This window comes from Plodia interpunctella, chromosome 3, assembly GCF_027563975.2.
Source record: "Plodia interpunctella isolate USDA-ARS_2022_Savannah chromosome 3, ilPloInte3.2, whole genome shotgun sequence".
NCBI classification, from domain to species: Eukaryota; Metazoa; Arthropoda; class Insecta; order Lepidoptera; family Pyralidae; genus Plodia; species Plodia interpunctella.
The window spans coordinates 3,361,643-3,502,852 of NC_071296.1; the positions used below are offsets into that span (position 1 = coordinate 3,361,643).

Sequence of the window (141,210 nt, forward strand, 5' to 3'; positions counted from 1 at the left end):
TTAATGGATAAAGCGTATTACACAATTAACGCCTATTTGACTGATAAAAACGCTTGGATCCTCCCGACAACTTTGCCACTCCACACATGATCTCCTAATTTTTATAATTTTTATTTTACTGTTTTTTATTATTTTATTCACAATTTTGAATTTTGTTATAATAATTCGTATGGCATTTAAATTTTATTTGTAAAACATGTACGTGATTTGTGATCTTCAAGTGTCTGAATTATACTTCTATTTCGACGAATAAGAATTGTAATTATGAAGTCATGGGAATCGAGTGTGTCATGCTCACTCAAATGGTCAATCTGGTGGTGGCGTCGTGGGCCGGGTCGTGAGGTTCCCTCTATTATGGTTGAGCTACGCGATGGCTGTCCCATGCGTCAACTCGTGAACGGGTGCTGCCAGAGGGAACTGGTCATCTCGTTTCTCATATATTTTCATGTAAGTTAATTGTGTTTCACATCGATATATATATATATATATATATATATATATTATAATCAGCACTCGGATCACAATCATAACCTGTTTTGATATACCTTTTGACTATGTACATTATGTACTTTTATATATTATTAGAAAGAAAAGAAAAAAAATTTTTTTTGTAAGAAACAATAATGGTAAGCCGATCTGGCATGATAGGGACCAACACTGTTCAAATGAGTTTCTTTCGGCATTTCTTCTCAGCAGTGGTCGTTCCGAAATGCCAGTAGTTTCTAGCTTGTGAGAAATAACTATAAATTTAAAGATTGACGAGAAAAAGTGCCTGTGAAGGTCTAATTTCTGAATAAATGATTTGAATTTGAATTTGAATTTGAATTTCTTTAAACAGAAAATAAAGAAATAAAACGTGGTTCAATTACTTATGTATGTTATGTAGTATAGTACAGAAAGCACATAAATAACTTTTGTAATGTTCGGGTAACTTAGAGTTAGAGACGTATATTGATGACATAACTATACGAATTAAAATGAAGCTCAGTAATAGTTTTATTATATTTTACTTTAAATATGTTTCGTTACCTTTATTTCAAAACCTTTAAAAGGATTCAACCATTTTTATGTCGCAAAATTTGTAACAAATGGTCTTAAGTGATTTTTTTATAGCGTTATTCTTGACAGAGAAATGAATGGACAAACGGACAACGAAGTGATCCTTGTTTTTACCATTCCAAATTGAGGGACGCCATTACTAGGCACGGAACCCTAAAGGATGAAAACGAAATTGTTACATATGAATTGATCGATTACCAAATTTGACGGAACTCGTTCGATTCTCATCTAATTGATTACATACCAATCGTCGATTCTGAGCAAGTTTAAATCGATGAGCGCAAACGATCACTGAACATGTAGGTGAGGCAACAATGTTTTCCATTTATTCACTGTAAGGAATCTTTCGTTGTATAAGCTGTCACTGATAATTATTTCTTAATTTACGTTATTCGTGGATTTAATCCCTTTGTTAAATTTACACGTCGATGATTATTTCGTCGTCGTAATTATTTAACGACAAAAGAACTACTTCCTTAGTATCACCAGCTAGTTGAAATTTGATATAACAGTAGGTATTCTCATTATTTTATTTTGAGTACCAGTGGTTTTAATTCTTTCATGCCGTTGAATAATTTAATTATCTAACAAAAAATGACACAAAAGAATCCTGTAAAATGGATCTGTACCTAAAAATAACAAAGTTTGTCTGTACTTGAAAAATACTAAAGCAACAAGAAAAAACTAGTGACTAATAAACTTAATTACAGTATTGTTCAATCGGTTATATTACATTTACATTTCACAGCCGCTGTCGAAAAGGTTCGTTTGAGAACAATGGTTTCAAGTGTCACAAAGGGCGCGAATACTAAACGAATGGAGGCTTCACGGCGGATAGGGCGGGCGGGGGTAAGGGCGGTGGGCGCGCGGGGGTGCGCGGCGGCAGATCAGACCTCGCGACCGCGGCGGGAGAACGCCGCCCAGCCACGACTTCGTCGCTTTTACAGACTAAAAAACGATAGTTTCAGTGGGAAAATCTTGTGTGAAAAAATGCTCTTTCAATAGTTAGTAGTTTGTGGGACCGCTCAGCCTGTTGCGTTGCGTCCGTCGCCACCGCCTTCACACAGGAGGCCGCGCCTTTTGGGTCCCGTCGATAATTTTTCGGTGAGTACGTATTCTTTTGTTGTTACGTTCGAAGGGCTCGGAAACACTCGAGCCATTTACAATGTCGCAACACAAATTGATGGCCTGAAATGTTTCGTGGAAAAATCGTGAGAGCTTCTACGAAGAACGCTCTTAATTATTTTGTTTGGAAGTCGTACATTGTTTCGCGTTTAGAATTAAGTTTTGAATTAATTTCGTCATTTCATTATTTTTTGTCGTTGGTTGTTCGCTGTTGAAAATTACAACAGCTAGTTTTTATTAATATGTCAATGTAAATAATATGTACTTTTAAAAAGTTTTTGGAAAATTAATAAATAAAAAATGAAAATGAATTAATAATTAAAAGTTATAAAGTCTCGCTGCCCATCGCATTACCTTGCTGGCAAATTTTATAGACCCAAGTATTATCCTGACGTCTTTGCCTAGATTGGCATTGAAGTTCACCAAAACTCGTCCAGCATGTTTTTATAAAAGTAACTTGCTAATTTACAACACTAAATGTATATGTGTGTAGTAGGGATGTATGGTCGATAATTATTGGTGGTTACTTGACATGAGACAAGTCAATCAAGGGAAAGGGATAATTTTTTTTGGCATAAAATGGAATTATTTACTTGTTTGAATCCTATCATAATTTAATATCAATTTCACCAACAAGCGCACCATACATACAGCTATAGATGGCCCCCGAATTGCGCAACTCTTGGCTCTGTCTATTCCGTAAAGATAATATATGCGTGATAGTGTATCTGCATAGAAGAAAGTGGAAATACCTCTGCTTATCACCATGGAAAAATTATGTGAGAATAAGCATCTTAATTTATCTCTTTTTTCCTTGCGTCGGCGCTGAGTGTCAAATTGTATTCCCTAATCCTAATAATATTATAAACGCGAAAGTTTGTGGGCATGTGTGTGTGTTTGTATGTTTTCTCTTTCACGCAAAATCTACTATGAAATTTGGTACACGGGTAGAATATAACCTGGAATAACACATAGGGCACTTTTTATCCTGAAATTTGCACGGGAGCAAAGCCCCGGGGCGCAGCTAGTTAGTCCAAAATTGTTTAAAAATGGCGTCTCTCAATTTGGAATTCCACCAATCGCTATTCAATTGAGCACCATTCAAATTCCAACTCCGCTCCATTACAGATTCCAAGCGCGCACTTCGTTACGAAGTTTTCCTGTCATTCTGACAACTCAAATTACAGTTATGACGGAAATTACATATTATTTGGCTGATATTCTATTATCAGCTTAATTGACGACAATTTTATAAAAGTTTCATTGTCAAGCGAGGAAAAGACACGTTCCGTAGTCCGCCATGTAATGTAACATTGGGGACTCACTGATTGACTGACTCGTGGTGTTTTTATTGATTTCTGGTTATGACTAACAGCAATAACTGAACTGAGAGTGAGGTAATTAAGAAATTATATTTATTACAATGATTAATTAAATATAAAAAATATTAAATAATATGAATGTCTTAAAATTTCATGAAATAATAATTCAGTTTCTTGGATAAGGCTATAAGCCTCCTTTCGTCTACGCCAACCATATCTGTCCTGGGTCATCCTTAATTTGTTGTTGCAAGCAATTTCCTTTACATCGACGACCCATCTAGCTATAATTTATTTCACTATGTACTATTTTCATTTCTTGTGCTTGTGCTCTTATGTGGGGTCGGTATAGCATGTCAGTCTCCTCCACTTCTCCCTGTCTGACGTTAACCGATCTGTTACTTCCTTTTTAGTCATATTTTGCCTAACGCACTCAATCCACCTCTTCTTCGGCCTGCCTCTATTTCTTTTCCCATTCAATTTCAAATCCATAACCTTTCTTACAATAATATTTTCCTCCCTTCTCATAACGTGACCATACTATCGAAGCCTATTACTTTCCAATTTCCCTATGATTGGTGCTACCTTGAGACTTCTTCTCACATATTCGTTCCTTATCTTATCCATCATTGTCACTCCACACATCCATCGAAGCATCTCCGCAACATGCAGTCGCCTTTCATCCGTCACCATTTTTTTAATATTCTGAGGGACCAAATAAATTAACAGTTATGAAATGGCAAGAAAAGAGACAAAATAGCTGTCCCCGAGGTGCTACCAACGTCCTAAAGCCGGAAACACCGGTAGAATTCAGATATTTACGATTTTTACCAAGTACTTCCTGTTTACACGCTCTGCACGCTTCGGCAAATCCTAAGGCGGAATTTGTGAAAATATACAATTTCGAGAAAGAAGTTTTATTTCCGGAATTGTCTGGTTGAATTTGGTACAGTTTAATGAATATAAATTATAGGTTGTAATACGTTAAAAGAAATCATTTACGGAAAATAAAAGAAAAACAATTTGAGATATGATTTGGACTCATTGTTTAACACAGTAATTTTTAACTTTTTAATGTCTACAAATTAGACTCTAAAAGCAACTGCCTTGTTGGCTTGTTGGGAACTGCGTTTTTATATAAATAAATCATGGTAATAAAAGAACTTTTTATAGGTTTTGGATTTTTGAAAGTTGTGCTAGATGCAATGAAATAAGTATAAAATTGCTTACGTTTGATGAAACAACTGTAAACAATCTCTTTTCACGTGAAAAGTACTGGCTGGTTGGGTTGTAAACAAAAAGAAACACGCATTTCCAAGTCGTTAAAACTTTGTAATGCGGTGCACATCGCTCGGACGAAACAAAATGACGAGGACAAAGAATTGTCGTGGGATAATTTATTCCGGAAGGACGGTCTGCACGCGGGGCTAATCCCGCCCGTGTGGTCCCGGCTTTATTAATGAAACAGAAAACAGAAGGCTGTCCAAATATATTGCTATTTTGCTACTGTTCCTGATTAATTTGGAAAAAAAGTGTTTTTCTATCATACTAGCAACCGAGCCCGATTTGCACGCACATTCCTTAAAAAATGAAATTTGTATGCCCCAATATGAATCTTTGGCCTGAAATTATTCTTTTATCTATGGGTCTGAATTTTAGTTTATATTCTGTTGATGTCTCTTTGTATATGGAGTGTAATGCTTTGTGGCGTCCAGAATAAAATGTGACATCTTATTTTAAATCCTTCTTACATATCCAAACAAAATTTAGCAAACAAAATATTCAAATCGTAATCCAATGATGAAATTAGATTTTGAACATTAACACATTGAGATTATAAAAGCAATCTCATCAAATGAAATCTCAATACAGAAATGAAATTGTAAAAAGGAAAATTACTACAGATAGAGAGTAATAAAGCTTTTATGTGTCGCATTGAAGCCAGATAACCGGATCACGGTGACCTGTGAACTCGTGTTTGAGAACCTTGATTGATGATTGGAGCACAGGAAAAAAAGAGTTGTTCCGGAGTATATTAAAAACTGGAATTTGCACGAGCGGATTTTATTAGGATTCATTTAATAGAATGTTTATACGTACTTATTATATTGGTATAAAGTTTTCGGGGTTTTTTACATAATTATTATTTACTTATGAACCAGAGTTGTTTAAACCCATTCTCTAGAACGATAAGGCCTAGACTATTCGACGCTTGCGCAAAAGCGATGCGATGCTATCATGCTACAGTGCAGCACTAAAATAAAATAAGCAGCCAAGCAAGGTAAACAGAGAATTTTGACATTGGCAATCACGCAAAGCATGGCAAATGTTATTGACACAACCTTGACAACGGGGGGTTCCATGGGTGCCGCCATCTGCGCTGATCTTTGCGAATATTCACTATTAATTTTATTTAAGTAAGAATTTAAAGAATGTAGAATGTAACGTGATGGTTTAACTGCTTTTGTTGTATATAGATAACAAAAAGATTTTTCGTAGTATCAGTGTAATCCGACCGCCGCGACTGCTCTGTCGTTATAGATTATTTTTATTTTATCAGAGACATGGATTAATTTTACTTCTTCTTCATAGTCGTATTCCTCATGGCTGAGGGTTGTGATCATTATGTGCAATTAAATACACACAACAACTTTCTTGGCGTTAGTAATAGAGTGGTTTGCCATTGCCTTCTCCATTTTACACACAAGTTAATAATCAACGATGTTTCCCTACACCGGGAGCAAGTGGTGGTCGATGAAAACTTACTATACATGAGTCAGATTGGTATACAAACTCATGTGGAACGAGTAGGAACCTGGGACGTTTCGATCTACAGGCAGGCGTCTTAACCATTACACCACCACCAATTCATTAATTTTAATACCCGACCTTAAATTAATCTATATACAGGTGTAATGTCAATTTTACGAATGATTGATTTTGGAAACGATTCCTTGGTCAAGGAAATTGACGGATCGTAATGAACGACAGTATGGCCGCAGCGGTCGAAATCACCCTGATAATTGGTAATTTCTTTCCATTGACATGACAGCTACTTGCATGTGTTTATAGTGATACAATACGTGCCAATAGCTGGTGGGATGCTAGTGGCATATATATTTCGCCTTAATGTTAAGGGGGTAACTCTTTAACTGTACTTATTACTCATAACCAAATGCACAAATATTTGATTTCCCTTCGGGCATAAATCTCCGCTTTATGTAAAAGTGAATATTCACTTAAGTCAACAAGAGTCAACTTCTGTAATTCAGTTTTAATATTGAAACGCGCATCAAAAACCAGCAATCTCTGGAGGAGCCGAGTGTTTGAGATGCCTTAATCAAGTTATATTCTTTTATTGACATCTCACGAGATTGCAGCCATAATGTCATGATTAAACGAGGAATATGCCATTTACAATGTCGCGTGTTTCTTTGATTAATTAAAGAGAGGGGGATGTGGGGTATAGAAGAGGCTTTTATGGTCGATGGAATTTTATGGTATATATTATTATTTGTATACAATTTTACTTTAAAAAAAAGTTAGCAATGATCTATTTCATGATTAGGAATTTAAAAAAACCTTACGTATTATAAAAAGAAGGCGCGTTTGTCTGTATGAACGCGATAAACTCAAAAACTTCTAGACGGATTTTTGTACGGTTTTCAGCAATAGATAGTGTGATTCCTGAGGAAGGTTATGTTGTATAATTTATTCTAGATTTACCCAAGCGAAGCCGGGACGGTTTCATGTTTTATAGTAAGCCAGCAATTATGCTTATTTTATTCATTCAAAAAGTTAATCCTCCGTAAATTGTTCATTTCACATGTCACAGATTATGCCTAACGAGATCTCTCCATCTTCTCCAGTTTATCCATCTTATTTATATTTTTTTTTCAATAGTAAATTGTAGTGTTAGTACGTTTCCCTTGTATTTTAGAAATAATTAGCTTACAATAATAAGAGGCTTTATTCCCAGAATGTTCCCAAAAAGTCGGGCGCAAACAAATCTCTCCCACAATTAAAAACTTACTTTAATCTAAGTAGTATTAAGTAACGAAAAATATGTACTTACAATTAATTATTTATGTTGTTATTAATACCTGTTGGACAGCTTTGATCCTGGTATTTCAAAGGAGAGTCAGTCAAGTGCCGTCTTCCGTTGTAGAGGCAACGATGAACTGTCATTTCAAAGGGAAGTATAAATTTCTATTCCGTCTTGTAAATATTATTAGACATCGGCTATAATAAACAATACACTCGGTTTCCTAATTATATTTTTATTTTTGTGTTTGTCCAGGATCGATGTTGCACTGGCAACCTTAAAAAAATAAAGTGACATTGTATTCTTTATTCAAATATATTTTCACTGCATGACAGGATGTAAGCGAAAATAATTCCAGCCGTTTGTTTAAACTTGTATGAAGAGATTTTTATTTTGATGCTAAAATTGTAATTTGCACTATATCTAGTTTTATATATCGACAAAATAATTGGTTAGGTAATGTTGTTTTGTAGACTAAATGAAGTAATCCCTAATAAATAATTTTATTATTTATAGTAAATGTAATCTAGTTATGGGGTTTCCAGTATGTTTTAGGTATAAGAAGTACTCTTTATCACTTAGGAATAATGTAGCATCTTATTGATGAAACAATTCTGAAAATCGGTTCAGTAGTTCCGGAGATTACCCATCTACACAACAATCTACGTCCTATGGTTTGTATGTAAATTGACAAACTCCGCGATTGTGTTCAACTACAAGTTATACTTAGAGCTTGTTTCGGTTTTATATAAGATCCTCTATTTTGGTGTAACATACTTATGGAAATTATTTCCACTGAAGAAAATACGCGTTTATTTCGAGTACAAACTATTGCGCAGAGACTGAGCAAAAGTGCATACTTTCAAAAATAACTTCTAATCCGAAGGTTTGCAGCCCAACGCGTCTTTATAGCTTGTTTTCAATTAAAACTTAGAATTTAGGTAGTTCACTAAATTGAATGTTTTATGTATTTCAATGGATTTATTTTAGCGATGGGCAAGTTTTAACTTTTCTTTTTATCTTTTATCGTGCCATTGAACTGGAAGAAAATAAGAACGAAGCTGAAATCTATAGACGATAGATTAGGAGAGCCGACTTCAGTTAAAATGGGAAAATAGCAATAACATAAATGAGCACAAGTTTATTCAGTTATTATTAAATAAGTGTAGGAAATGAACACTCAAACAGTGTTATTAACATGCGGTGTTTCATTACATTTCCTACCTTTATTTTCTATCTCTTTCACACCTGTGACCCTTAATATCACAAACACGGTAGGGAAAACACCAAGGGGATGAAGGGGATGTTACGATATCATAAACTATGTATGTTAATATGAAAACAAGGGCACGGGGAACCACAGTGAGGCATGGAAATATCTTCTTTCGTGTGATATCATAAAGTTTCATACTATTTTATAATGTGGATGTATTGGTTAAGTCAACTATAAAGTAATTAATAATATACTAAAAGAGATCATTCAATTACACAAAAAAAATGCAAAAGATTTGAGTCTGCTTTGAGGCAACTGTTGGTACTGAAGATTGACCATTTACAGTCAGGTAATTTTTAGCAAACCCTACTAAAAAGAGGCTACTAACCAAATGTAGTAGCTTTTTTTTTAGACATAAACAAGACCAAAGCGGAGTTAGATAAACGCGCTCAAAGACTTAAAAAGAATTTAAATAGACATTTGTAGGAGAAAGTAAATTAAGTCTGGAATGGCTTCCTATCTCGGGCTCTGTCGGGTCGTGAAGCCGTTTTATTTATTAGCTAACTTCTGCGTGAGAATAGAAGTGTTGAATTTTAAGAAGACTACACTACTGCACGTTTAATCTTCATATTTAGCGATAAGTCCGTCTTTTTGCATTGTATTTGTATTGTGATCAATTTTTATTTTCCTTTTTTCCCCTCAGTCTCCTCGTAACCCATGGTTCTGTCTACACCGTAATTGAAAAAGACGCGATATTATGACCACCACATCAAATCCGTCGCTAGTTAAAAGTAAAGTACATTAACTAGTATTAGTAAAAGTACATTTCATTAAAAATTTACATAACAATAATATTAATTATTATTGCTATGTAAATTAATAACTCTCTTTCATTTGAGCGCATTCCCGGTATCTTCCAAAACGCGAGAGAGCCCAGAAGCCACTTTACTACATTTTCTTCTCTATTTTGCACGTTTGCTCTAATACATCCTTCACTTTCATTGTCGCGCATGTTATTCACAACGACATGACACCTGCCAGAACTAGGCAGAAGCGTCATAGACAGATTCTTTAGTAGTATTTGTTCCCTATGTATGTAAATGAGCGTAGCGAGTAAACATGATTGGACTAGTCACCATTGTCAATCTATCGTCGGCACGCCAAGTACAATTTTGAAGGAAACAGCGTATTTAAGTTTCGTATTCTCTCAGAAAATTAAGTGGTTCAAATTCAGACCCATAATATTTCATCTTAACATAAGTTCTTGTTATAAGGTTTTAGAATAGTTAAGGAAAATGACAGGTTGCTAGCTCGCTTTTAGCCGATAAAGCAGTTTGTCTTGTTTGTGTCACGACGGCTTGTACCCGAGAAACGATGCGATAAAGAAGCATAGGTTATTTTATATCTGTTCAATAACTAAAATATAAAATGTGACGATCGTTATCATTCAGTAAAGTGGGAATAACCTTCTCCATTTCACACCGAAAGCGAGTAGTGGCTTGTGTAAACACACCTTATATTCCAGGTTTCTTTTTCATCTATAAATAAATAATAAATAAATATATTGGGACAAATCACACAGATTGAGCTAGTCCCAAAGTAAGTTCGAGACTTGTGTTATGGGATACTAACTCAACGATACTATATTTTATAATAAATACATATATAAATAAACATCCAAGACCCGGGCCAATCAGAAAAAGATCATTTTCCATCATGACCCGACCGGGGATCGAACCCGGGACCTCTCGGTTCAGTGGCAAGAACCTTACCACTGCGCCACCGAGGTCGTCGATCTATAGAGCGTCGAAGCCCAGAACCAGCCTTACAACTTTTTCTCCTATACTTCGTACGGTCTTTACAAGTTGACAAATGAAAACTATTCAATATCATTCATTTTTGAATGTACACTGGATCGTATAGAATGAAAAATATTGAGGCTTCTGTCCAGCAGTGGCACTTGAAGATAAAATGAAAAAATAAAATAAAAAGCATATATTATTATATAATAAGCTTATGAAAGGATTGTACACAGTACCTTATTATATTGAGTTACTTGAGAAAAACATTCTGGAAATAGCGAAGTGTATTTTTTTAGGGTCAAAGCTTGGGGTTGACGGAAAATGGAAAAATTGTGTTAAATGTAATAATCATCTTGGGACTGTTAGAAATAGAGATATTATCCCGTTTTGCCATTATATTATTACCGTTATTTGTCACGTAACAATGGTAACAAATGATTTATTGATCAATTTAGTGCTCCGGAGGATATCTACGGGAAACTATATTTCCAGCTACGGACAAACTAACGGGCATCTCGGAAATTTATGTAAATATGTAATTTATATGTTAACCATTGCAATTGTCGTCTAATATTATTATTACGTCTAATAATTTTCTTATACTATTTTTCGTTTTCGGTTTGAATTGGGCAATATATTATCTTCGTTTTTAATTAATTAATTGAAATAATTTATCAGTTAATGAGTATAATTCATGAGTGAAAAGAAATATAAAAATACAAAATGGTTTGAATGTGGTTGAGCTATAAAGGTAGTAAAATTAAAAAAAAACAGTGCAAGCAGGATCTGGACACATCCGAAGTTTCTCAATATTATAATATATTGCGTAATATTATAATACTTTACGAACTAAATCAGTAGCTAAATGATGAGTATTATATTAAAAAAAAATATTTCCTATGAAGTTCTTAACCTGTAATGGAAACGCTCATTGATGTAATATTTGTCAATATCTTCATATTGAAATTCATATCAAATAGGAATAATATTTTTAAACATTCGATGCAAAATATTCAACGAAACGTAGTTGAGTGAGATTAAATGAGAATTTTATATAAAAAATATATTAAAAATATGTATCAGCATATGTATATTAAAAATGCGAATTCAAATTTAAATTCAGTTTAATCGAAATAAATTGAAGATCAACAATAATTTACATCGAAATAGAACGAAACGATTCGAAATATTAGGCACATGAATTATTCACATTAAAACGTATATTTCATAAAGTTTGACAGTTGCTCAGATCCAAACCTCCCCGGCTCGTCCTAGTTAAGCAACACCATGCGTGTTGAGTGATTACGGTGACAATATTATCATCGGTATATAATGATACCGATATATCCCGCCGCGTCGCGTTGCTTGTTATATTTGTCGCTCACCTAGGACGCCGCCGGCTCATGCAAATTGGTTTCGCGAAAAAACCGCTTCATTTCTTGGAGAGCAAATACGTGGAATATTGTGGGAATAGGAATTCGATTGACAGCTATTTTACATAATGGAAAAGTTGATGTAAACTTTGCTAAAAATCTTTTCTAAATTAGTTTTAAGTTTTTTTGTCAAACTATATAGGTTTAAGCTATGCCCCAGTAATTGTTTTTGGTAGGAATTTTTGCCGTTAGGAGCGTTTTCCCGGTAGGTACTTTTTCTCCTCCACTCCGTACATTCTTCGGCATCCCTATATAGTGGTCAGACAGATACATTGATCTACTGGATATTAAGATATACTTTAACTGAACACATGCGAAATGAGCATAGAAATTTCAAAAAATAGGTAAAGTTTGCACAAGTAAGGTAAATAATATGTGAACAAAATGGGGGGTATAAACTTTACTGTAATCTCTTTTGTTTATTTAATCAATGGTGTGGCGCATCGCCGCTGGCTTAGTTGATTGTTTTGTCAAATAAGCCAGTGATAAGGTCAAACAATTAAATCTGCTCCGAGCTTCTCAAAATGTTCTCCTTTTCAAATCCTAGTGCGATCGGATCTATAAGTTGATTTTGCGCCGGACTCTTTTGGATTTATCTGGCAAAATACTGAGCGTAAAACTGTCTATGCTCACAGCATATTTGTGACGCAGAATTCTAGGTAGGTATTAAGAAAATATAAAATTTTAAAATATGTTTTTCATTACAATTTTTATTGATGATAAAATCTTGTATCTTTTGCGACGCTGAATTGTGTTGGAAAATATTAGCCAAGTGGGTGAGCGCTATAATTATATCGTTCACCCACTCGGTAAATATTTAAGCCAAAAGTGACTTCAAACTAATCTCATAAATCCTATATTAAAAATAAACAGGATTTCTGTAGTCGCATCTTGCATTTGGTAATAAAACACTGCCCTAAATACTATTTTCTGGTTTGGAATCTGAACTTGATAGAATGAAGTCGTACTAAAGTTACAGTTTTGTCACGGAAAACTGTTGCAGCTGTATAAAGTTTGGATTATCGACTAGAGGACCCACAAAAGATTTATTATCCCCTCTGGGGACAAAGTTGCCACAGTCGCGCAGCGTCAATAAAATGACAGGCGGAGTGTTGGCCGCCATAACGAGAATAAAACTCCATAAAACGTACGTGCCATTCGCTGTAAAATCTTGTGATGACGTATTGTTTTTATACCAAAAAGTTTTATTGTTCCGCGCCCTGAAGTAAAACAAAACTATGGCACAAGAAGTAACTCTTACCTGTTATAAAGAATGCTCTGATTCGCTCTTAGGTTTAGCTATACCATATACATTTTTTAATGTAGAGGGAACATTTTGAAGATGGTTTGAAGTTAATATTTATATAAAATATATTTGTAATGTCATGTACATGTCGTAAAGCCGATTCCCTTTTTCATTTACTAAAACACGTATGTTTATAAAAAAAGCATTGAGTTGCTTCGAGTTAACAAATAAATACCGCAAGCGCGCGAAAACTCTCAGTTATTTAGCATCAGTAAATGGTTTTAAAAAATTCAGCGTTCGCTATCGTGTGCGCCGGACAGTTTGAAAGTGGAATGGCTACATTTTTCACAACCCCCGAATCGTGTAAAATCTTAGTTCAATTTAAAGTTTATAGTATAGTTTCAATTTACACATCGTATTTATAAAAATTGGAAAGTTTAACATGTTTTTATCTTGTGATTTTTAGCATCAGTTGCAAGTTATGATGTCATATTTTGTAATCATAATTTAAATAGAAGTATTCTAAATATAAGAACTTATAAGACTACTGATATTAGGAAAAACTACTGCTAGTAGAACCAGCCAGTGTTAAAATTTACATAAATTACTCGTAGTTTTTTGAGAATTAAAAACAAAACAGTCAGAAACAATAACAATGGCAACTGTATTGTGTCCCAGGGGTGAGCAGCCCAGTTTGTCGCCAGCTTTGCAGCCACTTTGTTGGGTCCACAGAGACTCCTACACAATAGTTGGCTTACTGCGATGTCGCACAAAGAGTTTGTCAACGCTTGCAATGCAACGCGACGCGGCGTGATATATTGTCGTAAAATGTAATTTTGATGGAGATTTTGATGAGTTTTTAATTAATACTAATTATATTAGTCACATACTTTTGCATTAAAAACCTGCTTAATAATATGTTTTTAATTTCTTTTATTCGGAATGTTGAATCTAAATAGTAAGAAATATATATGTAGATGTACCTATTTCTTACTATTCAGATAAGTATAACTTACTATTAAGATAGGTACCTTCGGTCGGGAAGTAAATTTTAAAAATAGAACTGAATTTGGTTTTAGTTTAGTTTAGCAAATAGTGAAGAATATTTTTCCAACCAACTTTATACTTGCCAATTCTCTTCAACGTCTTGTCTATAAATTCCATAAGAATAGCGAGGTTTTCTTCAAAATAATTAAATCTGAATACAAAGAGAGCTGCCAAAAATTGTAAAACGGCTAACAAGAATAGTTTCAAAATGGCCCAGGCGCCTGCCCTTTCGCTAACGACTTCAATATTTTCGCCTTTTGTTCCTACAAAAGTAGTTTTATTCGCGGGCCCAATTGCGATGCTCTGGGTCGTAAAGACATTGTGAAAATAAATGTAGGTATTTTTGCAAATTGTCCACTTGTTGACAATATGTTTTTGGATGGAAAGGCTTATTTTATATTTGATAGCTTTTTAGGTTATACATGGATGAAGAAAATAACGTTTCTTCATCAAATACCACATCTACAAAAGACGACTTGTTTACGAATTATAATAAAACTGCAAATAAAAGCGGGAAAATGCGGTCGTCACGGAACTGTTCAGTCTACTGCATGCCAAGTTAGTCTGCACGAACCTGCCATAGTAATAAGGGTTTATTTGCAATGATGTTGAGTCATTTTATAATAATATGCTGTCGAATGTACGGTGAAGCAGAGTGAACCAATTCATTTAAAAATTACGAACGTGTATTCAAACTTTTTATTTGTCGGAACGGGATTGCAGTGGTGAGGACCGGACTTAATTTTGAGCTCCCGAAATACGGGGAGTTGGAACACGCTTTTATTACATCCAACGCGTTCGCTGCATGCTAAGGAGGGGAGTTAAAAATTTAAAACAAAATTACCGTGTCCGGAACTTGTTTACTCATTTTCGTCAGCTCATTTTGGCGGAATGTAAAACGAAGTTTCATTTTACTTTTGAAACCTGATCGAACTGCACTAAACATTGTTTAGATTCACCAAGTATCTAACAAATGTTGAGTGCGTTCGATTTTTTAAATATATAATTTATTCTTTAACGAAATTAGTTGGATTCCCTTCACTGATATTCCAGGATCTGGAATTCCGTATTCAAATAATAAAACTTATTACCTCATGTTATTACCCGAAATAGTGTGATAAACCACTTTATTTAAAACTAATAAGCTTACGTTCACACCTAAGACAATATTAATATGATATGTCAATTATCACAACAAAATATATTACCTCAGCACAACCGGAAACGTTACGACTCGGACAAAATTAACCCCTAACAATCCAATTACCGCAAGAGCACTACAATAACGACGTCCTATACAAAGTTTACATCCATTGAACAATTACTACGGTGACATTCTCCGGACGGCAGTCCGGCCGTGCATGGAACCGGAAACTTGGACAATTAACGATCCGCCACTCTCCGCCAACTGCCAATTGAATTAATTTCGGAGTGACGGCAGCCATGTTGGCTAAATATTAGGAAAGCGTGGATTGTCGATGACTTGTTATAATACAAATTTCATGGTTATAGATCAACGGGAAGGACCTTATTTTGAATCCCTTTTGAAATCGTAAAATATGCGACATAAATGGTTTTATCTTAGATAGTCGACCGAAAGTCTGTCTGTTACACTTTCACGACTAAACCGCTAGGATAATTTTGATAAAATTTAGAATACATTTATTTAATGGTTCGACGTCATACATATATTACCACAAGCGGAGCTGCGGGCAAAAGCTACTTTCATATAAATTTTAACTCGATACTTCTATCCCATTAAGAAAAAGGATCTTGACTGATGACGGTAGACAGACAGACGGACAACGAAGTATACGATAAGGGTTCCGTTTAGCAGACATACCTTTATGATTTTTGCCAGAGACAAAATCCTAAAAAATACCATATACAATGCGAACTTGTCAACAACAAACAGAATAAACTTCTCATAATAAGTTTGTTGGAAGTTGAAATTAGTTCTGTGATTTCTTCGAGAAAAGGGGATTTATAAATTAATTCATAACATTTGACTAAGAAGCTCAAACAGAATTTCTCAGAAAGATTAGACTTTCATTTTGATTAGTTTCTCGTGCTTCTCAGATCACAACATCACGGCTTTATCCTCTTAGTTGCCAAGAATAGCAAGAACGAAAGATTCGCAACTGTAAAAGGTGTCTAAGTTATAAGCACTAATTGCAATTATTATACTTTAAGATGATTGTAACACTTGGTTGGCGAATAAATAAAACGAATATGTTGAGTATTCCTGTTCAAGTCACCTACACAGCATATGAAGCTAAAATCCATGTGTAAAGAGATAATTAAGTACCTATTAAGCTGCCTACTCATGCCGCATATACTAATCTGATTCGTGTGTTTTCATAGACCACCACTTACTTATGATGAAGGAAAACATCGTGAAGAAACCTACACACTAGTTGACTTGCCACTAGATGCGATAGGTAGTTCGAACTCAGGTCAGATGCTTTTAGGCGACTTGAATAAAATCTGACACTAGTGTTAACAATTCGAAAATAATGCTAAAATAGGGACAGAAAACGATAGGCCATGAAAAGGAAACTACTAGTTTATAGAATATAGTTTAGGGATTTAGAAAAAAACAAATGAAATTCATACAGTGATAAACAAAGGGGATTGATTAAGGTAGAGTTAATTGGGGGATCGCCATTGGATTTTATTGGGGCGGGTCGGAGGGTTGCGTTTAGTGAACGGTATTTAGGTCAAAGGGTTGTTGTGTAGAAATCGAATGATAAATAACAACTGTTGACGTTGCTACGTTTGTGTCGTTTGGGATTGGGGGCTGTCCTGCGTTTGTGAATGAAAATAAAATATCACTTCTTTGAAATGTTTACGTTCTACAGTATTTTATAGAAACACTACACGGAAATTCTCTTACCTATATTTGGAGTCGCGATTTCGCGTTTATACTGGTTTGGATATATGTGGCAACACACAAGAAAATAAATGCCCATTATTTGATTAGCATGCATTTTGATTAGCATTAAAGCATATTGACGACCTCGATGACGCACTGGTAAAGTGCTTGCCTCTGAACCGAGAGGTCCCGTTTCGATCCACGGTCGGGCCATGATGGAAAATGATTTTTTTCTAATTGGCCTGGGTCTTGGATGTTTATCTATATATGTATTTGTTATAAAATATAGTATCGTTGAGTTAGTATCCCATAACACAAGTCTCGAACTTACTTTGGGGCTAGCTCAATCTGTGTGATTTGTGCTAAAAAGTATAATAAAAAAAATAATAAATAAATACATAAAATTCAAAAACTCACTCCTACCATTTTCGAGATCGTATACATTCTATATTTCCATTAACTACTACAATTCAAACTTTTATTTTTGTTTTAAAACAACTATTTTAAGAAACTCCAGAGGATAGAATAAATCCACAAACCGCACCTAGAGATGGAAAAATATTGTTCTAGGTAATTTGGTTTGGAAAAGTTCAACTTTGAACCTACAAAACTTGAAGTTATAAATCTACTGCACTGGATTTCCCTGAGGGCTACAACCTGGTGCAAAATAATGAGAGAAACAAAAGATGACGATATTTTACTAAATCTGATTTGCAGCAAACCAAATTGTAATAATATGTTGTAATATATATGTGCCTCATTTATTACATGTATAGCTATATATGCTACTTATATATATTTATATATTATCAAGCCTACAGGTAGGCAGTACGGTTTTCCACTTGCCATGATCCTGACAAATGTCACTCCTGTGTATACAACACATCACTCTTTTCATGTATGATCTCCGGTCCTGGTGTTCCTAATACACCGTTACGATTTTCAGATAAGACTTATATAATAAACGCTCTAAACTTATTGAAATTATATTTCCAGACTGAGAGCGCCATCTACCATGTTTAAAAATAGTTCTAATTCACAACCAAAGAGGGTTCTACTTCACTACATATTACAAAACATAGTCCTCTGCCGCGTCAGTCTGTCTCAAATAAAATGTAATAAAATAAAAAACTCCCAGACGGATTTTTGCCAATAGCTAGAGTCCTAAGAAAGGTTATAATTATAGGTGTATAATTTATTTTGATTTCACCCGAGCGAACTTGAGTCGGGTCGCTAGTAAAGATATGTGCACGTATCGTAAGACATTTTAGTACATAGTAATTTACTTTACTATGTACTAAAATGTCCTACGACTGGGTATTTCCATAATAATGTTAGTAATTCCAGTATTTTTGTTTCAGCTGGCTCTGGCCGCACTGAAACAATATTATCTCTCTGTTAGCTTTGCAAATGGATATAAATGTTGGAGTGCACTAGCTGGAAAGTGGGTGTTTATCCGACCGTACCACTGATATTACTACGTCGCTACTTTAATCTTCGTTAAACTACATATATCATAATATACTCAAGAATAAACTTCAGGGTGGTTCGCAGAGCGTTTCGACTGCTGAGGTCGCGCTGTCATTACAAGTTTTCAAATTTTAACAAAGACAAGAATGAGTTTTACTATATGACTTTACATTATTTACTATGTACTGTAGTAATGTCAATTTTATGAATGAATGATTCCTTCCTCAAGAAAATTTACGGATTGTAATAACCGAGCAGCCGCAGCTGTTGAAACGCTCTGCGAACCACCCTTCAATTCTGTGTTGTCACGAATTCGTTATTTGTGTTAATTTCCGTAATTGGATGCAAGTTTTTCATAGATGGATACTAAAAAGGTAATTTTCATTCACTACACTACTGGAGCGGCTCTTGTTCTTTGTTATTTCGTTTTACTATCTAAGTAAATAAATAAAACCGAGAGCCAAAACATTTATTTTTAGAATTTTTATGTCTGTCTATATGTTTGTTCGCGCTTCACGTAAAATCTACTCAATAGGATTGGATGCAGTTTTCACAGTTGTATAGCGGATGGTCTAACTTAAAATCTTTTGCATAAGTTACATCGCGATACGTTACTTAGAACCCGAGATTTTGACAATGACAAGTTATGAGCCGACGCACGTAGTAAACGCGGGCGAAGCCGCGTGTAAAGCTAGTAGATAATAAATATAATAATCAAAATTGGTATCCCATTGTGGCAGCATTTCCACTAGGCACAAAGTCCAAGCTAATTGCCGATCCAATGTCACTATAACGTAATTTACCACGGCCGTATCGCCTGGTCACTTTGATAATAAATAAGCTCCTATATTCAGTTTGTCTAGTAAAGTTATGTTTATACTAGCCGTGGTTCGCGGCTCCGCCCGCGAAAAAAATAGCTTATGTCTTTATTTTATATTCTTTCAACTATCTCACACATAAATTGTATTAATTAAATGTTCCGTTTCGACGGGAAGAAGGACGCATGAATAAAAAAAAATCACAATTATCATGACATAGATAGGAAGTAGTATAAAATATCAGGCTGGATATAATATCAGTTCAACTATTTGTTTAAATAATTCATTAAAATTATTTAAAATTAATTACACGAGTATAACTGAATATTTGTATTTTTTTTGCTATTAGGTATCTGTTTAGCCGATTTTCTTCCAAACACATAAAATAAATTATGAATAAGTAACACAATTTTTAGTATTGAGGTCACTGAGCCAGGGGAATAAATTATTTAAAATTTCTTTTAAACAAAATCCACTAAAAATAAAACTATTCGTTGGCGTAAAATGGAAAGCGCCCTAGTACTTAGCAGTATTTCCACCGGACACAACCAAACGATAGCTAATTGTCCGGGCCGGTGTCACAGTAAAGTAATTACCGTACCATGGAGTTAACTCTGGCGTGCCGGACACCGATACTGGACTCAATAAAAGTCTGACTAGAAAGAATCTCTCTTATTTTAGGATTTATTCGGGGCTGTTAAAGCCACGTAAAAATGAACCTTAAAATTTTGCTATGATTTTACAAACAGCCGGAAGAGTCAGCTCTGATTTTATGACCGAATTCCTGTCTGTCGTCAATCTTCCTTGGCAATGCAATTGATGATTAGTTGCCAAGGTTATTATGTGTCAAAGACATCTCGCACGACATACATTGGAAGATACGAGTATGATCCTTTTTTTGATACGAATTCTGGACGAAAGGAAAACGAATGCAAAGTGTGTTTGTGTAGGTAACTTACACCTTTCCTGCCAATATTCTGCAGTATAAATACACACTCAATTTTCTGTAAATATTGGGGTTGGATACTCTTGCCATTGAAAAGTGTTTACTTTCGCAGGAAAATCTGACAGTTACTCGAATATTACAGAATAAAATTCGATTGCAACTTAATATTAAACATTGACCAAGCGCTAACGCATTATAAATAAAATTATGAAGAAGTACAATGATTAGGCCGAATATATACGTATAGTATATGCGTCTCGGTTATTCGGTATTCATATCTGTCTGCTGTTAAACACGGTTAAACAAATGAATTCCCCGACGAAACTTTGGGATTTGCCTGTAAACTGGGACAAAGCCGGATAGGTAATTAGGTCCCGGAACGACGCTGTCTCGCCCCACCGGGCCGCCTGGCCGGCCCCGGTACAGTAATTAGGTAGGTATCAGTTAATCAACGTTGGGGATACTTCTAATTGTGCATTCGCTTAATGCCAATTGGATACTTAACTGATATCAAAATAAGATATTAAAAGTAATGGAAATTATACATTTAAGGTGAATAATAAATGCAATTTATTATATCATGTAAAGTATATAGGAATATTTTATTAGAAAAAGTTCTTAAAGTTCTTATCTAATAAATTACTAATTTCATCTACATAAATATAAAAATATAAAGAGAGGAATAACTATTTATTTTATCTTAAAGTAAAAAGAGTATTCAGCGGGCTTTCATTATAATTGCAATATTAGGGTTTTTACTGCAACGCTTTGGGAGAACCGCGCCATTTTATACAAAATTCAGCGTGGAGTGAAGTGAGGGCCGGAAAACTAGGATATACTGAGCTGTATAGACTGTGCAGCGGGTTGTTAAATGCGGGAGGTATAAAATAACCATTTTAGAGAGAAATATTTCGTGTTTTTTTCCTATTTATATAGTAAAAAAATAAAATAAAAATAATCATGGTACAGTCAACAGCACATCAAGTTACGATTCGCGGAGCACTGTGAAATGGTAATAGGGGTGATTTTGCAATGATTTTGGTAAGGTTAATATGGCATGATAGGAACGAATAGTGTTTAAATTGGGTTCTTTCGTCATTTTTTCTTAACAGTGGACCTTTTGAAATCCTTGTAAATGTGATAATGTTATTTAAATATTCTAAATTATTAGAATATATCTAATTTCTGAATAATTCATAATCATTCTTTAATTAATTATTGGGATTTTTAATTGTTTATCTAGATTTCCTCCATGTTCATGTAATATTTAATCCAAGAATATTTCATTTTTGTGATCAACACTAACACAAACAATAGCAAAAGTTGCTTCTGACGTTATGCAATTGGTAGCGTATGTTTAAACTATGTAATGTAGTTTAAATTACGTGGTCAGGGTCAGTAAATACATCAAGTATATAAAAGTTGAGTATAACAAAGATCTAAGTGTAGTTACGGGTGTACATTTTATGTAGTTTGAACAGTGGGTGTAGGAAAATCGGCGGGCGGTCTGAGAGCCGGAAGGTGCGGTTGTCAACTACCACATTTCATATTAAAGTAACAACTTCCCTACATTCAGGTTAAGTGGTCGTTTTGCCCGAGCATCGTGTTTATTTGCTACGTAGGCTCTTGTAGTTAAAGATTGTTTTCGACCATAGACTTTTTTTAGTTTAATTTATCCATATGGAAAGGCATAGGTGTAAGTGGTAAAGTGCTTGCCTCTGAACCGAGAGGTCCCGGGTTCGATCCTCGGTCGGGTCTTGATGGAAAATGATCTTTTTCTGATTGGCCCGGGTCTTGGATGTTTATCTATATATGTATTTGTTATAAAATATAGTATCGTAAAATTAGTATCCCATAACACAAGTCTAGAACTTACTTTGGGGCTAGCTTAATCTGTGTAATTTGTCATAATATATTTATTTATTTATTTCTTTTAAAGGTATCTAAGCCCCAGACAGCCATTGGACCATAGACATAGAAAAAAAAAATGTGATTGTTTTACATGATAGAAAAAATTACATTAAAATTAGCTCTGTACAGTTTGACGCATCCTAGGACGTATTTAAACGTTTGACGTACGACCATGGAATTAGTAGGTATGTTGTACGACGTACTTACTAAACATACATACATTACATACGTACATACGTACAACAGATATATTGTAGGTAGTTAAGCCATAACACGAAAAAAGAAATTAAATGATGATTGTAGCACACAATTTATTGGACAAATGAACTATAATTGAATTTGCTCGAACGCGATCGGAAATTCGAATATAGGTATGTATTTATTGCAGTTTATTTTATTGTATTCATTTTAAAATAAACATTTTATGCGATTTATTGAGTAAATTAAACTGTATAACCTTATACATTATTTACATACGCGTATAATTGCCAATTGTGTCTGGCAATAATACTCGTCTTTATCAAAAATCTCAATAGGTATCTTGTGTTATGGCTCCATCGTTCGCTTAAAACGATGATTTTGCCAACGTCAAGGTTGAGCATAGAGTATAGTAAAAAGGAAATAATAAAAGAATATTTAAAGGTGCATTCCACCAGTCAACTTTGATCTGCGCAGAAAACACAAAGTAAACGCGACGGTATATTAAAGTTAACGTCAAAACTGACTGGTGCAAATCAATCTAATCTCAACATGTAGCACGATTGTTATCTAATGCATGGCGTTAATGTGTAACTTAAAATATAAAATTTGTAACTATCTTTGTTGACATTTATTTCAAGAATAATTGAACATTTTAAATGTCAACTAGCAACCATGAAAATGCACGACAGGTATTCCCGTTGTATCGTCAACTGCACCGTTCTTTATGCTCGTAAAAAGCCATTCCCAGTCCTGTATACTATAAATGGAATTCTATGTTTTGATGGTAAATATTGAGGATATTTTTTGCTTGGAATGTTAGAGTTAAAGCATTTATTTAATAATTAGACATTCACGTCGAGTTTTAAATTTTATTTCTCAGTTACAAACTGCACAGCAGTGGGATAATAATAATAATAATTTCTTTATTTTAAAAAATACATGCTTACAAAAATTGTTTAGTCGATTGGTGTCCCCTTTTAAGCATATAAATGCCTGTGCCAGGAGACATCCCTGTGTGGGATACAACGACAGAAAAAATAATCTTTTTTTCCTATATTTAAGGATCGACCGGACTAGTTTTCCCTAGCAGCAGCCGTTCACGAGTTGACATAAGCGAAGCTATCGCGAAGTTCAACTATGATAGAATGAGTTTTGTCAATATTTGAATTCCGAGCACGTAAGAAACTACAGTTTTGCTTATACTATCGGCGTCTTGAGGATATTCTGTGTCATAAGGGTAGCAAATGGAATTGTTGAAATATATTTGAGTGCACCACTTGCGAGATGGGAAGGTAGTAGAGCGGACCGGCTGAGCTGATTCAGCATTGTTCACATTGCACTATTCGATTGAGCCGAGTATTTCTATCATGAACAAAAGTATCGAGTGGAATTTGAGCAAACTCCACCAATATAAAGATTCGAAGTTATACTAGCCTCTACCAGTCCGTCCCAGATTCAACGCTGTAATACTCATAGCCGACATAGCCTTCTAGCTAATATTATCTTATTCAATCTTTTCTAAACTGTATTTTATAATTTATATTAAAGAAAAAAATATTTTTAGAAATTTGGGTTTGACCTCAATCCTGATCGGTAGCAGAGATGAGGTTTAAAGTGGTACACGCAAGCTAAAATTATGGTTATTCACTCTAGACTTGAAGATCCCTGAATTGAAAAATTAGATACAAGAAACAACAAAACAGAAATATTGATACGAGGAGAGAATTCTATTGTAAGAAAGACACTCTTTGGTGATTGGAGCTGGTCGCTAGTAATCAATCTCGTACAAATCACTGGAGCAATTTGAGCGTTACGAATGCTAGCGGTTTGATTTCCCACCGACATTCGATTAGGTTGCCCTCCCTTCGCCCGGGGTTCTCGCGAGTGATTTTTCTACGTTCAGCCTGAAAGAACTCGCAGCAAATACATCCATCTTTGCTTATCTAGATCGTTTGGCGCCAGGCCGATGGCAGTTTAGCGTTACGTTTATTTATATTTGATATTCAGCCGTTTTGATATCGAGGAGCGTGTGGTTTGAAAGATCATGAGCTTTTACTTACCGAGCGCGTTATTTCTAAAAATAAGCCTTGGATTTTATTTTAACTAGGTATGTACTTATAAATATCTGACATGACTTTTATTATACCGCTATCTATTCATGAGTTAAATAACTCTTCAGATATTCTCCTGGGGAAGGCGTTGAATCAAATTAGTAAATTTATTTTGATAGAGAAGCGTACTTCAAAGTTTCAAATCATAAACTTTAAGTTGTTTTCGCATATAATCTCTTATCATCATCATCATCATTAATTGACAGCCTATAACTTTTTCCCACTGCTGGGAATTAACGCCATCTCTCTCAGTCGTTAATCTCTAATGCCGTTGAAAACGTGACTTATTATGATTATAATACACACAAGTACAAGGGAATGGTTTTATCACAAAATATCCATCAACTTGCAATATTTTTTACCTGCACTATTACTACTACTATACGCTACTCTCTACTCGCCCTATTCTTTACCTATCCTCTGTGCTACTTGATTTTCTGTAATAAAAAATACCTAAGTTGCTAAATAAGAGCTGATGGTTTTACAGCACATTTTCCAAGAAAGTTAAGAAAATTGTCTTTTAAATTCTCTTTAAAAAAGAAAACTAGATCAAAATCGGTTTAGCCGTTTGGCTGCTAAACTAGAAATTAAAGGCCGAACTATGTAGAACGATAAAATGGCGTAGTTCTATATATTTTTTATAGCAACAAGTAAGTAAAGAATGCGTTCAAACATTTAATTTTTGGTTGGGTGTTTGTGGCTGCGTTCCTATTTCTATACAGATATAGATAGAACGTATAGCTGCTTTTCTGTAGTCGGGGGTTAAAATGTATAGTAATATTTTGGTGAAATAGAATGAAACTAGAATACCTTTGACGTCTACATCCCTTACATAAAGCCATGGAATTACGGCGGGCGGCGGAGGTATGGTGTTAATATAAAGCGATATTCTTTACGCAACAATCAAGGCAGTATAACGTTACTTTACTACTGTAAATTCTCAAGGTAATCTCTTGCACGTGTATGGAGGTAGCCTCCTGACGTTATATGCCAATATTTGTGAATGAATTTATTAATAGTCACGTCGCCTTAATTTTGTTATAAGTAAGTACGGATAATAAAATTTTCGTTTGAAAGTAAAAAAATGTAGCGTTAGAGATGATTTTTCTTCGCCCGAAGAGTTTAGGACCGCAAAAGATTCAATTAAGTTTATTTAGTCAACATTTTCACCACTGCGTCTTTTAAGTTCTTAGTTTAGCTTGAATTTTGTAAACTTAAAAAAATAATGTTAAATATGAATAAGCCTCAAGTTACACATAGACATGATCATAAAGTACCGTTTAAAATTAGCGTGCTTTTTCGCTGACTGACTGATCCTTCAAAATCAATAAATGATTTTGATAATACCTCAGATCATCTCAGACTGGGATTTAAAAAATGACAGACAACATTCGAATTTATCGCTTGATCTACTTTTACAATTAGCACAAGAAAAAGCTGCTTAAAGAAATTACATTTTAGATCATTTCTTACTTGAAATACATTTTTCCAAATAGCATGATTATCTATTATTTAAAGTCAAAAAGCAAAGAGAATACTCCTTCTGACATTATTTTCTTTAGCCGTGTATGAATAACAGGAGAAGTCTTTGCATTTATTATAGTTGCCGTTTACATTAAGTTTTCAAAACTGAAGTTGGAAAATAGAAGGTAATTTATTCAATTAGTTTTAGTTCTTTTATCCAATTACCGTCCTTAGATTTACAAAAAAGAAAAAAAAAACCTGTATTGTTTGAACCCCGGCTTTCGCGGGCTCTAATATCGGGGCCCTTGGATTCTGAATTGCGATCCGAATTTTCCTTGCACACGTTTTTATAGCGCCCCAAATATTTTTCACAGAGCCTTTGGTTACCTAGTTACATCACTTGTCTAAAGAAATTTATGGAAATTAATGCAAAATTAGCTAGAAGTAACTTAAAGAAAATTTGAACGATTTTCCTTCCAAAATGTTTATTAAGTAATCCAATTTGTGTATACTTGAGCTAATTATGTTTTCATTTGATTTATTGAAATCTTTTGATCTTTGTATTAATTTATTGAGTCTATAGTGAGTTGGTCTATTTTGTGAGTCAATATTTAGTTTTTGTGAATTAGTTTATTTATTCTAATTAATTAATATGTCCATATAAGGAAGAAACTTGATAATTTTTTCTGCTGTAATGAAGACTTTAAATGTTAAGAAATGTGTTTAGCAAGACATAAATAAATAAATCGATTTACTTTTTTAATATAGACGCGCTTAGTGATTATTCGAAATATGTACTTCCTCAGTCAAGCATAGATCGTAAAGCTTCACGTACACTAGTCCGCCTTTGATGTTGTATATGGCTCGATATACTTAGAATACCAGCGATCTCTCTCTCTCTAACATTTATGTATGTGTTATGAGTTTCGATATTTCATAACTTTTTACTTTCGTACGTACCTATATAAACAATAATTAAACCTGTAAGGTCAGAAAATGAACTTCTACTTTTGGTAAGTTATATGTTAGATGGTTTTGGAAGATTTTGTTCAGTTTGTAGTTGTATATCTATGTTGTATTCATTATATAATCTGCGCTAACGGCTTCGCGTCATTCAACAGACACGTGACGTCACATCATTATTTTCCATGGGGAAAATCTACATTGAGCGCGCTCCTCGATACACTTTATTATTGAGTAAGGAAGGCCAGTACTTATATTTAATAATCGGGTCATGCGTATGTTTTCCACAGTTGGTCTTTTTCATTCATGAGAACTAGCCAGGTGGATTTTCATAAGTGCCATATTTTTGGATTAAATTATATTTCTCTTGTTGTATGTTTAGGCTTTATTTATGTTTAGTATTTATAATAGATAAAAGAAATATATGGTATTGGTATTTATTATTATTTGTGTGGCGAGTCCTGGTGATCTGTACCATTAGATACTTTAGTTAAATACTAGGCTATTAATTATATTTGTAATGACTGTTCGATGCCAAAATAAAGATATAAACTTAGCAGAGAACGAGTTATCCATAATATGTAATAATTTATTTCTCTCTCATCCTCATCATTAACAATAATAATGGGAAATTAGGTTAATTTTTATTTTACATCAAAAACCGTGTGAACCGTGGTGATTTTGATAGTATATAACATTTATTCAAATTTTTAATACAATGATGTGGTCTACATATGATACATTCTCAGTGCTAACGCGTTTGTACGTAACGTTATGAGAGAAAGTTTCCCGCACCTCGGCACGAGTAATAAGCTGGCAACCCCAACAGAAATAATAAAACCGGCGGTTTATACCGCAGCTGCTTCCTTCGGAATTGTTCCGCAAATTATAGCAACAGTGTTTGCGTCAGACGGTAAGCTTCTTGAAGCTCCGTCGCTTCGTTAAAGCTGAATGGTGAAAATTAAGGCGAATGATAAAGAGAAATACGTGTAAATGTTTGGAAGCATTTTAATTTTTTTATTTTGCGCTTCGTTCATTTTTGAGGAATTGTTTCTAAGAATTCGCAATTTTTTTTCTATTTTAGTAGGTACTAGCGGCTTGTTTCGGCTTTTCTCGTGTAAAAACATATAAATTATACACCTAAACAGGAATTACACTATATATATTAGTCAAATTTATTTTTTATTTTAATTCATTCACGCGAGAAAAAAATGAAACCTGTTCGCCGCAAATTTATTATTGCTACGCGCCTACGCCATAGCGTGTTTCGTAGCTCTACGAGTGCTACGACAGGATTTCTGTGGCTACGACGATGCTACGAGACACAAGATCTTATGTGATGCATTTCAGACCTGTCAATGTAGTATATTTTCTCAATCTTTTTTCTGTTCAATAATTTCCTTGTTATACATTGGAAAAATTTAATCTAGTTGTATGAAAATGTAATATAACATGTTCATTGAAACGTTTAATGTCAAAGTCAATGACAGAACTCAATTACATAGATTAATCAGGTTAACCTAAGATCGTATTAACCTTGACTTCGATCGACTAGATTAATTCTAACTCTAATTAAATTTGGAAATGCCTATCCAATAATTGGTATAGTCATTTCAATATAACACGACCTAAATTAACAGTGGATGTCTCCTTGATGGTTTTGGAATATTAATGAGGCTATCAATATATTTGTCACTTTCTGCGGTTCTGTTGGCGGACGAAAGTTCAAATTTCAAATCATTTATTCAGATATTAGACCTTCACAGGCACTTTTTCACGTCAATTTTTATATTTAATAGTTATTTCTCAAAAGCTACAAACTACTGGCATTTCGGAACAACCACTGCTGAGAAGAAATACCGAAAGAAACTCATATATAAATATGTACATAATGTACATAGTCAAAAAGTACATCAAAAAAGATTTTGGTAACTTCAAATGAAGAAGCTAGTGTTGAACTATATTTGGTTTGAAAATGTATTTAATTTTTTTTTTCATGTAAACTTTAACGATAAGTTTTTTTATAAAAAATAAATTAGCATAAGCTTTTGTTGTCGTCAGAGATATCTTATATAGTGATAAAAAACCCGTGTCCGTGATGTAAACCGTTGAGGTCTTCTCTTAAAGATTTGATTACAGACAGGTTAAACAGATTACAGTTGAGATTAAATAAAAGCTTTTAAAATCGAATGAAAATTCGATTAAAGACAAAGGTTAATATTTCATTGTTACTAACAAAATGGACTAAATATGTTTGAATGAATGAATTCTATTATTGTTGTTATTAAAATTTATAAGTAATTTTTTTTACTATTTTTAATTAATAAATGAATAGCCTTTTCTCATGTCTTCACATGTTCCCAGTTTATTTGCGGCTGTAACGCCCTGAAAACCAGCGCCCGCGTAAAAATAAGATGTTTTAATTGTGAAGATTATTAGGCTATAATCTGCGACCTGCGTGACGTTAATCCTCTATTGTTAAAGCCGTTATTTATTCATCAGCTGACAAAATGTCTGTTGGTTGCCTCGTATGGTCTAGAACAACACTAATACGAGTACTATTACAATATTTCTGTGACTTCAGTAGGAATTATTACCTAATATAGTGGAGGACTCTCTTCCAAAATAATGCAATAAAACAACTTTTTCATACGTATTTAAGCCTTTCAAATGAATTTGTAGTATTAGGAAAAAACTTACATATTTGTTGAGCTCCGTGTTGTAAAAAACGCAATAAAAACCTTTTACAAACTAAGCTATACGTGACCAGCGTAGTCAATTCCAGAGGAAATGTTTAACATTCGCCCTTTGTCTGTACCTCTGTCCAAACCAACTACTACACCCCCCCCCCCTAACCCCCTCACCCCTTATTGCCCACATCCGTGGCACTAATGGCTCATACCGACACTTCCTGTGACCAACGGAAATGTTTGTTAGACAGATCTGCACATCTTAACTTACCTTACATGTGTTTTATTTGTTTTATTCTTTAGAAGATTTCGTGAGTATTGTGGGACAATACTTTTTTAAAATAACTACATGTCAAGGATATTACATTCTATAACATAAACATATATATAATGATATGGAAATAAACAGATGCCACATAGTTTTTAATCGACAACCATTAATAAAGTATATACGATAGTGGTGAAACCACACGCCAGTATTAAAAAAAATTACAATAATTATATTTTTTTAATACTGGCGTGTTTTTTTAATACTGGTTCGACCACTATCGTATATACTTAATTAATCCTTGTCGTTTAAAAACTATGTGACATCCGTTGTGGCACACGTTTTAACAAATACTTTATTTGTTTCGTACATGAAAAATCCAGGTTTTTACGTAACGTTTTGACCTAAAATTTTTATCATTTCGGTGTCATTAGTTCAACGTTAAGGCCCCAGCCGGTCGCCATTCAACAGTGTCTTTATTGGCTCGTCTCAACATCGCTCGTTTAATCTTTGAAGTGTCATCTCAACTCACCTGGCTCTGGAACCCAGGGGAAGATGGATGACGGATGGCCGTTGATACAAGGATTTACTATTGTTTATATTCTCCTGAACGTTTCAGTGTCAGCTCGCTGCTTGTGATGTTTTTATCAAAGCTTGGCGACTAGAGTGACAGGAATTATTCGAACTTGGAAATGAAAAACGAACTTGCAAGTCGGTATTCGTGCTAAAGTGGCAAAAACATGTATTTATTTGTATTTTTGTATTAATTTTTGCTTATGTATCTAATTTTCATATATAAAAATTGGTCTAAGCCATCTAGCCCCTAAGCCATCCGAAATATAACCAACATTTGGTTGGCCGGAATATTTAAAAGTACCATTTTAATACGTGTAATGTTAAAGAAATTTGATTCAATTATGTGGAAATGCACTTACATTTGAATTATATTATATATGGTTATATATCAGGTCAATGTAGATTTCTATGAGAGCTAAAATTAGGCTTTTAATTCTCGTTTGTGTTCCTACTAAATGTTATTGTCGCGACATTTCATAAATTAAACGTACGATACGTTATGTCACCTAGGTCCCAAAGGTGGGTGTTACGACACATATGACAGATGGGTGAGCGCAGGGTTTACCGTTGTTTACGTCTGAGCTACGGAAAATATTTACCGCTTCTTTTCTATTAACTAGCTCTTGCTCACGGCTTTCTCTGTAATCTGAGCGTTTTACCGGCTTTTTTCTCAGATGGCTTTATCGTCTGTCCTGCCTTTCGTCAACTATTGTAGCTCATCAATTTACTAGGGCGGCATTTTATCCCTTCGTCATATGACAGCCAAGGGAAGACATGGAGTAGTTTTATTCTAGAGCTTCGCAACACGCCACGGCTTCTTTCATCTTAGCTAGAAAAAAAAATCGAGAGAAAAACTTTGTGCTAAAATTGCAGCTTTATTAGGGAAAAGGACCGGTAATAAAATTTCATGTTATTCGGCGAAATTGAATATGTTACTATCGAGTCGCTATTCAAGACTAAGAAATGTGCAGTTTAAAATATTTATTTGGCCTTTACGTTTCATTGACGTAATATTTTCACCACTAGACTGTGGCGAACATGTTACATAAAATCTTCGATGTTATAATAAATTTGTATTTTGGAAATATATCGTATTACCTCGTGACGACATCGCGTGCAATTGGCGTGTTCAAATTTGGAATGTTATCGAATAACGAATGGTCGGTGACTAAAGAATTTATCGTTGTTTACATCAAACTGTGGAATATCCGTTTGGCTATGAAATTATAAGCTGTAAGCTACAAGCTACACTCATATGATGTTCACATATTCTCAGTAGGATTGTTATATACTCATTGAAATGACAGGGCGGCAACACGACCTTTGTCAACGGTCGTTAGTGGCATTGTGGCGAAATTATAACAATTTGGTGGTCTACCATACTAATGATCTTTCTTGTGATGGAGAATAACACAATAGTTGACAGTTTCGGGAGTTTTCAATATTCATAGAATATATTTTCCACGAAGCGCACTTGTTTTGAGCGCACTCGTCGAAGCGCACCAAATTTGTTCTTCGAACAGTACTAAAAAAATATATTTTATAACATATACATTAACAGATAAACACCCTTCATGATAACATTTGATGATTAACAATTGACGAAGGATAATACGGGGGTAGTGATTATAAAAAATATTATAAAAAAGTAGGCTATAATCTTTGATAAAATCTATTCCAATATCTTAAAATGCTTCTTTTTTTCTATCGAGCAGAGTTCTGTTTTATTTTATATAGATTATAATATTACATATTCAATGAAACAAACAATTTTGACACTAACGAGTTCCCTACTTTACGACTGACCTGTAAAGTAATATTCAAAGTAAAAAAAAGGAAAAAGAAGTGATTGAAGTACGTGACTACCAATCACTTGCTAATAAAGATGTTTCGCTGAAAGCTGAATAGACCAGCGTGTCTGCACGAACGCTCTATGCCCCTATTCAGTGAGATATTGCCTAGATGCTGAATGCAGAAATGAGGGTAGGAAAGGATCGCCCGTGTTTTCCGCTACGATTGTGCTCAGTCGACCGCCAGCCTCCATCGAGATCAGACGCCTGTTTGCGGTACGTAGTGATTACTAGGACTTAGTTCAATTCAGGGGAGATTTTTTGCGATATCGATGGCTTTAAATTTCAGTTACATATAACATTGACTGTTTTACAGTCTTTGATTAGGGTTATATATAATGCGATTTTATTAAAGCAAATTTTCTAGTGGTCAAAGACCGATAGTAATATAATTTATTATCCATAAATGTTTGGGAAAATTTGAAAGTTTCACGTGTAAAATGTTTTTTTTTAATATACCTACTACCAAGCAGATAAACAGTAGATAAAGTAAACAAACAAAATTATACTTATTTTATTTATTACAAATATTGTAGGTATATTTCTCGTTGCTAATAGTTATTTGAACTATAACAACGTTTTGTTCCACAACTAGTTCAGTCCATCCCGACACGATAAGACCTTATCTATCCATGTCGAAGTCGCAAAGTTAAATTTAAATTGTTTGAAACGTCGCAGTTAAAACTGTATAGGAATAGCTTTTATGCCTGGAATCCATTGAAAACTAAACTATTGGAGTAGAGAATAATAAAGTTCGTCTTTGTGAGAACCTGGTGACATTTCGCCAAACAGTAGTCCTAGCTGAACGGGGAACGGTGCAACGCGACGTCAATCTATATTTGTTTTGAGTAAATATAAAAAATATATTTCAAATATACAAAACACTTCGTCACGTTACCGCACCGTGCTGCTTTTCTCGATTACGTAGGACGAGGGTACTTGATCAACATGTTGGTTGCGAGATAGTATTGATAAACCTGCCTTATATGAAATACCATATATATTATATATCATATTTTTCTTTCGTTTATATTTACAATAAGAGGTACAAATTAAGATTTCCATTGAGCACTAGTAATTTTTTGATACTGTATTGTCAAGCATCTGATAAGTTAGGTAGGCACTTCGAATATAATTACCAATTTTTACAGGCGATGTTCATTAGTCCCATTTCGGTTATATAGATAGCGTGACCGACTCATAAAGCTAAATTATTGGTTAATGGCCATTGAGTCAGCTCATTGTCACGCTATACTCACATGACATAATTACTGTTTTTCTTGAATGCCACGAATGTTACAATATTAATTTAAAAGATCTCTTGACATTTTTAAATAAAAAAAATATCAAAATCTCGTCTGGGAGCTACAATATTATAGACGATGGCGGTGGACTGCAACAAATGTCGTAAGCCGCGTCCGGCGTCCAGCGTCTGTAGTTTTATTTATTTAAACTTTATTGCACAAAATACAAAAGAACAACTAAAAGCATCTAAAAGTCAACCATTGGGTAACATAGAGAATGCTATGTGGTTGCTAAAAATAAAATAATAATAATAAATCAAAAAATAAATTTATAAATATTTCATACATATATAAATACACGATACTTTAGAACTTGTTACCATGTTTAAATAAATACCGATTGTGATATTATAATATAAATTTAAACAAAGAGTTGAGACAATGGCTATCGATTCCGTAAACTGGAGCAACGTAACCTCCAAGGAAGATCTAAGGATTAAGTGAGCTTGTGGAAGTATAGGCGGCAAAGCTCGGGCCGGTCCAGGTGGGAGATCCACTTAGTTATAGCAAAATGTTTTGAACTTATGATCTTTTAAACATAGATTGAATGCGTAACCTTTAAGTTGCAAATTATATGATTATGAAGTTGGTTTGTATTTTCCAAGTAATTTACCTTTCATGTTTGTGATTTCTCGGAAATGATTGCTTAGTTATATACAAGGAACGGTTTATTATCGGACTGGTTGTTAGAATCGTATATAACGTACTTAATAGCGCGACATTAGGAAGGAAAAATATATGTTTAGTAGTAGGTACCTTTCTTCCTTCCTTGCTTCCACTTTGATCTATCGTCTGAATATATAAATATATTTTGAATTATTTTTCAAATTACTCGGAAATTAATTCAACATTTTTATTCGAAATATATTTATTAAAAATATTGTATTGGTATAATACAAGTGCCTGCACCTTGTAAAATACTAAATGAAAGTATTTTTCCTGAATTTGCACAAAGTAAAAAGTTGTATGACGCCTAAGGAAAACCAAGGATTTTGCGAGTTTCAATTCAGCATCATTTAGTTGTCTTACGTCCAAATTTTGCACATTACCAAGTTTTTACAGAAGCAGTGTAGTTCTGTGTTTCTATTTTCTATGTTTTAAAACTATTACGTGGCACTAAACGTATTTTTCCTTTTATGGGTCATTTTTAGAGCTTTTCAAATGATATACGATACGACCACTTCGGTAGGTAAGTGTTACGGTTGAAAGGAACGGAGCACTCGCATTTCGTTTTCTTACAACACTCTAGACTTGTGACTTGCACTTCTACTAGGTACTCAAATCGATACTTTTGTAAACTCCCGCTGAGAAATTATTGTTTACTGAGATTTCCCAAGTAAATTCTCATTGAATATGTCTTGGAATTTGTCTGAATAATTTACTACAATGTCTCCTTCCGTTCATTCTTGAAAAGGAGACGATAAATCGACCGTTTTGATTGGTTATTTTGTAAGACACTTGAACATTACTACACCTGTCACTTCTGATAAATCATATTTGTAATAAAATGAATGCAATATGTAAAGCTTCCAATAATAAAGAGATCTTTAGTAATTCCAATTATGAAAATTTTCCAGGGACATTTTAAAAACTGCTGTAAATAATTTTCATATCAGGTTTTCCGATACAAGTTATGAGTATATCAGCCTGTCAATTTCGTAAAATATTGCAGTCCGGATTATCACCGACAGGTTAATAACTTGCACCTTGATTGCCTGAAATAAAACGCGGCCAGTGTAAATAACGAATGTTATCGGTGTATTCTCTATTATATATTATATGAAATATAATATATAATAGAGAATACTATATATTATATGAAAACCCGGTCTTTGGATTTATAAAAAATTAAATTCACATTCATTACCTACAGATTCAATGTCAGAAATTTAATTCATAACTCATATTTGACCTCAGACATGTTTTTGACTTCAAAATCTTTGACATCACAATACATCGCTGTTATACACATGGAATTAGTAAGTACTCCGTCGTAGTAGCTACTAATTCCATGGTCATACAAGCTCCATATTGTATTTGACATTAGAAATAAGTATTTGATTTGACTAGTTGGAAGTAAAGTAGCCATTTATTTGTAAGTAAATATGCAATCAAAATGTATATATCAGATTTACATTTTTATATATTTTTCTATAGCTGATATTCTTTGATTTCTTTTGAAACGAATATTGCTCAGAGAACCCGTAATAAGTCCGTATTCAGATCACGAAGCTAGGTGGCGGTCTTTCAATTTCCTGGGTCTAAAGTGTCCAGGGGTAGATCGAACCGATTGGATTGGCACGTAGCACTGAATAGATAAAATAATAAAATGTCTACTTACTATGAAAATAGAAGAGTTGAATATTCTTTGAGCCTATATTTCTATAATTTTCACATTATTACTTAACCGCAATTGTTACGATCTTTACAATTGTAAGTTATGTAAGTGTAAACGGAATAAAATGTAACAATAATTCTTATTTTACACGAGTTTACAGTACATAGAAAACAACAATCAAGAGAGGCATAGAAAAAACTTAAATTGTATTGATGAAAATACAAATTTTTCATTTCCAAAAGTTCGCTGAGCTCACTCAAGTCAACCCGCTAGGGCAATTGTAAGTTGTAAGTGTTATTTTGGGCAGTGCTATAACTTTTATTGAACTTTTTCCTTGTTCGGAATTACGGTCAGAATAATTTGAATACACCTAATACTTGTTTGATTTGTGATAAGCATTTTTTCTTAGGTATTTGTGTCTCACTCCCACTATCTCCTCTCACGAGTTCCCGGTATCATTTCCGGCTGTAACTCCTCGAAGCACGGGGACAAATAATCTTTTGAAGAAGCATCTGCATCAGCAGAATCTTCTTTCCTAGCATTGCCCGTTACGCCTAACAGCTCTCAAGTCAAGGATTTTTATCCCTTAGTCGCCTTGTACGTACGAAATCCAAGAGGGTATGGAGACTATTCTACTAATATTATATTCTACTATTATTTTGATTAAATTTGAAACACGGGTAGAATGGAATAGCACAACTTTTTAACCTAAAATTCTTACGGGAGCGTATCTGCGGGAACAGGTAACTAGCTGTGTCCTTAGGTATAGAGTTTGTTTGTATGTAGGTACATGAGTGAGCACATAAATTATGCGATACCTTTACAATTGAGGCAGAATGTGTCAGATATTGCGTACAAACCCTGTTACATTCACTCCATGACTCGCCAATTTCATGCTACTATACCAGTATTATTATCATGCAGCGAGGCTCATTGTATGCACGTCAAACCTTTGGCTCTATTGTGTTTTACTCATAGGCTCAGGAATTTTTGAAGAAGGACAGCATAAGCTTCAGAATGTCACCTGGTACGAAGTGCCTGAAGTCTTCTATCGATACGCAGCTCCAAATAGGTCCAGTCGCTTACCAGCCAATGATTCGCAATCACACATAATGTGCTTCGTGATCTCTGTTTCTATACAAATACTTATTTACTATACCAGTACTGTAATTATATTACAATATTTTATTACAACCAAAAAGGCGTGTATTGTGGTTCTCCTCCATATATCACCAAATACACGTGAATTTTTCGCTGACTTTCATTTTGAATCTTTTAGTATAATTCCATGTCGAAATGTTTACATACAAAATTTTCCAATTACGTAATTGTAATCCTTTAAGTTAGGGAATTTGTTTGTATGGTTCATACAGCAGTTATTATATTACGAAAGAAAATATCTAACATTTATTTATCTTTTTTATCATCTATGGTCGGCGGAGAATATCTTCTTCCATAATTTTCATTAGAGTTAAATCTAAGATCCACTCCCACTCCATATTGTCCTAACACAATTCATCTTTTTCAAAGTCTTCCATACCTAACATTATAACAAGCGATTAAATTCTGTTGGAGGTTCGTCGTAAAACGTTATTGGCTCTAACAAGATGCGATGGCTAGTGCGAGCATTGTACCTTAGGGAGGCATTAGGCGCGGATGGCTTCCGACGAGGTCTTATCTAACGTGTTGCCTGGTTCCGAGGCGCCATTACTTATAGAAGTCTCGTTTACTTGTTTTGCTAATCTCATAATTTTGATGCCTCTTTTACTTTGACGATGATTTAAACGTGCGATGCAGGTTTCAGGTTTTCTAATCTTAGGGTGTGTTGCACCAGTCTAATTTGAGGTTGATTAACCTTCGCGCCGATGACCTTTAGACAAAATGGCGTCCTTTGCGTTTTTCTGCGCAGGTTAAAGTTAACGTCAGAGTTAATTGGTGCAACACATTCTTATATTTTTTTCTTGTTTTCAATCAAAGTGCTATTTTATGTATCTTTGGATGGTATTAGGGAATTAGGCGCAAATAGCCGCAAATTTTCGTAAATTCCGAAAGAGTCCTTACAATTTTGAAGATTCGGCTATGAAGTAATTGGTCGCGAGTGTAACGTCAACCCTACCTGGGAATGCTATTGTTGTTTGACAGTTGCCAAGGTTTTTTTCTCCCATTTTTACTCTGTTGTTCTAACATGTGAAATAATATTATTTTATTTAAACTCTCGGGTGTTATATTTTCATAGACAAAATAAATTTTAATTTTTAATTTTTAATTTCAATAGAATGCCGTGACAAACTAGTGTTTTTATAATAAATTCATTATTCTTCCATTGCTATGTAGCGCACCCATGAAAAGATTTATGACTCCTGAAGTGACCGAAGTCTGACTGTTTTTTATCTGAACATGGGACAGAAATTTTCGTTCAAAAATTATTTGATCTGTGGTATTCTACGTAACATAAAGATATTCAGAAATATTCCAGACGTTTCGAATCAAACTTCCTTCTTGCATAAAATTCCTCCCTTGTTTTACATTTATCCCGGGAATATAATATTTCCCGATTACATGGAAAGCCGATGAAAATAAAAGCAAAAGGGAAATTCGTTGTTTTTATTTCCACGTCCGATAAAGCTGCTGAATGGACTTCGATGGGGCTTCAGTTTGCGAGCAGTTTCCGTTCGACTTTTTTATGTGTGTGGACGTATTCAAATGTACTGCCGCCATAGAAGAAACATTTTTCAAAATCATCTCATAATCTACAGTTCAATCAAGCATTTCATATTTTAACAAATGAAATGTGTTAGTGGTTATTGGAGTCAAATAGTTATATATTTCGGTTCGGTTGCAATCATTCAATTTTGACATTAACTTTAACCTGCGCAGAAAAACGAAAAGTACGCCATTGCATCTAATCGACAACGGCGGCGGCGCGAATATTGTTGAAAGTTGACAAGTGCCACCCACCCATATAAATTATAAAAAGCACGATCAAATATCAAATTTACTTTATAAAACACAGTATACAGTTAATATACAAATGGACTTTATAAAACACAGAAAGCTCCTAATGCCTAAAAAAACTTTGACATGTTGCTTTTAGGTTTTTGAGAGTAAATTTCCATAACTATGAATTATTTCTGAACTTTGTTCGCAATAGTAGAGGCAGCTGGTACTTAGCTTTTATAAAGTTAGTGTAGGCAGTATTACCTAAAGTTTACGTGTATTAACGGGACTTAGCACGATGTGAGGATAGAGTAATTTAAAAATTCATATCGGAGCGATGAAATTGGCTTTCGTCTAAATTGGGTGTCACCGGGTCGCGCGGGTCTTGCGAAAATTGTATATTTATTTTGTGCGAGAGGCGGCCGATGGCACATTATTCTCATATTGGTTTCAATTCAATCCATCGGCGTTTATTTGCCATGGTAAATTATATCAATTTGGGATACAATACACTAGCTATGCTCCACCGCGTCACTTCTGTGGGAATTTCAGGATGACATTAAAGTGGTATCAAATCTTTAGCACCAACAACTTTAAAGTAAAAATAATTATACGTAATAATATTGTTTTTATGAGTACTTTGATCGCTTATTTCTGATTTTTGTTTCATTTTGTGCTCTTTACACAAACCTAATTAATTTAAGCCCGTTATTATGCAGTTTTAAAAAGAGCAGCCAGCGTCAGTGTTTTAATTAGTATCTTTTTCTAGACATTTTCTACAAGCCAAGAAATTAACCTGTGCGAATAAAACGAAACGAAGCAGACTTAGGTTGAGTTGCATCAGTCAACTTTGACGTTAACTTTAACCTTCGCAAAAATCGCTAAATGTGCCGAATTATCTAAATTACAGCGGCGTGCAGATTAAAGTTGACGTCAACATTGGCTGATGCATCTCACCCTAAAAATAAACTTATTAGTTTAACATTATTAGTCAATGTAATTATGTTTCGATTGGCTCATAAATATTTATGAGCCAAACATAACTACATTGACTTAGAAACTTTAGAACAATAGAGTGCATTATAATAAGTCTAGCGAAAATTATTCCTCCTGAACTTTAAACACTTTCATAAAATAGACATAAATTTATATTAGGCGCTTGTCGCATATTTTAGTAATTTCTGTTGGTTTTAGTGGTATTGGACCGTATATATTACACCATCATCATTACCTTATTACTCTTTTATAATGTGAGGTCTACATGAAAATCTAAGTACATTGCGTGACCCCCGCCACATGTTAATAATTACATATGTACTGAAGGCGGAAAATCTTTTCATTTTGCCGCGACGCGACGTGATTTATCGTAGCGCCTGTTTATTACTCTCTATGGTAGTTAAAGGGCATAGGACTGTGTATAATAAGTATCCGTCAGCTAAGTATATTTTAGTCTTTTTAGTGCAGTTATATTTTTATTATAGAATATATAATTATATTTTTATTATCAACGAAAGTTTGGATCACAGTCACACACGCTCGCGTGTGTATACGCTATTTTTCACCTGTGTACTCAATGTTATATTGGTTGGGACATGCCTAATTGAGTAACCAAAATAATAAACTTCTAAATTTGTAGTGTATATAATAAGATAATACAATAAATGTGTTTTTCTGTCTCCTTTCAGGTCCCGCCTTTTTCTGCAAAAAGAACGTAGTCAAATAAGGTACGTCGGGGAACTCGCTTAATATGCGTAGTTCAACAATATAACCTAATTTAAAGAATTAAAATATGAAATGAATATTCATGGCGGGCTGAGAGAATGGCTTCGCTACCGTGCTGCCATCTATTTGTACCTTGTTTTATTAGTGTTGGATGAGTTTTTACCGTGGGAATTCTCCACGGTAAAAACTCGTCCATCACTATATTTTATCTCGTGGCTTTAAGGTTATCCCGCTATGGAAAACAATTTTTTCGGTTAGATAGTAGTTCGAAATACTAATTCATGGTTTCATGATTACAGGTATGTTTTGATGTGTGCTGTGTTCTGGCAAATTAACATTTCTAATTCTAATAAATGTGATTATAGTTAAGCGTTGTAATTATAGATTAGATCAACCTTCCGGTCAGAAGATTTTCTTTTATTTTAGGGTCGAAGACTTGTATTGAAGTGTGTTGACTGATAAAAAATCTATAAAGTAAAAGCAATAAAAATCCATTCCAAACTACAATTTTTCGAAGACTGTTGAAAATGTATTCATTCAGTCGAAGAAAACCATTCACATCCTAAATCATATCCGAGCCTAATTTTAATGACGGCTTTTGAGATTACAGCGGTTTCAAGATCCAGGCGTTCACGTTTTCATGTTTTATTCATAACTGGAGCGGTGAGTTCTTAATCTGGACGATTCTAGAACATTCCACATGGAAAGTCGCGATGAATGGGACTCGTTTGTATGAAAGGATCCTCCATTACTGCGCTCATCTCATAGTACAATGATACCTGTTGCACTGTGATTCCGCAGAGATTGTATATTGACGATCGATTTCTTTGAAGTTACAATAATTCTTTTGCGTATACTAAATACAATGATATAAATGGGGAGAAATTTTAATAATACACATGAAGAAAAGATTGTGAGATCGGTGAAAATTTTGATAAGGTACATACGTAAATACCTAAATTAGAAACCAAAATATTTTTCGTCAATTGTGTTCTTATGGCCATCAATATAATTCATATGAAATATGTCCATGATATTGTCGATAAAATTAAATAACTGAATACTGTAAATTATATATATTAAAATGAGAATAATACTTAAGAATGTAATGTGAATATATAATTGTAATTTATAATTAACTTGGAATTGACAAACTTCCATGCCAAGTCATCGTATGAAAATTTTCATTTATAGGAAAGACGGAAATTTCATACATTTCTTAAACAAAATACAGATAAGAATATTACTATCTAAGTAGGTACAGTCTTTGAATTATTACGTAACATGTGTTTGAATGACGAGTACCTCTTACAACATCGCAAACTGCTGAATCAACTCGTCTGCTTCAGTGCTCCTCAGCGTAAATAATTTTCAACCGCTGCGCTTGTCAGGCGCAGAGTCAAGCTTTTGAATGTTCACGGACCTGTTGCTCTGCGCCGGCCACAATGACATCCTCACAAAAGATGTCTCTGGCCTCACTCTATTTATCTAGATTCACTCGTAGACTTTTATCTGAAGCTAGTTCCGCGTTTTTCAACTGCCATGTTTTTTAATGTTTGTCCCTCTGGTAGATTAGCTGTAAATTTTTTTCTTACCAAAACTTTTGAAATAAAAGAAAAAAGAAAAGATACTAGGTATATCATGTTTTTATACTTATAAGGAAGAACAGCAAGAAGCACAGCAGTGGCTGTTTGGTAGCTGATTGGTGAATTTGAAAATAAATAGTGATAGGTTAGAATTAATAACAAACAAATTTTATTCCAAAATATCATTTTTGACATAAGCTTTTATTGTTGTCAGAAAGATCTTATTGCATTCAATGTGTGACAAATAAATCATGCCCGTGCAGTAAATCGTTGAGGAGTTCCCACCTCTGTACACGATCCTGGGTGCACCATCTGGTCATGTTTATTATGCGTTTTGTCAATGATGCATTGTCATCCAAACGTTTATGTAAAAAAAATCAGCTCAATCGGTTGAAGATATTTGCTTTAAACTTGAGTTGCCGGATTCCACCCAAGACATAGGGACATAACGACATACATATATAAAAGCTTGTCAAATCTGCGATTTACAGCCATTTTCCTTGACTACCTTTTATTATGTCATGCGGGAAGAGAAGCTGCTAAAAAATTAAAATGAATACATTTTTCCATCGCAATAATCAGTTTTAATAAACATTATTTTTTCTATTTCTTTTATCTGTTGAAGACTTTTATGAATAACTTTTATAATGAGATACTTCTTTTATAATGACTTGAAATATTATTTAAAAAGTTTTAACGATAAAAATTTAGTGTACTTCGTGGATGTAGATAAGTATATTGTTTCTTTTATTAGATTACCATCACACAAATTCATAAATTTTATAGTATTAAACTGGCTTAATTATCGTTACAAGAGTGTAGACAGGTGCAGATAAAAATATTTTTTTAAATTGTAACTGACTTACTATTTATTGCCTATTACGAATCCTATAGATTCATAAAAGATAGAATGGTTGGAAATAAAAGCACTATCTGTTGTAAACACTGAACATTTCAACGCTATTCTATTCGCCGTTTTGTGCAATTGTAATAGTAATGTCGTTGCGAATGTACGACGAGAACTTTACAAGGAAAAATAAATTCTTAAGTTTAAACATGATTGTTCAAGTTTGCCACAAACTCTGGTCTACAAAGAGATGGTAGGGGAAACTCGTGAACTTTTACTGATAAGATTATACGTACTACGTATAAAAGAAAATCTCGTAAAACCGAGGTTTAGTAGGAGTTGGACTCGCACAAGTATATAAAATACATTTTAATGATGAGCTATAAGTACAGTTTTTAAATGCTTAAAAAAAGGTCATCTATACCTTTTTATACTTATAAACTAGTTGATGAAGTCTCGTTTAACCATTGAGACATGCCTGTGTTAAAGAGACCCCGCTCCTTCTGAGCTCTAAACATACGTAATGCTATGTTCTATTAATAAGGATTTTGTAAGCAGATCTTGTAAGTACAAATAACTTTTTCTAATTGGCGAACTCCTTGAAATCTTTATAATAAATTATAATAATTGAAAACTTATATTTGATTGGTACAATAATAATTCTCTTGATACAATTTATAGATCACACGATGTTAACAAAAACAAAAAATGTTCAGTTACTATTACTACTGAATGGGGATCATCGATCAACAAAAATAAAGGATTCTACGGCTCGGCACTTATGTTACGACAGCTAAGATATACTTATACAGAGAAGTTAGGCTGACAATAGCAAATTATAGGGAACGGTTGTCTGATATATCTACCTGAATACCACTTAATCAGTAGACATCTGCTGCACAAGACAGAACGTAACAATAGAAATTTATGAGACAACTCACTAATTGAATCAAGGTACATTGCTGCAAGCAAGATCAGTTCAGTTCAAGCCCGTTAATGGAATCACAAATGAGTTGCTTGATTTGCGTATTCACTTTGAAGCTTCCGATTATAACAATTATCATATAAAATTAATTATTTGCGGGAAACAACATTAAGATGTGACTGATGATCAATCCATACAAACTGATCCAATTATGAACCTGTTTTAGGACACACAATTGATGTATGTGTTGACATACATTAATTGTGTGGTTATGTTGATAACCATATGCTTTCATTCAACACTATTACAGACGCTTTGTAAAGGCTCTAAATAAATGACTATTTCGTATCAAATTTTATCTATAAAGGTTCTATACAACTAATATAATCTCAGGAATAGTAGGTACTAAAATATAAAAATAATAAATTAGGTGTACCTACACCTATTAGTGAAATTGGTAACCTAATGTTAATTACAATATTTTTATATTAATTAATTATTGATATCGTGTGATTTCACATTACATAAAAATATGGTTACCCGGTTTAAAGACAGAAAAGAAGAAATTTTCTATAAAACTGCATAATCTATTGCTTAGTTTAGAAGATCTAAGTGACTTTAGTTACTATGAATCTTAGCCATGAATTAAAGTTTCTACTATCTAATTTTGCAACATTACAGTCCAAACACGTGCCACAGTTGTCTAAGTTGAGCCAAAAGTTGTACAGTATCGTCAAAGGGCGCTATGTGTAACTTTGTACCTATACAAACACCACAGTCTAATAAAACGTAAGTGTACTAACATTTTCGTTATTGATGAATATGATGGTAAATTTATATAAATAAATCATTAGAATAAATAAAAAGTCAATGGCAATGAGCAAAGAAATAAATATAAAACAGAAATTGATCGAATCAAGAAGGTCGGTAGTGCTTTGTCGTCAAAAGATAAACTTTGTATCTTTGTACCGTGCAGCATTATACCCCCCACCCCCCTCTACCTGTTGGTATAATTCGTTCTGTGCGTTTGTCTTTATTATTTCCAGCGAGATATCACTGTGTGCTGATCCGGGAAATATAAACAAGGCAAGTTTGTGGGTAATCTGTTTTGGTTGGGTTCTGGTTAATGGATTTTTGTTTCCATAGCAACAACGGGTTGGACAAGGTATGAAAAATATTAAAGTGCGCAAAGTGCACAAAGGTCGTATTAATGCACCATGGAATTAGTAGGTACTCCGTACACGAAGTACTTATTAAATCCATGTAATGACTGAGTGGGTTTATTCACAATCAAACTTAACAGGAAAGTCTTTTTTCTGACGAAGCTGTAATAAGATAATTAAGTGTATCTTATTGAACTTGAACCGTTTTATTATGTGCCTAGTAATATAGTAATGAATCGCTTTCTTATAACTATGTTACGGTATATAAATAATACGGTATATAAATAAAAATATGTTACGGTATAAAGACTAGGGACATGACTAGGTTACGGCTTTTTCTATCGTACCGTGACATTATCGTGTGAATTCACGGGCCACGGATTGTCAATAAAATTGAAATCAAATTTTACATCAGAGAAGCTTCTATAAACGTAAAATACAATACTAGAAATTCTACTGAAATAATACAAGTTGGAAACAAAACGAAATCATACCACTGTTGTTACGAAATTTCTGAATGAATGCATCGCAAAAGGTTGCGCAATGCATTTTGTTGAGCACACAGCGCTAATATAATGCATTTCACACAGTGTACAACTTTGTTTGCTGGAAGTACAATGAACACAGCACGAACCGCGTCGACGCGCGTGGACAGATTGGATACTCAGCGTCCTAGTTAAGCGACAGAAGGCTGCACTATGCAATGCAAAGCTTTGCGAGTATCAATAACACGGCAACAACATTCGCCATAAGAAAATACATCCACATAATTCTATACACACGCGAACCGTCGTGTTTCCTGCTTTTGTCGTTCACCTAGGACACTGAGTAATTGTATCACTACAGAAGCAATGCCTTTGTTCTCATCTCTGTCACATACTCCAATATTGGATCCGATATTGGTTTTGTGTTGAAAATAACCATTCACCGAATTTTATTTATTTAAACTTTTAACACCAGTGGAGCTAAGTTAATTGAAATTTATTTTATCTCAAGCTATTAACAAAACTAACATTATTCACTGCGACATATATATATATATATATATATATATATATATATATATATATATATATATATATATATGTCGCAGTCATCTGGTTAAGTTAGCCATTTAATTGAAAGGCTAAAATAAGTTTTAAACAACGTGATAAAGTGCCTATCAGCATTTTTCATTGGTAATTGTAAAAATAAGGTATCCGTGGTGGATACATCGTTGTTTCTTTAATATGTAATGTTAAGGCCCATAATTTAAACAAACTTTATCAGTTAACGACATAGAATACCCATAGTTATCGATAGTTTAGATATAGAAAAAGCCTTAGGCTTAAGTCTATTCTTTTCATTTTTATGTATCTTTGCAATTAGAAAGCGGTATATTTTTCACGACCTTTTAAATTATGCACTGTCATGCCATCGTAAGAAATATAGGCATTAGACTTTTATCACCCTCGTACGAAAACCATATATATTTTATCTACAAAATTTCGTGTTACACAAAACAAAGGTATATATAACACGTACTTCTATATTTTCTGCGTTAGAGCACGTGTATCGAAAGTTAAACCTTGAAGGTTTCCTTTAAAATGATATTGCTCTCCGCGGAACAGAGATGTGATTTTATAATGCCTTCAATGTAACCTGTAGAGGAGCAACGAGCCACTTTAATTTTCTACCTCCATAACTCTCGCACGGCCCGAGCTGATGAGGGATCCGGGAAAGATATTACGGGCGTCTTAAAAATTACCGGGATTTTACTAGGAAAGTTGAGTTTTAGCTTGAGGTGTAGCGATTTGTAATGGGTAGTTATTTTAGAAGCTATTTCACGAATATTCTTGCTTTTGTATTTAATTCATCCACCATTATGTATCGATAATAACGTTACTCGAAATGTCAGAATTCTATTTGATGATTTGAAATTTTGATAAACCTATTATGTAAAGCAGAAACTCCCGTTGGAATCAATCCTTTTAGAAATGAAGCTACCGTACTAGGCATACTCGTAATAATGAAAAATAAAATCCTATATCTAGCGTGTGGTTCCGCCCTAGAATAGGACTTCTCCATATCCTCCCGTGGATGTCGTACGAGGTAACTAAGGGACACACAGCCCAGGCAGCTGATAAGCAAAAATAGCATTCCCAAGAAGAGTTGACGTCAGCCAGACGGACGTTGTAAAATCACAGCTGAATCTTTAAAATTTTAAGGTTTTTTTACGTTAATCCCGAGCTCCTGGGCTTCACTACCCCGAACGCAACGATATTTATGTAAATAAGCAGCAATATTTGCATACTTTAACGCAATATTGGCGAGGCGACGCAAACCACAGTAGTGGTAAAATTAATCATCATTTAGGCTACCCCGCCGTCGGATTAACCGAATTTATAATACTTGTAAATGTATATTCTAGATACATATTTTTTTAAGGTATAGTTCATTGCCGTGTCACGTGTCCAAAATACTTTAATTTAAAACGAAAGGTAACATTGAAAACAAATAATTTCTGCATTAATTTTTTTTATTAATTTGTATTTATTATCTGCATAGGATTACTAGATATAGTAGTGTGTTATATTTAGGTAGCTGTTATATCTATATATCAGGTTTAGTCTAATGGTTGACAGGTAGCGATTGCAAAATGGCGCAAAGTTCATCTTTGTACATAAGTTTGAAAACGGTATGAACTATAAGAAATCTAAATGTCATCGTTAAATAAATTACATTATTTTCACATTTTGATTCATAAAAATTATACACTCTTTTTATATAAGAGCTAGTAACTGTATTAACATCGGTGAAGTATTCGCATCTCTCTGCACTGCGTTTTATATTATAGATCTTGATACGACACTACACCTGCCTTCTCTTTCATTACTCCATCAAGTTATTTTTATTTCACCCTACCACCGTTTTCAATTAAACCGAGCTATCCAAGCGCATACTATCCGGCGGAATAAAACAGTTATTTTTGTAACATTATGATGCCTAAGAGTGGGTTGTGTCAGTTAACTATAACCTGCGCGTTTAAATAAAATGGCGTACTTTGCGTTTTTCTGCGCAGGTAATAACAAGTTTATTTGTTAGTCAAATTAAAAATATTCCGACTTTCTATATTCATCTCGCTAAAACTTTTGAACGGCTAAACCGATTTTGATTAAACATGTCTAAAAACTACCGCATAAAAAATCACTTTCGCATCCAATTCGGTTCACCCGTTGATGAACTACGGTGCCACGTACACAGACAGACATACAGACACACTTGGCGGTCAAACTTATAACACCCTTCTGTTTGCGTCGGGGGTTAAAAATATTATATGTGCCAAAAATATTATATTGTTTTGTTATTTTATTAGAAAAACAAGTAGTAGTAGTAGTATCACGTCTACAGACGGTGGTTGATACATTAATCGTACTATTAATACATATAATCGTAGTATTAATCGTACTCGTCTCCTACTCGATTTTATTAATTGCATATATTTATATCTACCTGCATAAATTTTACAGCTAGCTTTCCTCATGCCAATGTCGGATTGCAATAAAGAGGGCTTTTAACCCTGACCTCGTTTAAAAGGGGGTTTTAAGAGAAAATGTATATTTTCACATACTGCCTCGGGAGTAATGTAGTGCTGAAACCCCTTGTAAGTTAATGTTGAAGTACTCAGGTGTGAAACTTCTAAATGAGCCGGGGTTCAATTTAGTTTAGTTTCAAACTTTGCCTTTGGAAGGCTATAGCTATATTATAAGCAGCGCGGATTATTAGGATATACACTTCTATACTATTATTATAGAGAGGTTTATAATTTTTGTGTATGGTCTGTGTTTGTGTGTTTGGTAATTTTTGAAATAATCAACGGATTCCCGAAATTTTTTCACAATCAAAAAACAAAAGACTGCAAAATGCTTTCATAAAATTAGCAATGCAAAGCAAAAAGAAAGTTAGGCTAGTCGCAGGAAGCATTAAAATTTTTGATTTTTTATCATACGGGATTTTGAGAGGAACAGAGGAAGATGCGCCCTGAATATTTAACAGATACTGGCGTATTCTCAGTGAAAATAACGAAGCACTAATTAAAACTTTAGCGGTAACATGAAATTTAATAACTACGGTCCAAGCCCCCCTTGGAAAGGTGATAAAAAATAACTTTTAACATCAGAAATGCGCAACTCTGTAGATATACATTTGTTATTTTTTCCGACTGTAACGAGCACTTTCCTTCTCATTTTCATAATCAATTTATTAAACCCTGACGCCAATGAAGGGGTAATATTAGAAATTATGATAGTGTTTGCTTTTTAGAAACTTTTTGGTTTAATTCACTTCGATTTTCATGTAGATTTACAGAAATAAAGAATTTAGCTTAAGAAATGAAACTTTGCTAGTTCAATAAAACTATTGCGTAACATGTCTATTGTTTGGTTTCAGACTTGGTACCTATATTGTGTATTTATTTTTAGCAGTAGAATGCAGAATAAGAACCAGAGTATAAATCTAAAACAATTTTCTTTACGAATCATTAAAAAATAAACAAACTGGTTATCTATCTTAATATTATTACAACTTAAAATGATGCAAAAAAAATACGAATTTGTTATAATTTATTAATTTCTTGAAACAACGAATAACTACCTTCGTTCTTCATTCTTCCTCTTTCGTATAAAACACGAAATATTTTTTTAAAGCACTTTTCCAGACTATAGTAGCATATTCGACATTACACTTCCAGAACATGGCTTCGAAAAATCCCTTTATTGGCACAAATAATTACCGTTTTATGTGAGTCATAACAGCTTGTGTAACGGTTATAGCGCGAAGTTGGGACATTATGAGCTCGGGACACACGAGCCTTCAAATATTGCTCGTTATAGCAATGTCTTATCTATAATGTTATCTATTACGCAATTCATTGTGGTATTTCCTTATACCTAGTGACTGCTTTTACCTAGCCTCAGTGGGCAGTGGGCATTAAAAGTAAAAGATAATGCCTATCTAAAATACTAGACACATGTTTCGGCCATGACGGGTTAGCTCGAGCTCCTCTTACAGGCTCATATTACTTTATTATACGTAACAAAGCAGTTGCCTTTATTTAATTATAGTCAGTAATCCGGGATCCGAGAATATCCGAGAAAACCCTTATCCGGTAATCCGTTAAAATTCTTGTAGTCTTGTGATATCCCAAACAAAATCTATTCAATTTTGTATTCCTTCTCAGATTTTTGACCCACAAATAATTAATAACTCATTCATGTCATATATTTAATTTATTACATAATCTAACTCTTGCTGAAATTCAGCAATTCAAAACCATTTAGTTAATCATTCATACCTGACAGGTTAATTTTTCTTGTATTAGATACCTAATCCTTGCGCTATCTTCTGAAACAAAATAAGTTTTTTTTTATAAAAATGACATTTTTGACACAAGCTTTTATTGTTGTCAGCGAAATCGGCTTGTGTTTAAAAAACATGTCGACAAAACGATTAAACTGTTTAAACCAACAAAATTATTACCAACTTTATTATTATTTATTTACATCCAATAAAATGTTAAGATTAATACCAACAACATGAACAAAACATTATTACAAATTTTCAAAATGTTGTTTATTTATGACAGTCATGGCTGTTTCAGGATTATTGGGCATCGCATTTTCACGCTACAAAAAGTTTTAGGTGAACCTTCAAAAGAGCAATTATTGCCAAGACAAACTGATGTTCTACAAAGTTGAAAAATAACAAATATCAATAACATACTAAAATATTTTTTACTAGCGGTCCCGCCCGACTTCGCTCGGGTAAAACCATAATAAAAAAGTATATTATGTTACTTCTGAATGTTTCGTCTGTCTCTGTGTCAAATTTCATTAAAATCGGTCCAGTAGTTTTTGAGTTTTATTTACAAACAAAAATACAAATCTTTTCTCTCTATAATATTAGTCTGGATAATGGAAATATGGAAAGATATGGATAGTATACTTACATATTACAAGTCAAAATCCTCTGCCGCGTCTGTCTGTCTGTTCCCTGCACGGATTTTCGTGCGGTTTTCATTAATAAATAGTGTGGTTGCTGAGGAAGGTTAATTGTAATTATAAGTGTGTATAATGTATTATGTTTTTACCCGAGCTAAGCCGGGATGGGCCGCTAATGGATAATGTGAGTTGCATCAGTCCAATTTGACGTTAGCTTTAACGCGGGCGCCGCTGACGGCAAAATGGCGTTTTTCAGCGCAATAACTTTTACAATCTCTATAAGAAATGGTACATCATTCCAAAGCAAAGCAAACTTTTCGATTGCACAATCTAGATACACTCGCAAGCCGCGGAGCACACTCGTATACTACTGAATAAAACATAAAGGAAAACACGACATTTGTTTTCTAGTCACACTGTGCCGTTGGCTCTGAAATTTATGCCAAATCGTTAGTTCTAGAATCTCCATAGTATCCAAACATTTACGTTTCTAAAAATGACTAATTCTATATTTATTTCGTGAATTCCTCTTTCAATAAACTTGTCGTGTCCATTGAAGTGAAATCGTTTCTTTAATTCTAAATCATAACAGTTTAATTCTTCGTGTATGTTTTTGGCTCCGTTCATGTCTTGCTATAAATATTGTTGCAAAGAAAAGCAAATTTTTTTTTACGTAACGGTATTACGTAAAAAAAAATTTGCTTTTCTTAACACTATCGCGGAAAAGATTAGAAAGTCAGTTGGGATTCATTAAATCACTAGACGTGAGTCTCAAAGCAAGATATTATGAAACGCAACCAAAATTATTTATCATTCCAGCGGTCATTAATGATTAGTCGCAGGAGTCGTTATCGTTTATCCTCAATGAAAGTTGTTGGCTCATCACCTGCCACGTAAAAATACTCAATGTCCAAATATGTTACAATATGAAAACATTTTCCAGACTTCTAAAGCCACAGTGTATGGATTGAAAGTGCAAAAATAGACTAAAATACGCTTCGATTTGTCTGAAAACTTGGCAGCGTTCTAGTTTTCTCCATTTGTTTTTGCAGCAGCGGTTCCAAAACTCAAAAGCTACTATTGTTATTAGGTATATATCATCTTTTTGAACCGAAAATCTAGAGAATACATGAAATTGTAATTAATCATCACTGATTATACTTAATTTAAATGTATATCTTGAACGGCAACTAAAAACAGAGACCATATACCATTGATAGAAATCTTGTACCATTTCTTGCTTGGTTTTCTTTTCAAGTTCATCATGACACGTCAATGATAAATTGCACACTCCAAGTACTTAGTAGTGATAAATATACTCGGGTAGGTACATTTTATATGCTAGAAACTTCGACCAAGCTTTGGATGATAAATTTATGTTTTATATGAAATCGGTATGTCACGTTTATACGTTTGACTTTCGACTTCGTATTTTGTCTTTCTATTTTCCAAATAATAACTTTATTATTTCTGTATAAATGTCAATAAACTTCTTACAGCCTATTATTACTTGGAAAATAGAAAGACAAAATACGAAGTCTGAAGTGGTTCAGAAATTGTGTAATAAAATCGTATTAGACAATTGTAATGGAAATTGATCACAATGGTGTTAATAATATACAAATAATAAAGGTTTACATTATTTAATATATTTCAAGAAGAAAGTACCTATACATTTAATTTATATGACAAGTATTTAGATAAAGTTTTAGCCGTATTTTCCTACTAATATTAAATGCGAAAGTTTGTGAGGACGGATTATTATGAAATTTGGTACACTGGTAGAATATAACCTGGCATAATACATAGGGTAATTTTTATGCCGAAATTCTCACGGGAGCGAAGCCGGGGCACAGCTAGTTTCTCATATATTTATAACCTATTTTTCATGATTCGATTTAATTTACACTTCAAATAGCGAAACTTGGGCACAAGAAAGTGTGATTGGACACGAGTGAGATTAGAATTGACTTTTCGATATTTACATAGTTTTATGGACTGAGTGCTTGCTGATTCCATACACATAACTTCCACACACGGAAAGATGACGTCATACATGCCTGGGGCGGTTTATTTTGGTCACGAACAGCTTCTACATAAGACGTTGCATAAACTATACTTGGTCGCAATATAGACCTTCATAAAATGTTCATACTTCCTGGAAGATATAGTATAAATATTTACGATAAGAGTTACAAATGGCCGAATCTATGTTATGTAATAATATCTAATAATGAAAGGAAACTAGAATAAAATCAGTCAAATATAATATATAAGTCTGTGGTCAAATATAATTACATAAAATATGTTAATATCACGTATTTCATGATAAAATACTCCATTCCCTAAATATTTTTCATGTAAGTTACCTATATTTGTATAGGTTTAAATGTAGAAGTTAACATTACAGTTTATTTGATAATTTAAAGAAAATGTGGTAAATCTTTTGTTTACTTCCTCATCCATAGAACGTCGGAGCACAGGGTCCGTGTTCCGACTTAAATTCCATCTTTTTTGCATGCATTTCACATCGTCCTTGATTCTTGCTAGGACCGTTTCACAAAACGTTTTGTTTTATCTGCGCTAAAAAATTTATGAAAATCATAGAATTACCAAGCGGAAACGATGAAAGTCTAAACGAAAATGGCTAAAAGTTGCGTTCGACACGTCAAGAAACGTAGTGCTGTTCTCTAAAATTAAATGACTATGTCAAGCTCGAGTGGGCCACATCGAGAAGCTAAGGTATCGGATAATTTTAGAGGTGAGTCGACGTATCGATCGAGTTACTACGGGCGCTAGGCACGGCACTCTGGAGGTCGTGGTGTCTATAATCTGTTCGCTGTGATTACTATACCTAAATTGGTATAAAACGAACGATACTGTGTTAAGGTTTGGAAAACTAAAGATTCCCTGTTGTATTCTAGGTAATTTGGCACATGTAAAGTTGACAAAGTATATAATAAATTCTAATCTTTGATCTCTGATGTGTAAATTTCACATGTGATTATCCAACTCACAACCACACTCTGTTAAATTGACTTGTTCTTAATTATACTAGTCCTATCTATACATATATCTATATCTATGTTAATATTATAGAGAAAATATTTGAATGTTTGTTTTTCAAGGAATAAACTCAAAAACTACTGGACCGATTTTGATGAATTTTAACACTGAGACAGACAAAACCTTCTGGAGTAACATGGGTTACTTTTTATTATGGTTTTACAAAGCGAAGCCTCGCGGGACGGGTCACTAGAATATATAACATTCATTTGAATTCACCCTAAGTTACATAATTTTCGACCCCCATCCTCATCTTCGTTGATTGGTAGCAAATGCCACAGACTACATATGCTTTTCTAATAGAAGAATAAATAAATTGTTATATATATATTGGCAAATGTAGCAGGTGTCATACAAGCCTAGTATCTGCCTACATTGTTTATGAGTTTCATAACAGTGCTAGTGTGTCCGTTGAGCTTTGTCAATTTAGATTAATTTCTTTCTAAAATTCGTATAACGTATTTTATATTAAAATCTTTAACACTAGCTAACAGATCTTTTGATATTTAAGCATTAGTTCAAGAGTTTTATATGATAAACTGATGAAGAAAAGTTCACCGACTCAACTTATCTCGTGCAAGACGAATCGCTGATCCAGCGCTTGCCGAGTCAATAATTGTGGGATAAAGTATAAAGGGCGCTCTTCATGCAAACATAAAAGCATTGCAGTGTTTATTGCAGTGTATTGTAGTGTTTATGTGGCTAAAAAGTCCGCCTGTAATAGTACTTGAGGCCAGAAGATCCGATTTTGGATCTTTCTCGTATTTCTGTACACTAATCGTACTCATTTAGTTTCCTCCTTGCTATGTAGCTTTCTTTTTTCTCAAGGTTGTTGGTATTTCCATTTTACTTAATGTGAGAAGTGAAAATAACTTCTTTATATACGTATACCGGTAAAAATATATTTCTTTACGATGGTCAAAGATTTAATTTTACTTAATTCATTAAAGCGTTTTGAATTACCTTTAAATACTTGCTTAGCACACAAGAAGTCACGATATATGCTTACGTATGGCTTTATAACATATTTGTTTTCTTTTTTACTTTGGCTCTTACATTCGTAGCCCCTTAAAATCATTGCCCATGAATGAAGTACACTAACATAGTAGGTCCTTGTAGATCAGAGGGACCCAAAGTAGTGTACAATGTCACGCCGCGTCAAACGGAGATAACCGATCAAATTATTACAAGGCACAGAGGGGCCTCGGGCGAACTATATGCGCAGAAGAACAAATTAATATATACACATATCTAATCTAATCAAATTTACTCGTCTCAAAACAAAATGAACTGTTTGTGTGATTTAGTGTTGTGATTGTGATGTTTCTGTCGTTTATAAGCACAATTGATTGATTGATCAGTAATAGGTTGAGTGGTTTGGACACAGGGATTTGTGTTACATAAAAGGATTGATGTTACGCTCGAAAGTAAGATATTGTGCTTAATATTCCCATTCATTATTTTATTTTATTTTGTCTTTTGTAGTTTGCGTGGATCAGAATGAAATTCAAAATGTAAATTAATATTTTATGCTTGACCGTCAAAATGCTGTTATTGAGGTGTATGTTGTGGTGTTGTTTATTTCTATATCGGCCAATTTCGAATTACACATGATGCCACATGATAATATATATTAGTCGTATTATTTGTTATTGGCTAATTATAATTGAAATTTTTCTGATCAGATGCGATATATAGGTTAGTGCTAAAGCAATCAATGAATTGAAATTAAAAAGAGTTTTGGAACTTATATTTTAAGAAGACAAAAAAAAATAGAAGTCGTAATCTTTATGTAGTCGTATTTCTCATGGCTGAAGGTCGCGGTTATTACGATGAATGAAACACACAACAACTTTCTTGGCACTATTAATGGAGTGGAGAGCCATTGTCTTCTCCACTTTACACACAAGTTAATATCAACCAGTGTGCAGGTTTCCTTACGATGTTTTCCTTCACCGGAAGCAAGTGGTGGTCGATGTTTTATACATGTTTCTTTACGAAGAAAGTGGTGGTCAACGCAAACTATACTATACATGAGTCAGATTGCGAAATAAACTCGTGTGGCACGAATAGGATTCGTGCCTGGGCCCTTTCAATCCACAGGCTCATAACCATTACACCGCCACCGCTCCCCAATTCAAAATAATTGATCGAAAATTATTCCTTTAATCATGATTGGGTAACAAGTAGGTAGGTATCCAATTATGAGAACTTTGTTGTTAAGTAATTATTTATTTTGTTAGTGGGCTTATTCTCAAAAAGTAAATGATCAGTAAAAACACCGTCAGCGTTCATTCTTAATCATTATTAGCCTTGAAATTAAAATTTCCATGAAACGGACTAATCGGTAACATTTTCATATAAAGTACAAGATATATAAAATAATTTTTATATGTTTACATTACGTAGTATTTTTGTCATGTATAGTGCCATAACATATTGCTTATAGGCATAGGCAAACATGAAGATAAATTTAATTGTACACCTAAGCATAAAATATTCCGAAATATTTATGTACTTACTTGTACCTAGAAATTACAACTAGGCATAGCCAATGGCAAACCATTATATATTTAAATAATATTTGCAAATGTTACTACAAAGCAATTAATTGTTTCAGACATAATTAGCAAAATTGGGTCGTTTTATTTTCACTTAAAATACTTAGCTGCCAAGACCATTTATTTATACCTTTTATGCTTTATACGATGTAATTCCAGGCACTTATTACATTAAATTATTTTGATTCGCGGGTCTAACAGCTTTCATATCGTTTCTAATAATTCCAGTTGTATTATGGGCTGTGACGCATCAAAGACTCAAGTCTGCTTAAATATAAAACGTAAAATTTTGAAGATCCAGCAGTGATTTTACGATTAGCTGACCTGACGTCAACTGTATTTTGTTACGCTTCTGAAATAGCAAAATTAAATTAAACAATGCAACATTTGGTCATCTTTTGATTGAGACAAGTTCCATTTTTGTATTGTAGGTATATAGTACGTGATATAGATTGTCGACTTAAATATCTGAAACAATTTTAATTTGATGCGTTCTTGAAAAACAGGCGTAACGACTCATAATAATAGACGAACTGATGGCACGTGTGACGGTTGAAATGTATTTTTTTGTATGAAACCCTAAAGCGGGTGGCACCAGTCAACTTTGACGCGCCACTGAAAAAATTACGTGCATTGCGTTTTTATGCGCAGGTTAAAGTTAACGTCAAAGTTGACTCACCCTGTGCTCGATTCCAATTGGCACTTGGCTGTTTTACTACAACGGCTATATCTCCAAATTAAAGTCCGTAAAATACCTATTTAGGAAGTGCACCAGTTCGTAAAATTACTAAGATACATCAACTAAATGAAATTTCTCCATTAGGGAGAAACAAGCAACCTTCCAAGTAAGACATAGCATTTGCTACCTTAAGTTACCAGGAGTCCTAGCTAAGCTACAAATGCGACAAGGTAATGCAACGGTGTGGTATCTAAGGTTGTCGAAATAGAGCATAGGCTTTTAACGACATGTTATAGCTGTGAAAGAAGTTCTTCTACAAAAAAGTCATTTTTGACAATAACTTTTATAGTTGTCAGTGGGATCTTGTATTCAATCAATAACAAAAAATCTTGTCGTTTGCTTTAAAATTTAGTTACAAGATTCCACCCGAACATACACGTACTTACATACATTTCAAAGCTACATCATGTAATTTATCATCATCATGTAATTTAAGAGCGCGGGAATTGTCGGTGGAGTTCCTTCCATGGTTCTCTCTCCAAAGCCAACTCCTTCACTTCTTGATACGACACGAAACCCACTTTTTCTTCTAAATAAAAGCTTATAAAAACAAGAACCGTATCTGTATCAGCGTAATTCGCGTCGCAATAATTCCACAGCGCAGCTAGGACGACGGGTCCATGCTGGCGTGCACCTGAAGTTATTAAATTACTTCGCAGTCATATGCAAACGTGGTTTTCCATTTGCTTTTACGACAGGAAGGCAGGTAAACATAACTTGGTGTTGACATGTGTTTCTTTGTGTCACTAGGTGAAGTAGTTTACGTCTTCATCCGTAGAAATGGCACAGCTTTAAATATTACTGGTAGGTTTCTTGTTAACATTTTATATAACCCTTTATTTCAAAAGTTCTTATTTTATGAATGTATGCTGAAATAATAATGTTTTAAAGAATGCGTATGTTATCTGAAATTCAAGATAGCAATGATAGTATATAGATAATTTTTCGGAAGCATTTTGCGTTTTGAAAGTCTGGAGTAGACTTAAATTTAAGTAAAATTTTGACGTCATAAGTGATGTATATCGTAAAGAATTTTGAATTTGAGTATAACAACCTTAGCTTTTTACGAAGGTGACCTTGAACACCTCTTAAATTTGCGTTGAGAAAGGAAGCTCGTACCCTTAGGCCGCCCTCTTTAAGTGTAATAGAATAGGAGTTTTAAATTTCCCTGAGGATAAAAAGTACTCCTTTGATTAAATTTCGTCTCAAATCGAACCACAATGCTCTAATATTTATAATTACATGTACTTTTACTTTAATAGATTTATTTAATAGATAAGGCATATAATTTTATTAGGCATATATTTTTATATACATTTTAAAGTAAATCAAGCTATTAGGGTTCTGTACCTTAAAGGTAGGTACTAAATGTTTATTTATGACATTCGTTGATTTGTTTATTGTCTGTCTACCTAATCTCTTCCCTTGCCTAAGCTCTTTTGAAGGTAATCCTTCTATTCAGCCTTAATTTATGAGCACATGATAAAATTGTCTTCCTCTGTTGGGGCTATTTGTAAATTTCCGTCTTTATTTCTCCGTATTTCTTTTACAGAGACTATACAAAATAATCACTATCACAATCACAATATAGTACAAAACAAAGTAACTCCCCTCTGCTGTCGAAGGTTTACGTATATAATTTATTATGGATTTACCCGAGCGATATTGAGACTGGCCGCCAGTAATTTTTAAATTTCAAAAAAAGAAAAATCGCACAGAACTATAGACCGACTTTAAATAATGGGCCATCGAGAACGTCATTAATAATAACCATTTCTCATTCGAAATTACATGCAATGTTTCTTTGCAGGGCGGCTCGGGACTCCTGTGAACATGACCTAGTGCCCCATGACAGCGCCACACCTCTTGCCACCACGCCATAGCCCGACGACCTGACACGAACACATACGTGAGTACAGTACACCCCGATTAGGTCCTAATCGGGGTCCTAATCATTTTTACACTAATGCAGAAAGTAATTATTTATTTTATTTGGGAAAAATTATAATAAACTTACATTTGTAGTTAGTGCCTAGTATGGGCCGTTGAGTGTTGTCCATTTTTCTTATTAGCTTTTGCCCGTGGCTCCTCCCGAGTTTATTTCGTGCGTCCGCTCATAACTCAATATCTCGGGTTCTAAGTAACGTATCGCTATACCAGATTTTAAGTTAGACCATCCGTTATACAATTGTGAAAACGAAATCCAATTCCATATACTAGTTTTCGCGTGATGCGCGAACAAACATGTATGTTTGTACACAGACAAAAAATCTATAAAAAATGTTTTTTGTATGATATAAATATAGAGTTGTGTGAAATAATCAATGAATTTTAGCGATTCTAACATATCATACCTATATTATTATAAGGTAATCGGGGAATTAACTGTATGTTGGGGCCTTTATAGGGGTAGAATAAGAATGTAAGGGGAACAGCGATTGTGGCTTATCCTATTCACTTGTAATTTGAATTGAGAATTTTGTTTCGTTTTCTTGCTTTGTGTCGAGATGTATTATTGGTTATATTTTGAAATTAAAGTTCGCGCGAAGAGACTTTTCCATATCTAGAAAATGCTAATAGATATAGAAATAATAAGTGAATTAAAGAAAACGAACCGTAGGATCCAATTGTGGACACAAATGGGGTAGATCAAATTAAAGGGACGAATATAGAAGATGATTCAATAATCCAAAAATACGACGCGCACGAATATAAGACTAAGAAGAACTTCTACGACTCATGATACTTTTTACAAAATCAAAGAGAAATACAAAGTGTCTAAAAATGAAAAAAATATACAATTTTTTTCACTCAATTATTTTCCCTTACTTTACAATTTTTTCCCGCGTTTTCGTTTCATTATGTTAATTTATTTGCATTAATAAACAAGTGCTGTATAAGCATAAGATAAATTAATTCCATAAGCGGCCGTGTCGCTTTCGTAATGTGCGTAAACATGAAATTTATTTACCAACAACGGAAGCAAAAAGGTTCAATAAATCCGTGTTAATTTTTGCTGGCCTTTTAATAAATTGTCAGACCCTTTTCTGTGTTATTAGATTGACTTTGTCAAGATATTGTAATTAAAAGCGCTCCCACATTTTATAAAATTATGCTAAATTTAAGAATTTAACAAAAAAGGATGCTGACTTTTTGACATAAACGCAACACCCGAAACTTTGCATGTTCTTTTATTTTCATAAAATAAATTTTGTTATATTTTCCCAATGAATGGAATTATTAGTACTGTTGAACGAAGTACTTACTAAATCTATCTTCCAATGTCTCGTGAGACCTTAATGAGTCAAAAAAAAAAAAAAACTAAAAGACCGATGAAGTTAATTACAAAATTATAAGGCCCTGTTAGATCACTAACTAAAATCGGTGACAGGATTATGTAGGTCAGTAAGCTGTACAGTTATAGTTAGTCTAAAGAGACTGAAAAATTATATTGTGTAACAATAGGCTATTCTCTTCATTGTTTGTGACAAAAATTTATTCCAATAAGTGTTATTTCGCATAATATCGATTTATCAAGTTTTGGCGAATTTATTTTTGTGTGTACACGTGTTAGTTGTTACGATGGTAGTTACTTTTGTTGTTTTTGTACTATAGTTACATATTATTGTTTGCTGAAAGATAAAGCTATAGATATCATCCCATTACACCATGGTTATGCCAAAATGTTACTTGTCTATGATAAAATTAGACATATTGTATGTACGAGTACATACAATGTTTAATTTTATTTGTTCGAAAAAAATACATATTTTTAACACGAGATAGAAACATGCACAACGGCTATATAGGGACTCACATTATTTCATATAAGAAAAAGCAAGTTTGGAGTCAGTATAGTCGAACTAAAGGGCCCTTCCGTCCTTTTTTTCTGATAAATAATACACAATATTTTAATTTGTCAGAAAATCAACAATGCTGCCGCGCTGGCTGCTCCTGGCGGCAAGCTGCGTGCTGCTGGCCCGGCCGGCCCACCCCCAGGGCCCACAGCAGTGCCCCGCGCCCAATACCATCACCCCTTGCAGCTGCACCGTCAAGAAGAATGGCCTCGACATCCTCTGCGAGTTTACAGAGCAGCAACACATACAGAAGGTAACTCCTGGCCCACCTGGCCCTCTGGCTCACAGAGATAGTAGAGAGTGATAATTTCTAGCGTCTCGGATAATGTTGAATATGAACGTATCTTACATGTTACCCGAAGAAAATATTCAAATTAAATATATTTCTAGGTCTTTTATTTTGATAAAAAAATAAAAATAAAAAAAGCTGTTATTACCTATTAGAAAATGCGGCTCTTTCTGTAAAGAAATCAAGTTTTCATGGAGCTTCTGGAAACTTTATAAAATAGCTAAGTTAGACACTTTCCACACTTTCTCAGCGCTAACTAAAACGTATCAGTTTGCAGCTTGCACTTGTTTTACTACTGCAGTAGTAGGTAATTATAAAAAGATCGTGATTTTGTTTTGTTATCCTAAAATGTGTGTATCAATTCCTTGTATCAACAACGTCGACTCTAATTCCATTTGAATTTTTGTGTTTGAGTAACAAATATAGAAACTATACACATTAAGATTTTGCATTTATTTATTAATAACAGAATATTACATATTTTTCACATTTTCGTTCGTTGGAAAACGAATAGAAAATATAAAGGAAAATTAATGATTGGTCGTATGGATTTTTGATACTTCTAGCCATCTCAAATTTATAGTTGAAACGAAAAACCAAGCTAGAAATCTGCCGTCCTTCTTCTGCTAAGTTGTATTACTCGTAATCCAGTAGAATGCCAGCGCAGAAAATGGTCTGTTTCCGTGGAAGTGTCGAGAAAATAAACGTTGGTATTGTAAAATGGTAGCCATTTCAAGACAATCAGTACTTTTTTTATTTGAGTCATTTTAGTATCTGTTAAAACAATCTTACCCTTTTTATCTTCAAGCAGAGTCAAACTAAAATATACGAGCGTTTATTAGAAATCATTGCGAAAATATTGCTCATTGTAAATTAACAAAGTAGGCGATTTTTTTTCTGAACTAAATATGTATACAAAATAATACAATACAATTGTAACATGTTTGGAATGGTAGAATTTGTATAACTTGTTTAAGACAAAGTTTGATTAAACCGTTAAAGTAATAGTTTTAACAAAGTTGTTAGTTCAATCTCAACGTGTTAGTTTTCTCGTTGCATTAGCTTCTAGTTAATTGTTATTCGTAACCACACGTTACTTCTGAAGACTGTAAAAGGAGAGTTTCTTTGAAATAGAAAATGTATGGAGAAACTTTCACCTTAACCATACTTTTATTAATAGTAAGTAACCTACATGACTTGATGTAAAAAATATGAACGTAAAGATTTCTTTTAGGTAAAGGACGGTCGTAGAGGTGTGTAAGTTCACTGTTTTATTTATGAGACAAAGGAAGAAATTTTATAATATGCCTGCGAATTAAAACATATTCTTACATTGTGTAATGTGAAGATATTTATATTTTGACAGGGTGCGTAAGCATTACAAACATTCTTCGCATGCATCATATTTTGATTTCACAAAAACCACGTTAAAATAAAAGGTTTAAATAATAAAACTATAGTTAATCTATAAAGTCTGTATTACTAGACAAACTATTCAACAAACCTGCTTATAACACTAACTAATAAAAATACTGACACTATGAGCCTCTACTGTAACTTTGTAGTTTGAGCTTCCTTTCAAATCAATTATGAAAGAAGGCAAAGTGTTTTATGCAAATAAAAGGCGCGTCTAGCCCAGGATTTTATTCATTCTGTGAAAAATAAATGAGCGGAAATCTTTCTCGTATTTTCGGCTTAAAAAGCGTTACCTCCGCAAAATGAAACCGGGATTTTATACCTTGTAAGCGGCGTCACATACAATTGTACCGCTGGAATACATTACATTGTCATGAAAATATCAAAAAGTAAGACACACGTCCATTAAATGTGATGTGTACCAATGTAAGTAGGTTTTTGATAAAAGTAGTATCAATACTCAGTAACAGATTTCGTTGTATTATAATGAATAGCACATCAACCTGCCAAAATTAATTGCAAAGTCGCCCCTAATACTGGGACATAAAGATCCATGCAGGATAACATGACTTGTGAAACAGGACCTTTTGCTAAATGAAGATAGCAGTATTTGCTTGCTATGCGCGTATTGAATTACGTATATAAATATTGAAACTGAAAATTCGTTAAATATATTTTGTATGACAGTAATTAAAATATTTAAAGATTTTTAAAAAATCGTAGAGTAAACGTTGTTTATAATGCCAGCTTTCTACTGCGAAGTTGTTGGGATTTATATTGTATCCTGTATATATAAAATTTGAAAAGCGTAATTAACAAATTAAATGATATGCACTTATACAATACGAGCAATAGTTCTAAAATTAAATATATATTTTTACATAAAAATTACAAGTCATACAAGTCTACATTTTCTTTGAAGGAACACGCTCACATAATTGGCAGCAATTTGCTGGCTGGCGATTATTCTGTTTCCTTCCGCCCCTTGTTACGTAGAGGTTCCGGGTTGCGACTTATAGACATAAGGCATATATAATCCTTTATACATGGTCAGCTATTTTTTTTATATTGATTATTACTCCGAGATATATAGCTCCAAGCTCAATTCGGGATGACTTTGCTTAAATTTTGCACAAAAGATTTAGTTTTATAATTAAATGAGTAATCAATTGATGTCGATTATGGTTTTGATCTCTTTAGACTCGGTTTTGTGTTACGAGGTAAACCTATATGTCTATTAATTGCATACGTATCAATATAGATAATTTCCCACAAACGTATTACACAGAAATACTGGTAATGTTGCTGTTTGACAAAGTAAATTTTTCTAATTATTTTACAAACAACTTTTTGATTTTTGCCCTATAATAAAATAACAAAAAACATTATACTGATTTTGAAGCACGTGTAAAATACTTGGAAGTGTGGTGAACTGGGAGCAACTCGTTCCAGTTTATTGTTCTCGTACGTGTGGAGTTGAAGTTAATGAAACGAGTTTCCAGTGAAATTTAGATGAAAACTTTACTACTAATATTATGATTGATGGTGTACGAGATCTAGTAAAATTATCTCATACAACAAGTTAAGGAATGACGTATATGAATATTCGTCATAGATCAACAACCATAGATAACCATAGAACCATAGAAACCATAGAAACCATAGATCAACAAAAATAAAAAATACCCGGTTATTACTTATGTTAAATAGCACCTTTAAAAAAGTAATGATTCAATGTCACTAAGGTGGTTAAGCGTGCCAATGGTCAGACTAGTAATTACCAAAGGATGGACAGAAAACCGTGTTTTGAAGAAAAAGTAACAGACTCTAAAGACACCAGAAAATCTTTCACATGAGACACTAATGTACCCCACCCACCGAACAGCTTAAACACTTCGTATATCTTTGGCAGGCAATGAACACTCTCCGCTCCAAGCCGATGATCATCTTCTACCTAAAGCTTCGTCACAACAACCTCGCCAAGCTGCCCTCGTATATCTTCCTGGGCCTGGACATCCGCCACTTGACTGTGCACAACAGCAGCCTTGCTGTTATTGAGGATTCGTCTCTCAGTTCCATTGGTGAGTACGAAAATTGGTAGTTTAAAATATTTGTTTCTTACTTGATTAGTTCATCACATAGTAAAGTATCATCATAGTAAATTGACAGAATTTGAATGTCGTGTTATATCCTAATATCCAGTGGGCCCAACAGTAAAATTCATTATTATTTATTTGTATAGAATTTGTTGCCATCGTGTCGTTTATTCACAACAAATTCATGCGTACTACACTCCTATATTGATCTAAATGGCACATTAAATGTTTTGTTTGAAACTAGCGTGACAATATTGATGTATGTTGTGTTAAATTTTATATATAACACTTGTTGTCTTTGTTACACTTTTAAGTCTAGATGTCACCGAAAAGAGATACTACATGCTATGTAATATTTTGTTACAACACTATGTGAGGGCTCTTTAAAGACTTGATGTTCGCATTACAGGTAACAAATTAACGCAGTTGGACGTGTCCCAGAACAGCCTGGCTACGATACCAACGTCATCGTTCACGCATCTCAACCATCTGCTCATACTCAACATGAACCATAACAAGGTAAGGATTCACTGTCATTAACATGCATAGGTATATAACATAGCTAATGTAGGCATAACCACAGCAACACTAACACAGGTTGTGTTGTTGTCAAGATTTAAGGAATACACGCGAATACAGGCCGCACTGGAATGTTTTATCATATGTCTCGGATTTTCTATTTTACATTTAACATTAATTTAATCAATTTCTGTGGAACCTGGGTTCCAATGCTGAATGATTGGGAATGGAAGAGGGTCGGGAAAATGGTCACATTAGACAAAAATGCTCACTACTTTTATATCGAAACAGTCTTTCTAAACAATTAAATTGGAAATATCATCATTTTAAACAGAATAAACTGGAGCAAAATAAATGTACATACTACCTACAATGGAGACAAATTACATAGATTGATTTAGGCTCAAAGTAACTAACTATAATTTCTTGATTTGTTTTTTTTTATTACTGTAAGTAAACTCGAAGCTTCTATGATACTAGTCCCGACTGAGATCCAGTTCGATCTGATAAATGTTATTCTCCATTTTGACATAACCAGGCACCAGTGTTTGTCCGATAGTCCGGCTTGATAAGACCATAAAGAAGAGAGACAATGACGTTTAATAGTTCGTATGGTCCATGAAAGACATAATTTATCAAGGACTAATATTTTTGACGAGCAGTCAGGAAATTAACAACATTGCCGCAAAATGTAAATAACCTGTGAGTTGACAAATTATGATGTCGCCAACGACCTCACTTAAGTTCGGTAAAGCGATACTGGGACATCGTTAACTGCTAATTCTCTGAGTTAATGACCTGTTTAAATGTATCTTTACAGGGTTAATTGTCGAAAGATTAGATTATAATTTTATAGACTATCTTAGTATTCTTTATTGTATTGGATACGTGTTATATTTCGTTTGATGATAAAATTGCAACTAAATACAGTAAATTCTTACAAATAAAATTATCTACTCAAATATCAAACCAATGGATTCGTTTCATGAATTAATAACTATTTGTTAAAATATTGAATTGAATCTCAAGTCAAAGAATAAATTCTGATATGAGTGATGTCAAAAGATTTGAGAAATATTTTATCGAAACTGATAGGTAAATAAGAAATAAGTAGGTACGTAACGAGATGAGCATTTCTAATGGGCTAATATTGTTTGATCCACAATTTGCGAATATCTTCAAAAGAACACGGATGCATTTATACAGAGGCAATCCTATCTTAAGTGCATCTGAAATTCATGAATCATAAATATTCGTTTGAATTTCAAATACGAGCAGTATACGAGCAGTCATAGCACTCCTTCATAATGGACACAGTTGTTTACTACTAATACGTACAGAGATGGAGAGAATAGAAACAAAAATAGCAAAACTTATTTGAAGATAATTCTAATTTAAGTTTTAATTCTTATTTATTTAAATACTACTATTTAGCTGTTATTACCTGCTACAGTATACATGTCATCTCAATTTATCGCCGGTTGGCTGTAAGAGATCCCTATGCCTATTTACTTTACAAGAAGGTTATTACGAACAAACAATTTTACGTCAAGCGGTGTTGGTCTAGTGGTTACAATTACAGATCGAAAGAATCTCGAATCCTACTTGTGCTACATTAGCTAGTTGGAATTCACGCTGGAAATTGTATTTATTTATGTAAATACAATCACTAGTAATGTAAGTAATTATTATAGGGTAGTAATAGGAATAAAACGCTCCTATAATTGCGCCCAAATCCAGTCTTGTAGTATGCTACAGGTAGCATACTACACAACACGTAAAAGTACGTAAAAGTTGTCTTTAAGATAGTTATAGGTAATAATTTTGCTAGTTAGCTATTAAGCTAAACTTTTGATTTGATGGGATTGACATGTCTAAAAGAAAAAAAAACCTTAAAATTAATAAAGGTAAGAAAGTGGAAGCTATAACAAAAAAATCTGTTTATAGGTGACTGCGGTCCACAATCGCGCATTCATGGGACTTGACACTTTGGAAATATTAACTTTGTACGAAAACAAAATCTCTGTTGTTGATGGCGAGGCGTTCAAGGGCTTGGAGAAGTAAGTTTGCTTTTATCTACCTTTCCAATACATATATATTATAAAAAACTTCCTCCTATTGCATCTATCTATCTGTATTAAAGCAATAAACTGAAAGATTACCAGACGATTTTTTTTACCGTTTTCTGTTGAAGGTTTAGGTATTTTATATAATAAAATAAATACTTGAAAGGATGTTCCATTGCTTAAGACATCATAATATAGGGTTATATATTTAATCTCTGAATTTATTTACTCATAGAAATAAAACTATATATTTGTAAACTGGTTTTTCTTACAACTTCATTCGCATACAAATATTCTACAGCTAAAAGATATGAGGGGCCATATCACTCGACAGTTTATCTATAACAATTTGTTATAAATTAATTATATAGTTTTTATTACAGATAAACTTTGTTGATTAACAAAGAAACAGGAACATTCGTTTAGAAAACACAACACTTAACGTAACGTCTTAGATGCGATTATAGAATCATGTCTATAATAATTAATTATTCATTGGAAGATTAACGCCAAAGTTTAATCCTTTAGGTGGAGTTTCTCACCGTTAGCTTGTTGTTGTGTTCTTTGTTATAGATTTAAATTATAATCTTTCAATGTTCGTAACAATGCTGTTTATAAAAGTTATTTATTTTATATGAAACTAGTAGCCCATACCGGCACAGGTGCAATATTATGCATGCTCGCGTTAAAATCCGTAGTTATTGCGTTTATCGCGAACAGACAGGCGCGGTAGAGGACGTTGTTTTATAATATTTTAGAATGATGCTTGTTTTTTTATTTAAATGTAAAATAAAAACTAGATTTCAACCGATTTAAATTTATTTATCAATTCTATATAAACTTAGCTGCTTTACTATTAATTTTAAAATTATGCCTATCCATGAATTCCAATATCATCGGATTTTAAACTGAAACAATTTGATTTTCAATATACATTCTGTACAATTTATCGTGATGGCTTCACACCGAACCGCAATACATGTTTATCTGTACAAATGTTAAACCAATAGCATCGTATCCAGTGATGGGGAAAACGCCCAAAGGAATTTGTTTCGGCCCCATAGGTCGTATTGAAAAACTAAATTTATGGCCAGCTTATCCATTTCTGATTGCATCAAATAATATTTTACGCAAAACAACATATTCAACCAGAATAGCAGATCCATGGCTCAGTAAGTTTGTAGGATCCACCTCGACAAATAGACTGGTTAATGATAAATTAAATGGCAACCCAAGTTGGAGGGGACTACGTACTCTGAAATTTATTGTTGCTATCTACCGAAAAGTTGGAAGCATAAATTGTGGAGCTTTGGGATTTATAAATGCCGAAACGAAATGTTAACTGATAGCTTCCTTTTTGTATTAATTAAAAATCATAATCATCATTAAATATTAAAAAACAAAAAAAGGTCAAAGTTTCAAAAAGTTAGGGTGGGTTGCACCTTCAACTTTCACACGCGTAGAAAAACGCACCACGCCATTCATTCATTTAGCGGTGCGCCGGTTAAAACCAATGTCTAATTTGACGGTGCGCCTTCAAATTAGACATTGGTTTTAACTCACCTAGTTTTCTCTAAAATGTGAACTTTCAAACAGGGGATATAAAGAGATAAATAAATAAAATGCAGCTATTGATGTGATGTGTCAATTCGTAGTATGTTTCACTTGTAAATAATGTTTGAAGAAAATTGAAGCGGTTAAACCTCGGCGGGAACGAGCTGACTGCCGTCCCGCAGAAAGCGCTCGCTCTGCTGGAGAATTTGAAGAAACTGGAGATGCAGGAGAACAGGATCGCCACCATTTCTGAGGGAGATTTTGCAGGTACAGTTGTTATTATTGAGAACTATGTATATGTAATTTTTAAACTTAAGATTCTTGTTGTTTTTCCAAAATGAGTAATTTAATTCTACCTTCTTTATGTTAATTATTCTTTAAGGTAATTTCTTTATATTTATGGAACTTAACATGTTTATGATTTCTTCAAACTATTTGTTTAAAAGCCAATTGAAAATAAGATCCCAACCAACCATATGTAGGTACATTTATCTTTTTTGTCAGGTCTACGTAGCCTAGACTCACTAGGTTTGGCCCACAACCAGTTGCGCGAGGTGCCTGCCCAGGTGTTCTCACACCTGACATTCCTCAACTCTTTGGAATTGGAAGGCAATCAGATCCAGAGGATCGATGAGAAGGCATTCGCTGGATTGGAAGGTTAGTTGCGTTTTATGTCTTATGGCTAAAGTTCGGTTTTAAGGTGTTTCGTGGTTGGTGTGTTGGTTAGTCATTATCTTCTCAATTTCGTACATTGAATGATAAATTATCTAAAGTTGTGTAATCGATGTACCTTGAACTAGAGTGCAGGTTTCTTTACGATGATTTTCTTCACCGAAAAATTATTGTATTTATAATTTTTATGGGATTTATATGAATATATTACATATATCTAGTAGTAGACAGTAGTATATATATAACTTGTGAAAATACTTACACTAAACTTGCGTCTCTTGTCTGCGTGGTAGTAAACTTAGTTAAATAGAATTTATTGACGTCAATAAGTGATACATTGTATTTGGCACTGCGAATTGCACTTAGATATAGAAATAAATCAAATTTAAACTCAAAATTGTGTAATATATGAATTTGAAGAAGGCTCCTTTTATAAAAAGCTTGCAATAGTCAAATCAAAAATCCATTAAAAATTATTGACATGTGTATAATAGAAAATTAATTGACTGACTTTTTTATTAATGTGTAGAAAACCTGCAATATCTTCGTTTGGGGGACAATCGTCTCCACGGGATCCCCTCCGAGGCGCTCCGCCCCCTGCATAGGCTGAGGCACCTGGACCTGCGCTCTAACAACATCACCTACATCAGCGAGGATGCTTTCACTGGCTACGGAGATTCCATTACGTTCCTCAACCTTCAGAAAAACATGTAAGTTTCTATAAGATAGCTCGGATTTGGCTTCGAAATTGGGAAATCTTTTTTTTTATTGTGACTTCTGAAGTCACAACAAAAAAAAGAATTCCCATAAATTTCCTACAACCATGAGGTTGTATGAATTATATTTTTTAAGGCAATTTATTGCCTTAAATAATATTATTTCAAATTTGAAATACCAATTTTGAACATTGTCGCCTTCGCTTTGTACTGGCAGAAGAAAACCCATTGTCGAAGATGTGAGAAAATGATTAAAACGATATACAAAGAGACAAACATTATTTTCATTGCGGAATAAATATGCTTTTAAATGTTTCTTATTTTTTTTAATATTTCATATTTTTAGCTCGATAGCTCATCAGTTATCAATATTTTTAACGATAATTAATCTATAAGCTCTGTAAACACGTGAGGAGATCGTTATGAAATTCTGTACTAATTGGAGGAAATATTTCATAATTTGGGTATTCTTGTATCTCGTTATATATGTGTATATTATTGTAATTATTATTTTATTTCCTTGAATGTTAGTATTGTTAATATATTCAGAATCGTCGGTGTAATTTCGAATTACTTCGTTGTCAATAAATTGTTAGAGTAACTAATTCCCTAAATTTAAACAAATGTATCGCGTGTTTGTCATCCTCAGTTTATTCTTAGAAACACACACAACACAACAACACTTCCAAAACACCTTTTCTTAAGAGTAAGATCGTTGGGTAAATTTCTTACGCTTACGTTTTTTTATAAGTGGGTGTTTCCTGGTTGTAAGATTAAAATCAAATGTTCCTTTTACCTTACGAAAGAATTGAATTAAATGGTATTCGGTTCAGGGCCATCGGGACTTGGCCGGGACGTTCAGACATTGAATATTTGAATTTTAAAGATACTTAATAATAACAGGTTGAGCCCACGGAATCGCTCGCGTGAATCGACCAACCTTTATCTCATATTGCTTAGCACTAAAAGCACTCAAGGTGAATTTCACGAGCGTTTTGAACGCCGCCAAGTAGAGTACTGGTACAATGTTAATTTTCTAAATGTTTAATTAAATAAAATACTTTATTTCAAAAAAATGTGGGACACTAATGAAACGCTACATGCCGCGTTCAAACAGTAGTGAAATTCACCCTAAAATGTATTCGATTCAAATTCGTATTTCGTTTAATTTATAGCCTAATGAAAGATTTTCTACAGGGTACACCAGCTTCCGACAATGGGCTTCGACAACCTGAACTCGCTAGAAACTCTCAATTTGCAGAACAACAAGCTTCAGCACATCCCTGAGGAGATAATGGAACCCATTCTGGATACACTCCGCGTCGTTGATATCATGGGTGAGTATTATCGTTAAACTTCATTGCATTATAAAGCCTGTTTAAAAAACTTCTCTCGAATATTATGTAGGAAATTTCCCACTTGAAATTTAAGGGAGCGGCATCGTAAACGATGACGGGTGCCTTGCTTAATGGCTTGTAAAGGCTATGGTTTCAGGTTATTAAAATAATAGATTTTAGCTCACTAGGCATGTGGAATTTTTATATGTGTATGACACTATTGTGAATCATGTGACTAAACTGACACGAAAAAGTAGCCAACGTTATACTTAGGTCCTATCAATTTTGTACATTGTTCACAAAAATAAATATGAGATCAAAAGATGAGACTACGATGAGTATCACCCACTAAAAAAATATTGTAATTGATTATTTTTTCTGTAGATAACCCTCTAATATGCGACTGCGAGCTCGCATGGTACGAGGCCTGGCTGGCAGGGTTGAGGGACAGGGACGACGAGATGATGCAGAAGAAGAGGACAGTTTGCACGATGGTGAATGAACATAGAGAATACAGCGTGGCAAAAATGCCACTGGAGAAGATGAACTGCAAACGGAAACCAGCCTACGGACGCACGTCCAACTCCCCAACCACACATCCCACGATCGCGATCACAACGCTCGCGATAATTCCTTGGTGGCTTTAAATCTATAAACGATCTATCGGTATTGGTATAGACAAAGAGAGCTCTTATTTTGCACTCAAACACGTTTGCAGCGGACGGGTTAAATCCCAATCTTGCTCTCCCTATACCATCGCCGATGATCTGTGTAGATTAAATTAATCCGTTAAGTTAACCCTGTTTGTTTGACGCGAAGACTCAACTCGGACCAGCTGTGGCCGGATGGACCGACGCGAATCTTCACAAGGTAAGTTCAGTTCAAACTAAGGTGATGAATTTGTGCAATAAAATACGATACATATCAATTTTGGGCTGATGAGAAACAAATTTAGTAGTATTTTGGAGCGGTAGCTTGGTAAGATGGCGGTTATGTCGAGTAAGTTAGTGATACGGTATTTTTACACGTTAGACGACCTCTTACGGTATGCCTTACTATAGTGTAATGTACCAAGTAGTGAGAACGACTTGACACCAGCCTTTGTATTCACAAACGATTGAATTATTTACTTATTAAAACGAATTAAGTTCTAAGAGAACTGGAATTCCTCCAAAGAACCGATTTGTAAAAAGAGGTGTAGAACAAGAAATATTAAGAAGTATTGAAGCCATGATCTATTAAGTATCAACTTCGTGATTCGAGTTGGTTTTGCGTGTGTCATCGGATAAGGTTCTATACGTTTGTGAACAGAAAGACAGTTCGGCATTCTAATACTATATGTCTAGGTATCACTGAAGTAAAGTTTCAATAATGCAAAGTATGTGAGAATTACGCGCAGGGACTTCTATCGCGATAACTCTTGTTAATGTGATTTCACGAATGAGCTAAATAATCTTGAGCACAAAACTTTTCATTTAAGTACCTATTCGTAATGCCCTTGATATAAATTCTAATATTTTTTATCATTTACCCCTGCCTTTACAAATGTAATTTAATGTAAGCTTTTACGCATTTACGATGTTGACTATTTAAATATTATTATTATATTTATCATGTAAGAAAGAAGAATCGGCTAGGAGTTTTTAAGCTATACTTACGTGTACTATATTCACATATCTGGCCCTAGCTTTGAATAATCTTATTATTTTTTGACTTTAAATAATTGATTTTAGTTAAAGTTTTACGATAAACTTGTATTCCATTTATTTTAGGTTTAGATTTTTTAATGTTATTTTTGTACTCCTTAATTCTTATAAGAATTATGACTTGCTAATTGTGAAAACAAAATCCCGTACGCATCATTTACTTTAGAACAAAAGTAGGGAAATCATTTAGTTGTAGATATCTGTTTATCAAAAATTAAACAACTAGAGCTCATTAATGTTCGATTTGGTGTAGTCCTAGGGTTAGGTAGTTAAGTGTTAGATAAATTTGTCGAATTGACATGGTTGATATGTTGAAAATAGTTATTCCTTCTATTTTAATGTCTTTACAATGATGTTTTCCAGTAATAAAAGAAGAAAATCATTTTTAGTTTCCTAACTACCTATAATTAAAACCAAAATATTTTATAGCATCGGCTTATTTAACATATTATTTGTTTAAAGCTTTATTACATTCTAGTTAATTATAGTTATTATATTTGCTATAAAGGTTAATGGATATTGAGTAGTTGTAATAAATGTGACTTTAGACATCGTTTGCAAAGTTTTTTGTTGCCAGTTTCAAAACTTCCTGAAATAACTCTTGACAAAAAAAAAACAATAACTTATATGTCACAATTCGAAAAAAGAAGCAGTTGCGTGAAGGATCATATTCTTTACATGTTTTAAAAAAAAGACGAATTATTTATAATGTGCCAGTCCCTAAACAAAATTCGCTTTTTAAACGTCAAAATTTAAAAAAAGACCATTTGTCCTAGTTAAGATATTAAATGAAATTTATCTAGTGATCATTGTAACTGAAAACATATCCTTTAGTCTGAAGTATATTTAAACTATTTATAATAAATATCATATACACAAAATTTAAATTGGATGTCAAAAGCTTGAGTGACAAAATTATAGAAGATGGTTTAGTCATGGTATGACCAAATGTACCTTTTTTATTTGTCAACAAGTGCGATTGGATAATATTTCTAAATATACATATATAAAAAATGTGAAATGTGTGTAAGACGCGAGATTTAATACAATATTTGTATTCTATTTACAAACATGTCACATTTTTGTCGAAATCATTTTCATATATTCATATATTATTATATAATCGTAAAATTACACAGTAGTTACTGTTGCACAATCTACATGCAAGTGTTGCACTTTTATCAAAATGTCGTTAACACAAATGTATAACTTTTATGTAGTTCTATTAAGTCAGAGTCAGGTAACCTGATAAATTTAAGGGTTTTAAATAGCTTCTATAATTCTAAGTGAGTGTCAAACTCAATTTATTGTAATTTCATAATTCAATGTTATATGTCGTGAAAGTTTTTAACTATTAACTTCATTTAAATTGTAAATCTGACGCAAGTTAAAGTTAAGTCTTGAGTTACAAAAACGTATATTAAATAGTCTGACAAATTTTTACTTTATTACAGTTATTGCGAAAACTATTTTTTATATATAAAATGGATTTTGTGTCTCTATATATGAATTACATTGTTCGTAAAATTTAGATAAAGCCGGCAAAAAGTTTTTATTAAGACTGCTCATTCTTTCAGATTGATTAGAAGAAAATAGGATGTGTTTAATAAAATTTATCTGGAGTCCTCGGAAATAGATTTATTTGACTATGTATTTGTTTGTCTGTCAATTTCGCTAATAATATCGAAGATATAATACATTTAAGAAAACTCAACAAAGTTTTATTCATCTTCATATTTGGAAACGCATTTAACCCATTTACCAAAGTCAGTCCAACAGGATTGCTCATTTTGTGTACATTCCGATGGAAGTTTTTGAATCACTTATAAATAATAAAAAAATTGTAACCAGTAACCTTTTTTATTATATTATAAGTATTTACATTTGATATTTTTATGAATGTCCAATGTTGCCAGTATGGTCTTGATTAAAATGTGTATTCGAAATTTATTTACCAGGATTATTACGGACGCAAAAAATAATATAATATAAAAAAAATCCAGTCAAATAAAAATACTTTTTACATTTATTCTCAGTAAAATATAACCTGATATGGTCAAAAACGATCAAAACATATTAGGAATGGAATCGTGCATTGTCTTATTGTTGTCTTATAAATCTATTTATAATACTAATGGATATTATTTATTATTAATGGGAACCAGCATCATAATTATCGAATAGTTTTTGAAATTGTAAGTGGAGCACCACGAACCATGTCCTTGCATATCAATTTAGAATAAGATATATTTAATCTTCTATATCTTTATATCTTAACTGTTGTGTGTTGTTGTAATCTATACTCACTGTTATCATTGTTGTTTGAATGAATGGCTTGTAAGGTTTCATAGTGATTTTCAAAAATGTTATCTTTCGAAATGTGTATTTGAAATGTCGCAAAAATTTTGTAGTAAGTCATTTTTTGAAGTGAAATATTTAGCGATTCTATGCTAACTTTATGTTAAGCTAAATTGATATTTTGAAAAGTTTATTTCAAAATTATGGAATATTAAATTTGGTAGTTTTTTGAGAAAACAGTTTCATCACAATATTTTTGATTGGTTGTATTAATTTTAGCAATTAATTAATTGGAAAATATTTAGCTAAAATTGTATCTCTGTGAGCCTTGTAGGCATTATTCTAAATATTATATAAAATCATGTATGATAACCATATTTACGAAAACGTAATAGTATTTACTGTGTTTTCTGGAGTTTATAGTCACATTTATTATTTAACAATAATTGTAGGTAATCTAACCCTAATATTGAAATTTACTGTAAAAATATGTATTTATTTAATTTCGGTTTAAATAAAATTTAAATATAACAAGTAATTGATGTTTTATTCACAATTATCTGATAATAAATTAGGTGCAAAAATGTAGCAAATCCATAGTAATGTTATAAATACGAAAGTCTGTCTGTTCCGCTTTCACTCGAGCTAGGTTAGGCTAGTTTTTTTTTAAAATAAACCTCTAAATGACTAAACAAGGGGTGAAAGTTTGTAAGAAAATCATGTCAATTAGATTGCTATGAAATGATTTAGAAAAGTTTCAGCGTGGTTGGTAGCAAATTGAGACGAAGATATAGTTTAGTATTAGAAAATAAAAGGCCTAGCCGTGATACACTCAAACAGGCTACTGAAAAATAATAGCATATTCTTTTTATAAAAATTAAATCATATGTTTACTTCAGTACACATTTTCATCAAAACGTTCTAAAACAAGTAAACATTTTTTCTTGAAAATAAAGAAGCGCTCTTATTGATTGAAACACCGGCTGAAGGAAGAGGCATTCTTTCAGTCACTCATTTATACAGCTAATACGACTTGTTCAAACTTTAGTAAATGCATAGAAAGTTACCTCAGTCCTTTAATGGGTCTATTTTTGCTTTCAACTCCTAATATTAAAAATTATTATTTTAAACTAGATTTTGCCCGCGGTTTCACCCGCGTGAATTTATCTGCGAAAGCGAAACATACACAATTTTTCATCCCCAACCCCTTATAGTCGTGCGGGGGTTCATTGTTGAAAAAAAGTAACCTATGTTTGAACTAACTATCTTTTACGGCTAATACATGTATATCAAGTTTCATCAAAATAGGTCAGCATTTAGCCATGAACGCGGAACAGACAGACCGAAAGTGTTTATTTGTGTGGATTATTGATGATTTATTCTGGATAAGACAAATACAGCACGTAGCTGCAATGGCCGTGAACATATTTTACAAATTTATATTTTAGATATTACGAAACTCGATTTATGGCCCACTCAACAAAATTACTTTCGAAGCGAAGTTGTCACGTAGCCATAAACAAAACTAACATTGAAGAGTTAGGTAAGTAAGTATTGTGTTATGAATGTAAGGTATTATAAAATTATAGAATCTCATTTGGCTACGCAAGATCTTTTTTTTAGTTCTCTTAGCCTTTGGTATGTAACGTAACGCCCGGTAAAGGAAAATATCGTGAGGAAACCTTCATGGTAGTCTGTTAAATGGTAGATAGTATTGAGAGAGAGTGTATTGGTAGAATGAAAATTTTGAATGAATTACAAGTTAATTCATTCAACAATTCTCATTACATCTTAGCGATTTCTCAGTTTTTTCCATATAAGCGTTGAAACCTTTTCATACGTTTCCTTCTTTAATTTGTACGATTTTCCGCGTCCTTAGTAGTAATTGTTTTTTTGTGTGGTTTGTTTCCTAGAGAAATTTCTATTAAAATTTGTTGGAAATCGAGTCCTGCAGAGGACCACGTTTGTTCACTACTATGACAGATGCAGAAGAGAAAGAGAGAAGCATTTAACAATTAGTGTTATTATACGCAAATTTGACATAAATTAAAAATGAGATACGAATACAATCCTACTAACATGCTAAAGTTTGTGAGGATGGATGTATGTAGGTGTGTTTGTTACTATTTCGAGCAAAATCTACTGAACCGATTGTTATGAAATTTAAGTACACGGTTATAATATAACCGGAAATAACCTGGAATTTCCCACGAGAGCTAAGCTCCGGTGCGCAGATAATTATTTTAATTAATAATTTAATTAATTAGTAATTTTGTAATCTTAAAACCTAGTGATGCGATACGAAAGACCACAACCTGTAATAGCACCTAGGGAATTAATATCTCAAGAATTTCGCAGACAAAGCAGTTTATAATTTCAACCTCCTTAAGATCTCTTCGTAAGTGTTGTGTAACCAATAAGTATGTTATTGCTATGTCAATAAGTATGTAATTGTATAAGACCTATATTTGTTAATTGACGTCCTTGGAGAAAAGGCTGCGGTGAAGTTTGTTGCGCCGCTTCTTCTTCACCTGCGCTTTGGAAGCCGGCAGTAGACTTAGTTTAAGTAATTTTTGACGTCAATAAGTGATGTATATCATCCTAAATTGAATAAAGAATTTTGAATTTGAATTTGAATTTGTCATATCGGTAGTTTTTAAGTTTTAAAAAAGTACTTTTAGTATTAAGTTATATAATAATTCAAACTGTATCAACAATGTGGGAAGTCTGAAGTCTGTAGCACAGTTTTTAACTAACATAGACTTCAGATTTCATTTTATCTGTACGTGTAATGTTATCAAATAAAGATTTATTTTTATTTAAATCTGATGAATTATTTCCTAAAATGTCGCAAATGAACCACCACCAAGAAGCAGCAAGTATAAAACAGATCAAGATCCAGTAAAATTGCCCCTTCTATCCAATATCTATCTTTCCACCGATCAAATATAAGTACCGTGCAAATTGCCTGCCCCGACCAGCCTTATCTCCTCGTTAATTAACTTCTCCCTATCGATTAAGCCGTTAACTATACCCTATTTAATATTCATAAGTATTAATCAATAATACCAAAACACATTAGGTCGATACCACATTCACAAAATACTGAAAGCACAGAATTGACCTTTGAGTATAAAACCAACCCGTGAGGCTATGAGCGCTATTTCTTTTGCGTAAATGCCTGACACTGTCAGTAAGTTTAGAGATAATATTTATAATAATAACAATAATTAAAAAAAATATCACTGCCTCTAACAAAAAGACAAAACGTCACAAAAGAGTTGCGTGTCAGAAGGGCACTCAGTCGTTTCCAGCGATAACGCCGTCTACTCTGTCTTAATGTAGGCTTAATAACTTTAAGAACTTAATTGCTTAGGCAAAGGCACCCCAAATATAAGGAAACGGTACCCTAATTCGTTATTTTTAAAATTACAAACGAATTAATATTTTACTATGATCTTCGATCACTATTCGGCTCTCTCTCACCTTGTTTCGGAAAATGTGCGAATTTGTGAGAGAGAGAGAATATTGTTGCATATTGTTCATCATCAACTGTGTTATTATATGTATATAATCACTCGACTACCACCCAGTGGTTAAGACTTAATTATTGTTAAAATGTTAACAAAAAGACTCAAAATTTTAATTATAAAATTTTACAAAAGACGTGAAAAGATGTGTGTGAAAATATAGCGGATATTTTACAACCAAGCAATTTCTGAGCCGTATTAAAAAAAAAACACTTTTCACCCGCAACGAATGGCTATGTGTCCAACGCTTAAGTTGGTAGTGAAATGTGGAAATTCCAACTAGCACAGGCGTCGGGTCGTGATTGCAATATTCGCCCCTGATGAAAAATATTCTCTCGCCCGTATTTTTTCGAATTGCTACAACAACCCGCGATGAGGTCAGGTATTTGTATATTTTTTTATTGTTCGCCAAAAAGCGAGATAGATATGATAATTGTAGAAAATTAAAGTTATTTGACGGAGGCTACTCCGTCATACAATTCATTATCTAAACAAACTTGTTAAATCAGCAGCTATGGTGTTTTAGTAAGTTTGTTTAGATAAGTGGTATTTCAAACTAACTTGTAAAGAGTCGGATTTAATTCAAGTTGCCAAAAATAAATCTGACGTCACTTTTACTACCACCATTGAGTAACAGTCGTCACTAGTGAAATTTGGAACCTCAGACAGAAACATTGTTCACCAAAAGCCATATCTCAAGATACTTAAGGTAAATAAACATGTTGTTACTTTTTTTCGAGGTGAAAATGCCGATTCGCATTGCCACTCTGTCGCGGGTAACAGAGAGGGTATGTGGGGCTCGAACCCACCAAAACACCTTGGTGTCCCTCTTCACGCTATAAATCCAGGATTGCAGGTACAACCTAACCTAATTGTGACAAGCAGAACTGAATTTACCGATTATTTTAAATCTAACTTATCTAGATTTTGTGAAACAGTCAGTTAGCAGATTTCCTTTATCGGCTGTCCTTCGTTTCCTGAAGGAGTTGGGCTGGTTCGACGAAAACAGCAGCGCAGCGTCCTTGTTTAGAGGAGCCCAGTCAAAAGGCCTAAATATGGATCCTCGTGGAAAATAAGTAGCAGCATAGTTTTTTATTACATAAAAAACAAGTTACTCTAAAGAAAGCCGATAGGTGCTTCAGGCAAGCGATAAGACATAAACTGCTATAGTTCAGACTAGTCTGTAAAGCCATATCGCAAGGCAAAAGTTGCGGTATCCGTTCCGACCGGAATACAAGTTTGCACTAGCCACTCGCATGTTACCTATATTTTAGTTTCTCTGGGAGTTTCGAGAATATTCCAGCATGTAACATAACTAGTAGTAGTCACACATAGTCTTCTTATGGAAAGAACCGCCAAAGCTAAAACATATTTCAGAAATTAGACTCTTTCTTGTCCCTATCGTCACCTATTATATATGCAAAGACTGTACAAGATGTAAATAGATAATAATTTTTTTCGGTCTTCTAGAAATTTGCGCTTTATCTTATTTAGAATCTAAAAATAAAAACTTAGGAATTCGAATTGAGTGTGTGATATTCATCCTTCCATCCTTATAAATTAGATACTACTTGATACTTTTTCCGACATTAATCTTGATTTTATAATTACTTTTTATCACTTTAAAGGGATTCAACTATTGATATGTCGACTCAGCCCAAACATTATATTACTAAGTGGTTATTTGGAAGAAATATATCTGGGTTGTTTGTCATAATTGAATCTAAAAATTGGTCTTAGATTTTCCTATATTGAATTTGCCATTCCAGATTAGAAGATTTTTTTATCATTTTGCAGCCTTCAACCAAAATACTTAGGTATATAGGATGTACGGAGAAAAATATCTGGGTTTGTACGTATCTCCATTAATTAAAGTAAACGAAGACTAAAGCGCTCAAAGTGTAACTGTTGATAAACTACCAACAAGTTTAAACTCCGCCTTAAGCAAGTGATAAGACTGTGTTAAAAGCAGACTGGAGACTGTACTCCCTATCATAGATCTAAAATTATACTAGGGGGCAAAGTCGAGGCCACTGTATTGAAATAAGTATATAGAAAGATTATTTCTAATTTTGCTTTTGTCATAATAATAATCAGGAAAGCTGGTTGACTAATTTTAAATTGGATAATACGAAACAGTTATTTTAGTTTTTAATTATTTTTAGTTATTTGTAATGGAATGACCTGATGGTAATACCCAGAATTGGTTCCTGACCAGGAAACTTCACAATGATTTATTGCACGGACATGTTTTTTTTATCAAAAGATCTTTCTGACAACATTAAATGATTGTTTCAAAAATTACATTTTTGTTCTAAAACATTTATCTACCTTTCATCCCGTTTCCCGTTCATTCTAACTCGTTTCCAGTCCCTTTCGGAGCTGTGGGTATCTAGACAGGGTCTTATCCTCTTAATAATGTAAACTTAGGAACTTTAGTGACATCAACTTTGTATGGACTACCTAGTTAAGATGATCCGGAAATTATTTGTGTAATCCAATTGCTGGTGATATGGTTTCGATATGGCTATTTTGCTAAGTAAAATATAAAGATTACAAAGGCGTTTAAATAACCAAACAAGTATCACTCTAAATGATCAATTTTATGATTACAAAAAATGCCTCATATTAACTCCAACTATATTGTTAGCTTCTTAAGTTGTGTAGTAAAGTTGTTAAAAAATAATGTTTCTTTTTGTCCTCTTTTTAGTATCATAGTAATGTCTCCGAAATAGTGACTTCACTTAACTATGACATCACTATCAACTGAATAAGCAATGGTTATTCAGTTAGTTACTGAAAGCAATTTAAAAGCGTATTAAATTTTACACTGCCAATAGATAGTGTGATTTCTGAGGAAGGCCGACTTCCTCAGAAATCACACTATCTATTGGCGAAAACCGCATGAAAATCCGTGCAGTAGTTTTTAAGATTATTGCGAACAGACAAACAGTAAACAGAGAATGTTAGGGCTTCCATCAAGATCTCGTACAATGTGTCAGACTGGTAACTGACCAGTAATACTTTACGACGCAATATTTCGGTAAACACCTATCAATGTGAGGTGTGTTGTTTTGTTCGTGTTTCTAAATCGAAGCTAGATTGATGGGGTTATTGTTTGTACTGTGATTGTGTTTGCATCGTGTTTAAATACAGCAATCAGTACAAACTACTGATTGAATACAAACACAAATTTAAACTGAATTCAGTTGAAAATTGATTAAGTATTATGAAATAAAAGTCTGCATTCCCAGAATTGGATAATGTACGTGCTGTGATTGCTTAAGTTTGATTTTGTGAAAAGGTTTGAGCTTTGAATATGAATTCACATCTCTTTAATTTTCTTCTACGATTCATCATTTCTTTGTCAACTTAACATATTATTTGTTATATTATTTGCTAATTTCTAATCAAGCTTCACGATTATTGGATTTATTTGCTTCGTAATTGACGAAGACATGTGATAGCGCACGTTGTCGCTTGTATTCTTAATTGTAGGTAGTTCAAAATCATGTTATATAATGCGCACAACTTTCGCCCTTGCCCATGAAACTATATCGTTTGATGACTTTTATGTTTATTCAGCTTATCCTTTTATCCTTACTCGCGCTAATGGTCTGATACGGCTGTATTGTTACACTTTATCTGACATGGATTATTAGAATTGGCTGTTATGTATCGGTTAAAAAGCTATCAGTGAGTGTCAATAGCATCAGGCTTCTAGACTATACAATTGTTTTCACATTTTCCTATAATAAAAGTCTAATTAGGTGCACACGGAAGTTTTTCAAAACTGTTTTTAACGTTATTTATATGTTTGGTGATAATGGCTGGAAAACAGTTGGTTAAAATGGGCGTTGTACCAAAAACAAGCGTCAATATTTCATCAGTCGTCAGGTGGATAAATATTTTCATTGCTTTTGTTTATTTTAATGTTGCACGATAGAATAAAATGAGAGTTTTGGCTTGTTTATTCATTAAAAGTTAAAGAATACTATAAATTGAAGTATGTTTTGTCAATATATTTGCCATTGAAAGAACGAGATAAAATATACTTGGGCTTAAAGAATGCGTTTCCTTTTGTTATGAATTACATGATGAGTTTAGTGGTTTGGGTAAGGCAGGCGGTTGTAAAATCATAGCCGAATTTTCAAATATTTAAGGTTTTTTTTTTTACACTGAACCCGGGCTTCGCGGCTTCACAACCTCGAATGCAAAATGCAGAGATGATCTAATTGTTTTTTTTTTCTATATGTGTGTCTGTTGCGTTTTAAATAAACATATTTCTATGATGTGACTATTGTTAAAGTAAGCCACAGTGGCTGGTATCTAGTTGTCACTTTACAACTGTCAATTTGTCGCGGAAAAATTTATAAGTGACGATGCGTATAATAAAACCACAGCTCAAAACCCTTTTATATTTATTTATTTTACTATTATTTATACATTTGCTATTATTAAATTTATTACAAAATATATAAAAGGCGGATATGAAACATAGGTCTTTTCTTGCTATAATCATAAATTTAAGTCATATAGCTTTAGATATTTCGTGTGAGCATATAATTCAGTGAGTGTATTATCTCCAGACAAGCTTCGTGTAGTCGGGGCTGGCTGCGGATAGTGGTCCAGTACTTCTTCGGCGCTATCACGGTGGCCAGCTTCATCATGATCGTCATTATATCCATGCAGACGCCCAGTGAGACTGCTGTCAGTTCGTCCAGCTGTACCTTGCAGACTTGCAGGATCACATGCAACAGCACCCCGACTTTGTATGAAGATGTTATGTCTATGGTTTCGGTGAGTTTAATACTTTTGATTTTCTTTTCTAATGTTAACACTTAGAAGTATACCTGTCAAACGAAACGTTCCGAGTTTCACGATTCTTGGCTCTGTCTACTTCGTAAAGCATAAATAATAAAAAAAAAACAAAATAAATTATGCACCTAAAAATCCACAGAAATTACATTATCTTTTAAAATAACTGCATCAAAATCCGTTGCGTAGTTTTAAAAACCTAAGCATACATAGGGACAGACAGCGGGAATCGACTTTGTTTTAAACTATGTAACGATGATATAAACTAATGTTTATGTGATAGATGATATAAGATGCTACTTCATCAGCTACAAACTTGTCTAATGTGCCTATTTTCTTTACAGGAATCAGAAGCGTTTTGCCCAAGACTATCCTTGGTCCTAATGGATCTAACTTTTGAAAAATCAACATTGCCTTCTCAATGGTTCTCCGGTATTAAAAGTTCCGTCAATAGATTGGCTATTCTGAACGGAAACCTGAAATACATTTCATCACAAGCATTCATGACTCTTTTTGCTGGCAACATTGAAGCCATTATATTTGAGGGCATTACTTTAGAAAATTGGAACACAGAGAGTCTTGTAGGACTTTCAAGTTTGCGCCAATTGTTTATAAAGAATTGTGATATAATCAATGCACAAAATTTTCTGAGGACTGTGCACGATACCTTGGGTCTACTCATTATTAGTAAATGTGGTAACTGGGATCCAGCTAATGTATTCGGATCAACTGAAATGATTGCACTAGAAACAGTTGATTTATCGTTTAACATATTTAATAACATACTATCAAATGTATCCTTCACAAGTCTGACAAATTGTAAGATTTTGTATTTAAATTCTTGTAATATAACATCACTAGGTCCAGGTACTTTTGACAGTTTACATAAAATTGAGGTAATATATCTTAATAATAATTTACTTGTAACCATACCAACAGGACTATTTAATCCTATGATAAATCGTATCAATCCCAAGCCAAGAATAAATTTACAGGATAACCCATGGTATTGCGACTGTTTGTCGTATGATCTAAGATCTTTATACTATAACGATTTACTTTATGTTGATCCACTGTGTGATACTCCTGAAGCACTTAATGGTCAACCGTTTTCGGCAATTTCTGATTTTTGTACTGATGGTGAGTTACACGCAGATGTCGTTGTAGTAGATCTTGTTCCATTTCAGAAATATACCACTGCAAATGTCTTCACGAGATTTGAAAGCGATTGTAAAAGTGAAATTCCCTTTAACAGTAGTGGAGAAATATTTACTCCAAATGATTTGTATAGCTGTGAAAATTTCAGTTTATCATTATCAACCATAAACACACTAATAGGCATCACACGTGGAAAAGTTATTCACGATATATCGAAAAGCAACTGGATAACTCCAACGTATCTTATGAGGCATAAAGACTATTCTATGATTCAAATCAGCACATTATCGGCCAATGAGAATGGAATATTGTGGTTTAAAAATTCATGTCCCAAAGAAATATATTGTATGTCCTCATTACCAAAGTTTTTGCGTATTTATGATCACTATATTGGATCTCTGTATACCTTTTGTCCGATAGATTTACAACATGGATATGTAAGAGTTGATAAATGCGTAGACTACAACTCGGTTACAATATCGTTAGAAACTAACACTCGAATTAATTTGTTTGGTAGTATAGTCCTTTACATAAGTACGGTCATGTTATGCCTAACGATTGGAGCCATTTTTGTGTATGGGGTAATTAGATATAATCCAATACTTTTGAAAGGTAGTAAAAGACTATTGTTTGTGAAACACAAAAATGTTGACGCCTTGGTTTTACCACCAAAAGTTCCATTGAGAACGACATTGTCTAGTGTAGATCCTGATCCGATTTTTAATATGGCAACAATTCATTCACCATTAGAAAATGAGAATAATTTGTCACCAAGAAATTTTGTGAGGATGAAGTCTACGCGAAGTGACATGAGCACTGTCAGTTATATTTCCGCCTTGCAGCCAACTGAAGATCAGCTCGCCGAGTGGAGGATTAAGAGGCATTTCGATAATAACATAACAATGACATCTGACTCGGAAATGTCAATATTTTCTTATACCACAGACGGAAATAGTTCTGCTGAGTATGTTAGCACAAGCAGTATAATTTACGAAAGTTTAAAATGAAACCTGAAATTGAGCCAAAAAAATATAAATAGGTACTAGTAATATTCACATAATAGAATGTCATTATACTTAGTTATTTGTTAAATGTTGTTAATAAACAACAAAAACCAATATGTTTTATCACTGCCAGAAATAAGCTTAAAGTCAAAATACACATTTAAAATGGTGAAATACAGAAGTAGCTCACTCAGCTAGTTTTGTCATCACAGATGATGTCTCTTAAAAGTGCATTAGTAACGGTAGTGGATGCATTTACAGTCAACTAATTTATTTAGATCACTCAGATGACAGGTCTAGTGGGACGGCTGCCTCGCTTCTGTCTCCATTCGAAGAATCAATTGTTACAGCTGTTTCTGACTCAATACTAAACGGCATGCATTGTCTATCCATTGGTCGTTGGACGCCAGTTCTATTTTCAAACATACTAAAACAACTGTAGGCCTTCATTTATTCGTGTATCATCATATTTCATGCATCTTGTAAGAATTCTAACTGATTTATTAGCTTTTATTAATTTACTTATGATAATATTTAGTGTAAGGTCGTTCGTGAATGTTTAGCTGTAATAAATTTTTCACTTTCATTCTGTAGGCATGTTTTTATGGCAGCTCTCCAATTACACTGTCAAATAGAGGTAAATTGAGTTATTAAATTGCAAAATTCATGAAAGGTGTTTAAGTAGACATTATAATAAAGGATTTTGTTAATACGTAAAATAAATTTAATTTCGTTTGAATTCTTGTCAATTGAAACATTAAATGATGAATGATTTATTTGGACAAATAATTAATTTTCATGTCATATTTATTACGTGTACATTTTTCAATTAAGAATTCAGATGGGTCACTACCGTTAAGTTCTGTTTTTTTTTTTTACTTTTTGTTGATCTATGTTAACTATGTATAAACTATAGTATAAGTACCTATTAATACTTTTGATTTATCGTTTTTTTAGAAATCATGATAGTTTATTAATTACAGAGAAAAATGTCTGTTTTATTTTTTTTTGTTGATATTAGAAAATCTGTATTACCTAGAAATTACAGATACACTCAATAGGACTTTTGATTATTTTTTAATTTATACTAAGTATGTAGTAAAATTTCTGTTTATTTTAGAAATAGTTTTAAATATTAGTTTGTATGTTAGTAATGTTCCACTGCTGTGAAAAGAAAACACAATAACACACAAATACAGGTGCTATATAGTACAATACTATATATAGTATTATAAACATACAACGATTCCAATTCAATATATTTCTACGTGTATAAATCACCCTGAATAGGCCTTGACAATGATAATGTATCTAACAATAACCCGAAACGGGCTACAATATTGGCAGATCTTTTCTTCCGACCACAACAATGGCTCTTGGCAGGTGATGCTGGCAGGCGCAGGCGCACATCAGGCGGACTTTCCATCATGACTAATGATTATTGTGACGCAGTTGATCAGCAAGAAAGAGTGAACAAATTTTTTGCAAAAATTTCATTTTTGCCACACGTTTTTATTGTCGTCAGATAGATAAATATTGTCCATGCAGTAAACCGTTGTGGAGTTCCCTCTTTGGGATCTGATTCTGCATGAATCGTCAGATCATGCTTGTCATTATAATGCATTGTCATGGAAACTCAAGCGGCGTGGAAAGTTTCCACTCTGTAAGACAAGCGGAAGTAGGTGGAATTTCACTCGCTAGATTTGAATGGGTACAAAGCAAAGTCGGGACAGGTCAAACTATTAATAGCTTGTAAAAAGGTAAGACTGTGTACTGGGCTGATAATGTCTTTATAGTAACCATTAGTAAATTAACTGCCCGTCTAACGTAAACCCTCTTATGGAATACTATTGTTTCCTATAAGCTGTCAAGTCTTTTTGTTTCATTGTCAGTCATCGTACGACATCCTTGAGGATATATAGGGTTGTCCTATTGTAGGGCGGGATTATATCATAGAATTCTTTATTACGAGTTAGGTGAGTAAGTAGTCACAAATCTATGGACTAAGTAAAAGCTTTCAGGCTACACTACTGATAAAAATAATAAGCTAATAAAGCATGTTGATAAAGGTATGTGCCAACATTATAATAAATTTCTTTTATTTTCAACAAATTATATTTTTTTATCAATTAGGTAGATTCGGGTGCTTGTCATGAAAAAATGACTTGTGGTAACTTTCCTAGACAACTGTCAAGTACAAATAAAATTATAAAATGAGAATAATAAATAAGATATGCATTTCAGTTTCGATTCCTTTTCAATTTTATTGAACAATCAAGAATTTAAAAAAAATGTACTCGATAGGTAGGTATGCAGAAATTGAAAGTAAAATTACTTTGATGCAACTATATAGTTTTAACCAGGTAATATGACGCCTCAATCTTCATTCGCTGAAGAAGCATAACCTCAATCCATTATAACTGTATCCAAAAATATTCTTGCAGTAATTTATATTTGTGGTATTAATTGAGGAACACCTGTACTAGTGATTAGGACACAAGTGGATGGAACATTAATTGGATGTGCCCGTGAGATGCGCGGGCGTGCCAACACTGAGGCCAGCGCATGCGCAATGTTACTCAACTCTGTGACAACACTTCTAACCTACAAATCGCCACTATTACCTTACGCATTAAAGTCTATAAACTATGCAGGGTGCTACTTTATTTGCGGTCGACTGTACGTTTCATCGTGAAATGTTGTGACTGCTCTCAATCTTATAAACACGGGTTCAGAGATGTTACAGATGGATTTTTATTTAGGATTCACTGTGCAAACAGTTGTATGATAGAATAAATTATGAATACCTATATTTTTCATTTCTTGAATTTGTAGATTTTAAAAGAAAAAACTCAACTACCAAGATCAAAACAAGGAAATTCTTAAAAGAAAAAAGCTGAAAAAATATGGCAGCTAATAAAACCATGCCAACCAGGCGGGGTTGTAAATGACGGCATTAAAGGAGAATAAAGTTTTTGTATTGCTGCAACTCTATTAAGCAAATGGTTTTTGGTCTTAAATTGGATAAGATGCTTGGTTTATAATATTATAATATTTATATAGAAAAAGGAATAATATGGGACTTAACAAAATAAAGCTAGGCGAATGGTCGAAAAAACTTGACAATAGAAGTTGACTTTTAAAAGTTATTAATTTTGATTATCGAAAGTAAGATTTCAGATACCAATTTTATTTGTTTCCTATATTGATGATAAAAATTGAAAACTTTTCGGCCTGTAATCGGGGCTAGATATGTAAATAAGTTTAAGCTATAAGCTACACTATCGAATTCGGTGAACCTGTACCTAATGATAGATGTAACTTGACTTTAACAATTTATGCACCGGTCCCATGTTAAAATAGTTAATAGTGGAAACATATAAGACTACAGAGCGACAAACATATGGCTCAATGACAGCCATAGCCTTCTTCTGAAACTAGCACAAATAACTGAGAAAACGAAATCATATCGACGAGTCAAAACTTACAGCACTTTTTATATTCATTATACATGTTGATTGCGATATTATTACCCACGAAAATTCGTGCTAACCACGCACCGAATAAACGTCATAAAACTAAATAAGACAAACGTCAAAAAACAAATAACCCGAGTTACTTCATTACACGCTTGATTTACCATCAGTTCTTGTTTCAGTCCACTGTCTCCACCTGAAACTTTCCTGGCAGCTGTCGATCTTCAGTTTACTATTGTTTGCCGCTATTACTACTTTTTCGAATTATTTATAATATCACACCAGAATAGATATTGAGTTAATTAATAAAATTAATTAAGATGATTGAACTAGTCGTTTGTCGCTGAAAATATTAGCATTAATCGAGCTCTTATTTACAGGCTCATTTAATATATTCTCCTAAACTGCATGAACATACAACTAATTACGCAATAATTACAATTTTCACAGAATTCTAATTCAAAGAAACATAATGTGATTTCGTTTATTCAATTACAACAAGGAGAAAGCATAAATTAATTGCAAACTTACATATTCGAGAACATTTAAATGAAATTTCAAAAAGCATTAAATAAGTTTTGTGTTTTGTTCAAAGACAAATGAAACCACGTCCACGTGTCGAAACTGGTTTTCTCGTATATCAAATACTGTCTATTAAACCCTCCTATACTTGTCCACTACATATTTGCTGTTGTATCATTAAAACTTACCAAATGTATAATAAAAAACGTTCCTCTATCCTCAATCAATCAATATGTTTGGATTTCAGGTCTGACCTATCAGTGAAGTTGATGGGTTGCACTGCATAAAAATAAATTATTCATATTGATGTGATTAAGCGATAAATATTGTTCCTGTATTAACTTTCTATTCCACAAAATGTCATAAGATTTTCATCGCGTGTGTTTTGCATTTTACTACTGTTTACACGTACAATTCCGTGTTCACGATGCATCAACTTTTGTATTGGATGCAGTTGGCAACGATGGAAAGTCCCAAACGAACAAATATGTCACTGTCCACGATCGGGAGCACCTCCCCCTCGCCCGCCTCCACCCCGCAACCCTTCAGTGGAGCTTTGTATTCATTTACAACGAAATATGAGCGTTTTGATGGCAGGGCCCATTGATTTAATTATATTATATATATTGCAGGTGCTCTATTTTCGTCTAGAATACTAAAGTTGAGAATACAGGTGAAAAACTAATTAAAAAGTAAACAATTTTTATAGCTACATAAGGCTAGGTTTTTTCACCATGGCGCAGCATGGCGTACTATGTATTCTAATATAAGATCTATTGTATGTCTGACAAAAATAAACATTATGAATAAACATAATATCACAAACAGGTGAATCGGCAAGTTAACTATGGTGCAGTTTTTTTTTATTTATAAAATTCACTAGAATGTCTAAATATTTTATATTGTATTCAAAAGATTTCTCGATTATAGTGCATTCGTTAATGAAACATAATTAAATATAAATTGTTATTCAATGGCAATGGCAAACACTATTCCTTGGCAATGTAATCGTCATAAAATATCTTAAGCTATTAACGACATTAATAAAAAACACGAAAACAATAGGTGTGGCAAACATCCAGGTAATAAATTTCGCGAAACAAAATCGAAACATCAATTTATAATAATTTAAATTGAGCATTTGGCCTGCCGGCCTGCCGCTCATCTCGTGGACGTCCGGCAGGCGAGTATAATGTATAGTGACCTTAACAACCAACTGTTAAATACGAACCGCGAAGCGAAATGTGGTGACTCGTAGTGGAAGACGATCTGGGCTTTGATCCGAGGCAACCTGGGTGACATCGGTGGCCGACTCAGGCTAGTCGCTCAGTCGATCCAGTTGAAAGGACTTGTGTTCCTTGTCCTCTGGTTCTACATAGCATATACCATCATACAGTTCCTCTAAACCCAGTGAGATAATATGGTGAGAGTTTTTCGTGCATTCGATGTTTGATTTTGTGGTGAATTAAATTTAAAGTGATCAGTGAAACGATGGAGCTTTTGTTTTTTTTAGTTTGTTACGTTTTTTATTTTTTTATTAATTCAAATTTTTCGGTGGCTTTTCAGGAAGAACTCAATAAGGAACAGATCACCAGTGAGTATTTTCTTATTAATTCTTTCAAAAAAGTGTATTATTTCTATGTAATATCAGCTTCCATGATTAAACTAGTAGACTCATTTACTTTTAATTTGAAAACAATATTTCATATTTACTGTCAAGTGCAAGGTGATACAATGGTGCATTTTAAAGTTAATAAAAATTATGAGATTTTTCTCAAACATTTTACAATTTACCTTCGACTTTGCACAATACTAGTTGTTATTATTATTAAAGCTACTATACTTCAGAAATGAATTGAGTTGAAACTCACTTTCATAAATTTCTCGGAATCAATTCAAAATTTTTCTTTCGTTTAAAATTTAAAAGTAAATGAAGTCCTAATTCATTCCAGTTTTAAAGAAAGCCTTCGAGGCCTTCGACCATGAGAAGAAGGGATGCATCGGCACCGTCATGGTGGGCACCATCCTGGGCATGCTCGGACACCAGGTCACAGACGAGACCCTGAAAGAAATCATCGAGGAAGTTGATGAAGACGGTATGATTTCCTTGTATTAAGAATAATCTTAAAGGAGAACCTTTTATAATATTTTTTTTATGACTCCTAACTATGATGGGGCTGGCGTCCTATAAAAGCAAATAATTACTGGGATGATAAAAAAATTTGTTAGTAAGTACAATATTTTGCTCCAATTGAATTTCTATTAGTTAAAAAGTTTTATGCTAATCCTAAATCGTTCGGATTCAGATTAAATTATTTCCGTAATTCTATTTGACACCATAAGGATTTCATCAATGATTCCGCACTTGTCATAATTTGGTGAATTAGTTTTGACATTAGGAAACCAAATTTCCGCGATGAATAATGTCCTGAATGAAATTGTTATTATTATTAAAGCTACTTACTTCAGAAATGAATTGAGTTTTGAGAATTGAATTTTTGTTTTACTTTTTGTTCGATTAAATTTGTCCCGTTAAACCAACGCATTTGAAGATGAGGTTGATATTTTCTCCTTTCCTAGTTTAATCACAACACTGGTATTCAAATACTTATTTTAAAAGTATGCGGTTGTGTGAAAAATACTGGCGATTTAGACAGTAATAAATGATCTTGATTTAAAGAGATCATGATTTAATTGTTTCAACGATCTTCCTTTTACGTGGTCAGTTCACAAAAGTCGAGTTTTGAACTTTCATCAAAAATAAATTTACTATCTGAAAAAGTGAGAAAACGGAAGTTAATGTTCCGGTGTAGTTCTTATTTTGGTCAAAATATCATGTTTCAATATTTTAAAAAGTAGGTTAAAGTTGAATAAACTAAATCAATTCCAATGTTCATGACATTTAGATGAGATATATAACGTAACTATGATAGCTATAAATTAAAATAATGAGTCAGTTATATACTGAAGAGTGATTTAATTACAGATTTCAATATTATAATCATCAGATACATATAAGCATATCAAGCAAAAGAACACTTTGATTTATTCCTTGATCGATGTACGTACATCCGCACCGTCAATCAACCGTCCTTCATGGAAATCTATGCAATAGTAACAGGGGCGATTTTGCAATGATTTTGCATAGGTTGATATGCCGTCGACTGTAATCAAATAAATGTACAGGTACATTTCAATTATTACTGGATTTATGTAATCTAAAATTCAGTTTGAGTGAGTATTTTGATATATCACGTTTATAATTAGCAGTGTAGACACTGATTTTTGTGATTGTTTAGTTACGAGTATTTAAATTGATTTTGAAGGTTCGGGGGAGCTGGAGTTTGAAGAGTTCGTGACGCTGGCTTCAAGGTTTATGGTGGAGGAGGACGCTGAGGCCATGCAACAAGAACTGAAAGAGGCATTCCGGTTATACGATAAGGAAGGTACAAAATATTATCATTAAACTTATACTAACAAATTTTCTGTATGACGCCGGTCCTACGCTTTTGTAAACAGTTGTCGTGAACTAGTCTAAATGGATGTTCTCATTGCGAACATCAACAAAGTTGCGCGAAGCGACGGGACGTGAATATGTCAAATGCATGGACTATATATGTATAGATATATGATATGTATAGGTATTTCTGTGTCCTGTATTGTCTATATAGGACATATTCGTCCATACATTCGATATTTTCTATTATATAAAATTTTTACTTTCTTTCTTTCTTGTGTTATGTTATGGCTCCATCGTTCGCCAAAACGATGATTTTAGCAACGTCAAGGTTGAATTATAACTTTATGAAAAATGAAAGTTATATTATATTAGTTACACTTTTAGAAAAAAAAAAGGTTTTTCTTAAAGTAGGTATTTCTTTATTTTTTTATAGTAGTATAAATATATACCTATAAACTACTTATGAGAGTTCCACAAATTAAATAGCTTTATTACGTGTAACATAACTTGCATTGCATTTAATATGATGATGTTGTAAGTGGAATCTCGAAATTCAATTTTGGAGCAAAATTATTCAACCGATTTACTTGAAAATTTTGTACATACATTTATTTTGGATGACAATGCATTATTATTACTATATGATAAGCATGATCCAGTAATAGCACCCGACGAGGGAACTTTACAACGGTTTAATGCCATGGACACGGCTTTTTTGTCACTCTTTCATTGCAATAAATTTCTGCCCACATACCAAAAAATAGTGTCAAAACATTTTTTGTAAAATGGTTCGATACAAATATACCTCAATACGACATTTCAGGTAACGGCTACATCACAACAGGAGTACTCAGAGAAATACTGAGGGAGCTGGATGACAAGATCAGCGCGGAGGAGCTCGACATGATGATTGAGGAGATTGACTCCGATGGCTCCGGCACTGTTGACTTTGATGGTGAGTATAGTAAGTGAAAAAGCGGTGGTGGTGTAATGGTTAAGACCTGTGGATCCTGTGGATCGAAAGGTCCCAGGTTCGAATTCTACTCGTGCCACATGAGTTTGTCTACCAATCTGACTCATGTATAGTAGTTTTCATAGACCACCAATTTCTCCCGGTGAAGGAAAACATCGTGAGGAAACCTGCACATTGGTTGATTATTATTAACTTGTGTGTGAAATGGAGAAGACAATGGCAAACCGCTCCATGAATAATGCCAAGAAAGTTGTTGTGTGTGTGTTTCATTCCACGTAATGACCACGACCCTCAGCCATGAGGATTGCGACTATGAAGAGAAGATAGTAAGAGTGCGTGAGATAGCTTTAAGTGATTAACCATATGACAAATATGGATTGATTCGAAATGATTTTATTACTATGTTTCAAATAACAAGCATAAGCAAGCACAACAAGCAAGCACAAGCAAGAGATTCTGAGGGATTCTGTTCCGATTCTCTCGCACGAAATTGAAGTTCATGATAAAATTAAATAATTTCTATAAAATGTTCATTATTTACTTATTTCCTTTTTACATCATCCGCCTCACTGGTACTAAATGAGAAAAAAATTCATTTCAATTGAGAAATATTCTATCTTTATTTACAGAATTCATGGAGGTCATGACGGGAGGTGACGACTAAATTTCAAAATTCCTGTGATCTTATTTTAATTTTAAATCAAACAAATTTCCCTATACTTTAAATTATACCTATTTATAATTATGAAAACCATTACTTGTATAACATTTTATTAAGTTATTTAATATTTATATAATAAAGTATTCTAAGCAATCTACTCTATTTCATTTCCTTATATATAAGTATTTCGTGGCACCAACATAAAAAAGTTTATTACTTTCATAAAATATGACGTTTTTCATAAAATGTAGATTATACGGAATTTGTCATTCTCTTCGGCGGTGTCATAATATGGCGCTCTTGAGTAAAATTAAGCTCGAGTGAGTAAAAGTTATAGTAATAAAAAAATCTTACACATCTATATAAAAATATACATATACATACGTACAGTGCACATTTGCACAATAGATTAAATTATCATAATTATTGTAATGGCTGAATAAAATGCGTTAGGAGCATTGGAGCATAGATAATGTAGAGGTGTAATTATTCCTGTACTTATATATTGTAATCCATATTATTATTAACATATGAACTATTCTCATGGGAGAAAGCCCAGAGCAGTTGTTTCAATAAACATAATATTTGAATAATATATATTTCATATTTACATATTATCATTTATGTTTTGTATAATATTAACTTGGCAACGAATCTCACGAACAAAACTAAAGTAGTGTTTGTTATAAGAAAGATAAAACTAATTATTTTAACGATAAATGCCTCAGTTATTTACCTGTAACGACGTTCTTAGAAACCTGGCGAAATATTATGCCAGAAACAACATTGTAACTCCAGACATTTGTCACGTCTATCTCATTCGCTCGTTACTCCAATTTATCTTTCGTCTCGCTCTGTCTTGCTATATTTCTACTATGTGCCATGAAGCAATTACACAAGTTTGCAAATGGGCTATAAATATTGCGAATCTGTGACGGAGCTCATAAGGGTTGGCGGGAATGGAGTGTGCTGGCTCGTCGCAAACAATTTTATTGGTTTCTAAAATGATATTCATGTTTGCTGAATTTATATGATAAAATTTCATAATATTGTGTTACATAGATGTTGCGTTATTGATTCTAAACCATATGCTTTTCAAACAATATTTAAAATTTTATTGGATGGAAGATCGAATATTAAAAATCTCGTTAGTTGTAAAAGATGGGTATAACCAACTGGCTAGCCTCAAAAAAATAATGATATCCTCCTATTGTATTTTAAGGTTCAGTGGGGACTAACACATTCTTGATATTTGTAAATTTTACGAGAATAAAAAATTTGCTACTATTGTTAGAATAAGCTTTTCATAAATAAAATTCATTTATTTTTCACAACAAACCAGAGATAAACTAGATTAGACCTATATTCAGGCCTTCAGGTCAGTTTTAAAAGCCTTCACAGTCTTTATTTATCACATATTTTCATCTTATTCGAGAATATCAAGATGCATTTTTGTATATAAATATACAGTTTTGCTAGCAAAGCGTTCGTTTCTCAAAGAAAATAAAACGGTTCATTTAGCTTCAGTATTCAGTATCACTGCAACGGAATACAATCTTATTTTAGCTCGAGAAACGACGACGGTATACGGAAAAATATTAGGTATATTGTTTTTAATAAAGGTCACAATTAATTATTTTTAGGGTTCTATCCTACCGTCCGCGGTCTAGCTCAAAAACTATTAGTACTAGAATAATGTAATTTGTATAAGTATACCTACATTTATCACGCCAAATTGGTAAAATTAAATCTTGAAAAAATAAAACAATTTTTTATCGTACCAAGTGGATATGATTTTTTATATCTTTCCTAGAGTGCGCGAAGTTGTTGGATAGGAGAGATGTGGAAAATCCGTTTTTGGATTCAGTATAAACCGTTCGTAAATTATTAAGCTTTAAAGTGCCAATATACGCCAGTGTCCACCCCCCCCCCTCTACCAACGAAACGCTACAACAACTTGTTAGGAATTCAAACATTACAACAAGGGACGATATAATTAGAAGGAAAGCTATCCCACCTTCGTTGGCTTTACAAGTTTACGAGGTCAACCAACTGTATTACTACTATAAAACATCGAACAACTCCATGGAAAATACGGAACATTTGCCTACACTACCACCATTATAAACTGAACCAAGTGTTTTATCATCATAATTCATCTAAATACATTCAGTAGTACAAGCCTACTAAGGACCAAACATTGAAACTGTCAGACTTATCATACTGTAGATTAAGGTGGGTAGCACCATTGACCTAAGGTAACACCGTCAACTATGACGTTAACTATAACATGCGCAGAAAAACGCAAAATACGCCATTTTGTCTAAAGGTCAGCGGCGCGCACGTTAAAATCTACGTCAAAGTTGACAGTGCAACTCACCCTAAGCCATGGATTTAGTAAGTACCTCGTACAACAGTACCTACTACTACTACTAATTCCATGCCTTAAGCAGTTATTAAAATTTTCCCAGTACTTATATGAAAAGAAAATAGCGAACTGTCTTCTTGGCATATCTTCTTGGAAATGATAAACGATGGCCGCCATCGGAGCGAGAATATTACTCGAAATTCTTATGCGGTGAACTGAGTGTAACTCTATCAATTACAGTCTAATTTTAGACTGCCGCGGAAACATTCCTATAGACGACCGGGAAAATCTGACTTATAGTATCTATATCTATATAATTAAGATTAAAAAAATGCCAATCAAACAGCACGTCTCTTGTGTTATTTATCTACATTATTTATCCATATTAATTTTTATCACATATCTTATTTATACAGGCCTCTCACAAAATGCGCCTGCCATCGGTTTAGGGTTATCCATACCTTGTCTATTTTTTTATCAAATACTTATTATTACCAGTGGCTCGTCCCGGCTTCGCTCGGGTAAATCCCTTAATTATATACTTAAGCCTTTCTCAGGAATGACACTAGCCATTAGTGAAAACCGTACAAAGTTTATCGCGTTCATACAGACAGACGTGACAGGGGGATTTCTTTTTATAATATGTAAGGATTTGCGAATGATTTACTATGGACCTAAAAAACTAAAGAATGAAAGCTATCTTATCAGTACACTTTATCACGCGTCGATGTCAGCTTCGTGGGTTTTCATGGGTCCACCTGCACATTATATTTACTATCAAGGAGACTAATCAGAAACGTTCCTAATTATTCCTTACACACTATAATGAGTTACCATCAAATTACGAGTTGTTATGATATTAACAAAGTTAGAACAAGCTTTACCGGTGTTCATTTTCCTGTCTATTGGTACCTAAGAGAAGTTTCATTTATCAATCGTTTACCTGTTTCCTTTAGGAAATGGAGCATATCGTGATGGAAATAACGACAGGCGACACACACACGTTGAGAGCACTTGTGGCGTGTTTATCCGCCCTAAAATAGGACTATATCCGTGAAGGCGATTAAGAAATATAGATAAGCATTGTTAGCTGATGCCACCAGGAATAGTGTATCTTCTTCTTGGCGTGTCGATGCCATACCAACGATATTGTTCAAAACCGTGGTTTTTTAAGGGTGAGTTGTATCATCAGTGGACAGAAAACCCCAAAATACGCCATTTTGTCTAAACGTCAGCAGCGCACCAATAAAGTCAATAACACAAGTCACAAGTGTCAATAAAATCAACAACTACAAAACCCATTAAGTGCAAACGAAACATTACAGCCGTTTATAGTAGTACACTATTAATAGTTCATTTCAACCCTGTCAATGCAGTGGCGGTCACAAATTGCACTCATCGCGATCAGTGGTGCCAAACCTTTGGCGAATCTAGATTGATAATCTAATTAATTTAATTGGCCATTATTATTTTGATGTAGTTGTTAATTTATAATAGAAACTGGCAACTGATATTTGGGAACTGGCAGGTTATTTTGAAGGTATTTTATTTAGATCAGAATAGCCGGTTGAATGATGAGTCCCGAGTTCAAAGTTATAGTTTCAACGCACGCAACATCGGGGGGCTTATTCCACTAAATCCCAAATCCGCAGCTATGAAAATTTCGGTATAATGTAATACATGTATAATAGGTATAATGTACTCTGTGTTATACTAGTTTTTTTTTCTACAAAATTTTGTCGAAATCTGCATTGTAGTTATTTAGTGATTGAGTAACTAACACCCAAACTTTATTTATAATTTTAGTAATACTAGCATCACATTACATAATATAGACATTTTTTTCGTGAATAGACTTATTTTTTTATTTATTCATTTTTATAAGCGAAGTACTTAAGGAAAATGAAAAAAAATAAATAAATCAAATAACAAGAATTATACAAATAACAAATATTCTAGATTTTAAGGTATATCTAGGTCTTGAAAATATAAATAATCTGCAAACTCACACAAGTGGAAAAAAATATAGTCTTTATAGTCTTCTTCGTAGACGTACAAAGTTCAGCCATTCAAGTTAAGATACTCGGCTATATCTCGTTAACTTGAAGAGTCTTTATATCTTTTATCCACAATCAAAGCCTTCTTGCTAATGATCACTTTCAAATTTTCTTATGTATGCTCGGAAATTTGTTTACGCGTCTGTGTTATAAGCAAAAGGTTTCAAAGAGAATTTCGTTCATAATTTAATAGGTATGTATAATATGGTAATGAAATTCTAAAGAGAGGATATTAACTATCTAAAATATAACGTAAATATCTGTATACAATGTACCTTAATGTAAGCTGAGATTCTGCTAAAGCGTATAGGATGTAATTACATTAAAATGTTTGACGTTTGTGGTGGGTAAATATTATAATTACTCTACATAATGGTATGGATTTGATCAATGGCTAAAACTTCTGTAATTAGTATTTTATTCGAGGACTTATACTTATCCGATTTTTTATTAACTTCTAATATTCAAAAGAATACTCTGGCGACTGGTACCGCGGTCCACTAAGACCAATTAATCTCCATCTCTTGCTAATTTTACCCATCAGAGAAATCCTAGACTTGTTCATCTAAGAATATAATCCGTGTATTTTTTTTTTCTCTTTTTCCCCCTTTTTTAATCTGTGGTTTAAGCCAATTGAAGCATTTATCAAAACAATTAATTTAATGTAAAATATTGTGTAACATAAATATTGTAATTAAAGTTACATAAATATTGTGATTTATTTGTTCAGTACACGCCAGTCTAGTTTCGTGACTGTTTGATCAAAGATATTTTAATTTAACTTCAACTATTTCCTATTTAAATTGAAAAATGTTATGGGAAACTAACAAATCTAGCTTATTTTGAAAAAGTTCGTAATTTGATTTGTGAAAAAGTTCGTTTTAGTTTCGATTTAGATCTCAAATAATGATAATAGCAACAAAAAAGTGAAAAATATTTGATAAGTAATAAAAATTATAACTTTACTGAAAATATAATGTGATACATTTACACTAGGCGCTAATTTATTTACAATTAATTAATTTATTTATATTTATAAATATAACTGTGTGTCTGTTATTTCAACAGTTTCTCGATTTTGTTCTCAATCATAGAGCATCGGAGACCGGGCTGCGCCGTCCTTCACTCATAGAGCATCGGAGACCGGGCTGCGTCGTCCTTCACTCATAGAGCATCGGAGACCGGGCTGCGCCGTCCTTCACTCATAGAGCATCGGAGACCGGGCTGCGCCGTCCTTCACTCATAGAGCATCGGAGACCGGGCTGCGCCGTCCTTCACTTATTTTTCCTACTTTTTAATGAATGATCGATTTAAGCTATGATATTCCAGTGATTAAGACGCTCACAGACTGGCGTCTTAACCACCTTCCCAGGTGAAAGGTCTCAGGTTCGATACCTTCTCGTGCAACATGATTTTATATACCAATCTAATTCATGTATTTTAGTTTTCATAGGTCACTACACGCTTCGGTATAAGGTGAAAGAAAAAATATCGCCATGTTTTCCGAAAACCTGCACAGCGGTTGACTAAGTATGCATTACATACTTTGCCACTAAATCGTGTAAAATGTGCCTTGTTTCATGACAGATGTCTTTAAGGCGACTTGAATAAAATCCTGTGTGTATACCATACCAGGGTAAGCAATAACCATAGATAAAAGAAATATACAATAACGTACTCGATAAGAAAAAGAACAATAATTAATTAATTTTATTGATTGATTAGCGACTGCCTGTTTAGCACCCCTGAACTATTTCATGTAGCCGGAACCCGTCGATCATTGATATATAAACGGCCTACTACTGTAAAATCTGGATCAAACCCTGTTTACAGATATACAGACAGTGTCAATCTACTCTTATATACGCTAGCATCAACAAACTTTTATAATGGTGAGTTTTATTTGTGCGAAAGTGCTCGGTGCGAAGTGATAAAGAAAACCGTGATTTATTAAAGCGTTACAATGAAATATTTATTAATTACAATCTATTTCATTACATTATGTTTGTATTCGCAGGAGGAACTGGATAAAACACAGTTGCAACGTAAGTATTTTTATAAAAAATATTATATTTTCAATATTTTTGTGTGTTATATATAAACTTAAAGATGTTGAATCAATAAAATCATCCAAAACGAATAACTTTGTATCGAAAACGATGTTACGAGAAGGATGCATTTCATGCCATGTAATTTTTCAAAATGCTGCTGAAAATTATAATCCAATTTTGTTTTTTAATTCAATATTTTGTTAAATAATATACCTAACGTTGTTCTCAAGCAGTTTAAGAACCAGTTAGTTCTCAGTGGACAAAATTACTTTAAAGAATTGTGTTTGAAAAATGTTTTTTTATTTTCTTTTCAATAATAAGTGTCTATCTTTTATTATCTTTACAGTTTTGAAGAATGCCTTCGACGCGTTCGACCACGAGAAGAAGGGAGTGATCAGCACAGACATGGTTGGCACCATCCTGGAGATGTTGGGCCATGAGCTGGATGAGGGCACGCTAAAGGAAATCATTGACGAGATCGACCAAGATGGTGAGAATAAATAAAATGTCGGCTATATACTTACTATAGACTAATGCCGGCTATATACTAGACAGTTCGCCAAATTTACTACATACCTAGGTACATTTCGGTTGGATAACTTTTGAACAAAACAATATAAGTATTGTCGCAGCAGGAGAATGAAGAAAATCTGCAGCAAAAATTTTTAATTTTTTTTTGGCTCCCTATAAGATCACCGATCAGCTGATAGTAATAAATATGGAGAGTCGAAATTCTTGTACTCATCCTAAATTTTTTTGAAGATCTAGTGAAAAAAGCCATCTCTTAGTATTTACGAAAAGTAATGATTTATCTCAGCACCAAGGTAGAAGCATTTTGGATTGCAATACTGCGCTGTCTTATTAGCCTCAAATAGTTCCAATGCTCGGCAATAGATGGCGCTTAGACTTAAAGATATAATTATTTCTCTTTCAAATATTTATTTATGCTATTTTTCGATAGACGGTAATAATAATGAAATGTAAATATTTGATTTATAATATTTTGAATAGATTTCTTTACAAAATTGTTATACCTATGTTTCCATTAATACTTATATAATTATCTAAATGTCTTTCTAGTTCAATTTTTAATTTTGCATAAATAAAAAAAATACGCCTCCCGTGACAATGCTTAAGCATTGCCGTGACCAGGATTCGAACCTGGGTTACTACGGCCACAACGTAGGGTCCTAACCACTAGACGATCACGGCTACCGAGGCTTATCAACACTCGACGAAATTAGTGATCGGTTTCCTTTCGATAAAATATTGACGGTGAAAGCAGTGTTGTGTAATCGTGAACATTATTCAGATTATTTTTGTTTATTTTTTGATACATAATATGACTATACAATTATTTTTAAATAATGTTAAAACCATCGGGCTTGAGAAAACAGTTCTTTGATAATTATAAGCTAAAAAATATAGACAAGGCTATGTCCAACCACTTCACTAATTACCTATTTATTTATTTATTCATGTTTCATACTTACACCTATCGCTATTAATGATCTTTCGTTTTTCCCAATGGTTGGCCGGTAGAGAATGCTTTTCCTTGTATCATATTGGTAAATAAAGTTTGAATAAATAAATAAAATAAATCGCATTATCATACATCTCCTTAATCTAAGGGTCCTGGTTACTTCGTTATATATATAGAGCATAGGCTCCACTTCCACGCTACTCCACATCTCATAGTTTTGGCATTTTTAAATTGTCATCTGACAATTTATTGGCAAATTGACTATTAAGTAGTACATGCTTATCATTATTATGATTATGAAATTATTATTATTAAAAAAAACTAACAATGTTTACATACTAGTCTCGGAGCGAAGAATGAAGATAAATAGAATGTGCCATTTCGTCCTGCGCATATTGTAATGCCGGCTCTACACTATCGATCATGCCGACGCGAATGTATGAAAGTTGCGTAATTTGTAAGAGTGTGTTTATTTACCGCAATGAGCAACCAGCAATGTAAGCCAAATTTGCCAAATTCAGCGAACTGTACCGCGGTAGTGTGGGGCCGGAATAACACTCAATTAAGGTAATGATAATGAGCATAAACTAGGAATTTTTCTTATAGGCGAAATATCCATCGGTCACTATTTCTGAATACCAACCACCCATAAATCCACCATGCAGCTAAACAAGTCATTCCAGGTTTGAGACTATTGGCTGTGTCTACCCCGTAAATGTTAAAAAATATATCTATCTGTAAATATTGATTGATTTTTTAATGTAGGGTCCGGCGAGTTAGAGTTCCCTGAATTTTGTCAGTTGGCTTCTAAGTTCTTAACAGAAGAAGAGGAAGACGATGAAGCAATGGTACAGGAGTTGAGGGAGGCTTTCAGATTGTACGACAAAGAAGGTAAATTAATAGCTTAACTACTACACATCTTACCAATATTCTAAATGCGAAAGTTTGCGAGGATTGTGTGTACATACACACAATCCTCGCAAACTTTCGCATTTACTTTTAATACTTTTAATTTTAGATTTTGCGTGAAAGAATAATAAACATACATATGTTTATTATTCTTTCACGCAAAATCTACTGGACCGATTGTTGGAACTGTTGTTCCAGATTATATTCCACTCGCGTACTAAATTTCATAACAATCGATCTAGTAGATTTGTGTGATAGTAACAAACATACACACACACCTCACAAACTTCCGCATTTATAAAATTAGTAGAATTTTGCTATACATAGGTAGGTATATTTTATGGCTATACAAATCGATTATATCTTACAAAAGAATTCTGAAAGAAAATTGAATTATGTAAGGTTGAATTATGTTATCCGTCTTTTACATTTTATACGATAGTTATTAAGTTATTATATATCGTTATATTTATTTCTTTTCCATTTACCTCGGTCTTATATACCTATAAAATAATATAAAACAATTGCAATCGAATGCTTACCGATGCTCGGATATCAATTGCGTTTAGTTTAAATGCTATTAGAATTTATCACATGTATGGTTGTAAATACATGTTAAATCACTACCTTTACACAAGTAGTAAATACTTAATAGATACTTTCACACTCACAAATCACATTTCCTACTAATAAATGCGAAAGTTTGCTCAGGAAAGTATCACGTAAAATCTACTGAACGGATTTCGACGAAATTTTTTATACTTACACGGATACAATATAGTACTTTTAATTTTAAAATTTTCGCGCTGCTCCGAGGCGCATCTAATCATTCAAAATACATACTTAAGTGCAACAAAAGTGCAAAGTACTATTGTTATTTTAAAATACGAGTCACTCACATGTTATTTGTCACCACAACATCGTCGTATAGTTTGCCAAATTTTGGCGGATTCGGTATACATTGCTGGTTATTCATTTCGGTAAATAAAAGCACTAATACTACGCAATGTTTAAGCATTCGTGTTGGCATGTGTTTGAGTTCGGCCACAGGTTGGGCTGGCATTAGGGTGATGTCGACTATTAGTTGTAGGTATTATATGTATTTAGGAGATCATTCTGGGGTTATAATCTGTCATAATAAAAAAGGCTATGTTATTCCTGAAGGTTTCGTCAGTCTCTGGGCTAAATTGCATCAAAATTGTATACTTAGTTTTTGAAATTATTCATTACAAACAAAACTATAAATCTTTTTTTATTTATAATGTTAGTATGATTGGTTTGCTTTTAACAGGTAACGGCTACATCACCACAGATGTCCTGAAGGAGATCTTCAGAGAGCTAGACAACACTATCACAGCTGACGACCTGGACACTATGATCGATGAAATTGACTCTGACGGCTCGGGGACCGTAGACTTTGAAGGTATGTTCAAAATATTTGTGGAATAAAACACAATAGCTTATTTTTATGTAGAGTGATTTATACGACACAAAATATATTACGAAAATGAAATTCCCATAAAGTTATTCATACTATTGAACTTATTACTATATATTAACTTACAGCATAAAATAAAGCTCATTTAGCCACTTATATAACAATCATGTGGACATAAAAGGACTCTGGGTTCCGACGTTCAACGGCTGAGGAAGAAACCGGAAAAACGTTCCGCAAAGAGAGAGAGCTTAATAATTAGCTAATTAAAATTTATTTAAATTACATTTGTCCTAATTTATTCGTCCTTGAATAGATTTTTTCATAAGTATTTTAATTTCATTTAAACATATGTTATCCTTTTTTTTTACTAATTCTTAATTTTTTTCCAGAATTCCTGGAGGTCATGACTGGTGAATAAAGAGACTATGTGATATAGATAATAGAAATAATTTTAATAATAATTTATATGTTTAAAGACGACCAAAATGTATCTTCGAGGGCCTCATGATGAATTGGAGACTCCAAGATGGTATATTTTGAAGACATATTTCATAAGTTAGTTATATTAAACTGTACATAACGAGTCCTAAAGTACAAAACTGCGCGCAGTGATTTATATTTAATAAATAATTATTTTTTAATAACTTGATTTAATTTATTTAAATGAAATAGCCTAACACGAAACATGCTATCTCTTTTTCCCATATCGTATATGCATCGTATCAAAAAGGAAAGAGTGTGTGTACACATGACCTACGCGTTTATGTTTCGTGGTAGCCCCCCAGCAGCGGGATGGATAGATGCCATCACGAAACTCGCAAGTTAGATTAGCACAGGATAGAGAAGGTTGGCGTAAAATTGCTCAACAGTAGGCTTAATATAGGTTAGATGACGGTCATCTCCACACTAAAGAATTTTTTTCCTACTTACGAATTTATTTGTAACATACCTATTATTACTACGTAAAATAATGAATTGTAGACTGCATTGTAACACGTAGTCGTGAGGTCGTGAGGTTATGTGTGTATTCAAAGTCAACTAAAAAAAAAATCTTAAAAATATAAAGATATTTTGTATATAAAATTAGACACGGCACATTGAAACTTAAAAACTTGAATTACTTAAAACGTGACACCTCGGTGGCGCAGTGGTAAAGTTCTTGCCACTGAACCGAGAGGTCCCGGGTTCGATCCCCGGTCGGGTCATGATGGAAAATGATCTTTTTCTGATTGGCCCGGGTCTTGGATGTTTATCTATTTACCTATTTGTTATAAAATATAGTATCATTGAATTAGTATCCCATAACACAAGTCTCGAACTTACTTTGGGGCTAGCTCAATCTGTGTGATTTGTCCTAATATATTTATTTATTTATTACTAGACTAGATTAATTTTCATTTCAAATCAGGTAGTTGATACAATAAGGTGACAGATTGCAACAAAATCAACGTAACTGGTTTAATTTCTTCAGATATAATTGTATAACGTTATTGCTAAAGTACTTTTACTTTTATTACTTTTATTGTCTAGGTTTACGACATTGTCAGTAACTCTAAATCCAATTGGACTGAGGCAAACTTTGGTTTTATACATAAATCTTCACAGGATTCTCAGCTTTATCCTAACGTCTACCTATAGATGTTGCTTCGATATGTTCGAGACCGAACAGTCCTGTACAAAACTATGGGATACACTTCCCTCAGCGGTGTGTCCCTAAGGTTCGATATTCGGGCCTTGCGAGTTCAATAATTCCTTCATGAAATCTTGGCCTATTGCTTTCTTAGAAAGTTGGCAACACATCGGTGACCCATATCGGGTTGCTGGTGTCCAGGAACTGTAATATATGCTTAAGTACCATCTGGTAACCCGCATGCTCATTTGGCGTGAAAAAGTGCCTGTGAAGGTCTAGTTTTTAAATAAATGATTTGATTTTGATTTGATTTGCTCATTTGTTTAATTCTATATAATTCTTATAATTATGTATAATTCTATATTTACTAACATGAAATAGTAGGATACAAAACTCGGATACTTAAAGGATCAAGAACATTAAATAAAAAACAAGATTTTGTTTGACCTGGAAATGTGGCTAGACTGGATATTGTTACAGTCTACTTCAGCCTGACTAACAATTGTTTTAAAATAGCGAATTTGCCATTTAAATAACAAGTTTGTTCGCCGCGAACTTAGTCCTCGCGAACACAATCAATGTTTGATGAGTTTTTACGAAGCTGTGAATATTTCAAAAAAGATTTAACCGATTTTGATGCCCCACTAACTTGAAAATCTATTGACAAATATGACATACCTTTTGAATTATATCAAAACCAGACCAACGGTTTGAAAGTTATCGCGTTACAAACGTACATACAAAAATGTTTGCCCCAAGTAGAATGGTAGACCTCGCTCGCTTCGCTCGCTCGATTAATTAATAAAAAAATAAAAAATCAATGGCCATCTCACTGCACACACTAACAACCAAACTTGTATGGAAGGTCCCATAGATAAAAGAAATGGGGGTCCGATGAATAACACAGAACCGCAGTCTGTTAATATTTCGGCGTCATGTCCATAATTTCTTACCACATTATATGCATGCAGGAAGACGCTGAAATGGATCGGTGACCGCAAAATCGCCCTTACTTTCCTCAGCCATTACCTTGTATCTAGCAATTTAAGTTCTTAGCGGTTGCTTGCCTTCAATTGCTTATTTGATCATGTAATTATAGATTCAAAGTTATTCATAGTCAAACTAGCTTTTTCCCGCGGCATTGCCCGCGTGAATTTCCCACGGGGATATAATTTTGTCCGGGATGACAGGTACACTATGTCCTTTTCCGTACTTCAAACTAAATGTATGCAAAATTTCAAGAAAATTGACAAGCAGGTAAAGCATCAAGTGGTAACAAACAAATTACTTTCATTTATAACCCCAATCCCAACTTCCCAACTAATAATATAAATATGAAAGTAAATTTGTTTGTTCACGCATTATCTACTGGACTGATGGTTATGAAATTTGGCACACAGGTAGAAAATAACCTGGAATAACACAAAGGGTACTTTGTATCCCGAAATTACCACGGGAGCGAAGCCCTGGGGCGCAGCTAGTATTATATATAAGAGTGAGGAAAGATTTATTTACGTCATAATCATCTTATGCATAGGAAGTTTCTTCTTATCGAGTTTGTTACCAACACTGTCCAGTGCAAGAAATATGTGTAATATCTATGAAAAGTATGTAAGTAAACGTAAGCTAGATACTTTAGTTATTTCATTAAAGCCGTTAGGTTAAGATTAAGAGCCCAGTTAACCTAACTAAAAGCTAAATTGAGTTATTATACCAATGATACGCTATTAAAATTGAAATTGAGCACAGATTTTACATTATTTTGCAATGTTAACACCTACCATGTCCCTATGACCGCAAGTTTTGGATCTAATTTAGGACTCTAATTTAGTATTTAATTAAGAATATAATATAGAGTAACTATTTTGGTTTACTCCATACAACTCGATATGAGCACTCTTTTGACATTATACCATAAATTATAGATGTATTAGTAAACACGACGTTGACGTGTCGATGTCAAGATCAAGAATCGGGAACCAAGAAAAATTAAGAGGTTGAGAAATTAATCTTTACCAAACCTTGTTAGCATATGTTGTAGTCTAATGACTACACTAAAACTAGTTTCCTAGAAACTTTTCCGAGAAAATACTACTTTAATTCTATAATGTTTACTAAATTTAAGAAACTTTTAGAAAAAAAGTAATGTTCTTAAAATAAAAACTTGTTCAAATATGTTATTTATTTATCTTTAGGTACCTTATTATATTTAAAATTATTATAGATTAAGTTTACATTACTACATCACTAAAAAAGGTCACTACGAACACTGTCAAAATTGGACCAACAACGTGTCACGGATTTTCATCAATAGACTATCGGTAGTAGATCTAAGCTAATACGTAATTCTATGTTTTCCTCTATATTTATTATAGGAAGTTTCCGTTCCAGTTATATAACTGGAAGGGATCCCACCATAGGATAAGTCCGCCGTTGCTATCATACTTGTCTGTTTCTTTTGTAATATTGTGTTTTCTTATGCAATAAAGTTATATCAAACAAACAAATGTAAAATTCTGTCACTGTAATTATTTTGTCTAGAAAGTGACAGCGTAAAACATAAGGAATTCGTTTCTTGTAATACTTTTGAATTGTGAGGCGTAGGCAAGATAACTAATAGTACTCATTTGTCTTGTCGCCGAAACTGTCACCCTCTGTATCTACACGTATTCAATAAATATTTTTGCAAGTTTTTAGTTTCACCTGTCTCGTCTGCAAGTCTGTCTGTCATTAACATGTTATATTTTACAAGCTTTTGGCCGTGGATTTGCTCGCGTGAATTTGGAACAAACATGATTTTCATACAAACTTTCACCATAGTTAGGTGTCTTTAGCTACATAAGTACATAGGTACCAAATTTTAATAAAATTAGTCTAGCGGTTTAGCCGTGAAAGAGGAATATACAAACAGACTTTCGCATTTATATTATTAGTATTAATATGGATTTACGCCGCTGATCCTACAGAGTTGAAGTTTACGACATCTCTTTAGTTTCCATGACAATGACATTATTATGACAAGGATCATGGAAGATTATAGAGGATGAACAGTAAATACAAATTCAAATTCAAAATTCTTTATTCAATATAAGTCTACTGCCGACTTCCAAAGCGCAGCTGAAGATGAAGCGGCGTAACAAACTTCACCGCGGCCTTTTACCTACATTTGTTAATTGACCTCTTTAGAGACAAAGACGTCAATTAACAAATGTAGGTCTTATAAAAATTAAGAGGACGAATTCACGTCATTATTAAAAAATTTCAAAATTTAAATAAATAAATAAATATTAATAATATTTTTATTTCACAAAAACTCTTTTATAGATCCTAACTTAAGAGTAAATAAAAATAAAATAAAATAAACAACACACGGAACAAGATTATAGTCATAATAATTCAAATACATAATTTATATCTGTCTACTTATAGCAACACGAATATGTGTATGGCGAGAGCGCTTATCAACTGGTGTTCCGGGTACGAATCCTATATTGTGTCAAGTATATTAATAATTACGGTATTATAGTGTTAATTTATAGCTTTTTGCGGTTATAATACCGGTTAAAAACCATCTGTATTGTTTTAATGCGGTAACTATAGAAAAAATTATGTCATATTATACGTAAATATTTGTTTCTATTTGTATACTAAAAGTGTGTTCGTTTTCTTAAAATCACACGATAAAAATAATTTTAAAGGTCTTCTATGCTAGTCTGAGAGTGAAGAAAAACATTTTGACCTCAAATTGTATTTTACAAAATTTAAGCTAATTATTATAGCTAATATTATATCTGCTATATTGTAACTGCTTTGCAGTATCTTGTAATTGGAAACCAATGTAAAATACCTATTATTAAAAAGCAATCTTTTAAATAAACAGTTGGCAAAAGCAATCAATTTCTCAACTAAATTATAATAGCATTATCTTAAGTAGGTATGTGCGGTATGCTAACGGAGGTCAACTACCGAAGGTCAATATTGACTGATGTGGAAGCTAAAGGCAAGGTGACTCATGGTACAAAATAGGCATACTAAATGTCTAGTTTTAATTATTAAATGTAATTAGGGCAAGTTGCACCAGTAAACTTTCGACGTCGAATTTAACCTGCACGCCGCTGATGTTTAGACAAAATGACGTAGGTACATACTTTGCGTTTTTCTTCGCAGTTTAAAGTTAACGTCTAAGTTGACTGGTGTAACTTGGTCATAGGGTGGGATGCACCAGTCAACGTTGGTGTTAACCCTAATTGCGCGTCGCTGGCGACGCTTGGATGAAATGGCATACTTAGCGTTGTTCTGCGCAGGTTAAAATTATCGTCAAAGTAGACTGATGCAACTAACCCTCAATGTATAGTATAGTTAAATCCTAGATACTTTAATTTATATTGACCAATTGGATATATAAACTAATTTAGTTTGAAATACAATATTAGATCTAAAAATATTTAGTGTCACAAAAACAAGGTACCGGTCAAGCGCGATTAAGTGATTCTCTTATTTCTCGTAGCTGCCTTTTCGTTTAAACCCAAGCACGTGTCTCAACCACCATTGCATTATGTGCAGCAAGGTCATTTCTAATCTGTGGTAACAAGATAAAAGCATTAGACAGGAAAGCATTGATTGTATCAGTTGCACCCTGACAGCTACGCACTAGATTGATCTGTCAAATAGATTTATTGCGTATTAGGGTTATACGTAACAAAAATTTATTTGCATGACATGAAAAAGAAACAATTGAAATGTTATGTTGGCGAAAGTTTTTTGTTAAGAAGTATATATGTATTATAAGTATATTTTATTTTGACACTGCATTATCTTGACGAAATTTATGAATTAGGTATGTTTGTTTGTACACTCTTTATTGCACAAAGAATGCAATAAAAAAGAAGAAACGCATACAAAGGTGCGGACTTATTCCAGAAAGGGATTTCTTTCACGCTGGAAGATCGTATGGAATTATGTTATGTATATAATATTATATTGAGTTTATCACTCATCATTCACCCATTTATAGTTATCACTCAGATTTCTGTTCATTAACTCTCAGACAGACCGTGTAATCCATTGACTAACAGGTCCAGATTTAATGAACCGAAGCATAAAATTATGTTACGGATTGTAACAATGAAATATATACAGAGCGTTAAGATGAAGTCGGTATTGTCTGCAAGGTGAGGTTGCGAAACCGTCGAAGTAAAAGATTAGTTAACATCTAACGTCAATGTTTTAAGGGCAAGTTCACGACACAAAAAAAAAAGAAAACTTTGTGCATTGTGATCATCGATAATTATGATTTATCATAGTGTACACACTATCTGGTAAATTACTTTACTATACTTACTACGTCTTACTATACTTATATACTTGTATTTAGGAAATAGCTTCACGAGTATGTAGGAAAAATTTTGTATCTGACGTACAAAAAAGGGCGGCAAGAAATGTCAGAGACTTTGACAGATAAAAAAAAAAGGGCTGAGCCGCTCAGATTATTATGGAAGCTCTAAGTACTAAGTGCCACCCAGATAAACTTCATATAAAATATTAACTACTTATCAACAGAATACAGCATTTTGATAACGAAGCGTATGGTAATGTAGACAATGTGTATCTAATAGTTTCTAAAATATATATTTAAGTACCTACTTATTCTAAATAATAAGTAAATTAGTTGCTAAATGGTAGTTTATTACATCAATTCAGGACCTGAATACACAAAGTTAATTTTGGGTACTGTGTTACCTGTTACTAACCGTAAATTGCGATAATGTCAAATATCACATTGTAACCAATAAGAACAGAAGCTATTTGGCCTTTAGAGAATGGGGGACGAGGACCCAAAGGTAATCCCGATTCGTTATGCTTTTTGCTAAGAATTTAATGCCGTAATACTCGTACATTACAATTGTTTCGCTTATAATGTTAACAAAAACAATAATGGTCGATGATATTGCCAATGAATATAAGCAATTGAGTTACACGTGAATTACTGAGGATTTTGTCAGCATTGCTGTATAACAAATCCTAACTTTCCTTATCCTTATCCTCCTGTAATCTACCTTTACAGGTAGATTACAAAAAGTGTAGTAGTAGGTATTAGTGGTGGCTGCGCCTAAGGTCTAAGGTTCGAAGCCTACTCGTGACGCATCAGTTAAGTTAGTATACCAATGTGACTAATGTAAAGTATAGTTTTTATAGGCTGCCACTTGCTTCGGTGAAGGAAAACATAGTGACACACACCTGCATACAGAATTGGAAAATAGTTAAATTATTTTATAATAGTTTATTTTCTTATTTTGTCTATGTGGTAAATATATAACGAATTTGGTATGAACATTTCACGTGCAATTACCTCAAATATATTGATGCGCTTCAAAGTTCTGAACTAAATACTAATTAATTACTTTCTGACTAGTTAATGCTGCAGTTTATATACTGTTGCAATGATAATCACGAAGAAAATATAAGTGTAGTGGCCACCACGAAAAATTGGTCCCGAAGTGGGCCACTCGCTTCCGGGCATTCGTCGGTCACGAATTGGACCGATTCTTGCAACACGGAGTCCTGATAGAATGTTATGTCATCCGCTTTATTTGTAGCGAAATGTTTGGCCGTTCCAATTATCGGCAAATTCGTTTCTTATATGGAATGTATGTTTAGGCGGATAAATTATTATCCGCCTAAACAAATATCCATCCATGTATTAACATGGATAGGAATCAGGTCAGCTGGTAGCATAAATCTTGTCAATGTGATGAAAATAAATACACTAGAAATTAAAAAAATCGTCTTATAGATATGAGACAAGGTAAGAAATTGAGGTTTTCATTGATAATGTTCTTTCGCAGTTATATTATTCTACCACAGATTCTTAATTATTAATTCTGGTTTACTTTGTCTTACTTACTAATGTCATATCAATATTTTCTTGTTTGATGTAACTTTGAAAAAAAATACACATCAAATAATATCTAACATGCGGATGCAAACAGTGTGAAATTATGTAGAAGCGGTATAAAGAAATGTAAATTGCAACAAAATTAACATATGAAACCGCGTCGACCCATTGTTCTTGCTCGCCACTGTACAGTATCAGTTTCATGAGCGGTGATCTTTGCGCTCAGCTTTCTATCATCGTTTTTTATTACTTTTTGATTTCTTTATCAGTTCGTATTTAACAAAGAAAGTTGGCTGGTAAAGTAGATTTATGTTATGTGTTTCAGACTGTGATAGTCTCGGTCCTTGGTATCTATTTCAGGCAATATTATAATTTTTTATATCGGGTACTTTTCAATCGAATCAAAAATTTAATTTTGTAATTACATATGTAAATAATATTAGTTTTTATACTCTTAAGTATACTCTTACATCTTAGATAATTATCTATGTATATATAGCAATATCTAAAGATAATTAGGTCCTAAATTGATAAACAGAGGTCAAAATGGTATTAATATTCAACATATTGCTTAATAAGCTGCAAGCTATTTATATTTACTTATAAAATGGCGATCAGTAAAACAATATTATTAGTAGGTAAATTTATTCTAAATTTATAGTGTATTTTATTATTATTTTAGTAGTTGTTTGAAATTGGTACCACATGATATCTTTGACGGATGCATTTTATTAAATACAGACAAATAAATAACTAAATTAATTACCATGTAAAAATCATTTTTATCGCGCTTTTTACACTTTCAATATGACCAATTCAATGGTTCATCGTCCAGAGAATGGACACACGTATTCAAATGCCAATTCATGTGGGATTCCAAAGGTTTGAACGGCATTTACCCAAAAATGGTAAAAAATTAAAAAGAGTAGAAGAACTTAGGGGAGGCTTTTGCCCAACAGCCTTAAACAGCTAGAAAAATAAATGACTATTTTTCGCCAATACTCAACAAAAGCTTTGCGTAACCCCAGATCACCATACTTTGAGAACAGCTGGTCTATTGTATGATACTGCATGGTCGAGCAGATTGGATCCGTGAGATCTTGACATCGTTGCTTGGTTTACTTTGCTTGCTTTTGCATTTCTAGATCATTAAAAAAAATAATTCAAAGACTTTTATTTTTTTAGTAGGCGGAAAGCCGAGTCAATAGTAGAGTCTATTCAGTTTGGAATAACTTTCACAATTTCTTTAAATTTTCTACGAAATTATGAAGGCTTCTTCACAGTAACAATTTTTAATACATGATAGGTATTGGCTTTTCTTTTGTAGGTTTGCAATTGTCTGTTAAGGAGATGCCAGAATTTTGAGATAAAATGTTGAGACTCCATGAAATAGATTGATTCCGAAAAAGCAAAAAATGTATAATTTATTTACCTGCCCGCTAGTCCACCTGGTCCAGCCTTTGTCTGACCTGGAAAATTCATCAAAATACGCCTGGCAGTTTAGCCGGAAAAGTGTGACCGACAGACATTTAGAATATTCGCATGGAATCTACTATGAAGGTCAAAATCAAAAAGCATATATTTTATCTATATACGGAACTTTACTGTTTTCGAACCACCAAATAGCCTTTTCACGAGTCATTTCACAATCGTACAGAAACGAGGTCGACAGAATAGTCAATTTACTGATACTAACATCGGAAAATATCTTTCATTTAGATCGATCTGCCCATTATTTTGTCGTAAACAAATAGACTTTCGCAATTTGGTATTGTTTTAGTGAGTTTAAATCAGAATAGGCTTATTTATCTTTGTCTTGCAATACTGCAAAAATAGGGATAGTTTCAGAAATTATTATAAGTTTAATGTATTTATTATGGTTTTACTCGAGCAAAGCCGGGACGGGCCGCTAATAGTCCTATTTATAGATGTAAAATTGTTTCAATCGTCTCAAAGATAGCTTAGTAGTAGCTAGTAGCTTAAATTCATATAATTGGCATGGCTTTTAGGCCGGTATTTGTATCAATTTGGGTCCAAACTGGTCCAAGATGCTATCATAGTGGGACCTAATTGCAAGTCGACATTTCAATGGAAACGTGGTTTGCTCTCTGAATACAGGTTGTTAGTTGGAAACGGGGATAAGGTGCAAAAACATAGAAATTTTCAGATAGGTACCTATAAATTCAATTCAGATGATAAGAATTCAGAAAAGATAAGATATTGATAATGATATTAATATATATTAAACAATGTACCTACATGACATAAAGTAGTCACGTAGGACTAAGGTAAGCTATTTAACGAAATTTGTAACTTTAGTATGTGATAAGATGTAGGTATATTATATAGACTTGGAAAACTCGTCAGACGTATTCACAGTTTGCAATCTCATCGATAAAGTTTTCTCAAATATACCTACAACAGAGTGACAAAATGAAGTAATATCACACGATATAGAATCCTGACAGTTGATTACGAGAATTGCGATATTGAGCGATTAGGAGTAAAAGTATCCGCATTGCTGGCTGATTTGTACTTGCTGATTTTGATATATTAATAACAGTAGTGTAGGTTATTGACGGTGGTGCCAGGACGGGGACAAACTGCGCGCTTTTAACCCGCATTTTATACAAGCTTGCGTTAAAAACAAGAAATAAGTAATGTGTATTAAGTAACTGACACGAATCTTTTTCATTTATGCGTGTGAAGTTCTTCAACGATTTAATTTTATATTTTTTAAAATAATACTAATTACAAAAACACGTCAAGAACTGATATGATTTGCTTGCCAATGTTAAGATCGTGCCAAGTGGAGGAGAAAAAGTGGAAAAATGTATGCCTAGACTCTAAAACTAGGGTGGCGGAGGCAACTGGGATAATGCTGAGAAAAGTGAGAGAAATTAATACGAAAATATCTATTACGAAGTTTTTTGTCGTTTTCAATCTTACATTTGATGACCTCGGTGGCGCAGTGGTAAAGTGCTTGCCTCTGAACCGAGAGGTCCCGGGTTCGATCCCCGGTCGGGTCATGATGGAAAATGATCTTTTTCTGATTGGCCCGGGTCTTGGATGTTTATCTATATATGTATTTGTTATAAAATATAGTATCGTTGAGTTAGTATCCCATAACACAAGTCTCGAACTTACTTTGGGGCTAGCTCAATCTGTGTGATTTGTCCTAATATATTTATTTATTTTAAAAATATTATAAACGCGAAACTTTGTAATATACCTACGTTCGTTTGTGGATTTAAATGAAATTTTGCAAATATTTTTAGTTTGAATTTTTTTAATTTGAATTTTTTACCTGTGCGAAGCCCAATTATACAACAATTCATATTTAATAAATAAAGCCAAAAAATGACAGTTACTTTTAGAAACATTCAAACTAACTGTGAAAGTACACAACTAAAGCTTAACTAGTGTATGCCTAACCGTCTAGTATTTATCAAAACTTCATTACACAGCCAACAGCGGAAATCGACTGTTAGTGCCAACAATTCTGTACCTTTTCTCTTTACTTACCAACGTTTTACTACGCTTAATCTGTGTTCATTTACACCAGCTGCTGGTCAGATAAATACCTGGAATATTTTTATCTGTTAGGTTTGTCCCAAGGGTTAGAAAATAAAAGGTTTCTAAATAAGGAGAGCTGTTTATGATTAAACACGATTTTATTTGATAAATATATTTTTTAACCCGTCGAACGCGAAGAATCGAGACATATTACATAAATAATTGTTTGATTGATCGGCGCATTTTGCACCACTTCGTAAGTCAAACAAGTTATCTGATAAGAGTAAGCAAACTATGTAATTTAAAACTCAAGATAATTGAGACGTGTGGTTCCTCCCGTGGACACCGTAAGAGGTGATTAAGGAATAAAATAACCTTAGTATTCCCAAAGGGCACCGGTTGTAGTTAATTTACATAGATCAGTAATTTATGTATTGTTAACAAACGTCATGTTTGTGATCAGCCTAATGCGCTAACAAGAATTTCGAAAGGCAAGAGACATGGTTATCTCGCCTTGGTTTGGTCACTTTCTGATTACTAGTGCTCTGTATTCGTTATTATTGCCAATGCAAGCAAATTAAACAGCAATCTGTTTAATTTAAATCAATCAATATTCCTTGTATTTTGAAAATTAAATACTTTCTCTTTCAGCCGGGATGTACCTATCCTTGTTTTTCGTAGAACATTACTAAACATATTATGATTTCAAATTAAGAAACAAATGATTTTTTTTATTAATGTTGTGTATTGAGAATTTCTCAATACAATAAATAAATAATACAATATTTAAGACAACATATTTTTTTCTAAAATAATCATTGAAAAATCCAATTTCTATCAATTTGCAGAGCAGATTCAACGTTTGCATCACAAATACGATCGAGAAAGCCAAGCGATTTATTTGTCATTACTTAGTAATTGATAGACACAATGCAAATGTTGTGTTTAGAGCGATTGAAATAACGATCGTTGGTATTTACGAAATGGACATTTAGCATATTAATGTATGAAGTAAATCAGTGGGTAAATTCAATGTAGTGCAGATGGTATTGCAGCTTTTGAAAGCAGCTGTTGAAAAGTCACTCGTGCGAACGAGGCTTGTTAGTACAAGTTTCGCACAGGCGATTTTTCCAAACAGATAGCAAGGTGGTCCCATAAAAAGAAAAAAAAATACTAATTTGTCTTGTTGCTCAATAATTGTTTATTTGAGAGACAAAAAGCTTTAACTATTATAACGTGGGACATAATATAATGAATAATACACATAGTGAGTTGATACTTAGTATCGAATTGTGAAATTTAACCGGCTTTAAAACAATGGTGGTATAATTCTGCCTTATCGTTTGTTTTAACTTATTGTAACATACACTTCACACTCTTTCAAGGTTAGGAGATAAGTATGTGGACATGTTTATGATAATCAGTGACTATTGGTGTTGCTACGAAATAGTGAGTGCAATACTTAAACCGGCATGCATATTCTGGCGACTGAAGACTAAATAAATGAAAAAATAAAGTACAAAGACGACAACTAAGTACTAATACAAATGTAATAAAACTTAACCGCCTATTATAATTTTCTATGACTAGATGTTACAATAGCTGCTTATTAGAGGCGAATTAATTATTATTTTTTAAATGTATTCAAATTAAATATTTGTTTTGCTATTTACTTGCCACAGTTTACAGTAAATTAGTAAATAATATCCCAATAGTATCAAGCACCTCTCATAACATGCTTTTGTAAAACGTTTCCGAAAAACAATTTGTGAAAAGTGGGTTGTATTCTGAAATGACTAATAAATGCCATGATACCACTTAAGACTTCGGTGGTATAACTGTGAGACCTTTAATTTAATTTCTGGCACAGAGAAAGTTATTTATAGTTTAATCATAAGTTTTAATCTAAGGAAACATATTATTTTGGGTAGTCATTATATTGTTAATCTAATTCATTGCAAATTCACCGTTATTATTGTGGTAAGGTCCAGGGTAACTTCACATACGATTGACTGTATAGATATTTATGCTGAAATTAACATAAGCAAATTTGTACGTACAGAAAAACGGAACATCAAAACATGGCCACGAATAATTTAATAGACAGTTAAAAAATAATGCACCTGAACGAATGAATGAAAGAATGAATGAATAGTGCCAGAATAGGCCCGCCCGCAGCGACAGGTCAGTGACATTGACCCGTTTGACATGATATATTGCTGCAGTGACCATAGAACAATTAGTCGTTAACAAATCCGAGACAGTTTTTATTTATATGATTAGGTTTATGATCAAAAATTTAATGTGACCTCTTGTGGGATTGCTGTCTGATGCTCTGTCTATACCGTATAAGTTATTCAGCCACACACACGAACCCCTGTTGCAAAAGAGGCCGGTTTTTATAACAATTTTCTGTCAGTATTCTTGTAGCTCCCATGGAATTAATTAGAGTAGGTATCTGCTAATTCCATGATTGCTCCGTAAGATTTTGACTTAGTTTTTTTTTTTTAAATCTTTTAGTCAATAATTCAAGTGTTCAATTTTAAGCCATAATTCAATGTCGGTAGAAGTGAGGATATTTTTAATTCATTAAAAAACGGTATATTTAATTTAGTTTTTTAGAAGTACAAAGTGTGCCGTAAGGAAGACGAAATATTTTATGATAATTGCATGCTTATTATATAGTTTCGTTTTTAATTTAATTTCGCATATTTTACTTTGCACCACTTAATAAAGTTAAATAATAAACTATAAAGTTTAATATTTTAATATATTCATAACATAAATTATTCACAAACGAGTACGTACTTGAAATAATATGTAATAAAACTATTAACCGCCCATTATAATTTCCCATAACTAGATATAGTTAAATATTGAGCAATAGGTGTTAATAAAATAAAAAAACATAGCTTATTAGAGGCGAATTAATTATTTTAATGGATCTGTTCAAATTAATTATAATTATTTTGCTATTTACTTACCACAGTTTACAGTAAAACAGTAGTATTCTGGGGGCTATAAAATTCGAATAAATTAAGTTATTAAAAAATATTTCCTTATTAAATATAAATCACAGGACTTCTTATGTACAATATAATATAACTAACTTATTAAATATATATCTTGAAAATATACCATTTTGGAGTCTCTCTTGGCCCTCGAAGATTATGCAGTATTGAGTATTAATTATAAAATGCAATGAAACTTACTGTCATAAAATGTGGGCTTCAGAGTTTTGTACCACTATTTATTGTCTACGTGTAGATGTCGTCCCCGTAATCCAAATAATTATATTGTTATGTCTAGTGGTTAAGACCGGCCGCCTTAGGTCCCAGATCCGAATACAAAAATGTAAGAAAGCGGACCTTGTGCTCCGACGTTCAACGGCTGAGGAAGCAACCGGGAAATCGCTCAGGTGAAAGAGATAACTCATGTATTATAGGACCTATAATTCTTATTAACAAACATTTGTCCAAACATTTGTCTTCTGGAACATTGGCAAGCATTGGCCCAAGCCCTGCGGCTAGCATTACAGTACAAATAATAACCGTAATAGCGCAAGCTCGCCCACTAAGGCCATCAATCACCATGCTCTCGATAAATTCAATTGATGGTGTTCAATTGAAAATTACCAATGTATATGATGTTTGGATAGATACGCATAATGAGCCTGGTTACTGCAATACTTATACCGGTAATAAGATTAATATAATTTCACGGAAGATTGCCAGTCTGAAAAATAGAGGTATTCTACACAGAACATAAATTGTAATTGCTCATACTTCAATGGCACAGAGCACCGATCAATATTTTAAATATTTTTGGGAAAAAAAAATATTTATTTGAAAATTGTTTCGCACAATAATGATTGCTTTCTTTTAAAAAGAGACTTTTTGTAAAAGTTGAGTAAAGAAGAGAAGCATTGACTAGTTTATATTTTAAAAAGATGCTTATTTTGACAACTTACCTAAAATATGAAAATAAACTAGTATTCTAACTATAGGAAGTTATATTTTGTTAATCTATAACCTTCATTAGAATTTAAATGTTTCCTCATACGTATAGAGTAAAAATGTGAGACTTAAAATACACGGTGATATCCTTGCTCAATTATCAATATGTATGAATGTCTAATTGTAAAGTATTATTACATCCCAATTGTATTAACTATATATATATATATATATATATATATATATATATATATATAATATATTATATTACATGAATATATGACAGTTTTGCATAAAATAGTCATAATTTGCACGTTTTTAGTAAGTAAGTTGCATAACCATACAATAACCAATAAATTAATGGAGTTCGCTTTAGAAACAAATTATAGACTATTACATTCAACGATTTCATACCAAGTTCGCATGGACGTTTGTCATGGTCAGCGACAATTTAATTGATAAAACAATTATTTAAGTATTACTAAATACTTAACGCGTAAAAGTTGAGGTTTCGTTTTATTGAAACCTTGGAAAGTATGATTAACTTTCATTCAGAGTTGGTAGATATATAAATAACACTCGGAATCACCTAAAGAGTGATAAAATAATTCAAAGAAGAAGCGGCGTAACAAACTTCACCGCGGCCTTTTCTCCAAAGACTGTAAAGGTGCACCATGCTTGGGCCAAACATTGTCTTGAAGTAGGATTATGCGTTACTGCCAATGGTGTGACAAATAAGGGTGAATTGCACCTTAAAAAAAAACGTTGACTTTAATCTTCTAAACTGTAGAAAGCTACTTACATCTTTCCTGACTAACATAAGGTTTTGTACCAATAATCCCATGGGAGAATCTCAAGATAGTGTGTCATAAAGTTGAACAAAATATTCATAAGAGTTGAATAGATATAATTATTTTTTATTTCAGCAGTGGCTTTTACATTTTCTTTTTCTTTTAGTAGAGTAATTTCAACGTTTTAGTAACCGTAAACGTGCTTAACGTTTACGGTTTTATTATTGAGAAACTTGTCAATATTTACTTACTTACAAACTTCATACTTATTATTATAAGTAAACAGTATAATAAAAATTCAAAATCATCGAACATATTAAAAACAATGTTTAAAATCCAAAACAATTAATTACGAATTCATTCATACATTGATACATACGCGTGAATGAATTTGTTAAAGTAAATATGTGTGTATTGTACGAGAAACAAGTCAAAGTGCTATCCCGGCACAAAATAATGTAAGAACAGATATAAAACAAGAACTCTTGTTTTATTTTTATTAGTAATACGTTATTTTTTTGTATTATTTCTGATTTTATTAATAATGCATGTGGAATTTTTTCCTCACAATTTTTTCTATTTATTTCTTCTACACCTCGCACGGTTGGAGTTCTTAGTTGTCAGACCATTTCATTTCAAATGACCTATAGTAATAATGAGATATAGTGAACTATTGCGTGTACTTTTAATAAGCATAATTACTTCTACGAATGTTCGTAACTACAAATAAAGGATACATAAAAATATAAAATTATAATTTATGTACTTATTTATGTATATTTTTTATCAAAAAGTAAACAAAACATTAAATATTATTATGATCACTCGCTGTTATCAATCTTTCATTATAAAATTAACAGAATTCTTAGGAAATAATAAATTAAAACGTTTAATTATGAGACATGATATTAATTAACAATATCGCTTTAAATTTACGTTATGTTAATCTCATTTATGGGACCTATAAACTTTAAATTTTTAATTTCCTTTAAATCTTTTATACATATTTTTAAATTGCCAAAATTTTTGAAGTCACACGGTATCCGCACGTCTTTATTTCTGTGATCTAACTGATTTCTGCTATAGGAATGTCTCGAATTGTGCAACGACCAACGACTCATTCTAATTGGTTACGCTTTTTGCTCAAACCACAAGATTATAAATATTTAACAGTCTATGTCGCATTCATGAAAAGTACTTCGTAATTTATAGACCTTAATGAAATGCATGTGGAACAAGATCGTGTCTATATGTTGAGTTTAAAACTGTGTTTATGAGTAAAATATCTGTATCACTGAGTCTAAGTCAAGGTTGTTTGGCTCTATGGACCTAGATTTTTTGTTGAGTCACTTATATTAGACGTAAAACATTCATTGAGATATAACCTTATTCTTTTAATACTTAATCTACTTACCAAATCCAACTCTCTCTCATTTCCCCGTGTTCCCGATTTTATTCGGAGCTGTAACGCCATAGAGCCTAGGTCAACTTTGATTAAAGATTCCACAATAATTTTACAGCCGGCCGACTGCCTGACGTCAGCCCTCTTGGTAATACTATTGTTATCTATCAGCTGCCAAAGTTATGTGTCCCTTGCTCACCTCGTACAGGTGAATACGAGTGTTCTTATTCTTTGCCGGGATCACACGCCACTAACTTTTAACTTTTAAAGAACAAACTATTAACTTCTAAAGAAATTCTGTATCTGTATATATCTGAGCTATCAAATTTTTATTATTCATCAAGACGGGAATTATTTTTTTAACTAAATCATATTTAGTTGACGATTTCTCAATCAATACTTTTCTGTGAAAATCAAGTAAAATTATGTGTACCTCAATTAAATTAAAGAAATAACTATTAAGTAAAATACATAAAATTACGAATTTCATTTAATTTTTTCGCCAAAATGTAATATTTTTCTCTATTTAATTTAAACATAAAAAATCATTAAGTTAAAACTGCAGCCATTACATATAAATAATAATCTTTTGAAATCTGACTAGGTTATTTATTGAAGACAAATAAAAAAAGCTATGAAATTAATTTGGAGCGCCGTATATTAATGGCATGGTTTCCATGTTTGCTCAAGATGTACCATTAGCAGAATCAATTAAGAATAACGCAATGTCGAATTCTCGACTGCAATTATTGCCAATCAAGTACTAGCAGCATAGGCGCCATCCACAACGTTTTTTCTAACTGTATTTTGTTATAAAAAAGAAGATGCACGTACAGATGAAGGCAGGGAAAACCAACTCACTACATCGTCTTTAAATTCTTCATTTTCTTGGGCCAGGATTTTTGACGACCTCTGTAACCTAATGGTCATTCGTGCCGGACTGCTCCACTGGAGGTCCCGGATTCAATCCCTGGTCTAAATGAACTTTTTCTTCTTGGATGTTAATATCATAAAACATAGTATCGTTGAATTAGTATAATACAAGTCTCGAACTTACGTACATAAAATGCTCAAATAGCGATCGATCATTGTTTATATATCCTTACATACCTACTGACACTGTACGTGATAAACTAAAAAAACTACTGCGCGGATTTTCATGTAGTTTTCACCAATAGATATTATGATTCCCGAAGAAGGTAGGTATTCACCTGAATAGGTGTATAATTTATTATGTTTTTATGCGAGTAAAGTCGAAACGGGCCACTAATTTTCTACACATAATGATAGGACGTTAATTATTTATATATTTATATATAGCTTCATACCCAAAACCATAATTCGAATAAGGTTAATTAGGAAAAATAATTTGTTTTCTATTATAAAGGTTTCCTACCTCAAAATGAAATTTAAATGTAGTTCACAAAAATCCTAATATGCGAACTAATATACGGATGTAGCGATATCCGATAGTCAGTCTGCGGCCTAATTATCGAAAAAGTAAATATTAAATGAATAAATATCCGTCTTAGAAATAGTATTACACCATTAAAAATCATAGGTATTTATCCTTCAGCATTATTGTAGGTACATTTTTTCGACGACTTTAATCACCTCGACTAGATTATAACTAAGTTTCTTAATATCAAAAACAATGGCGTATAAGTAATTAATAGTCACATTAATCTGCCTCCATTGCTAACGGATAATGGCGAGTGGCAGAGATTAATTACGAGATATGGTCACAAGATAAATATTATTTTAATTTTCAATTCATACTTGCGCCTACACCCGTGTGAACAAGTACTCATTAAAAATTATGGTTTCTAGTTAATAAAAATTGAACAAGGATGAGTTCGAATCGCGTGGACATGGTTCCGTAATTTACTTTTTACGGGTTGTTAAAGCGGCGTGATGGGTCGCGACGCGAGGATATTAAATATATTGACGTAAATATCTGTATCCTATATAGAATATACAGAACCAAAACACAGGTACATATTTATCCAAACATTTGATATTTTCGCCTCGCGTTTTTTTGTTCTTAATGAAGACAACAGTTATCGTACGGTTAAGTGTACCATGTGCATTGTCTGAGACGATATATTGGCGAGCTATGGCATGCCATGTATTTAATATTATATTAATTATTTTCAAGAATCTCCATCAAACTTATAATAATATTTATAATATTTAATATTGAAACGCCGCGAAAATATTAGAGTTTTCTGTAATTAGATTTTGACACATACGAGAATAATTCAATGGACATTAGGAGACTGAAACCCAGAAAATACATAATCGTTAATTGAAAGAAAATTAGATTGTTTAAAATCACATATTTTCATGTTAGTCTTTAGCAAATTTGTAATCATACCATCAGAAACCATTTTTGTTAAAACGTTTTTTTTTCTATTTGTATATCCGCTGATATTATCATATGGCTGCAGACCGGATCTAGTGACAAATTTAATATACCATTAATGCGAGAGTTATTTATGTGATTTATGATAAATAATTCCATAATCATTTGCATTACAAGAGGATATTTAGATAAACAGCTGTGTGTTGACAGTGTTTTAAAAGTAATAAAATATATCATGACAGGACTATCGTGACAGCAAACAAACAAAGAGTAGCCTGTGCTGGTACGGCCACATCTTGCGTAGATCGGAAAATTACGTAGGGAACAAACTGGTTATACCCGCCTGCCCTGGCAGAAGGGGCAAACCCAAGAAGTGCTGGTCGTCATACTAATGATATGCGTGCCAATGGTCTGACAACTAGGGATGCAGACGACCGTGCGAAGTGGACAGGAAATTATATGAAAGCGGACCCAGGACTCCGATGCTAGACGGCTAAGGAAGCCACCAGAAAAATGCTCATAATAAGACAGCGAGAACTACAGCAATAATGCGATGTGTTATTCGTACCATATCCTTCGTGTCGTTATGTCGAAGGAGACCTATATAAAACAACAAAGCAGGCAATTTCTTTCTCAAAGACCGTTAACGTTAGGTCACAACCGATACTTCGAAATTTATAAGTCATATTTATTAGTACTTACCCATGTAATACTTTTGTAACCAAGTCCTTACAACAATCAATTAAGTCTTGCGAATAAAATAAGTATAACAGTAAGAATAAAAATGCAACCTAATTATGATATACTATTACAGTGTAGTTAGATTTTTAACATGCAAATTACAGTATTATAAACCAGTTGACGCAATTGAAAATTACCTCACTTATTGTGTACATTCTATGCCTGATACAATTATTTTACATAATATTATTTGCGACACGCAAAGTCGGTTAATAGTTGTCATGTCGACTTTATTTGTTATTGCCGTTGCCATAAAGTGCACGTTTTTTATATTCTAAGTTGCTTGGTAAAATAGAAGTAAGAGGGATACCTATGCCAAGCAGTGAGACCCGTCATCTAAAGATTTAAAAAAAAGTTTCCTGGACTCACAGATTTTATTAAAATTGCTCTATTTCAACAGTTATTTTTGTATAATTGAGTTGGTGATTAATGTTTTTTTAATTCGCTGAAACTTGAACAATAGGGTGTATTACTGCGCATTTATCCCGCCAGAGTGCAGCACTGTGTGGTTTGGTAAACAAAAGCATCGTAAATCTTCAACAATTTTGAAAATTGGCGCTCTTTGCCTACATTGGCAATGTTTGTTTACCGAAGTTGTATCAGTAGCGCCATCTGCGCCGAGCTTTGCGTAATATTTCCTATTGTTCGGAAATCAAAATAAAAAAAGGAAACTTCTAGCTTTCTTGCTGGTTGTGCTGGCCGGTTAGGCAAAAAAAAAACAAGTTCTTAAATTTCAAAAAAGTGTAAAAGTTTCTCCTAAATTCAGGTCCTTACCTTGTTTTTCTTTAAATATTCTTATTTTACCATCCGATTACACTTAGTACAATGTTCAAGAATTTTATTTCACAACAAAATAATGCTCTATGCCTGTTTGCAGTACTAATTATATCTACTTGAATTTGCTAGAGTGCGGATGTACCTAATAACAATTAGCTCGTATGGTGTAAATCAGCATGAAGTGGTATCGCCAAATTATCGATAGTTTTACAATCATTAGGTAGTTTCAATTGAAAAAGGTCATACTATCGATAGGCTTATCGATAGCATCTCTTATTAGATATCGCAGAGCAATACTGTCGATTGTATCGATAGTCTTGTCGTTAGAACAGTTCGATACCATTGATAGTATTGCAGCAAAACCAGATACTATCGATAACTTTTGTTTCGCTTTTCCTCAAACAATAGCCAATCGAAACGCAATCGATAATTGACTATCGATCGACAAAACAAGCATGAAGTGTGGCATGATAATTAAAATCAAGCACCCGATACACCTTACAAAGTTCCACTAATTAATAAAAAATATCTCTTTCTATTTACATTACAAATAGTAGCTGCGATCGTTTATAATTTCTCAATCCAAACACTCGGACCATAGACAAATTGCCACCTAATTTGGATCATAACGTATTGCTTCATAAATGATCGATGCATAGCTGCATCTTCTTTGCCTTATTTGTTAATCAAAGGAAACTAGCTTTTGCCCGCGGCTTCGCCCGAGTGAATTTATTTGCGAAAGCGGAACAACATGATTTTCTTACGAACTTTCACCCCAATTGTCGTCATTTGAGGGTTTAAAAAAATTATGTTATGTTTGGGTCTATGGGTATATGTGGGAGGTCTTAAAAAATTTCATTTAAATCGATCCAGAAGACGCTGCGAAGAGGAGAAGAGACGCTCTATGGCTTGTAGGACTCGGGAAATTGCTTAGATGTAAGAGAGATTTCCGGAGATACACTTTTATATTTGTCACCCCATAATGGTGTACTTTTCTTTTTTCTGTTTTTTTTTATTTCTTTCATTTCCATGCACATGTTTTATATAATAAAATTAAACAAATAAATACCTAAATTGTAGCAGTGGTAGTGTAATGGTTAAGACGCTGTGGATCGAAAGGTCCCATAAATGAAAATCCTACTCGTGCCACATGAGTTTTTATACCAATCTGACTCATGTGTAGTAGTTTTCATAGACCAACACACTTATACGGTGAAGGAAAGCAACGTGAGGAAACTTGCACACTGGTTGTTTATTGACTTGTGTGTGACATGGAGAAGGCAATGGCAAACCACTTCATTAATAATGTCATGAAAGTTGTTGTGTGTTTCATTTCACGTAATGACCACGATCCTTAGCCATGAGCAATACGACTATAAAGAAGAGAAATAAATAAATAATATATGTGTAATATTTATCGTACATTAATTACAGCTTTGACATTTATGACTATTTAAAATAAATCTCATTCGAAAGAATTAATAAATATAAAAATACACTCCAATTTACTATTATCAATTAATCTTAATAACTTCATCACATATTCAAATATTCACTTTTAATGATTTTATATATGTTAGGTAATGATCTGGTATATGATTGATTATGTAACCGTAATATAAATTATGTCAAAACCGAACCTAAAAGTGATTCACATTTAAGTAATAAGATGTCTAAAAAACTCATTAACTGTATAGGTATTTAAAATGTGTTATAGATTTAATAATTTATGTCATAAATAACTAAATAACTAACATAAAGGTTTATGATATTTATATTCATCTTTGTTTTTGTTTATGATGTTATCAAATTGTGGTGCGAATTATACATATCTATTTATTGTAAATTTTGAAAAAAAAAATTGTTTAATAAAGGTTTTTTTTTAATTGTCTGTAGTCTTATTTCTCATTGCTGAGTATCATGGTCATAATGTGGATAGCAACAAAAACTTTCTTTAGAATATTGATAGGCTGGTTTACCATTGCCTTCTTCATGAAATCATCGAATAGAGTGCGGTTTCCTCATAATGTTTTCATTCCCTGGAATTATTACTATAATACGCGGCTGTCGCACTTTATGTTAAGAATCAATTTTCGGTTAATTAATTAACACTAATCTAGAGCATATACATTTCCAACTAACCATTAAATCAGGAAACGAAAAACGGTTATTTGTACCAAACCTTCCGGGCCTAGTCTTTTTAATTTTTTTCTTAAACTTTTTGCTCCGAATTCTTCGTTCCACATCGCCTTAAAAAGGTAAATAATCCTGACGATCTGTTGCGAGACCGTTACCGTTCAATCAGTGTGCAAACATATCTTGCCCGACGCTGGGGTCGCTACTGTAGAATAAATTTAACAAAAGATGATATAATTTGAATGTTCCAATTTCGATCTCTGGGCCAAGTATCGTGGTCATTATGTATGAATGTTTTAATAGCAAATCACTGACACGGTAACCAAATAACTCTTTTTCTTGCTAAAATACCATTTGATGTTTTTTGTTGTTAAATTTAGGAAGATAAAAATCTTCTAGATACATACATGAACATGACATATGTGTCATGTACCCCATGTAGAGAACTGACAATGACTTCGTATTTAAATGTTAAATCATAATGTGTTAGTAAGTAGTATTTTATTATAGTATAAACCTTCCCAAAATTGCACATTTGAAATTAGAGGATTAGCACCAAGTTGTTGGATGAGTCAAATTTTACGTTGATTTTAACCGGCGCGCCGCTGACGTTTAGACAAAATGGCGTACTTTGTGTTTTTCTGCGCATGTGAAAGTTAACGGCAAATTTGACGGTGCAACCCACGCTATGTTTATTACATCACATTTTAACAGATGGATTTACTTGTTAATTAATGAAAAGACTTTTTACGAGCTATTTATTATTCAGAATACCTTGTTTTTGAGACCCGTTTGCAACTTCAAAACTAGTTTGCCATGTTAGGCAAAATTTTTGATTATTTCGTTATAAAGTTGCGTCAATTTTAATTGTGACATTTCACTAGTATTTTCGAAAGTTTGATTTATTTATTTGCAATAATGTATTACTTACTTTGTAGAAATTAACGACAGCTAATCAAAACGATGTGAAAAACGGAAATTGATCTACTTATATTATATGGCAACACTTGAATGATCTTATTTGGTGATGCAGTGATAACTGGTAATTAGTTAAAATTAGTCGAAGTTATAGTTCCATTGTTTTTGCGGTTTTTATATAATTTTACATTATAACTCTATGTATGTGTGTGTGTGTGTAATTTTGACATAGATAATAGGGTAATTTAAACGACGGCACTTATTTCAAGAACTTTCATACTGCAGGCCTATCATCAACATTTACGAAACGATTCAAATACAACATATTCTAATATAATATGAACCTGAAATGAATCGCATTAGTATTAAAAAATAACTTGATTGTACGAATTTGCGATGCAGGTTAGTTTAGGTCCTGAACTGGATCGCATTGAGAGATGATGACAAGCACCCTGACATAATCACGTAAATCTGCCTCGTTAATATAGATGTAATTATAAATAATTCAAACAAAAAACAAACACATCTACAACAGTTAGATGATTTTATTAAATGACTATCCAGAATCTAGATCTAAAATCGCGCACTATAATAACTTCATAATCCATGGCTATACAATAATTATTAATTTACAAACTGCGTATTGGATAGGCCTATTTGACTTGTCTACTTAAAATTAAACTCGAATTTGTAGAGCCTACTATTATCCAAAGTTCTATGGCGGAGCCCTATATTATGTTTGCAGCCTCACATTTTCATAATCACATAAAATAGAACTAAACGGTCCATAAAACCTCCGGCAATAGCGGCATGCGGATCAAATGTCAGTAGGGTTGTCACCTCGTGTATTTGTCTCAATTTATTTTCTGTAACTATTCATTCATTTATTTATGTACACAACAGTGTCACATTTATATTAACAGTGTCAATATAAATATGAAACCAAATATATTTACTAAGGGTACCAAAGGCTACCAAAGGTATTTACTACTCATTTATAGAAACTGTGTGAAAGAAACAAAATCCATCGTGCATTGCGGGCTTTAATAAAATAATAGTTTTGAAATATTAGCTATACTTATTTTTTTAATATCATAAAATTTATGAAGCTTATTGCGAATTATGTATTGTTGGTTGAGAAAACAGTACAATAAAGAGTTTATTCATTCAATATAATAAAATATATTGTCTTAATCATTATTTTTTGGTGACAACCCTAAGACCTGCGCCCGCGCACGCGCTCCGACATGCACGAATGCTACTGGTATGTGTAATCAGGGCTCGCTAACGTCTATTCTATCTAATTAACATGTTCACAATGTTACATCACTTTGTTAATGGGTCTTTACAATTATTTTGATATTCATCATTTTCTCACTTAATGTGGTAGAAGGAAGGACAGTGTGTTCTTACTGTCTGTTTCGGGTATTAATGAATCATGGTGCGATTTAACCAAGTACTGTTTCCGAATGGGACCATGGGCGATTCGCACCGTATAGTAGTGAGTGAGACGACTGTACTATACAGAGTTTCGTAACGCCAAATGTTAACTTAGATGCATAAGGTGTAAAGAATAACTGGTTAATAATTATGAAATGTTTGTGATATATTGACATGGTGCTTACAAACAATCAGACACGAAAAAAACAGGTCTATATAACATTATTCTGAAAATTGTTACAAATCAAGCTATTTACAAAAATCGTTATTAGCACGGTATGTGAAGTGTTAAAATAAATATACAAAAAACCTATTGAGGCACAAGCTTGAAATGTTTATATAGCGTGAAAATGTTCACTTCCGTGTATTTAAATCATTGAGGAATCAAATCTAAATGCATTTTCATTTTGCAGAAGTTCATAACTGTATAATAATTGGACGAATATAGTCCTAATTCAGCTTGCAATAAGATTGTAAATGATCGCTTACGTAGTTTCAACACTCTTTTACGATATAAGGACTAAGGTATGATAATAAACGAACAGTAATTGAAATTATTCTTGTATTACTAGAAATTCGTTAAAATTCTCATAAAGTTGTAGCTGATTATATGGTTTTCCTTAATTGCGATAGATATTAGGTTTGAACAACATCATTATACATATATATATCTATGTATTTAGGCTGTTTTCAATGGTGCGGAAGCGGTGGTGGTCCGCCTGTGAACCGTAAAGTCCTAGGTTCAAATCCTACTTGAGTCACGTAAGTTTATATACCAATCTCACTCATGTGTAGTAGTTTTGATCGACTTCCACATGCTTTCTATGCAGGAAAACATGGAGAAGGCAATGGCAAACCTTTAAGTTTTGGAGACTTGGCTCTGATTTAATGACCGGCCGCCTGCCTGACTCCTTGAGAATACGGTTGTTGCCTATCATATACCATATCCACACCACGAAACCTCACTTCCTAACAAACTACTTTATCTAATTAATTAAGAAAGGCAGAAAGTGCTTAGCAATTTCTAAATAATGTGTTAATACAGTTTTATTACCGCGCCCACGGGTTTTGTGCGTACGCAATATTCCGACGCACAAGTAGCCTTGTCACAAGTCGGTGACCTAGGTTAGTGATAGAAAGCTGCAAAACGCAATGTGATGGTTTTTTTTTTTTATTAGAAATTTGAGTGCTTTTGACCTCAATCTCCCCAGATGGGAAGCAGAGTTGAGGTCTAATGTGTTACACGCAAACTCAAATAATGCCTATTCACTCTTGCTTAAAAGAACGAAATTAAAAGTACCTGCAGAAATAAAAGTGTTTCATCATTTATGCCAACTATCGTAGGTAACAATAAAATCAGTAATTGCCGTATGGCATGTCTACAAAGTACTTTCATAATTAGAATTTCATAATAATTATCGTCATCAGCTGTTCATCATAAAATTAGTTTTTATATTATTTGGTGTAAAGAAACATATTCAAAAAGAGATCCAAGAGCAGAATATAAACCTCATGACAAACCGGAGCAGAGTTCTCTGTTTCAGGTGTATAAGAGAATCTAAGGTAAGTGTTCCTATTTCTGTTCTGCTTTTTATTTCGCCTTATCTCAACTTTTGGACTCCTCGCTTCCACAGTTCGTCAGGATGATAAGATCCCTAAGGAGTAATGGTTGGATAGATGGATTAACTCCGAAGCGGTTAACAAAAATCTTATCTCCGACCCCAACCTGCCAGTTCCTGGTTTTGATCTTCCGCGAAAATACTGGACGCAAATAAATAGGTGCCGTACTTAGCAAGTAATATGTGCTGAATTGCTGTGCAGGATGGAACTTCTCGGACAGTCCTCTGTGTCCCTGCGGGGAGGTCCAGAGTATGCGGCCCGTCACTGACCTCTGCCCATTATACTCTATTGAAGGCGGCATTGCCAGGATCCATGAAGCCGACAATGTTGTCCAAAAATCTTGACTTTTAGTCCTAGTTTGTGTTATATGGAAAAAACTGGTTAACTGGTTTAAGGTATACAATAGTTATAAAAAGAGTTCTAATGCCAGCTAGGTTATTACTAACTTTTTTTATTTGTTGTGTTGTTTTAGGTTTCCCCTGCTCTTGGTTCGGTCAATTGCTGCTATCGAATTTCTAACCGGTTTTAATTCTTAGTGGTAATCACAGTGTCTTTCTCAACCTTGACATTGGCAAAATCATCGTTTGGTTAAACGATGGAGCAATAAAATTAAAAAGTGAAGTGAAGGGTAAGTGTGAACACATATTTAGTTTATAGCTAATACACCAAACAACTTTTTCTAACATACCTACAAGGTAATTGATAATGGCTATAACTGCCTTAAATCAGATTCATTATCATCGATATCAGTAGTGATAAGGGCCCATAAGCCTATTTAGGATAAGCAACTACTAAATTATTGCTAACAGCTATCTAAGTAGTGCCACGTAATTAAGTGACTGTTCTGCAATAAGGGTGAGTTGCACTAGTCAACTTCGACGTTGACTTTAACCTGCGCGCCGCTGACGTTTAGACAAAATGGCATAGTTTGCGTTGATCTGCGCAGTTTAAAATTAACGTCATAGTTGACCGGTGCAAATCATCCTAATTGTATAACAGTTAAATCTATAGGCAAGTTTGTTTAATACAATAAAAATTCTAGCTAATAGTGCCTTTTTCCAAAATTGTCTTCCAAAGTTTATGTGTACTTCAAATTCCCTAAAACTAATAGGTAATTAGATTAGATTCAATATCTACTACTAGCAGCCCGTCCCAGCTTCGCTCGGGCAAAAACGTAATAACTTATACACGTTCAGGAATCACACTATCAATTGGTGAAAACCGCATGAAAATACGTGCGTTGTTTTTGAGTTTGTCTCACGATTGCTTATCCAAACTAATCAGAGTAAATAGTAGTGCTTTACATATATCGTGATATTTCATCATAATATCTATTTTCCGTCTACGGAAGCAAGTAATGGTCGATGGAAATGACTATATACGAGTCAGACTGATCTACATACTTGAGAAATAGTTAAATACAATACCAATCCTACTAATATCAGAAATGCGAAAATTTATGAGGACGTATGTGTGTATGTTTGTTATCTTTGACGCAAAATCTACTAGATGTATTGTTATGAAATTTAATAAACGGGCAGAAAATAGTGTGTTATAAAATAAATAAAATTATACCTCATTCCATTGAGTAATTCCATCGTCGGAAGCGAATCTTGGGGACACTGTCATATCTTGCTTGTCGTAATAATGCAATGTCATCCAAACTAAACCGGTGTACAAAATCTAAGCTTAAATCGGTTGAAGATATTTGCATCAAAATTAAGTTACAAGATTCCACCCGAACATACATACATAAATATATTGCAAGTTATATAAAAGAGCGCGTTGAGTGCCAAGATGGACAGTCCAATACTAAAGCACTGGATACGAGTTCATCTTGGCCTCAACAGGCCAGGTTCCGATATATTCCGTTCAGATATAGGTAACTTTTGTATTAACACTTTGTATGGATTTTTGTCCGAAATAAAGATTTATTATTATTATTATAAAAGCTTGTAAAAAGCCATTACTCGTCACTCGTCTCTTTAGCGGTCTATAATTGATCATTACCCCAAGAGACACGGGCAGAGCTATATTTTTGATTACACATTCCGACGTAATGTCTGGAAATCAGGCTAGATTGAAATGTGGTCAACATGTGGTTTGACTTTCTTTGCTCCGAATATTTTCTATCTTGCAACTTTTCATACATGCTGTTTTAATAATTTCAACTTCAATTTCAATTGCCCTCGGCTTTATAGTCATTTGGTGGTCTTTAACTACATGCATAACAAATTTCATCAAAATTGGTCCAGCTATATCCGGCCGTCAACGACAGACAGACAGACTTCTTAATATTGGTATGGATTGTTCGGTGTTGTCATTACAAAATATACAATATTACTCAATATCTCCTACGTTAGCGAAGCTCAGAGTATCAGTTGCTCCTAAAAAAGTAAAAAAAAGTCACTACGGCTATACAAATACATTCAGATATCAAAATCTGGGTAAAATTGCCCGATCAATTTTGCGCTATAAACGTCAAAATCCAGCAACTTTACAAGCAAATTGGGGCCCCAGCTGAGAAGTAGCCATAAGGGATAATTAAATTACTAGAGCTTACGTTTCAATGTTACCTACAGCCTGTAATTGGATATAATCATGAGATATGGACAAAAAAGATCAGTAAACTGTATAAGGTAAATTATATCTTTATCCAATAATTGGCTGAGGCAGAGCTATATCGGACAGGACAGAAGTTATGAACATTAGGAATAAAAAACAAATATTTGAGTTTGGGTTATGAGAGTAAGAAATAAAAAATAAAATAAAAAGTAGATATCATAATATTATATTAGGTTAATATCCGAACATTGTGACGACTAAAAACGTTAAAAAATTAGATTGATAGTGGCCATTACATGACGAGTACAATATTTTATGATCTACGTATCTTAAAGTAGGTACTTAATTATTTGAAATATATTAATTATCACGGAAATCCTTGATTCTACTTCACAACTAACTTAAGTTACTTAACAATATACTTTTCTTCTGTATTCTGGGACTTTTTGACGAATCATATTTTCCATAATTTGCGAAGATACTAAAGAATCGTGTTGGATTTGAACTTTAGTTCGATTAATGAAACTAATGAACTATAATTTTTTTAACATGATTCGACATTTAAACTCAATAATTGAGCGAGCGAGCGAAGCGAACGAGGTCTAATATTCTACTTGGGGCAAAAATATTTTTTTTGTATATATGTTTGTAACGTGATAACTTTCGAACCGTTGGTGCGATTTTGATGAAATTTAAAAGGTATGTAGGATATGCCATATAGAATATTTATGTTCGTTAGGCATCAAAATCGGTTCAGTCAATTTTGAAATATTCACAATTTTGTAAAAATGTATTGTGTTCGCGAGGTCATATTCGCGGCGAACAATTAGTATATACGAGTATAATAATAAAACAAAGTCCTATGCCGCGTCTGCCTGTGCGTACTGCACAGATTTACATGCGGTTTTCACCAATAGGTAGTGTGATTGTAGAGGAAGGTTAAGGTGTATAATTTATTATGTTTTTAACCGAACGAAGCCGGGACGGGCTGCTATCATCTGATAATCTAAGACTCAATGAACAAATAGCTCACCATTTGATAATTAAACTAAGGTCAATTAGCGATAGATGTAAGATATTCTCACGACTGGTTACAGCCCAATTCGATCATGTTCATAAAATCGAAAGTGACACATTATACGCTCAGGGCGTTAGGACCTTGGATAATTATGGCAGTGTCAATGTAAATGTGTGGTAATCATAATACAACTGGGTAATTATACCTCTAACTTCATGTTTGAATTATGTGTAACTTGATTTGAAGAGATATGGTAAATAATAATATTTCCTAAAAATACGTGGTAATCCACGTATTATTACATTATAACATAATAAATATGATCATATTTCAAAAATATGCACTTTCTTAAGAATTGATTCACTAAACAAAAGTTTACAGAATCTGCAATATGCTTCATCAAAACTTTTCTTAAGATAAATTTCATATAAATTTTTATTAATTAGAAATCTACGAATCAGATGTCTTACTATTATTTGAAGACTTTATGGAAAAGTTTGTTATAAATTAGCTTATTTAGAGACATATAAAATGAATTTTCCGCTAAAATGACATATGACAATTTAATTTTTTTTCCTAACAAAAAAAAACAAATGTCACAGTTATCAACAAATCTAGATACCAAATATGAATGATTTTATTACGTTTCTAAATGGTCAGTTTGAAATGTTGACAATTGACAAATTGTTCAAATCAAATAAAGAAATATCAACCTCAAATACAAAATTAAATTTCATGTCAAGAGAAACCACTTTTTATTCTCTTTTCAATACATATACTAATAAATTATATTCAATGCAAATGTACGAACAGGTGCAGTTTAATTAAATAAGTTTTATAAACGATAAGTTATTTAAATAAATTCTGTCGTACTACATACTTATCAATCAATTCGTTACTTATTTAATTAGCGATGTAAATGAGTAAACATAACTTAATATGACACGTAACGAATTTAAATATGATGATGTTTTAACAATAATATGTCTAAAAGAGGAATTACTTGTAGTGGAATTTAGACAAAACATCTATTTCTCCCAGTACGCAATAAACCTAAGTTTAGTTCATATAACTAAAATGTATAACTAATGGCACTCTATACGAATGTTCATCATAGTCGTATTCCTTATAGCTGAGGGATGCTTGATAATCAACTAGAGAGCAGGTTTCCTCACGATGTTTTCCTTCGCCGAAAGCAAATGGTGTTCAATGAAAATTAACTATACATGAGTCAGATTGGTATATAAAAATGATGTGGCACGAATAGGATTCGAACCTGGGACCTTTCGGCCCACACGCGGTCTTAACCATTACACCACCACCGCTAAGAACGAATACGAACGTTACCAAGCCATGTACTCTCAGAAATAATAGCAATATAAACAATCACCGATATCATTGGTCACGAAAAGCGGCCCAAACAATGCTGCAAGTACCTATTTAAGCGTGCTTCCCAGTCGTGCCCTAACACGGTATTGTTTGGTTGCGAAAACTGAGTTATTATGGACAATGGCTATCGAAGCGGCCCTCGCTGTATGTGATCTAAGAGAAATAAAAATGATAAGTTTGATTAAGAGAAAAAGCTGTAAAGATGAAATTAATTTCTGTATATCTTAGACATCATTTACAATATTTTTTTTTTGATTTCTCATAAGCTAAACTTAAATAAATAATTTAAATGACTGCGGCAGAGTACCTGTACCAAAATGTCTGAGATGAATAAGATTTTATACTTTCTTTTATTTCTATTAGCTACTTTCTCTCTCTCATCTTATAAGTACGGCTATGACTTTACAACCGACCGCCAGCTGACGTTAACTCTCCTTGGGAATGTGTTTAAGATTTTGTGTTCCGTATCGCCTCGTACGACATGAAAGGATATAGTGAGTAGTAATCTTATTCTTGGGTTTCTTGGACGCACGCACTCACAGTATGCAAATTTCATAAAAAATAATTTAATAAATTACCAACATTTAAAATCCATATTTCTAACAATGCCAGGCACATACAATTCTCGCCTCCATAATTTGTTTTGGCCAATTATGTTCATAGTATAATTATAAAATGAATAGTTTTATGACCCAGTGGGACCAAATTACGGACTGCAATCGCAATCCGCAAATTTTTGGTCAAATGTTTCAACATTTTTTTTATTTGTTTGCTTTTTACGATCGTCAATTTATTTTAATTATTACCGTTGAGTAATTTTATACACGAATCAAGATACACGAAAACGACGTACTTAAACTATTTACCTTCGTGTGTATTACTTTATTTCCTAATTACTTTAAAACCAATGTTGATATATAGTACCTACTTAATAATTAAGGGTGGGTTGCACCGTCAACTTTGATGTTGATTTTAAAGGGACAAAATGGCGTACTTTACTTTTTTCTGCGCACATTAAAGTTAACACGCTGCAATCCACTCATAATCTCTAAAATTTAACGTTTAGACCAAATTCATCGAACCAGATACTTAACCGCCGTCGGTACTTTATAAAGAAAAATCACATTTTACAACACTATATGTATGTGATATTAATGCTAATTCTATAACTAAATCAGTCAACTTACTTTTACAACCTTATATGCAGACTTTTGACAGTTTATCTATAAATTTTATCTCAATAAGAAGGAAATGGCGCAAAATGCACCGAATAGTCTAATTATAAGCATTTGGCGTGAATATAAATAATTTTCAATTGCAATATTCAATAGTAAATACAATTTGTATATTTCCTGCGTAAATATCTTAATTTAGCATAGGTTCAATCAATATTTCGGACTGAAAATATTATTAAGTAATCTATGACGAAATAATGGTTGCGAAATTTTTCAAAGAAATTATCGTGGGTACAAAATCAATGTTTATAATTTCTCCTATATATTATAACTTGATCTTAAGTTGCAGAGGTAGCTCAAAATATAACGACTACCGGATGCTACATTAGACGAATCGGCGTGTTCGTCAAATTTTAATGTAAAATAAATGGATTACGTTTTTATTTTTAGGTATGTAAGTTTAATTCAACATAATTTCGTTTCTAATTTAATTCAAATTATCGCTCATGGATGTAGTTTAATTTGAGCATTTATTTATTTAAAACTTTATCGCACGAATTACAAAAAAAAATGTACATTTGGTGATGGCGTTAAGCCATATACTCGTAGCATACTCTGCCAGCCAACCATAAGACCTAATAGAAAACTTACTAAAAACTAATAATTGGAATAAAAACTAATAATTCCAATAATTCTGAAATTTTTCTACTACTAATAATTATATTTTGTCAAAAAATAGGAGAACAACCGTTACAGTTATGACTTAGTTTAAACTGCGATGCAATAGTAAAACAGTTACAAAGAGACAATATTAAACAAATGTTTAATTAATTCAGATAAAGCA

General features: G+C 33.2%; 4 protein-coding genes and 1 non-coding gene across 7 annotated transcripts; 4 read left to right on the plus strand and 1 right to left on the minus strand.

Moving 5' to 3' along the window:
• Positions 1–1,940: 1,940 nt before the first annotated feature.
• Positions 1,941–74,429, plus strand: LOC128683908 (uncharacterized protein). 3 transcript variants are annotated; one of them, XM_053769990.2, is made up of 12 exons: positions 1,941–2,163; positions 40,697–40,735; positions 59,409–59,507; positions 61,522–61,708; positions 65,073–65,241; positions 65,666–65,775; positions 67,723–67,835; positions 69,526–69,662; positions 69,900–70,052; positions 70,597–70,777; positions 71,981–72,120; positions 72,505–74,429. In XM_053769990.2, exons 4-12 carry the CDS (start codon positions 61,532–61,534, stop codon positions 72,765–72,767), a joined length of 1,443 nt encoding a protein of 480 aa, XP_053625965.1. In that variant the 5' UTR covers positions 1,941–2,163; positions 40,697–40,735; positions 59,409–59,507; positions 61,522–61,531; the 3' UTR covers positions 72,768–74,429. The 3 variants fall into 3 exon arrangements, with proteins under 3 accessions (XP_053625965.1, XP_053625967.1, XP_053625966.1); XM_053769992.2 differs by lacking the exon at positions 40,697–40,735; XM_053769991.1 differs by lacking the exons at positions 1,941–2,163; positions 40,697–40,735 and adding an exon at positions 55,451–55,725.
• An 8,944-nt stretch (positions 74,430–83,373) lies between these two features.
• Positions 83,374–86,753, plus strand: LOC128683905 (uncharacterized). Its single transcript, XM_053769986.1, has 3 exons — positions 83,374–83,551; positions 84,244–84,454; positions 84,817–86,753. The coding sequence occupies exons 1-3, from the start codon at positions 83,481–83,483 to the stop codon at positions 86,635–86,637; spliced, it is 2,103 nt and encodes a 700-aa protein (XP_053625961.1). The 5' UTR covers positions 83,374–83,480; the 3' UTR covers positions 86,638–86,753.
• A 5,096-nt stretch (positions 86,754–91,849) lies between these two features.
• On the plus strand, positions 91,850–95,879 carry LOC128683909 (troponin C, isoallergen Bla g 6.0101). The gene is made up of 6 exons (XM_053769993.2): positions 91,850–92,055; positions 92,199–92,226; positions 92,585–92,728; positions 93,959–94,078; positions 94,916–95,047; positions 95,695–95,879. The coding sequence occupies exons 1-6, from the start codon at positions 92,053–92,055 to the stop codon at positions 95,727–95,729; spliced, it is 462 nt and encodes a 153-aa protein (XP_053625968.1). The 5' UTR covers positions 91,850–92,052; the 3' UTR covers positions 95,730–95,879.
• A 6,039-nt stretch (positions 95,880–101,918) lies between these two features.
• On the plus strand, positions 101,919–106,676 carry LOC128683910 (troponin C, isoallergen Bla g 6.0101-like). Its single transcript, XM_053769994.2, has 6 exons — positions 101,919–102,043; positions 102,169–102,196; positions 102,549–102,692; positions 104,451–104,576; positions 105,886–106,017; positions 106,422–106,676. The coding sequence occupies exons 1-6, from the start codon at positions 102,041–102,043 to the stop codon at positions 106,448–106,450; spliced, it is 462 nt and encodes a 153-aa protein (XP_053625969.1). The 5' UTR covers positions 101,919–102,040; the 3' UTR covers positions 106,451–106,676.
• Positions 103,343–103,414, minus strand: TRNAH-GUG (transfer RNA histidin (anticodon GUG)). Its single transcript has one exon. It is a non-coding gene; the product is annotated as a tRNA-His (tRNA).
• Positions 106,677–141,210: the final 34,534 nt, after the last annotated feature.

Excerpts from the sequence above, each read along its gene's own strand:
- LOC128683908 (XM_053769990.2), top strand. The coding sequence starts at position 61,532 with ATGCTGCCGCGCTGGCTGCTCCTGGCGGCAAGCTGCGTGCTGCTGGCC. Across the intron at positions 70,778-71,980 it reads CTCAACCTTCAGAAAAACAT|GGTACACCAGCTTCCGACAA; the intron begins GTAAGTTTCTAT and ends GATTTTCTACAG. Across the intron at positions 72,121-72,504 it reads CCGCGTCGTTGATATCATGG|ATAACCCTCTAATATGCGAC; the intron begins GTGAGTATTATC and ends TTTTTTCTGTAG.
- LOC128683905 (XM_053769986.1), top strand. The coding sequence starts at position 83,481 with ATGGCTGGAAAACAGTTGGTTAAAATGGGCGTTGTACCAAAAACAAGC. Across the intron at positions 83,552-84,243 it reads AATATTTCATCAGTCGTCAG|ACAAGCTTCGTGTAGTCGGG; the intron begins GTGGATAAATAT and ends TATTATCTCCAG. Across the intron at positions 84,455-84,816 it reads ATGTTATGTCTATGGTTTCG|GAATCAGAAGCGTTTTGCCC; the intron begins GTGAGTTTAATA and ends TTTTCTTTACAG.
- LOC128683909 (XM_053769993.2), top strand. Across the intron at positions 92,729-93,958 it reads CGAGGAAGTTGATGAAGACG|GTTCGGGGGAGCTGGAGTTT; the intron begins GTATGATTTCCT and ends TTGATTTTGAAG. Across the intron at positions 95,048-95,694 it reads CGGCACTGTTGACTTTGATG|AATTCATGGAGGTCATGACG; the intron begins GTGAGTATAGTA and ends CTTTATTTACAG.
- LOC128683910 (XM_053769994.2), top strand. Across the intron at positions 102,197-102,548 it reads GGATAAAACACAGTTGCAAC|TTTTGAAGAATGCCTTCGAC; the intron begins GTAAGTATTTTT and ends TTATCTTTACAG. Across the intron at positions 106,018-106,421 it reads GGGGACCGTAGACTTTGAAG|AATTCCTGGAGGTCATGACT; the intron begins GTATGTTCAAAA and ends ATTTTTTTCCAG.